At 49.3% G+C, this 141,304-nt stretch overlaps 5 protein-coding genes and 1 pseudogene across 6 annotated transcripts; 4 read left to right on the plus strand and 2 right to left on the minus strand.

Moving 5' to 3' along the window:
* The first annotated feature begins 297 nt into the window (after positions 1–297).
* KANK3 (KN motif and ankyrin repeat domains 3) lies at positions 298–9,446 on the plus strand. The gene is made up of 10 exons (XM_060092308.1): positions 298–331; positions 1,107–2,399; positions 2,485–2,584; positions 2,788–2,979; positions 3,091–3,175; positions 3,656–3,872; positions 7,774–7,916; positions 8,046–8,246; positions 8,319–8,423; positions 9,369–9,446. Exons 1-10 carry the CDS (start codon positions 298–300, stop codon positions 9,444–9,446), a joined length of 2,448 nt encoding a protein of 815 aa, XP_059948291.1.
* A 369-nt stretch (positions 9,447–9,815) lies between these two features.
* Positions 9,816–10,969, minus strand: RPS28 (ribosomal protein S28). Its single transcript, XM_060092309.1, has 4 exons — positions 10,902–10,969; positions 10,760–10,807; positions 10,103–10,236; positions 9,816–9,892 (listed from the first exon to the last, which is right to left on the minus strand). Exons 1-3 carry the CDS (start codon positions 10,938–10,940, stop codon positions 10,114–10,116), a joined length of 210 nt encoding a protein of 69 aa, XP_059948292.1. The 5' UTR covers positions 10,941–10,969; the 3' UTR covers positions 9,816–9,892; positions 10,103–10,113.
* A 103-nt stretch (positions 10,970–11,072) lies between these two features.
* Positions 11,073–16,704, plus strand: NDUFA7 (NADH:ubiquinone oxidoreductase subunit A7). Its single transcript, XM_060092310.1, has 4 exons — positions 11,073–11,157; positions 11,607–11,656; positions 14,945–15,094; positions 16,486–16,704. Exons 1-4 carry the CDS (start codon positions 11,107–11,109, stop codon positions 16,574–16,576), a joined length of 342 nt encoding a protein of 113 aa, XP_059948293.1. The 5' UTR covers positions 11,073–11,106; the 3' UTR covers positions 16,577–16,704.
* A 2,836-nt stretch (positions 16,705–19,540) lies between these two features.
* On the plus strand, positions 19,541–59,514 carry CD320 (CD320 molecule). Of its 2 annotated transcripts, none has more exons than XM_060094241.1 (5): positions 19,541–19,740; positions 22,386–22,511; positions 22,873–23,106; positions 23,387–23,545; positions 58,335–59,514. In XM_060094241.1, the coding sequence occupies exons 1-5, from the start codon at positions 19,602–19,604 to the stop codon at positions 58,439–58,441; spliced, it is 765 nt and encodes a 254-aa protein (XP_059950224.1). In that variant the 5' UTR covers positions 19,541–19,601; the 3' UTR covers positions 58,442–59,514. The 2 variants fall into 2 exon arrangements, with proteins under 2 accessions (XP_059950224.1, XP_059950223.1); XM_060094240.1 differs by lacking the exon at positions 58,335–59,514 and adding an exon at positions 23,705–24,149.
* On the minus strand, positions 49,231–89,506 carry CERS4 (ceramide synthase 4). Its single transcript, XM_060094239.1, has 11 exons — positions 89,339–89,506; positions 57,848–58,021; positions 55,482–55,599; positions 55,014–55,132; positions 54,859–54,916; positions 54,409–54,459; positions 53,957–54,049; positions 53,608–53,736; positions 53,212–53,318; positions 51,316–51,472; positions 49,231–51,029 (listed from the first exon to the last, which is right to left on the minus strand). Exons 2-11 carry the CDS (start codon positions 58,018–58,020, stop codon positions 50,853–50,855), a joined length of 1,182 nt encoding a protein of 393 aa, XP_059950222.1. The 5' UTR covers position 58,021; positions 89,339–89,506; the 3' UTR covers positions 49,231–50,852.
* Positions 89,507–101,053: 11,547 nt separating this feature from the next.
* LOC132486943 (large ribosomal subunit protein eL14-like) lies at positions 101,054–101,738 on the plus strand (annotated as a pseudogene).
* Positions 101,739–141,304: the final 39,566 nt, after the last annotated feature.

Raw genomic sequence — 141,304 nt, forward strand, 5'->3', positions numbered from 1 at the left:
GCTTAATTGCTTCGCGGCATGTGGGATCTTCCTGGACCAGGGCTCAAACCTGTGTCCCCTGCATTGGCAGGCGGATTCTTAACCACTGCGCCACCAGGGAAGTCCCCCTTCCAAACTTTCGAGGCCACTTGAGGGAGGAGGGAGGAGAAGGCCTGTGTGGGGGGGTGTTGGGGTGGTGGTGGAGAGGACCTCTTGGGTCTGTTTACTCACTCAGAGTCCGGACTGACCCCAGAGGCACAGCCAGAGGGACAGGGCCCAGTCCCACTCTCACCCCCTCTGGGGGCTACTCCAGGAAACATGGCCAAGTTTGCCCTGAATCAGAACCTGCCTGGTAAGTGTGCAAAATGGGATTTGCATGTGTACAGATCCACACTTGGCACCCAGAGGCAGACGCAGCCCTGCAGCTCCCTCCTTTGCAGAGTGGCCAGAGGGCCCTTTATAAAGGTGGATAATATCATGGCTTAAAATCTGCCTCTGGTGCCCTGTCACAGGTGGAATAAAACTCCATCTCCTCATGGTGGCCCAGAAGGTTCCCCACATCTTCTACTCCTCTCCCCACACTCCCTTCCTTCACTCTGCTCTGCATATCCTCGCCTCCACCTGGCTCTTACTCAGGCCCACCCTGGTCATTCCACCCCAGGGCCTCTGCATGGGCTGTTTTCTTTTAGGAACCTCCTGTCTCAGCTGCTTCCTCCCCCTCATTCAGGGCTCAGCTTGTAAGTCCCCTCCTCAGGAAATCTGCCCTGACAGTCAGAGCCCAAGTCTGTCAGTTATTCTCTATTTCATCTTGGAATTATTATTATTGCCCTAAGCACCATTTGGTATGATTGTGTTTATCTGTCTCCTACAAGAGGGCAGGGATGCTTGTCTTGTTCACTGCTATGTCCGCAGCACCTAGAAAAGTGCTTGGTACATAGTAGGTGCTCAATTAATGCGTGAACCCTCGACTTTTGGGGAGCAGAGAGGCGTTTAAGCCTTGGGTGTGCAATCCAGGTGTGCAGGGTTTGGTGCAGGTGGAGTCGTGCAGGCGTGTCCTGGGGCAGTGGGGACGCCCTCTCCGGGTCTCTCCGGCTTGACGCCCCTCCACGCCCCTGTCATGCCCACAGACCTGGGCGGCCCTCGCCTGTACCCCAGCGTGACTGGGGGAGCTCGCAGCCCGAGTTCGCCCTACTCGGTGGAGACGCCCTATGGCTTCCACCTGGACCTGGACTTCCTCAAGTACGTGGAGGAGCTGGAGCGCGGCCCCGCCGCCCGCCGCGCCCCGGGCCCCCAGCCCGCGCGCCGCCCCCGCGCGCCACGGGCCGGCCTCGCAGGCGCGCGCAGCCCAGGCGCCTGGACATCCTGCGAGTCCCTGGCCAGTGACGATGGCGGAGCACCGGGCGCTCTCTCCCCGGGCGCGCCGTCGGGGCTGATGCTGCCGCCGCTATCGCCGCGCGCACCCATGCGCAATCCGCGCGTCGAGCACACGCTCCTGGAGACCAGCCGGCGGTTGGAGCTAGCGCAGGCGCACGAGTGCGTGCCCAGCCCCGGCCGCGCGATCCCGCGCAGCCCGCGCGGGTCCGGCCGCAGCAGTCCCGCCCCCAACCCGGCCCTGGCCTCGCCCGGCCCCGCGCAACTGCAGCTGGTGCGCGAGCAGATGGCAGCGGCGCTGCGGCGCCTGCGCGAGCTTGAGGAGCAGGCGCGCGCGCTGCCCGAGCTGCAGGAGCAGGTGCGCGCGCTGCGCGCCGAGAAGGCGCGGTTGCTTGCTGGGCGCCGGCAGCCCGAGCCCGACGGGGAGGCCGAGGCGCGCCCGGACAAGCTTGCTCAGCTGCGGCGGCTCACCGAGCGCCTGGCCACCTCTGAGCGCGGCGTTCGCGCCAGGGCCAGCCCCGGGGCTGACGGCCCTGACGGGTCGGCTTCTAGCCTCAGCGAGGGTGCGCTGCAGGTCCTCGACGGGGCGCCCCAGACGCGGGGTACAGGCACCCAGACCGTGCTGGAGACTCAAGAGGCGGGAGCCCAGGCGGTGCCGGAGACCCAGGAGGCCGGCGTGGGGGCAGCCCCCGAGACCCTCGAGGAGGAAGCGTGGGTGACGGAGGCTCTGCTGGGGCTGCCCGCGGCCGCCGAGCGCGAGCTGGAGCTGCTTCGCGCCAGCCTGGAGCATCAGCGCGGGGTGAACGAGCTCCTGCGGGGTCGCCTGTGCGAGCTGGAGGAGGCCCGCGAGGCTGCCGAGGAGGCACAGGCAGCCGAGGAGGCACAGGCAGCGGTGGCGGCCCAGCTCCAGCCGTGCGAGGCTGCCACCCAGACCCCGTGGGGTTGTGCCGAGAGGGCCACGCAGACCGAGCCCGCTGTGGAGGCCCCTGCCCCGACGCAGGAGAACCTGCCCAGACCCACGGATGGGGACAGGGCAGTGGCACCCGCGGGTGAGTCCCCCTCCCCGTCCCTCGCTGAGCCCTGGTTTGCTGGCCACCGAATTCGAACTCAGTGTCTTCATCTTATCTCCGCCAGGCACCCTCAAATCCATTATGAAGAGGAGAGACGGTACACCTGGCGCCCAACCCAGCCCCGGAACCAAGAGCCTGCAGTTTGTTGGGGTCCTCAACGGAGAGTGAGCACTTTCCCCCTCCCCATGGCAGCGTCTTCTGGGACTGGAATGGGGTTTGAATCCCAGCTCTGCCCCTCGCTCGCGGCGTGGTCTTGGCAAGCCTCAGTGTCCTCATCTGTAAGATGGGAACAGCCACTCCCACCTCGCAGGACTCCAGAATGAGCCCCCAGGGGAGGCTCAGCAGATGCCTCCCACCCTGCCCCCAGGTACGAGAGCTCATCCAGCGAGGGCGACAGCGACAGCGAGGACGGCGCTGCCGAGCTCCCGAGGAGCAGTTCGTCGGGCTCAGGAGACGACAGCGGCGGGGGATCCGACTCCGGGACCCATGGCTCTCCCAGCGGCGGGGAGGCCCGGGACCCCGAGCCGGAGGCAGAGCCTCAGCCGGGTGCGCAGGGGAGGTGAGCAGCGCCGCGGACACGGAATAGGAACGGCTGCTCTCTTTCCCGTCTCCCCACTCCCCATCCCAACTCCTCCTTAGCCTCTCCCTGTCTCCGTCTCCCTGGCAGTAGGTGCGAGCTGAGCCCGCGTTTGAGGGAGGCATGTGCAGCGCTGCAACGGCAGCTGAGCCGACCCCGCGGAGTCGCCCGCGACAGTGTGAGTGCGGGGAGAGGCCTTCGCAGGAGTCATAGGCCCGGCAGGGACCTCCTCTGACGCCTACCTAGGGAAGAGCATCGGGTTCTTTAGAGTTAGGAGGGTCCCAAGTTCCATCACCTCGCGCCAGGGCCCTCCACAGATCCCAAGCTCTCCAAAGGGCTCTTCGCCCCAGGACAGGGCTGATCTTTCCCTGATTTCCCAAAAGGGGTCCGACCCAAGCCCCAGCCCCACTCCCGGACTCCCCAAAGACAAGCGCTCACCGCCTTCCGCCACTTCAGCTTCTTCCACAGGCTCTTCCTCAGAAGGGGAGCATCCCTGCCCCCTCGAGCCGGATACCCGCACTAACTGTACTCCCTCCTCGAAAGGGTTGTGGCCCTAGGAGCGACCATCCTCCCCTGCCTGGGTTCCCAGTCCCGCCCCCACACCCTCCCTGCCACCCCGTCCTGGACCCTCGCCGATGTCTTTCCCCCATCCTGGCAGGGCGCGGCGCGCCTAGTGGCCCAGGAGTGGTTTCGAGTGTCGAGCCAGCGGCGCTCTCAAGCGGAGCCCGTGGCCGGCGTGCTGGGCGCGGTGGTGCGCCTGGGACGTGAGCTGCTGGAACACGTGGTGAACCTGACAGATGGCAACGGGAACACAGCCCTGCACTACAGCGTGTCCCATGGGAACCTGGCCATCGCGAGCTTGCTGCTGGATACAGGTCAGCATTGAGGAGGGGTGGGGAGGGCACCAGGAAACAGGGAGCCAGGGAAGGGAGAATCTGGGCAGGTCCTGGCTGGGAGGACCTGGAGAAGGATGCAGAGAAGGGCTGGCCAGGCAGAGGGCACCACTGGCCCTTCTCTGGAGGTTACATGACCCGTTATGGATAGATTGACCGCTCTGAGCTGTGAGCTCCGCCCTGACCTGCCTCTCACTTTGCAGGGGGAGGGTATTCTGGGCTTTGGGATTGGGTAGACCTAAATGTAGAGGAATTACTTCATTTCACCAGCTTTAGCTTCCTCCTTTGTGAAACGGGGGATGCAGTGCCTCCCTCCCTGGGCAATTGTGATAACACACACGTATAACAGCGCCAGGCACGCACGTCAGTCACTGGTCCCCATGCCTTCTGTCCCTGAATCTCCAGCCTTGGCATTCACCTTGTTTCTGAGCCCCAATATCCATCCACTGCGTCTTCAGCCTCCAGTGGAGGTACTGACTGGTCAGGGCTGTGACTGCCTCCCGGGCTGGGACACTGGGCCTGCAGTCCTCCACTACCAGGTCCTGCATTGGCCCCATCTCACACACATTTCTATCATCTGTCTCAACGTTTCCCCCTCTGGAGCAGAGATACACACATCCAGGTGTTGCTGAGCCCACAGACATATATTGAGAGCCTTCCAGGTACCAGTGCAGTGCCAGGATGGGGGTGGGTCACCCCCACGGGACTCACAGCACAGGGGACAGTGGACAGTAGACAAACTGTCCACCAAGAGCTCTCCTGGGTGTCCTCCTTCCGGTCCAGTATCCTCTGGGGCCTGCCCTGCCTCTCATTCTCGCTGCAGGCTGAGGCACGTCCTGCTGTCCCATCCTGCATGCCACCCCCCTACACACACAGATCCATCCCATTTCTGCAGGTCTTGGTGACTGGGGGGAAGGGCACAGCTGCTCTGGGCTGGACAGGGAGCTGGGGCTTGGGAGGAGGGGACAATGCATGAATTCAAAAGGTATTTCCTGGGACTTCCCCGGCGGCCCAGTGGTTAAGACTCCACACTTCCAATGCAGGGGATGCGGGTTCGATCCCTGGTCAGGGAACTAAGATCCCACATGCTGCGTGGCGCGGCCAAAAAAAAAAAAAAAAAAAAAAAAGGTATTTCCTGGGCAGCTCCTGTCTTAAAGGGGGCTGAGGACTGGGGTTGTGGAGGGTGTCAAAGCAGTCATCTTGGTTGCAAGGCCCGAGGCTCCTTGGATCCTCTTATTCCCTGCATTTGAACCTCCCCCACCTTCAGCTCCAACTTTCCAGACCTTGCCGTGGGCCTTCTGGTTCTCACATGGGTCAGCCCCTCTGGCCCTCCCTTCCCCCAGGACCCAGAGCCCTCAGTGCACCCTTCATGCAGGGGCTGTTTCCTCTCAGCTCCCTGGAATGAAGGGCCTGGACATGGCTGTGTCCTCCTTGTTCTTCATCTCCACTTCCAGACGGTTTCCCCTTCCTCCTTTAGTCCCATCTTGGAGCCTCTAATTGATCAGACCACTACTCCCTCCGCCCCTTCTGACTTCTCCCTCTCACCTCGTCACTCTTCATTTCTTGAATCTTAGCTCCTGGCTGGTTCTCCTCCTCTCCAGCCTAATCCTCACCAGTATCAGTTTCCTGATGGATGATCCCTCCCGCTTCCTGGCTTCTCAGTTCCTTTTTTTTTTTTTTTTTTTCTGGCTATGCCACAAGGCATGTGGGATCTTAGTTCCCCCACCAGGGATCGAACCTGCACCCCCTGCAGTGGAAGCGTGGAGTTTTAACCCCTGGACCACCAGGGAAGTCCCTTCTCAGTTCCTTGACCTACTCCTCTCCCTTCACCCTGACATCAGCCTTACACTTGTAAGGTCACCACAACACCTTGATGTCATCAGTAACTATGCCCCCTCCATAATCTCACTTCCTAGCATTCTCTCCTGAACTCTCACCTTCCAACATCTCAGCTGTCTCCTGTTGCCCAACTCCCACAATCCTTGAACCTCGTGGGACCAGTATCCATTGCTCCCACCACATTTCACTGTTCTGTCCCCTTGCCTCCTGGCCTATCATTAACTACTCCTTTATGTACCCTTTCAAACCCATCCCCATACCCCTCCTTCACCTCACCCTACTTGCCTGGCAGACCCCAGTGGGGCACACAGTAGACCCTCAAGTGTTTGTTGAATGAATGAATAAGCTTTCATGAGCAGGGCCTCTGGGTGTGTGTTGGGGGAGCGGAGATAATTATCAATTTTACTTGATAATTATCAAGTAAACATAATTTCCAATAGGGGTAAGGGCCATGACAAAATAAAACCAGGGGAGGGAATCAAGAAACAAGGTGATCCTTTAGCTTAGCAAGGCCTCAGGGAAGGGAAAGGGAAAATAGGTGGGTCCCCTGGCTAGCTGCAGAGACCCCACTTTGGTTATTTCTCTGGGCCCCCTTCTGCACCCAACACCCTCCACCAGGGTCACAGAAGCTTGTGGATGGAATGGACACCTAGAGAGTATGCCACACAACTAGGGAACGCCCTTAATCCTGACTTAACCCTTTTACTCGCCAGCTGGTTGTCTCAGATCCCCTCTCACTAGGGCACCCTCTCCATGACCCTGATCCACTCCTTTCCCCAAACCTCTCCCATCCATTCATCTCTGCAGACTGTCCCTAGACTTGTGGAGCTTTCAGAATGGTGGGGTACAGGAGCGTTAAACATTCTGGGGAATGAGGTCCAGAAGTAGGTGCGGTGCTGTGAGGAAGAGGGCCAGGATGGTAACAGAACTGACCCCAGAGAAAATGGAGCTGATGTCTGTGTTCAGTTCGGAAGGATGGGCAGCAGTAACCAGGCTGTCAGTTTCCTAGGGCTGCTGTAAAAAAGTGCCACAAAGTACCACAACGTGGGTGGTTGAAAAGAGAAATTCATTTTCTTGCAGTTCAGGAGTCCAGAAGTCCAAAATCAAGGTGTTGGCAGGGCTGTTTCCTTCTTAAGGGCTCAGAGGGAGAATCTGTTCTGTGCCTTTCTCCAAGCTTCTGGTGGTTGCCAGCAACCCGCAGCTTATGGCAGCTTGTCTTCTCTGCCTTCTGCATCATATAGCTCTTTATCTTTGCTTCTTCCGAGGATACCAGTCATATGGAATTAGGGCCTATCATGATAACCTCATCTTAACTTGATTATGGTTTGCAAAGATCTTACTTCCAATTAAGGCTACATTCATACGTACTGGGTGTTAGGAGTTCAACATATCTTTTGGCGGGGCGATGGTGGGGGGGACACAACTCAATCTGTAACATAGGCTTGGGGGAGAAAGGACAACTCCAGAGGAAGGAACAGAAGTTGATAACAGAGCCTCAGAGGCGGTGGTGAACAACGGCCTGTATTCCAGGTGCAGTGGGGAGACACAGGAGGGCTCTAAATAGATGACGGGGCCAAATTTCTTTTGATCTCTTTCTGGATGCTGCATGGAAACTGGAGCGGACTTGGACACCAGGGGGGCCCGGATGGCATTTCTCTGGGGGAGCAACAGTGGTGGCTTGATGGGTAGTAAACGTGAAAATAGAAATGTCCATTTATCTCACTCATCGAGCAGCTACTAGGTGGCAGGTATTACTCTAGGTACTGGGGGATACAGCAGCAGACAGAACGAAGCCCCCAACACAGTTTGAAATAGGAAGGTGAGGAAACTCTTCACTGAGATGAGATGCGAGCAGAACCCTGAAGATAAGGGAGGAGCCATGTAGATCTTGGGGGGAGAGCCTTGTAGGCAGAAGGAACAGTAAAATCACACATGACCCTCACTGACCAACCTGACTGAACAAATGAACCTGAGGCTTGGAGGGAGGCGAGTGGACTAGGGGGTGTCGGCTTCTTGGTGGACTGACCCCTCTTCTCTCTCCCAGGGGTCTGCAAGATTGACCACCAGAATCGAGCTGGCTACTCCGCCCTCATGCTGGCTGCACTCACCTCTGTGGGGCGAGAGGAGGACATGGCTGTGGTCCAGAGACTCTTCCGCATGGGCAGTGTTAACGCCAAGGCCAGCCAGGTGCGTAGATATCTCCTCCCTGGCTCGGAGTCCAGGGGTCTTTTCCACTTCTGGAGCCAAATGTCTGTGACCCACCTCTTTCCCCTGGAGCTGACACCAGCCCTGTCCCCTTTCTTTCCCATTCCCCAGACGGGACAGACAGCCCTCATGCTGGCCATCAGCCACGGCCGCCAGGACACAGTAGCGGCCCTGCTGGCATGTGGGGCAGATGTGAACGTGCAGGATGCAGATGGGGCCACAGCACTGATGTGCGCCAGCGAGTATGGGCGCCTGGACACTGTCCGGTTGCTCCTGGCCCAGCCAGGCTGCGACCCCGCCCTCCTGGACAACGTGAGCCACCATGGGGCTGGTGGGGTAGTCACACCTTGGTTCAGGGACCTGACTGTCCCTATCATCCCTCAGGAGGGCACCAGTGCCCTGGCCATTGCCCTGGAGGCTGAGCAGGATGAGGTGGCCGCCCTGCTGCACGCCCACCTGAGCTCAGGCCAGCCCAGTCCCCCGGTGAGTGCAGCCCTAGCCCCAGCCCCAATAGAGTTTCCCAGCTGCACAGCTCAAGGATCCCAAGTGAGCCCCAGGAAGGTGGCTTCTCTTCATGCACCCCGGGGGAGTACCGGGGTGGGGAACCTGCGTCTGAATTCTATGTGGCTGGGATTTGATGTTCAACCTGCAGAACACCCAAGGGCTAGACACACCTTCACTTTACAGGTCATGAACCTGAGGCCTCCAGAGAGGACATGCCATAAGGTCAGAGTAGAGCTGTCAGACCTAGGTCAGACCATGTCGTGTCAGTGGACTCCTGTTACTGCCCCCAGGGAGGCTCACAGCAAAGGAATAAGGGGCCCTTTAGGTCGAGGGGGCAGGGGAGGGGGGTGCAGGCTCCCCACAAGTCAGAGCTTCAGGGTTGGAGACGATGAGTTTGCCCACAGCAGGCAGGAAGGGCTGGTCTGGGGGCAGAGTTTGTCCCCGAGCGGGAGAGGCTTACGTTCAAAAGGCAAGTGCCGAGCTGTTCTCAGCACTTTCATAATTAAAAATCATCCTGGGAATTCCCTGGCAGACCAGTGGTTAGAACTCCACACTTCCATTGCAGGGGGCACGGGTTCAGTCCCTGGTCAGGGAACTAAGACCCCGCATGCCTCATGGCGTGGCCAAAGAACACAAAACGAAGCAAAACACCAACTCATGCTGTGAGCCTAGCCGTCCCACACTCTCCTGTAGAGATGGGGGAAAGGAGCCAGGGAGGCCAAGTGCCTCTTCCAGGTCACATGGGACAGAGGCGGGATTCAAACCCAGGTGCTCTGGCTCTGCTGTAAAAGGTGGGGTTCCTGCTTAGGCAAGGTCAGTGGACAAAGGCAAGACCTCCACTAGGCTAAGCAGCCCTGAGTCTAAGGGGACTGAAAGCCAGTGTCCTGCCTACAGGAGACTGACAGGACCCCCCTCAACCTCTCTCACCAGCTGCCCTCTGACCACCTCACGGCCAAGCCAGGTGAAGGAGGCTGCAGTGATGGTGGAGAGGAGCCCCCACCTCAGTGACTGGCCTGACACACTGGACCTGGATTGGGGGAGAGCTTTCCCTCGCCCACCTCAACCTCGGGGCACAGCAAGGGTCAGGGTCCACAGGGAGGGGCTCTGCTTGAACTCTGCAGGGTGAGGTGGGACCTGAGGCACTCTGGTCCACTCACTCCTCCAACCTTCTTCCTTAATAAAACATTCCTAACTCAGCTTATCTTGTTTTGGAGATACACACAGACACGTGCTTCTCCCTCCTCAAAAAGAAAACGCGTTGTTGGGGAAGACAACCCCTCCGCCCCCCTTCCAGAGTGCAGTGGGTCAGTGCAGACCATCTGGGGGTCCCATGGGAGGGTTTTATAAGGTTAGTGGCAACCGAGACAAAACCCCAAGTTTACACAGAATATAAACGCTTTATTAACAGCAGGTCATCCTCGTGGGCCAGGTAGTCGACCCAGACACCCAGGACCCTGTAAACAAACCCAAGTATGAGATGCTGACAGGTCCCCCTCAGCAAGTGGCAAACTCCCTCCCCTGTCTTGCCAATCTCAGCAAACCCTTTCTTCACACCCCGCCACCAAGAGCCCCTCATCCGTACGCTTGGCGAAACCTCCCTACCACCAGCCAAAGGTCTAACAGGGACCTACCTACTCTGTTTCCCACTCCAGTTGTGCACTCACCAGTCCCAAGTTCAGCGCAGCCTCCGAGCCTCTCGCTCTGACTCCAATAGGGTGAGCACGTCGCCCTCGCGCACGGGGCCTTTCACGTTTCGGATGATGGAGCGGCTCGTGTCGTCCATGAATTCTACGCGCACCTATGGGGTTGACGGGGGTGGGGGGGTACCGGGAAGAAGTTAGGGTCGGCCACAAACTCGCACTGTGGGATAGACAGCTGATTTGGATTCAGAGCACGTGTCTGCTTAGACACACTTAAAAAGGAGACTGAGCCTAGGAAGTAGGTCTGGGCCGGGAGACGAGCCGGAGAGGGGCCGAAGCGTGGAGAACAAAGCTCTTGAGCGCCAGAAAAAGCCACTGGTGGGGGACAGCTGCCGCTCTGCGCCCGTCGGGGACGGGAGCACAATCGTGAGGGCGTGGAGCTACACAGTGGTCGTTGGGATTGGCTGAGCCAAGAGAACGAGGTATGTCAGGGCTCGAGGAATGAGGTCGACCGAGCCCAGACCCGGTGGGCAAGGCCTCAGCAAAGGCTCGGACCCTCCATGAGTTTTCCGAAAAAGGGTACGTATCGGTTCTCAGATACCAGGGCACAGAAGTCATCATCGGAGACTCAAGACCCCAGACACCCCCCCCAGACCCCGCCTCCTCGTCCCTCCAGCTCACCTGCGTGCACTGTCCCTGCGAACCGGTCCTGCCCAGCACCTTGGTGACCTGCGGTAAAGAAGTTGGGATCAGATCTGGACCACCCGGTTCCCCTACTCCTTCCTCCCTCATCCGGGTCCTCAAACCCGGGCTTCCGCCTCACCCTGGCAAGCTTGATGGGCTGCACACGGCTCGTATCCATGATGGTGGCGCGGCGGCTGTCGGGCGGAGAGGAGTCACGTGTCTCGGAGAGAACATTTATAAGGTGTCCTAGCCCCGCCCACTCCCGCTCTCGCGAGACCATACTCCATGTTCCCAGCAGCCCTCGCGGTAGAGACGTCACCGGCGCCCTTCAGCGCAGGGGAAAGATGGCATCTGCTACTCGTTTCATCCAGCGGCTGCGGAACTGGGCATCCGGGGTGCGCGGGGCGGGAAGGGCTCCACTGGCGAGGGTGGGGCTGTGGGCTCCGTGCGCCCCGGACACGCTCCTGTTACTCACCCCCCTCCTGCACCTCGGGGGCTGAGGCCAGTGGTGCCGAGATTCCCCTAATAAGCCGGGACCCCGCGCTCAGCCCGGAACCTCCAACTCTTGACCCTTCCAGCCCAGGACACGCCCACCTCCACCCCCAGCCCTTGGCCCTCTCTTAGCTGGGGTCCCACTCAGGCCTGGGATTTACCTAGTCCTTCTTAGCTTTGGATCTTGTGGCCCCGGCCTCCAGCTTTCCTGTTCACCTCCAGGGCCCATATCCTTGTCGCCAAATGCCCATCTCCCGCCTTCCCTTCATTTGTCCAGCCCCGGACTGCCCCACGTTCGCTGGCCTTCTCTTCTGGGGTGCCCTGCGGGCTGACCTTTCTCTCTCTCCCACAGCAAGACTTGCAGGCGAAGCTGCAGCTGCGTTACCAGGAGATCTCCAAGCGGTGAGGAAGCCCCGCTCGCTGCCCGGACTGCAATCCTGTCCTTCCATCAAAAACAAAACCCCTGCTCTTTTAGACCCCTGAAACACTGGGCCGAAATCCTGCCTCTAGCCGCCTAGCTTGCTACGGAGGCAGAGGTTTGCCTTTAATCTTGCTGGACTATGTCGGAGAGTGGTGCTCGTGGTACAACCAGATGGGGCTTGAATTATGAGTGGGAATCCTCAGTGTGATTTGCAGTCCTAAGTGTGGCCCTGCTAGTTAGTGTTATCATCCCCAAGCTACGCATGAAAATATTTGAGGCTCGGAGAGACTAAATCATTTGCTTAAAATCACTCAGAAGCCAGCAAGTAACAGCTGGGATTTGAACCCATAAGTGTATTGATTTCAAACTCATTTGAGTCCAAAAATTTCTTGACATTTACAAACCCCTGCTGTGTCCTCAACCCTCTGGGATACCAGTGCGAACAAGAAAAATTCTTCTCATTGCTTTCATGGAGTTCATATCCTGGGGAGGAGGGAGAAACATAACATAGTAGGGAAATAAACACAGCAAGTAAAAAACATTGTTCTAGAATGCTCTGAAGACAAAGTGAATAAGCTGGAGGGTGCCTACCTCAGATCAGGTAATCAGGAAAAGGTCTCAGGGATTGACGTTTGAGTCACCTGAAATGCCAAAGGATAGTTATTAAAACATTCCGGGCAGAGGGATCAGTAAGTGCCAAGGCCGTGTAGCCCGACAGAGCCAGAAGTAGGAAGCAGGCTAGTGTGGCTAAAACACTATGAGAAATGGGGAATAACGATATATATATGAGTGGCAGGCAAAGGTAAGGCAGCCATGGAGGGTTAGCATAAAAAGAAGAACAATAACATTAAAATAACCAAATCTATGTGAATGCCTGCATGTTGTGACTGATTCCAAATATCAAAAGTTTTAAATTGCTTTTCCATCCAGGGTAGTTGATACAGTTGAGGAAACAGTTTTGTAAAATTTTCAACTTTTTTTTTTTAAAGGATAATGGCGCCCCCTAGTGATTCATTTAGGCCTTTCCGTTGGGCGCTGGTTCTTTTTATACTTTGTGTGCTCGTTTTCTGTTGGTCCCTGCCCAACAGAGAGGGTCATCTCTGCACTCCAGGGGTTAAGCAGATTCTAACTTCAACACAGGATATTGCCTTTATTTATTTTATTTTATTTTATTTATTTTTAATTTATTTATTTTTGGCTGCGTTGGGTCTTCATTGCTGTGCGCGGGCTTTCTCTAGTTGCGGCGAGCGGGGGCTACTCTTCATTGCAGGGCGTGGGCTTCTCGTTGCGGTGGCTTCTCTTGTTGCGGAGCATGGGCTCTAGGCACGCGGGCTTCAGTAGCTGTGGCTCACGGGCTCTAGAGCTCAGGCTCAGTAGTTGCAGCGCATGGGCTTCGTTGCTCCATAGCATGTGGGATCTTCCTGGACCAGGGCTCGAACCCATGTCCCCTGCATTGGCAGGCAGATTCTTAACCACTGTGCCACCGGGAAGTCCTATTTTATTTTTTTTAATTTTTAAAGAATATATTTGTTTGTTTATTTTTGGCTGCATTGGGTCTTCGTTGCTGTGCGCGGGCTTTCTCTAGTTGCGGCGAGCAGGGGCTGCTCTTCATTGCGGTGTGCAGGCTTCTCATTGTGATGGCTTCTCTTGTTGCAGAGCATGGGCTCTAGGCGCTCGGGCTTCAGTAGTTGTGGCACTCAGGCTTCAGTAGTTGTGGCACTCAGGCTCAGTGGTTACGGCACACGGGCTTAGTTGCTCCTCAGCATGTGGGATCCTCCCAGACAAGGGCTCGAACCCGTGTCCCCTGCATGGGCAGGTGGATTCTTAACCATTGCGCTACCAGGGAAGTCCCTAATTTATTTTTTATTTATTAAAAAAAGGTTTTTTGGCCGTGCTGCATGGCTTGGGGGATCTTAGTTCCCTGACCAGGATCGAACCCGGGCCATAGCAGTGAAAGCACCGAATCCTAACCACTGGACTGCCAGGGAATTAGGATACTGCTTTTAATATTAAGTTTTTAAACTTTGTTTTTATCTGTATTTCTTTTTTTCCCCTTGGTACAATGACTGTCACTTGTTTTAAGAAAAACTTGAGTCCTGGCAAAATGATTATCAGTAAAGTTGGTTAAAAAGCCAGATGAGGGACTTCCCTGGTGGCGCAGTAGTTAAGAATCCGCCTACCAATGCAGGGGACACGGGTTCGAGCTCTGTTCTGGGAAGATCCCACATGCCGTGGAGCAACTCAGCCCATGCACCACAACTACTGAGCCTGTGCTCTAGAGCCCGCGAGCCACACCTACTGAAGCCCGCGCGCCTAGAGCCCGTGCTCCGCAACAAGAGAAGCCCCCGCTTGCCGCAACTAGAAAAAGCCCGTGCGCAGCAAACAAGACCCAACGCAGACAAAAAAAAAAAAAAAAAAGATGAATGAGAACCCGATCTGTTTATGATTTTTCTATCTTTTCTGCCCTCCCTCTCTGCAGTGGTTTCCAGGGAAGCTCATCTTTTGTTAGCGATTTTGTTTGTTTGTTTTCTGTTAGCGTCTTTTGTTAGCGAGGTTAGTGATTACTTTTCAGGCCTCTAACTTTGTATATTGACCCCAGGGTTTAGTCAAGCGAGGACAGAGCTCTGTTCACTCCCCCTCTGGTGGCAGTGACCATGAGGTGGCAGCAGAGACCTCACAGGACAAAATGCTCTGAGTAATAAGGCTCGATCCCAGTAGAGTTCTTCAGAGAGTTCCTGAGAGAACTGGAAACTCAGAGGTTCTGCAGCCTGGCCTTTGGGGACAAAGCCCCTCAGAATGAGCCAAGTCTGGGGTTGTTTCCCAAGCGTTTGCTGACCATCATTACTTGGTAGGTGATGGGCAGAGCCCCAGGCCCCAGCCTCTTCATTTCTCGAGGACCTGCGGTGGAAATGAGGCCAGCTGCCAAGCTCTGGGCCATGGAGAGGTGGGAACAGGCCTCCCTCATGAAAGGGTCCTCCATACCCGCCACTTTGGGGGCAGGTCGGGGACCTGTGGTGGGGCAGACCCAGGCCTGGCCTTCCAGCACCTTCACATCCAATACAGGGGCTCCCACCTGCTCCTGGGCATTGGACCCTCCCCAGGCATATGGTCATGGCAGTGTATCAAGGGATACTCCTGGCCTGCAGCACATCCCAGGGGCTGCCGACCCCAAGCCTCGTGACTGAGATGGTGGGCCCATGTTCCAGCACAGCCAGGCAGTGAGAACGACTTGTCATTTTTGTTTCAGTGCCCATGTTCTTTTTCCTCAGAACTCAGCCTCCTCCCAAGCTCCCCGTGGGCCCCAGCCACAAACTCTCCAACAACTACTACTGTACACGTGATGGCCGCCGGGAAGCCACGCCGCCCTCGATCGTCATGTCCTCGCAGAAGGTGCTGGTGTCAGGGAAGCCAGCAGAGAGGTGAGGATGCCTCAACACCCCTCCTGCGACCAGCCCTCTCTCCTGCTTGTGCTTTTCAAGGTCCCAAGTCTGTTGAGCATCAACTGTGGCAGGAAATGTACTGCCGGGGGCTTTTCATCTGAGAGCTCTGAATCCCCAGCTACCCTGGTTGGGTTTCCTGCAAAAAGCAGAGGAAGCTCCAAGGGCCCTTCAAGGGCCTTGGAAGAAGCCCAGGCATTGTTGTTTTTGTAATTTTATATTCTTCTTAAAGAGAGAATTGTATAAACCTCAGGCCCCTCAAAACCCACTTTGGTCCCTGGCCTCAGGCATTGTCTCTTAATTAAACAGGAACAATAATGTTATTTACTTTAGAGAGTTCTACTGGGACAGAATCCCACAGACTGGGTGGCTTATAAACAACAGAAAATTGTTTCTCGTGGTTCTGGAAGCTGGGAAGTCCAAGTTCAAGGTCCCTGCAGATTCAGTGTCTGGCACTTTCTTTGTTTATAGATGGTATCCTTTTTTTTGCCACACCATGCAGTATGTGGGGTCTTAGTTCCCCAACCAGGGATGGAACCCATGCCCCTTGCAGTGGCAGCGCTGAGTCCTAACACTGGACCGCCAGGGAAGTCCCCACAGATGGTATCTTTTTGCCATGTCTTCACATGTTAGAAGGGGCACAGGATCTCTAGGGTCTCTTATAAGGGCACTAACCCCATTCATGAGGGCTTCACCTTCATGATCTAGTCACCTCCCAAAGGCTCCACCCCATAACATCATCACGTTGGGGCGTAGGATTTCAACATATGGATTTTGTGGGGACACATTCTGTCTGTAGCAGAGTCATTGTGAGGATTAATCCTCATGATTAAACATCTGTAAAGCTCAAGAATGGAGTCAGTGCCCTATCTGCCTCCTGGTAACTCCATGAGTTAGGCAGTGATGGCCCCTGCTGCGAAAGAAGAAATTGAGTCACAGAGAGGCCAAGTGCCCTGCCTGGGTCACACAGCTGGCAGGTAGTAGAAGCATGATTTCAGAGCAGTTTGCCCAGACCCCCAGTGGTGGTCCTTGGCCCTTCTGCCAGTGTCCTGTTCTGGGGCAGCGGGAGTGGGGTGCGAGTGGGAAGGGGTGCTGGAGGAGGAGCCCAGCTATTCATGCTGGTTCTGGGACCAGGAGCCGAGGCACGCCGACCAGGGGTTCATGCGGGGCTCGGGGCCGAAAGGGGGCTTGTCAGCTCACCCTTTGGGGGACCCCATTGGAGGGCTCTGGGCATTCTGAAACACTGCACTCTGGCCTCCAGATCCATGGTGTCAGCAGATGTGTTCCTGCCGGGGCAGGGGGGTCTCCCTCAGCTTCCTCCACACTGTTCTCTGGAAACCTGGGCCTAACTCAAGTCTGTTTTCATCTTCCAGCTCGGCTGTAGTAGCCACTGAGAAGAAGGCTGTGACGCCAGCTCCTCCCATAAAGAGGTGGGAGTTGTCCAAGGATCAGCCTTACCTGTGACACTGTGCCCCAGGACGCCTGGCTAAGCCCTCAGGGCCACTGGAGTGCTTCCTCTTCCTTGGACTTTGGATTCCCTCTGGGGAGAACGTGACCTAATTTATAAAAAATATATATTGAGCTCTCCAGAATGGCTTCTGTTTTTACTTTTTTTTTTTTTTTTTTTTTTTTGCGGTATGCGGGCCTCTCACTGTTGTGGCCTCCCCCGTTGCGGAGCACAGGCTCCGGACGCGCAGGCTCCGGACGCGCAGGCTCAGCGGCCATGGCTCACGGGCCCAGCCGCTCCGTGGCATATGGGATCCTCCCAGACCGGGGCACGAACCCGTATCCCCTGCATCGGCAGGCGGACTCTCAACCACTTGCGCCACCAGGGAGGCCCTGTTTTTACTTTTGAAAGGACACACAGGCTTACTTGAACTTCAGGGTGAAGTTGGTGCCGAATCTCTTAATCCCATGAACGCTCCAGGAGCAGGGGAGGATAGTGGTTCTCGAGCTCCAGGGTGACGGTGCTGTCACTGGGCACAGAGATGTCACTGTCCCTTTCTCGAGGGCCTGGCTCTAACTCTGAGAGTGTCAGAGCGGGTTCCAGGACCTCTGGGTGTTTGGGGGCACTGACTATAAAGGACAGTGCGGCGGAACAAAAACGGCTCGCTTCCTCCTCTCCCGAGAGCTCTCCTAGCCATTGCTTGTGCGGACATTCACCAGCAGGCTCCCACTACGGCCCCTGCCTGACCTTGACCACCCTGCCGTTCAGCAGGGACGGCAGAGGACAGTGAGGTGGCTCACAGGGAAGGCTCACCTAGGCCAGTGGGGAAAGGCCTCCCTGAGCCAGAAACATTTCTGTGTGGGCCTGGGGGACGTGAGGCAGAGTCAGCCCAGGAAAGGAAGGGGCTTCTTTCTGTGGAGGAATAAGCAGGGAGTGAAAGCTGAAAAGGAAATGGCCTTGATTTGGTTGTAGGAGCGAAGGGGAGCCATGCAGTGACCTCAGGTGGGCGAGTGTTGTGGCTGCCCTGTGGAAGAACCCCAAACCCATCAGTAGGTGAAGATCAGCTGTATGCCAGGAGAGTGTTGAGGCTGGCCCGCCTTTGGAAGCTTGGAGCAAGGCAGGAAAAGAGTCCCAGGAGGAGGTATAAGTGCTCCAACAGTGGGTGGTACAAATGCTAAATGCTTATGAGAAGAAAAGGCTGGGAAGTCTTCCTGGAGGAGGTGGGATTCTGGTTGGAACAAAGGAGGAATTAGATACAGAAAGATCAGGAGAGCTGGGCAGGGTGTGCAGAGGCCACAAGGAGGATAACGCTGGAGGGCTTCTCAAGACCCCAGGCAAGATGTGCCATTGAAAGTTTCTGAATAAAGTTTTATGACCCAGCCCCCTTCTGCCAAGTCAGGTAGCAGTGAAAAGATGGCTGTCAGTGAGGATGCGGGCCCTCACTAGACCCCGAATCTGCTGGCACCAGGGTCTTGGACTTCCCAGTTTCCAGAACCGTGAGAAAATAAATTGTTGTTTACTGTATAAGCCAAAGAAAAAAAAGTTATGACCCAGACTTGAAGTTTGGCGAGGGAGTGCCGTAAGAAAGAGGTCTGACACCTCTTGAGCACTTCCTCTATGCCAGGTACCATTCTAAATGCGTTATATCTGTGATCTTGGTTCCTTCCCAGAGCAAGCCTGTGAGGTTATAGCTGTTGTCAAACCCTTTTACCCTCAACAGAAGAACAGGCGTGGAGAGACAAAGAACTCTCAGGCTCATCGAGAGATGGCCCTGAACCTAGCCGCTGATGAGCCTGCACTCAGCCGCTACATATTGTCAGCTGGGTGAATCCACAACTTCTTCAGTTTTTCTCCCTGGACCCCAGATGCCAACCTCACCAAGAAGCCAAGCCTCACAGGTGGTGTGGGACGCTCCCCTCCCCTCCCTTCCCCTCCTGCAGGCAGTCCTATTTGCTGCCCTTTCCAACTGCCTCTGCACCAGTGCACCTTTGCCTCTTACCCCATGTCTCCTGAGCATTGGAGATTATTATGGAAAAAAAATATGTATATATATACATACACTCCAAATGCAGCTATAATCTCTAACACTTCTGAATAAGCATGCCATCAACCTGCAAATAGAGGTCCTTCTGTGAAAATCTGGCCGCTTTAGTGTTGCTTCACGGGACATTTGCACAGCTGTTACAACGCTGAGGACAGTGACTTGTCTGGGGGGCCTGCTGGCAGTAGCGCTGCTTCTCCTAGGGGCAGAGCTGTAGATAAAACACAGCAGCCAATTGGATAGAAAACCTGCAGACGGTTTGTGTTTTATGTGCCTAGTGAGCGTGAGAAGAGAAAGCCCAGGCTAGTTTCGCCTCTCTTGTTCCCAGAGTAAAGTATAAGACCCGGCTGCCTCTGAGGAGCCTACACGGATTATGAGGTAGTGAGCGTCGGTGAGAACATCCAGGTGCAAGGGACAGAGGACCCAGGATGAAAACCAAGAACCAACATTTCCTTCATTTATTCACCAAATATTTAAAAGCCTGCTATGTGTCAGGCTCAGTTCCAGGCACTGGGGATACAATGAGCAACACAGCATTCCTGTCTTCCTGGGCCTGACATTCTAGTGGGGAATCAGACAATAAACCAAAGTAAATAAGTCGGGCGCTCGAGAGAAGCAGGAGGAGGGCGTGCCTGAGGGAAGTGGCTGCCATATTAAATAGGATAATTAGGCAGGAGTATTTGGTGCATGTGGAATGTTAAATATTGTAAGTAGACAAGACTTGTCGGTACTAGTTCGTTTGCACCTCCAGAAGTTTCTAATTTCAAATAGGACCAATACCTTTCGATATATCTTGTCACAGGGAAAAGTGGGAAAGAGACTCAAATAGTGGGTCCCCTCGCATTCGGACATTTACGGTACCCATAACGCGGGGCCGCCGCGGGCCCCGCCCCGGGCGTGGGCCCCGCCCCCCGGATCTTTGCGCACGCGCGTACGTGGATCAGAGCGAGGCAGGGACTGGTCTGTCTTGGCAGGAGCCGGCGCCAGGCGGGGTTGGCGCGATGAGCGGTTGGATGGCGCGGAGCCGAGCGCAGCGGGCTGCGGCCCTGGGCCTATCGCTGCGGGTCCTGCTCAGCTTCTGGCTGGGCCTGGAGGCCGCCCCGACCTCGATCCCGACCTGGTCCTTGACCCAGACCCCAGGTGAGTGTTCTCCGTGCAGCCCTGGCGCCCTCCAAGCCTGCAGCTTAGCTCCTCCCCTGCCCGCCAACAGCGCCTCACCGTTGGCTGCGCCGCACGTCCGTCCCGGACACTCCCCCCTGCACGTGGCTCTAGGGGACCCAGGCCCTTGAATGAGCCTTCCCCAGTGGGGGAACCCTCCGCCTGGGTTGCTCTGCCTGCCTTTAACTACCCTGCTTCGGCCCTGGTTACACTCTCTCTGCTTTGTCGTGCCCCGCTGTCACCTCTAAGCTGCCCTTCCTCCAACGTGGGGCAGGAAAGTTCTTTACAGGTTCTGCTTGTCCGACTTCCAACCTTACGGAGCTGGTCACCTGGCGCCTCCTGCAGCAGCTGCGGCTTCCATACCCTGGCGCCCGAGCCCGGGGCCATGTGGCCATGTGGTTGCTCGGCGACCGTTACCCGCCCTCCCAATCTCTGCACCTTCCTTCTCCGGCCTTAGAGAAAAAAAGGTCTTCCCTGTGACCCCAGGCCCTGGGACACGTTTGCCTTGGCCTAAATGATGTTGGTGGCCCTCTCAGAGGTACCCAGAGGCAGCTGGGCAGGTTAGAGTGACCTCTTTGTGCTCACAGGTGCCCCTGACTTTCAGCTGTGACTCAGGTTCACACACCGTCTTATCTGGTTCCCCATCTCACCCCAAAGCCCCTGCCTTTTCAGGCTTAATGTTCCTGGTTCCTTCAAGGATCAGGACTCACATTAACCAAGTACCACACTCTACACACAAACAGTCTCTTCTCTTCAGCACACTGTGGTAGGGACTCCTAGCGTGCCCTTTTTACAGGTGGGGAAACTGATGCTGGGGGGTGCAATCACTGGTTGCTCCAAACCAAAGCCCTATGAAGCCAGGTCCGCTCTGCTCTGCTGCCCACCCATTTTACAGAAGGACACACACTCCAGCAGTCCGGGGAAGGAGGTCAGAGGTTGCTAGGGAGAGTGGCAAGTCCTGGGGAGGAAGTTTAATGCTGCCAGACCCCCATGGGGTCTGTGTGGCCCACAGGTACAGTTGGGCCTGGAGGCCAGCCTGCGGAGGGGCTGGCTGTGGGGAGTTGGGGCTTGGAGGCACAGGCCCTTGTGAGTAAAGGTGGAAGGGGCAAGAGGACCAGGATTGTATGGAGGGGGACTAGGCTGGGGCCAAGCCAGGTATCTGCCACCCTCCCTGCTGCACCCAGGAGGAAACCATAAAGTCCACTCCCTTCCTCTGTCCCTCGGACTCCCGCCTGATGGCCCAGCTTCCAGGCCCTTCTGTGTTCATCCTGCTCTGGGTCCAGGAAGGCTCACATCTCAGCTGGACTCAGCCCGGACCATTGTGTGACCTGTGTCCACTTATCACTAGGCGCTGCCCCGGGTTTACAGTCAAAAGGTCACTGCCCTGACCACCACTAAGTGTCCAGTCTACACGGGTGCCAGTTCAAGGGCCATTGTTCTAAGTGGGAGGTTGAGCTTCAGGGGTCTCTGAGAGGGGCCTGAGACCCCTCCCAGGAAATAAGCTGAGACGTGAAGTCTGAGGAGGAAATCACGAGGTGCAGAGAGGAGGGAGGAGAGGGCAAACTAGGCCAAGGAACAGCATGGGCAAAAGCCCTGAGGGGGAAAACGGAGCCCAGGCCTCTTGCAGAAGCAGCAACGTGGCCGGGTCAGAGGGAGCTTGATGAAGAGGGGCAAAGTGGGAGGTCCAGGAAGGGTTCAGGGCTGGTCAGGACTTGCGGGCCAAATGGAGGTTGTAGAATTTGGTTGTGAGAGGGTCACGGGACCAAGGGCTGGGTTTCTGGGTTTTTTTGAATCTTTGAATTTTATTTTATTTTTTTATACAGCAGGTTTTTGTTAGTGATCTTTTATACATATTAGTGTATATATGTCAATCCCAATTCATCGCCCCCCCACCGCCACTTTCCCCCCTTGGTGTCCATACGTTTGTTCTCTACATCTGTGTCTCTATTTCTGACCAAGGGCTGGTTTTGAGCAAAGGGGGGCAAGGGTGGGTGACCAAACGGTGTGGCTCTGAGAGGTCTCTGATGTCTGAGTGGAGACGGGGGTGGGGAATCTGGAGAGGTGGTGGCACATTCAGGATGGGGAAAGTGGTCAGATCTGGGAGGAGTTTAGTGGGTGAGTCGACAAGCCACGGTGACTAAGCAGGTCCTCTACCCAAGGCCTCAGTTTCCCCTTTGCTGAGCAGCTGGGACATAATGGGCCCTGCTGACCCTGACAGGTGGGCCTGAGCCAGGTTCAGAGATGGCTCCTCCCCCAGTCTGTTTAACCACGGAACTTGGAGAGACTCCTGGGGAGACCATCTGGCCATTTGGAGCCGGGTAAAGACCCCGGGATCAGTAAGACCTGGGTTCGAACCCCGACTCTGCCACTAGCTTGTAGCCTCAGGCCTTACCTCTCCTAAGTGTCTTGTGTAGAATGAGCATGGGAGTAGAATCGGCCCAGTAGGGCTCTTGGTGGGGCTGTGAATTGCTCAGCTCCAAGGCCCACATATAGTGCATCCTTAGCAAAGGGTGACCACCAATGTAGTTCCTGGGACCTGGTCTGTCTCCTGGTGGTCGCAGCCTGTGACACTGTGCTTCCAAAGGAGGGTCCAGACCTCCCAGGCCTCACTTGTGTGCGTCTCTCAGGCCCCAGCGCAGCCTCGTGCCCGCCCACCAGCTTCCAGTGCAGGAGTGATGGCCGCTGCGTGCCCCTCACCTGGCGCTGCGACGTTGACCAGGACTGCCTTGATGGCAGTGACGAGGAGGAGTGCAGTGAGTGGCCATGCCCTGGGGGCGGGGCTTTCAAGGGGCGGGGCCACAGGGAGGAGGTGCTTGTGGAAGGGATGTGGCTTTCAGGCAGGGCACTCTGGGGTGGGCGGGGCCTGAAAGGAGGGAGGTCTGGGAGAGGTGGGTTTGCAGGGGGCGGAGTTAGTGGGGTCGGGAGGGAGGGCTTGCAGGGAGGCGAGTCCTTGGAAGGTGGAGCTAACAGAAGCAGGGGGAGGAGCCTTTGGGATGGGCGAAACATATAGGGTCGATTGTTCTCGGAAGGCGGGGCTTGCAGGAGGTTGGGCTGTGGGGAGTGCCTGGGCCCTCTTGGCTGGGTGTTTGGGACCTGACTCACCCTGTACCCCAGGTATTGAGCCGTGTGCCCAGGACGGGCAGTGCAAGCCACCCACTGGCAGCCCCTGCTCTTGTGACAGCATCGATGACTGCCCTGATGGCATCAACAAAAATGTTCTCAACTGCGGGCACCAGCCCTGCCCGGAGGGAGAGCTGCGCTGCCCGCTGGGTGGTTCCTGTATCCCACGCACGTGGCTCTGTGATGGCCACCCGGACTGTTCCGACTCCAGCGATGAGCTTGGCTGTGGTGTGTGCCTGTGGGGGCGGGGAGGGTGGGTCGGTAGACAAGGACGCCTGACACCTTCCAGTGTATGACAAGGCTGGGAGCGTGGACACGTGTGTCTGCCTGTGCCCGTATTCCCGTGGCGGATGCACGAGGGCACTCGGGCAGCAGGGCTCACCAACCTCACTGAATTTGGGGTGGAGGGTGAGCCCTAAGGTCCCCCCTGGGCACCAGAAACATCTGTTCATCCCCCCATGCCCCAGGTGCCCCCTCCCCAGCTACTGAATTCCTGGACTTATTGCAGGAACCAAGACCCTCCAAGAAGGGAGTGCCACGTCCATGGGGACCCCTGTGACCCTGGAGAGTGTCACTTATCTCAGGAATGCCACAGTCACCTCTGTCGGGGACCGGGACTCAGTTCAGTCTGGAAACCGAAGTACCTATGGGATCATTGCAGCTGCTGGTAAGATAAACAGGTCCTCCCACCCCTGGGGCTTGGAGCAGCTGCTCCTGGGAGCCGGCAGGCTGCAGAACCCCCTTTCCAGTGTGTTAGGAGCTTGGTGGGTGTGAGCCTCCTGCCACCCCCTCCCCTCACCCACTCCTGTCTTTCTGTCCCCCACAGTGGTGCTAAGTGTAGGTCTGGCCGCCGCCATCCTCTTCATGTTGTCACGGCTCTGTGCTCAGGGACGCCTGTCCCCGCTGGGGCTGCTGGTGTCTGTGAAGGGGTCTCTGCAGTCAGAGAGGACGGCCTCAGTTCTCTGAGGATGATTCCTTGCTGCCAGATCACATGGTCCCGAGTATGGCAGGTATGGGGACCCGCACGTGGCTGTTGGCACAGCAGCCTCCAGACCTGGGTTCTTCTGGCCACGTGGCGCCAAGTACCTGAGCTCCTGCAGATGTGATCGTGGAGGCTGGGAGTGTCCAGACCCTCCCCTGGACTCGAGGAGCCTGGATGGGGAACGTGCCACAGCCAGAACCGAGGGGCTGGCCCTAGGTCATTCCCGGGGTGGCCCCCCTGCTCAGATACTACTGTTGCCCCCTCCTGAGGGTGGTGATTAAAGTTACTTCACATCCTCTGCCTGCCTCTGGGCCTCTGTCTCCCTCTGCCTGGGCAGCCTGGGGGCTCTGCTGCAGCCCCTCCTCTGTGGTGGAGCACCCAAGCCCAGAGAGGGTGGGAGTTGGGGACCCTGCCTCTGGCTTCCTGGAATCCAGAGCAGGGGACAGTGGGGCTGGGGGCAGCAGGAGAGTTTGCATTCCCCAGATGGAGCAGACCTTGGGCAGTGCCTCCCAGAGTCCTGGGCTGGGGGACCTCCATCCATGATGGCTTCTTCTCTTTGAGATGGAAGCTGGGTGTCCCCAGGTTGGTCTCCACGCTGTTTCCAAATGTAGGTCTTATTATTATGCAACTATGGCAAGGCCAACAGATCAGGAGACGACTGTCACTGAAAAGACGCTTTGTTACTCACCGATCCCAAGAGGAAGGGCATAACAGGCCAAGTGGAGCCACACGGGGAAGCACCAGGGTCCATCAGGAGGTAGAGGGAGAGGGAACAACATGGACAGGAGCTTTTGTTGTGGTTTCCACTGGAAGGAATGGGGGAGGCAGGGTAAACAGGCTTGGAACTGGCTAGATTGAGTAATTTCCATGGGCTCTGGGGTGTCGGCACTGAGTATCGTGTACATCTCAGCCTATCAATAGCAAGGCTTTCAGAGAGCAGCACCTGAGTACACCTGGGTCCCTACTACTTACAGCAAGGCCCTCACAGACGTTACCCCAGCTAGAGGCAGCATTGTGGCTAGACCGGCCCTCGTGGCTCTTATCATGATCACAGGACGTACTTCAGGAAGAACCATCAGGGAACTTCGCAGAACAAGATTTGTTACTCCCAGGTTCTGGAGGGTACACAGCAGGCACCCCCTCTGAGGGCCACGCAGCAAGATCATGGGGAGAGAGAGAGGGAGGGAATGCTGACCTGGGTCTCTGCCTTTATTAGGGTCCGGGGATTGGAGTCTCGGATTCACTCTTTATTGAATATAAAGCATAAGAGCTGGAATTAGGGTGCCAAAAGGGAAAGCGGGGTCGTTCAAGGCGTCACTTGTCAAGGTTACCTAGGGTTTCTGAAAAGGGGACCTTCGTAGGCTGGGGTAGCTAATAACCAGGTAGGTTGTGTTGCTAGTAGCTGTGTCATGCAGCTATCTGTGTGTTTGTTCATGCTGGATGTTGACAATCAAAAGCTTAATGTCAGGGACTTCCCTGGCAGTCCAGTGGTTAGGACTCCATGCTTCCCTTGCAGGGGGCGCGGGTTCAATCCCTGGTCGGGGAACTAAGATCCTGCTTAACGTCAGGCACTCACACTACACTGGCCCTGGGGTGATCAGGGCAGGGGCACAGTGGCTCTGGATTGGCTGGTATGCGTAGGAGAGGTACACTCGCTGGAGACTTGTTTGTCATCTCCAGGAACTCGCTAACCCCTCAAGGGACAGTCCCTTCCTTGTCAGTGAGGCCTCAGCTGACAGGGTGTCAAGAATACAGAAACTGGGAATTCCCTGGCGGTCCAGTGGGTAGGACTCTGCGCTTTCACTGCCGAGGGCCTGGGTTCAATCCCTGGTTGGGGAACTAAGATCCTGCGAGCCATGTGGCGTGGCCACAAAAAAAGAATAAAGAAAGTGTAGTTAATGCACACCGTAACTGCTGGGTGATGAGGACAGGACTCTTCTTTGACCTTCATTTTCTTCATCTCCAAATGCGGTGGCCGGGGCCCTGGTAGCCCGGGGGAGCACCCAGGATCCCACACAGGGTCTTGTGGCTTTGACATCCAGCAAGCAGGGAGCTGGTCCCTGATGACAACATGCTGGGAGAAGATAGATCTTCCTGGGGGTGGGAAGGGTGGGAAAGTTCAGCATTGGGGCTCCGGCCCCCCATGGGAGGTTTGTTTGTTTGTTTGTTTGTTTGTTTTGGTTCATGCAGTGTGTCTTGTGGGATCTGGAATTCCCAATGGGGTTTGGAGTCTGGGCCTCAGGAAGCCTGTTAGGGGCCCGAGTTCTCTGTCGGGCAGCCGTGGGGGCTTGGGAGGTGGGCTGCAGCCGGGATTGGGGCACTTCGACGGTGGACCAGAGAGTGCCCAGCTGCCTGGGGTACAAGGCCTTCCCCTGGCGCCCGCTGGATACCTCCCAGCCCCCGAGCTGGGCCGAGGTTTCCTGCTGCAGAACTGGAACCCTGGTGGGCTTCTTCTAGTTGGCAGGAAGGAGTTATGCCAGAGAGTAGAATTTTCTTGTTTTTAGATTTTTTTCCCCCTTCATTTTTGTTCAGGTGTGGACAGCTGCAGTGGGCCAACAGGGCATGTTAGGGGGGTAAGGCCGGTGTCACACGCCACCTGAGCTGAGGTCTAGGGTCTGGATCTTCCTGGGTGTCAGCTGGATTCTCAGTGATCAGTGGCACAAACCACCCTGCACTGACGGGCTCCAGACAACCACCGGCATATTCTCTGTTGTGGTTCCAGGTTGACTGGCCTGGCTGGTGGCTCTTTGTTTCCCCGTGAATGGTGGCTGCTGGCATCTGGGGGCTGGAGTGGCTGGATGTTACCATGTCATTGGACGGTGCCAATGTCATGTCTGGTGCATGGGTGGATGGGGACGCCTCTCCCTCTCTACGTGGCCTCTCTGGATGGCCCTTCCATGTGGGCACCCAAGCAGGATGGCCACATCCCTTTCCTGGTGACTCGGGTTTCCCCAAAGCGCAGAGCCAAAACCCTTCTAATGCTTCTAATGCTCAGGTCCAGAACTGGGCCAGCATTGCTTCTGCTGCTTTCTGCTGATTCAGCAGGGTCTCAGGTCAGCCCAGGTGTGTGTCGGGGGCACAGGTGGGGGCCACACAAGGGCACGAACACCAGGGAGGCCTAGTTCATTGGGGCCACCACGGGGGCAGAGGGCACGAGCTGGGAATGGGCAGGCTGGGGTGGGCGACTCCTGTTCACTGGAGCCAGCTGACTGGCTGTGGGCAGGTGGCTTTGCTTTCTCAGGGCCAGCTTTGTCATCTGTACATTGGGGCAGCCACAGGTGCAAACGCCCATCATGCATGAGCAGGCTGGGTTTCAGCTGCCTTTGTTCTCTCAAGCAGGGTCACCCTGTGCTGCCGGCTGCCCATCCCATCCTACAGGCAGCAAGCCCAGTGACTGGCTTCCAGGAAACTCCAGGGAGGGTCCAGGTTGAAAAGGGAGGGAAGTTGGGGGAGCCCACAAGGAGGGGGACATGGTCAAGTGGGCACGGGTCCCAGTACCTGGGGAAATTCTGATGGGCCTGAGAAGGGAGGAGATGGAGTGGCGGGGATGTGTGTGGGCGGCAGTGGTGAAGATGGGGAGGGGGGATCCAGGGTGTGTGTGTGTGTGTGTGTGTGTGTGTATCTTTATCCAGCTCTCACCATTTCTCTTTTTTTTTTAATTGGAAAACTCACATAACATGAAATTAACCATTAACTGTTTTAAAGCCTACAATGCATTTAGTACACTTGCAGTGTTGTGTAACCCTCACCTCTATGTAGTTGCAAGACATTTTTATCCCCCTGAAAGGAAACCCCTTCCCCGTTAGCGGTCACTCCTCTCCCCTACCCCCATCCCGGCAACCACAAAAACCACAGATCCACATTCTGTCTCTCTGGACTTCTGGACATTTTGTATAAATGGAATCATACCATAGGTGGCCTTTGGTGTCTGGCTTCTTTCACTGAGCATCATGTTTGCCAGGTTCTTCCCCCAAAAGTCTCCTTGTGCCCCTTTTTTTTTACCGCTCCCACCCCTACGGCCACATTACCCAGGCAACCACCAACTGGCTCTGACACTATAGATTAGCTGCATTTCTAGAATCATAGAGTATATACCTTTTTTTTTTTTTTTTTTTGGTCTGGCAGTTTTTACCTGACACAATTATTTTATGATCTAGACATACCATTGCATGTATGAAAAGTGAGCTCGCTTTTATGGCGGAGCTGTACTCGACTGTACGGCTGTTCCACATCCATTTACCTAATTCCTCTGTTGATATCTAGGTGGTTTCCAGTTTTTTATGATTGCAAATAAAGCTGCTGAGAACATTTATGTGTAAGCGCGTTCATCTGCTTTTAGTTCTTTCGGGTAAAATACCCAGGAGTGGAGTGGTTGCATCATATGGTAGGTGTATATTTAAATTCTAAAGAAATCGCCGACATGTTTTCCAAAGTGGATGTACCCTTACTTTCCTTCCCCCACCCCCAGCAATGTATATATTTTCGTCTCCTTGCAGCCTTGGCATGACCTGATGTGGGCAGTCTTTTTGATTTTAGCCATTCTCACAGGTGTGCGATGGTATTACACTTACTTTATTATTATTATTGAAGTGAAATTCACATAACAGAAATGTAATCTTTTTTTTTAAACATCTTTATTGGAGTATAATTGCTTTACAATGGTGTGTTAGTTTCTGCTGTATAGTAAAGTGAGTCAGCTATACGTATACATATATCCCCATATCCCCTCCCTCGTGCATCTCCCTCCCACCCTCCCTATCCCACCCCTCTAGGTGGTCACAAGGCACCGAGCTGATCTCTGTGTGCTATGCGGCTGCTTCCCACTAGCTATCTGGTAGTGTTTATATGGCCATGCCACTCTCTCACTCCGTCCCGGAAACGCAATCATTTTATTTATTTATTTTTATTTTATTTCTTTATTTTCTTGGCCGCACTGGGCGGCTTGTGGGATCTTAGTTCCCCAACCAGTGATTGAACCCGTGCCCCTGCAGTGGAAGGGCAGAGTCCTAACCACTAGACCACCAGGGAATTTCCCGAAATGTAATCATTTTAAAGTGAACAATCCAGCAGCATTTAGCACATTCATAATATAGTACATCACCTGTAGCTAGTAGTACATGAACCTTTTCCTGAGCTTGTTTGCACCTGGTAAAAGATCTAGTTGGGACTTTGGGATCGCATCGCATTTGTAGGTTAATTTTTGCAGGAGGACAAACATTCATTGAGCACCTACCGGGCGCCAGGCATTGTTACAGGTACCTGGAGACTTGGCCTTGAACAGAACAAAGCCCCATCCCCCATGACGTGGAGGTTGGGGGGAGGGGACAGAGGATCAACCAACAAACCCGTACATGATGTCAGACGGTTCTGTTCTGGGGACTAAATGCCAGAGTAGGAGGGATGGACATGCCAGGTTGGGGGAAAGAAGGGTCACTATTTTTATATTAGATGGTCAAGAGAGGCCTCTCGAATACGGAGACCCTTGAGTAGAGCCCTGAAGGAAGTAAGAGGATGGGTGAGTTGTGCAGGTGTATAGGTGAAGAACATTCTCGGAAGTGGGAACAGCCCGTGCAAAGGCCCTGAGACAGCAATAGGTTCCAGAAACAGTAGGTCTGCAGGGAGTGAGGGTGGTGGTGGTCATAAGATTTGATGGCAGAGAATGTGGGGTGGGGGGTGGGAGGCACAGAGGGTATGTAGTGAGATGGGGAGCCTTTGGGAGGTTTTGAGCAGAGGTGACCGTTCTCTGATTTAGTTTGTTTTTTTTTAATTGAAGTACAGTTGATTTATAATTGATTTAGATTTTAAAGGGTGTTTTGGCAATAAGACGATCCCTCTGTTTTTATTTTTTTTAATTGAAGTATGGTTGGTTTACAGTGTTTCAGGTGTACAACAAAGTGATTTAGTAATATATATTTTTTTCTTCTTCAGATTCTTTTTTAAAATATATTTATTTATTTATTTTGGGCTGCGTTGGGTCTTCGTTGCCTAGTTGCAGTGAGCAGGCGCTACTCTTTGTTGCAGTGCGCAGGCTTCTCATTGCAGTGGCTTGAGGAGCATGGGCTCTAGCCGCATGGACTTCAGTAGTTGTGGCACGCAGGCCCGGTAGTTGTGGCTCTTGGGCTTTAGAGCACAGGCTCAGTAGTTGTGGCACACGGGCTTAGTTGCTCTGCGGCATGTGGGATCTTCCTGGACTAGGGATCGAACCTGTGTCCCCTGCATGACAGACGGATTCTTAACCACTGCGCCACCAGGGAAGTCCCCAGATTCTTTTCCATTATAGGTTAGTACAAGATATTGAATACAGTTCCCTGTGCTCTACAGTAGGTCCTTGTTGTTTAAGAAGATCCCTCTTGGGAGTTCCCTGGTGGCCTAGTGGTTAGGATTTCAGGCTTTCACTGCTGGGCCCGAGTTCAATCTTGAAAGCTTCTGGCTTAAGTTAGACTATGCTTTTTGGTTTTGATTTTTACCAAATTGGTTTAGTAACAACAACGTGTAGGTCCAGTTTGTTCTGAAACAACACTTATGTTAATTTGTATTATTACTGATTCATTCTCCCTCAAAAAAAAAAAAAAACTAGGGAAAAAAAGGATCTTTCTGATACTTTCTTCTGTCTTGTCACAGTCTGAAGTTTCTACTTTTATGCAGTTCTTTGGGTTAGATTATGAAAGATTCTTCATTTATTCAGGAGATACTTGTTGTACATAGATGTTTGTAGTGGTCCAATCCTGACAGCCAAAAGGTGGAACCAACCCATATGTCCATCAGTAGATGATGAGTAAACAAAATGTGGTAGGACCATAACATGAGCTGTAATTGATCCATAAAAGGAATATAGTTCTGACACACGCTACAACGTGGACGAATCTTGAAAACATTATGCTAAGTCAAAGAGCAAAACGTTACATAGTGTATGATTCCATTTATATGAAATATCCAGAACAGGTAAGTTCATAGAGACATAAAGGAGATTAGTGGTTGCATAGGGCTGGGGGATAGCGGGGAGAAAGGGGGTGATAGCTAAAAGGATATGGGGTTTCTTTTTGTGGTCATGCAAATGCTCTCAGATTGACTCTGGTGATGGCTTCACATTATCTGTGAATATACTAAAAAGCATTGAATTGTACATTTTAAGTGGGTAAATTTTATGATATGTGTGTACATTTTTATGGGTACTGAATTTTGTCCCCTCCAGATTTATATGTCAAAGCCCTAATCATTGATACCTCAAAAAGTGACTATAGTAGGAGACAGGGCCTTTAGAGAGGTGATTAAATTGAAACAAAGCCATTTGGGTGGGCCCTGATCCAATCTGACTGGTGTCCTTATAAGCAGGGGAAATTTGCGCACTCTGACACCAGGGATGCAGGCCCAGAGGCCAGACCATATGAGGACTCAGGGCAAGCCAAGGAGAGATGCCTCAAAAGAAACCAGCCCTGCGGACACCTTGATCTTGGACTTCCAGGCTGCAGAACTGTGAGGAAAAAAAGTTTCTGTTGTTTAAGCCCCCTCCTGCCCGCTCCCCCCATTCTGTATTATTTTGGTAGGGCAACCTTAACCGACTAAAACGTGTATTATATCTCACGTTTAAAAAGACATTTGTTTGGGGCTTCCCTGGTGGTGCAGTGGTTGAGAGTCCACCTGCCGATGCACGGGACACGGGTTCGTGCCTCGGTCCGGGAAGATCCCACATGCCGCGGAGTGGCTGGGCCCGTGAGCCATGGCTGCTGAGCCTGCGCGTCCGGAGCCTGTGCTCCACAACGGGAGAGGCCACAACAGTGAGAGGCCCGCGTACCGCAAAAAAAAAAAAAAAAAAAAAAAAAAAAGACATTTGTTTGTAAAATAGATACCTAGTGGGAAGCAGCTGCATGACACAGGGAGATCAGCTCGGTGAATTGCGACCACCTAGAGGGGTGGGATAAGGAGGGTGGGAGGGAGACGCAAGAGGGAGGGGATATGTGGATATCCGTATGCATATAGCTGATTCACTTTGTTATACAGCAGGAACTAACACAACATTTTCAAGCAATTATACTCCAACAAAGATGTTAAAAAAAAAAAAAAAGACATTTGTTGGGGAATTCCCTGGTGGTCCAGTGGTTAGGACTCTGCCCCTTCACTGCAGAGGGCCCAGGTTCCATCCTTGGTGGGGGAACTAAGATCCCAAAAGCAGGGCACGTGGGAAAAAGAAATTGTGGAATAGTGCTAGGTATTAGGCACTGTTCTAGGCACTCAGGATGTAGCAATAAATAAAAAAGGGTTCCCCAAAGTGGGGGCTGTGTTTCTGATTATAGTTGGGGGGGGGACTGTCTACGGTGGGAAGCCACAGAGATGGGAGCCTGAGGGTGGCTAAAGAGAGGAGGCGACCACCCTGGTCCAGGGAGGGCATGATGGGGCTGGCGCGGGGTAGGGCCGTGCAGGTGGTAAGAAGTGGTCGGATGCTTTATCTGTTTCGAAGGAAAAGCCAACGGAGCTGCAGGATTGGGTGGCGCATCCGATGTGGCCGTGAGAAAGAGGAAGCAAGCGTGCCTCCCAGGTATCCGGGCTGAGCTGCGGAAGGATGGAGCCAACCATGATGGGGAGGAGGATGGTGGGGGCCGGGCGAGGGTGGGGGGGGACCCCTGGGAGCTAAGTTTGGACCTGCGAGGCCCCCACGTGGAGAGACCGGGAAGGCGCCTGGCCCTACTGTCTGGGTTGGAGAGATGAATTTCAGAGTTGTCCCAGTGGGTGGCCGTGGTTTGGAAAGGAGGGAGTGTCGCTGATATCTAGAGGTTTCTGGGGGGTGAGGAAGAATCAGGAAAGAAGGAGCGAGCATAGAGGTGCCAAGAGAAACCAGGAGAGTTCAGAACAGAGCGAATCAAGCAAAAGTCCGCCATCCGTCACAGGCTGCGATGCGTTAGGTAAAGCCGGACGTAGAGGGAGACCGTGGGGTTTAATAACGTGGAGGTCATTGGTGACGACGGCAAAAACAGTTCCACCGGTTGAAGATAAAATGGGAAGGAGAAAGGGTGTATGGATGACTTTTTCTACAGTTTTGCTTGGGGGGGGGGGCGGTTGGGCGGAGGCAGAGACTTAGGGCAGAGGCCAGACGGGGAGGGTGCTCAGAGAGTCTTTTTTTCCCTTTAAAGTGGAAGATGCCCATGAGAATGGCTATAATTAGAGAGAGAGAGAGAGAAAAAAAGCAAAAACAGAAAATAAGTGATGGTGAGGGTGCAGTGAAATTGGAACCCTCATACATTGCTGGTGGGAATGTAAAATGATGTAGCCGCTGTGGAAAAGAGTTTGGCGCGGGCTTCCCTGGTGGCGCAGTGGTTGAGAGTCTGCCTGCCAATGCAGGGGACCTGGGTTCGTGTCCCAGTCTGGGAAGATCCCACATGCCATGGAGTGGCTAGGCCCGTGAGCCATGGCCACTGAGCCTGCACGTCCGGAGCCTGTGCTCCACAACGGGAGAGGCCACAACAGTGAGAGGCCCATATACCGCAAAAAAAAAAAAAAAAAAGAGTTTGGCGCTTCCTCAAAAGTTAAACACAGAATTACCATATGGCCCAGAATTCCACTCCTAGGAATGTACCCGAAAGAACTGAAAGCAGGTATTCAGAGAAATACTTGTACATGCATGTTCATAGCAGTGTTATTCACACTACCCCAAACCTAGGAACAGCCCACGTGTCCATCCATGGATGAATGGATACACAAAATGTGGTCCAACCAGACAATGGAATATTATCCAGTCATAAGAACGAAGGAATTTCTGACACACACTACAACGTGGTTGAGCCTTGAATACATATGCCAAGTGAAAGAAGCCAGACACAAAAAGTCAGAGCGTATGAGTCCCTTTAGTGTGTGAAATGTCCAGAATAGATAAATCCATAGAGACAGAAAGTAGATCAATGGTTGCCAGGGGCTGGGGGAGCAGGCAAATGGGAAGCAACAGCTTAATGAGTAAGTGGTGATGAAAAAAACTAAAAAGAAAAAACTTTATATTTTGGATCAGTTTTAGGTTCACAGAAAAATGAAGAGGAAGGTACAGAGACTTCCCCTATATTCCCTGCCCCCATACATGCATAGCCTCCCTCATTATAAATATAACATCCCCCACCAGAGCGGTACCTTCGTTAAAACTGATGAACCTACAATGACGTCATTATCACCCGAAGTCCATAGTTTACCTTCAAGTCCACTCTTCTTGTTGTACGTTCTATGGGTTTGGACAAATGTATAATGACATGTATCTGCCATTATAGTATCATACAGAGCATTTTCACTGCCCTAAAAATCCTCTATGCTCTGCATCTTTATCCCTCCCTCCCCTCTGATCTCTGGAAACCACTGATCTTGTTACCCTCTCCAAATGTTTGCTTTTTCCAGAATGTCATAGCGATGGAATCATGCAGCATGGAGTCTTCAGATTGGCTTCTTTCTTTTCTTTAAATATTTATTATTTATTTATTTGTTTGTTTGTTTTGGCTACAGACTTCTTAGTTGCGGCATGCGGACTCTTAGGTGCAGCATGCGGGATCTAGTTCACCGAGCAGGGATTGAACCTGGGCCCCCTTCATTGGGACCACGGAATCTTAACCACTGGACCATGAGGGAAGTCCCAGATTGGCTTCTTTCACTTAGTCATGTGCATTTAAGGTTCCTCCATGTCTTTTCATGGCTTGGTAGCTTGTTTCTTTTTAGCAGTGAATAACATTCCATCGTTTGGATGTACCACAGTTTGTCCACTCACCTGCTGAAGGACATCTTGGTTGCTTCCAAGTTTTGGCAATTATGAATAAGGCTACTATAAACATCCATATGCAGGTTTTCGTGTGGACATAAGTTTTCAACCCCTTTGGGTAAGGACCAAGGAGTGCTATTGCTGGATCATATGGTGAGAGTATGTTTATTTATTTATTTATTTTTTTTGCGGTACATGGGCCTCTCACTGTTGTGGCCTCTCCCGTCGCGGAGCACAGGCTCCGGACGCGCAGGCTTAGCGGCCATGGCTCACGGGCCCAGCTGCTCCGTGGCATGTGGGATCCTCCGGGACCGGGGCACGAACCCGTGTCCCCTGCATTGGCAGGCGGACTCTCAACCACTGCGCCACCATGGAAGCCCTGTTTAGTTTTTTAAGAAGCCGCCAAACTGCCTTCCAGAGTGGCTGGACCGTTTTGCATTCCCACCAGCAATGAACGAGAGTTCCTGTTGCTCCACATCCTGGCCAGCAATTGGTGTCATCGGTTTTCTCGGTTTTGGCCATTCTCATAGGTGTGTACTGGTTTCTCACGGTTGTTTTAATTTGCAGTTCCCCGATGATATATGTGGAGGCTTTTTTCATGTGCTTATTTGCACTATGAATATGTTTTGGAACTAGATATTAGCAGTGGTTGCACAATTTTATGAATGTACTAAATGCACTGAAATTTTATTTTTTAAAGGTATTTATTTATTTACTTGTCTGCATCAGGTGTTAGTTGCAGCATGTGGGATCTTTGTTGCGGCATCTGGGATCTTTCTTTGCGGTGTGTGGCCTCCTCTCTAGTTGTGGCATGCGGGCTCCAGAGTGTGTGGGCTCAGTAGTTGCAGCGCACTGGCTCTCTAGTTGTGGTGCTCTAGAGCACGCAGGTTTAGTTGCCCCACGGCATGTGGGATCTTAGTTCCCCGACCAAGGATCAAACCTGCATCCCCTGCATTGGAAGGTGGATTCTTAACCACATTTATGTTATGTCGATTTCATCTCAATAATAAAATAAAACAAAAAGGTGGAAAATGAGTCAGCATATTTGTATGTCTGTGGGTATAATCTAGTTCAGAGGGAAGACTGTTCAGGTGGCTCCTTAAATAGGCAGGTAGGGTGGGAGCTGGTGGAGGTGGCCTAGGTTTGCCCGGGATCAGGGCAAATTGTTTACTCACAGCAGCAGGAAGGAGAGCTGGGCAGGCGCATGGATCTGGATGCAGGTCTGCAGGTTGGAAGGAGGTGGTGGCTTTGGAAGTTATTTTTCTCCTTCTGGTTTCAACTGTCTCAGTGATGCTGTCTGTTCTGACAAAATTGTTGGTAAACAGGGGAGTGATGTCAGTATAAGGAGGGAATAGCAGTGGATTCTGAGCATGTTTTTTCAGCCCCTTGACGAACACAGGAAGCCACCAGTAGGTGGCGCAGTCTCCATGCGCTTGATGCTGATCCAGCCATGGGTTTCCTTTTTTTTTTTTTTACTATTAAAAAAAAATAAATTTATGTATTTATTTATTTATTTTTGGTTGGGTCTTTGTTGCTGCGCGCGGGCTTTCTCTAGTCCTGACGAGCAGTGGCTACTCTTCGTTGCGGTGCGCGGGCTTCTCGTTGTGGTGGATTCTCTTGCTGCGGAGCATGGGCTTTAGGCGCGAGGGCTTCAGTAGTTGTGGTATGTAGGCTCACTAGTTGTGGCTCCCACGATCTAGAGCGCAGGCTCAGTAGTTGTGGCGCACGGGCTTAGTTGCTCCGCGGCATGTGGGATCTTCCCGGACCAGGGCTCGAACCCGTGTCCCCTGCACTGGCAGGCGGATTCTTGACCACTGCGCCACCGGGGAAGTTCCAAGGGTTTCCTTCTGACCACGTGCTTATTTTGGCTTATTTTTCTCTTTTTCCCAGCCTTTATGCGTTCGCTTTTGCCTCGACCCTTCCTCACTCTCTTTTCCATTAAGCAACCTTCTCCTTCTCCTTTGTACGTTTTTAATTGTAAAATATACATAACACAAAATTTACCATTTTGACCATTTTTAAGTGCACAATTCAGTGGTATTAAGTACATTCATCTCGTGCAACCATCACCATCAACCATCTTCCGAACTCCTTTCATCTTGCAAAACTGAAACTCTGTCCCCGTTAAGCTCTAACTCCCCATCTCCCTCCCCCAGCCCCTGGCACCCCTCATTCTATGTTCTGTCTCTATGGATTTGACTACTCTGGGGACCTCACATAAATGGAGTCATACAGTATTTGTCATTTTGTGACTGGCTTCTTTCATTCAGCATAATGTCCTCAGGGTTCATCCATGTTGTAGCACATGTCAGAATTTCTGAATTTTTTAAAAAGGTGAATTTCTATATTCCTTGATGCTTATTAGAAATGTAACAGTTAAAATTGTAACTCTTAAACCCTGCAAGTGTTTTTCTTAAGCTCCTTTCTGCTTTTGTTAATGGCTCTGCTTCCAGGATTGCAAGGAGGTTGAGCGGGTTGTCCCAGCCCTGTGCCTGCATGAGCCCTAGCGCTCTCAGGTCTGAGTTCCTAGGACACACGTATGACACTGCAGCAAAAACAAGCGCCTATGTCAGAAGCAAGTCCATCTGCTGACAGAGATCAGTTACCTTGGTTTTCTGAGGCTGACTCATCTATGCTCTTCTGGCCAGATTGTCCTTGGTCATGATGTAATTTTCTCCCAACACTGCAAGATTTGAGTCGGAGTATTTTTTTTTAATTTTTATTGAAGTATAACATTGATTTACAATGTGTTAGTTTCACACTTGCTGTACAGCAAAGTGATTCATATATATATATATTTCCCCTTCTTAACCATAAGTTTGTTTTCTATGTCTGTGAGTCTATTTCTGTTTTATAAATAAATTCATTTGTATCTTTTTATTTTTGGTTGACATGTGGAGCTTCCCATGACCAGGGATCAAACCTGTGTCCCCTTCAGTGGAAGCCTGGGGTCTTAACCGTTGGACCACCAGAGAAGTCCTGTATCATTTTTTTAGATTCCACATATACGTGATATCATATGATATTTGTCTTTGTCTGACTTACTTCACTTAGTGTGATAATCCCTATGTCCATCCATGTTGCTGCAAACGGCATTATTTCATTCTTTTTATGGCTGAGTAATATTCCATTGCATATATGTACCACATCTTCCTTATCCATTCATCTGTTGATGGACATTTAGGTTGCTTCCATGTCTTGTGGGTAGCAGTATTTTATTTAGGATTTTTGCTTCTATGGTCATCATTGAAAATTGGTCAGAATTTTCCTACCTTGTTCCATATTCTTATCTGTTTTTGTTTTCACTGAGGTGAAATTCACATCAACAAAATTAACCTTTTGAAAGCAAACAATTCAGGGGCATTTAGTGCACTCACAATGTTGTGTACTCACAACCACCACCTCTGTCTAGTTCCAAAACATTTCCGTGGTCCCAAAAGGAAACCCGGTACTCAGACATACGCTCCCATTCCTTCTCCTTCCCCTCTGCCTGGTAACCACCAATCTGCTTTCTGTCTCTGTAGATTTACCTATTCTGGATATTTCATATAAACAGAATCATACAATATGTAACTGTTTCTGAGGTTCATCCATGTTGTAGCCCTATCTGGTTTTGGTTTGTAGCCTATATCATCCTCTTAAGAGAAGTTGGTATTCTGCCCTACCCCCCACCTTTTGTTTTTTAACTTCTTGGTATCAATCTGAATAAGATGGGAATTATCTGCTACTTGTAATGGCGATAAAACTTGATTGTAAAATCCTCTAGGTTTTGTGTGTTAGGTAGAGGGAGTTTTTTTCCCCCATTATTTCCAGCTCATTAACATTTATGGGTCTAGTCAAGTTTTCTGATTCTTCTTAGTACAATTTTTGCATTTTATTTTTCCCCATAAATGAATTCATTTCATCTTGATTTTCGAATTTATCAGCCTATAGTTCATATATAGTTTTTTAAAATCGCCTTCACCCATTTTGCCTGCCCCATGCCCTGCCCTGCCTCTGGCACCCACCAATCTCTTCTTTCTATCTATGAGTTTGGTTTTTTTTAGATTCCACATGTAAGTGAGATCATACAGTATTTGTCTTTCTCTGTCTGACTTACCTCACTTAGCATAATGCCCTTAAGGTCCATCCATGTTGTTGTAAATGGCAGGATTTCCTTTTTACGGCTGAGTAATATTCCATTGTATATATACCACATCTTTTTTTTTTTTTTTTTTTGCGGTACGCGGGCCTCTCACCGTTGTGGCCTCTCCCGTTGCGGAGCACAGGCTCCGGACGCGCAGGCTCAGCAGCCATGGCTCATGGGCCCAGCTGCTCCGCAGCATGTGGGATCTTCCCGGACCGGGGCACGAACCTGCATCCCCTGCATCGGCAGGTGGACTCTCAACCACTGTGCCACCAGGGAAGCCCATCTTCTTCGTTTTTTAAATTAATTTATTTGGTTGCTCTGGGTCTTAGTTGCAGCAGGCAGGATCCTTAGTTGTGGCTTGTGGGCTCCTTAGTTGTGGCACATGGGCTCCTTAGTTGTGGCATGCAAACTCCTAGTTGCGGCATACATGTGGGATATAGTTCTCTGACCAGGGATCTAACCCGGGCCCCCTGCATTGGGAGTGCAGAGTCTTAACCACCGCACCACCAGGGAAGTCCCCTATACCACGTCTTCTTTATCCATTCATCTGTCAGTGGACATTTAGATTGTTTCCATATCTTGGCTATCGTAAATAATGCTGCTGTGAACATGAGGGGTGCCTATATCTTTTCAAGATAGTGATTTTGTTTCCTTCAGATAAAAACCCAGAAGTGGAATTGCTGGATCATACAGTAGTCATATTTTAATTTTGGGGGGAACCTCTGTACTGTTTTCCATAGTAGCTGCAACAATTTACATTCCCACCAACTACGGTTCCATTTTCTCTACATCCTCACCGACACTTGTTATCTCTTGTCTTTTTGATGTATAGTTATTCTTAACCTTCCCATATAGATTTTTAAAACTCCTCATTTCCTCCTTGCTCATTCTCTTCAGGGGTTTATCTTATTAATGTTCCCAAGGAGCCAGAATTTGGTTTTATTCTTGCCATTTTTGTTCCTTTACCCTCTGTTTTGTTGATTTCTTTAATCTGTGTTACTTCCTTACTTTCTTGTGTCATTGGGTTTTCGCTATTGTGCACTTCCTAGGACTTCCCTGGCAGTCCAATGTTAAGACTCTGCGCTCTCAATGCAGGGGGTACTGGTTCGATCCCTGGTTGGGGAACTAAGATCTCGCATGCCGCACGAACTAGCCAAAAAAAAAAAGAATTCTATTGTGCACTTCCTGATCTGGTGCCAGGTCACCTCTCCTGCTGAGCGCAGCCTCCCTCCGTGGACTGCCTGGCTGGGTGCCTATTGTCTGGTCAGTAGGTCCTGGCCAGGCTGATGGACTCTCAGTCCTGGATTGTGAATCTAGTAGGGTCTGCACAGGTGAGGCCAGGTTTTGCAGGGCCAGCTGGTGGGGAAGGGCTGGGGGCTTGAAGACATAGGCAATGGATGTTGCATCTCATAGTTGAAGAGGAGGTGGGGGCAATCTGAGAAGGCTTCCTAGAGGAGTAACCTTGCCTTGGTTGGGAGATTGAGTGGGTGTGGGTCTTGAATGGAGAACTTTCAGCACCTTGGAGAAGGCTCGTGGGCCCTCCATATAGGCCCCCAATAAAGATGCGCACAAACTTTCTATATAGAATAAAACATATCCTCTATAGAGGAAGCACACAAACACACACGTGATAATATGCATGAGCCCACAGGACACATGAGGACACACAGGACAGCATGCCTAAGTCACTAGAATGTGGAGAAAAACATATGAAGACACACGCTGGGGAACAAACATGAGCACTTGCAGGATGTAACCAGCGTGGGCCTCAGTGAATGGAAATTACTAAAATTCCTGTGTCAGACTGAGGGACTAGTGGTCTAAGAGCACCTGGCACTAGATGGACAGGACACCTTCAGGTCAGGCAAGATCCAGGAGTGCTGTGTCAGAGGTGGGTGAACAGAGAAAAGACCAGATGCCCTAACCTTGTTTCTCTCTGGGAGGGTGGCTGGAATTTCACCATCATGTTTCAGGAAGCAGAGGTGCTCACCGCCTTGGGCGGTGGTGGGCGAGGCTGAAGGTGCTGAGGGTGTCTGCATGTCTTAGAGAAAGGGGGAGCCCACTGGCACAGGAAGGAGAACTGGGGGGGACAGCACTAGAAGGAATATTCCTTGTGAGGGGACACAGGACTGTCTGAATCTGTGAGAAGCCCTGGATCCCTGTTCACCAGCTTGTCCTAGGGGAGTCCAGGCTGGTCCTTCCCCTCTGTTCCTGTAGCTGCAACACTACTTCCATGCTTCCGTTTCCCCTTGGATGTACCTGGGTTCCTCTTAGTTATCTGAGGGCTTTGAGCTTCCATTGGAGGCTCTCAGAGACCTCAGCTCCACCCAGCAGGCTCCACACAGCCCTGGCCTCCACTGATGAGCCAAAACCTCTCCTGGGACACAGGTGGCCAGATCGAGTCCCCTGGTGGGACATTGTGTATTCACCTAGGATGTGACAAGAGTGTGTGTCCGAAGAGGGTTGACTTCTGTTGATCAGGATGCAAAGTCACACAAGACGTAGAGCCTGAGGAATTGTTCCAGATTAAATGAAACTGAAGAGACATTTGATGAGACAAATTATAACTAAATGCACCATGTAACCCTGGGTTGCATCCTATACAGCATATGAGTGGGACAATGGAAAAATCTGATGGTCTGCAAATTGGATAATAGTATTGTAACAGTGCTAACTTTCCTTCTTTGGTAACTCTGCTGTAGTTATGTAAGGAAATTTCCTTTTTTTCAGGAAACACACACTAACTGTTTAGGGGTAAAGGAGCATCATGTCTGTAAGTTACTCTCTCAGAAAAAAGTATGTGTGTATGTGTATATATATATATATATATGAATGGGACGGGAGGAGCAGGAGAGCAGGAGGAGGAAGAGGAGGAGATGATGGAGGAGATGGAGATGATGATGATGGAGATGGAGATGATAGAGATGGAGATGATGGAGATGGAGATAGTGGAGATGATGGGGATAATGGAAATGTGGTGAGATGTTAACCTTAGAGAAATTTGAATGAAGAGTATGTGGGACTTTTTCTTTTTTTAATTGGGGTATAGTTGTTTTACAATGTTGTGTTAGTTTCTACTGTACAGCGAAGAGAAGTAGAGTTCCCTGTGCTATACAGCAGGTTCTCATTAGTTATCTGTTTTATACATATTAGTGTATATATGTCAATCCCAATCTCCCAGTTCATCCCACCCACCCCTCCCCGCTGGGACTTTTTTAAATTTTATCATCACAACTTTTCTGTGTCTGAAATTATTTCAAAATAAAAAGTAAAAACAATTAAACAAAAACAGGTAAAGTTGCACAGAGCCTATATGTCCAACCCAGAGCTCTGGGAGCTGATGCCTGGGTACTGGACAGTGGAGAGGGCTTAAGGAATATGAAGACTTTTTAAGGGGAGAACATGAGAGATCTTGTTTGTCTGAAAATGTCATTATTGCACCCTTATTCTAACTTGGTAATTTAGCTGGGTATGGAATTTTCAGTTCTGAGATATTTATCCTGTGGGCTCTGAGGATTCGCTTCTATTGTCAGGCATCTGTTGTACAGATTAAAAATTGTGCTCTCCAACTGCTCATCTCCTGTAGAAAAGCTGTCTTTTTCCTCTGGTGGATTTGGGGTTTTGTTCTTTATCCTTAATGGCTTGGAACTTCATTTCAGTAAGTTTCAGTGTGGAATTTTTAAGGAATTCACTTCGTTTGGCTCACAGTGGGCTCTTTCAATCTGGGGGCTCATGAATTTCTTCAGTTTTGGGAATGTTCCAGCCTTCCTTCCTTCCTTTCTTTCAAATAATCCTTTCTATTTCAGTTTCTTAATTCTTTTTACTACTTTTAGACAGATGTTGGTCTGTAGGGATCTATATTCCATGTGGTTTAAAGAAGAAGAAGAGAATTTCTTCTTTATGCTGCTTTGAGAGAGAAGTTCTCTCTTTACTCTGCTTTGAGAGAGATACTCCTTAGCTATCTTCCATCCCGGAAGATAAAATTCTTATTTTTCCTCTACTTTTTTTTTTTTTTTTTTTTTTTTTTGCAGTACGCAGGCCTCTCACTGTTGTGGCCTCTCCCGTTGTGGAGCACAGGCTCCGGACGCACAGGCTCAGCGGCCATGGCTCACGGGCCTAGCCGCTCCGCGGCATGTGGGATCTTCCCGGACCGGGGCACGAACCCGTGTCCCCTGCATCGGCAGGCAGACTCTCAACCACTGCACCACCAGGGAAGCCCGGTAGCTCATTTCTTTTTAGCACTGAATAATATTCCATTCCACAGTTTATTTACCCATTCACCTACTGAAGAGCGTCTTGGTTGTTTCCAAGTTTTGAAAATTATGAATGAAGCTGCTATTGACATCTCTGTGCAGGTTTTTGTGTAGATATAAGTTTTCAACTACTCTGGGTAGATACCAGGGAGTGCAATTGCTGGATCATTTGGTAAGAGTGTGTTTAGCTTTGTAAGAACTAAAGTGGCTGGACCACTTTGCATTCCCACCAGCAATGAACAAGAGTTCTGTTGCTCCAGATCCTCGCCAGTATCTGATGTTGTCATTGTTCCAGATTTTGGGGCATTCTAATAGGTGTGTAGTGGTATCTCATTGTTTTTTGTTTTTTGTTTTTCTTCCAGTTTTATTGAGAAATAATTGACATACAGTACTGTATAAGTTTAAGGTGTACAGCATGATTTGACTTCCATACATCATGAAATGATTATCACAGTAAGTTTAGTGAACATCCATCATCACATATAGATAAAAAATTAAGGAAAGGGCCTCCCTGGTGGCGCAGTGGTTGAGAGTCTGCCTGCCGATACAGGGAACACGGGTTCGTGCCCCGGTCCGGGAAGATCCCACATGCCGCAGAGCGGCTATGCCCGTGAGCCGTGGCCGCTGAGCCTGCGCGTCCGGAGCCTGTGCTCCGCAACGGGAGAGGCCACAGCAGTGAGAGGCCCGCGTACCACAAAAAAAAAAAAAAAAAAAAAAAAAATTAAGGAAAGAGACACTTTTTTTTCTTATAATAAGAATGCTTAGGATTTACTCAACAACTTTCATGTATAACATACAGCAGTGTTAATTATATTTATCATGTTGTATATTACATCCCTAGTACTTATTTATCATAACTGAAAGTCCATTGTTTTAATTTGCATTTATTTCTTTGATGACATGTGTTCTCATATGCGTATTTGCCATCTGTATATCTTATTTAGTGAGGTGTCTGGTAAGATTTTTGGATCATTCTCTAATTGGGTTGTTTGTTTTCTTATTGTTGTTTAAGAGTTTTTTGTGTATTTTAGATAACAGTCCTTTATCAGGTATGTCTAATGCATTTTTTTTTCTTTTTTGGCCTCACCGCGCAGCTTGTGGGATCTTAGTTCCCTGACTAGGGATCGAACCTGCACCCTTGGCAGTGAAAGCACAGAGTCCTAACCACTGGACCACCAGGGAATTCCCACATCTTCTCTTGATAGTGTCTCTCACAGAGCAGAAATTTTTAGTTTCAGTGAAGTCTAGCTTATCAATCCTTTCTTGCATGGATCGTGCCTTTGGTGCTATGTCAAAAAGTCATCACCAAACCCAAGGTCGTTTAGATTTTCTCTTATGTTATCTTCTAGGAGTTTTATAATAAACTCTTGTATTTTACATTTAGGTCTGTGATCCATTTTGGGTTAATTTGTGAACTGTGCAAGGTCTGTGTTTGGATTCATTTTTTACCTGTGGATGTTTAGTTTTTCCAGCACCATTTGTTGAAAAGGCTCTCTTTGCTCCATTGTATTGCCTTTGCTCCTTTGTCAAAGATCAGTTAACTATATTTATGTAGGTATGTATCCGGGTTGTCTCTTCTGTTCCACTGATCTATTATTTTGTCTCTTCTTTCACCAACACTATCCTGTCTTGATTATTGTACATTCATAGAAAATCATGAAGTCGGGTAGTGTCAGTCCTTCAACTTCTTTTTTTTTTTTTTTTTTTTGCTGTACGCGGGCCTCTCACTGCTGTGGCCTCTCCCATTGCGGAGCACAGGCTCCGGACACACAGGCTCCGCGGCCATGGCTCGCGGGCCCAGCCGCCCCGCGGCACGTGGGATCTTCCGGGATCGGGGCACGAACCCGTGTCCCCTGCATCGGCAGGCGGACTCTCAACCACTGCGCCACCAGGGAAGCCCCTCAACTTCTTTTTTTAATTAATTTTTATTGGAGTATAGTTGATTTACAATGTTGTGTTAGTTTCTACTGTACAGCAAAGCGAATCAGTTATACATATACATATATCCACTCTTTTTTAGATTCCATTCCTATATAGATCATTACAGAGTATTGAGTAGAGTTCCCTGTGCTATACAGTAGGTTCTTATTGGTTATCTATTTTATATATAGTAGTGGGTATATGGCAATCCCAATCTCCCAACTTATCTCTCCCCCACTTCCCCCTTGGTAACCATAAGTTTGTTTTCTACATCTGTGACTCTATTTCTAGTCCTCCAATTTTGTTCTCCTTCAATATTGTGCTGACTAGTCTGGGTCTTTTGCCTCTCCATTTAACTTGAGACTCAGTGTGTTAATATACACAAAATAAGTTGCTGGGGTTTTGATTGGAATTGCATTGCATCTATAGACCATATTGGGAAGAACTGACATCTTGACAATATTGAGTCTTTCTATCCCATGAACATGGAATATTTTTCCGTTTATTTAGTTCTTTGATTTCTTTCATCAGATTCTGAAGTTTTCCTCATATAGAACTTGTCCATATTTTGTTAGATTTATACCAAAGTATTTAATTTGGGGGGTTCTAATGTAAATAGCATTATGTTTTTTGTTTGTTTTATTTTGTTGGGGGGTGAAGTAGAAAAGAATAGCTTTATTGCTTTGCCAGGCGAAGGGGGCCACAGTGGGCTAATGCCCTCAAAACTGTGTGTCCCCACATTATGTTTTTCATTTCAAATTCCACTTTTGAATTGCTGGTACATAGGAAAGTGATTGACTTTTGAATATTAACCTGGTATCCTGCAATGTTGCTATAATGGCTTATCAGTTCCAGGAGGGTTTTTTTGTTGTTGTTGATTATTTTAAATTTTCTACATAGATGATCATATCATCTATGAACAAAGACAGCTTAATTTCTTTCTCCTTAATCTGTATCCCTTCTATTTCCTTTCCTTGTCTTATTGCATTAGCTGAAACTTCCAGTATGATGTTGAAAGGCAGAGGGGATGTGCTTGCCTTGTTCCTTCCTCATCTTAGTGGGAAAGCTTTGAGTTTCTCACCAGTAAGTATGATGCTAGCTGTAGTTTTTGTTTGTGTGTTTGTTTTGTTTTGTTAGATATGGGGGTTTTTTTTGTTTAATAAATTTATTTATTTATTTTTGGCTGCGTTGGGTCTTCATTGCTGCACACGGGCTTTCTCTAGTTGTGGTGAGCAGGGGCTACTCTTCATTGCGGTGCGCGGGCTTCTCATTGAGGTGGCTTCTCTTGTTGCAGAACACGGGCTCTAGGCGGGTGGGCTTCAGTAGTTGTGGCACGCGGGCTCAGTAGTTGTGGCTTGCAGGCTCTAGAGCACAGGCTCAGTAGTTGTGGCGCACGGGCTTAGTTGCTCCGTGGCATGTGGGATCTTCCCGGACCAGGACTCAAACCCATGTCCCCTGCATTGGCAGGCAGATTCTTAACCACTGCGCCAGCAGGGAAGCCCCTCTATTTTTATTTCTTTAAAATTTTTTTTACTTATATTGGAGTATATTTGATTTACAGTGTTGTGTTAGTTTCAGGGGTACAACAAAGTGATTCAGTTATACATATATTCAATACATATATCTATTTTCAAATTCTTTTTGTACTATTTTATAGGTTTAGGTATTCTGGACATTTCATATAAAAGCAGTCATAAAATGTGTGACCTTTTGTCTGTCTGCTTTCACTTAGCATAATGTTCCTGAGGTTCATCCACGTTGTAGCATGTATCAGTATTTCCTTTTATGGTTGAATAATATTCCGTTTTGGGATATATCACATTTTGTTTATCCATTCACCTATCGATGGACATTTGTGTTGTTTTGATCTTTTGGCTATTGTGAACAGTGCTGCTATGAACAATCATATACAAGTATTTGTTTGGGTCCCTGTTTTCAAGCCTTTGGGTATATACCTAGGAGTAGAATTGCTAGGTCAGATGATAAATCTGTTTAACTTTCTGAAGAACTACCAAACGATGTTCCACAGTAATTAACCATTTTACATTCCAACCAACAACATACAAGAATTGTTCTAATTTTTCCACAACCTCACCAACAGTGATTATTTTATATTTTGCTATATTTATGGTTATGGGTGTGAAGTGGTATCTTGTGGTTTTGATTTAGATTTCCTTAAGACACCTTTTCATATGCTTATTGGCTGTATATCTGCTTTGGAGGAATGTCAATTGAAGTCCTTTGCCCATCTTTAAAATTTTTTGTTGTTGTTGAGTTTTAAGTGTTTATATATTCTGAGTGCTAGACCCTTTTCAGATATATGGTTTGCAAATAGTGTCTCCCATTCTGCTGCATGTATTTTTGCATATCCCTTTTAAGTTGTATTTATTTATTTATTTATTTTAAATTTACTTCATTTATTTATTTTTGGCTGTGTTGGGTCTTCGTTGCCGCACGGGCTTTCTCTAGTTGCGGCGAGCGGGGGCTACTCTTCATTGTGGTGCACAGGCTTCTCATTGCTTTGGCTTCTCTTGTTGTGGAGCACAGGCTCTAGGCGCACGGGCTTCAGTAGTTGTGGCACGTGGGCTCAGTAGTTGTGGCTCGTGGGCTCTAGAGCACAGGCTCAGTAGTTGTGGTGCACGGGCTTAGTTGCTGCGTGGCGTGTGGGATCTTCCCAGACCAGGGATTGAACCCGTGTCCCCTGCATTGGCAGGCGGATTCCCAACTACTGCGCCACGAGGGAAGTCCCTTAAGTTGTATTTATTAACAATAAAATCAGTATCTGTCACTATACCTCACAACCTCAAAAGTTAGAACAGTGACAGTTATTTATATCTACCTGAGTGCTTTCCCCTCCCCAAATCAAAGGTAACTTTGATAAGTTCTGAATTTTGTGTTTGTTTTCTATTTATTAAAGAAATAATTATTCTAGATAGATGTGTATGCCTAAACAATACATCATCTTGTTTGAGTTGCTTTTGAACTTCATAGAACGGTCAACAATTTGACGTGATGGTGAGTGATTTTCCAAAATGATTGTACCAATTTACACCGCCCCCTCCCCAGTAATATATGTGAGGTTATTGAGTCCCATCTTCTCCAATACTTGCTTTGGCCAATTTATTATTTTTTAAAAATTATTATTATTGGGCTTCCCTGGTGGCGCAGTGGTTGAGAGTCCACCTGCCGATGCAGGGGACACGGGTTCGTGCCCCGGTCCGGGAGGATCCCACATGCTGCGGAGCGGCTGGGCCCGTGAGCCATGGCAACTGAGCCTGCGCGTCTGGAGCCTATGCTCCGCAACGGGAGAGGCCACAGCAGTGAGAGGCCCGCGTACCAAAAATAAATAAATAAATAAATAAAATATTATTTTTTGGCCACCCCATGTGGCATGCGGGGTTCCTCGACCAGCGATCAAACCCATGCCCCCTGCAGTGGAAGCGTGGAGTCCTAACCAGTGGACCTCCAGGGAATTCCCTGGCCAGTTTATTTTTGCCAGTTGAATGGGCTTAAAATGGTGTCTCACCATCTTACTTTGCATTTTCCTGATTATCACTGAGATTTGAGTATGTCTTTATACGTTTATTGGCCATAAGTATCTTCTCTTCTGTAAGTGTCCATTGTGATTTTTGCTCCTATTTTATTTTTAGGTCGGTTGTCCTTCTACTGAGTTGTAGGTGTACTAGGAAGATCTAGATGTATTTTTAGGGATAAAGAGAAAAGGGTGGTGGTGGTGGGAGGGGCGTGTTCCAGGACAGAGGCGTTTTCCCTGCAAATCTCACCTACAGAGGATGCTGTCACTGTGTATTTTTGCCGGGGATAGCTAGGGAGAATTGACATTTCATTGTAGGGTTAATTTGCGCTTCGCTCAGATGGAGTGAGGCTGAGCATCTTTTTATCTGCTTCCAAGCCATTTGCATCTCTCTCCTGTGGACCACCTGCTCATCTTTTCATCCCTCGCTCCTCCTCCTAGGATCTACTTCTCCCTCACTTCACATTTCTGTCTGAGAAGCCCTTCACACCTCGGTATTCTTTTCCTCTTCTTTTCCCGTTTCTCTCTCTTCTCTCCCCTGCCTTTCTTCCCTCCAGGTCTCACCATCTTCTGACATCACATCCTCCAAGCTCCTAGTCTGCTCTCTCCCCTCTCATCTCCGGTGTCTCTCCAATGCCACCTTTTCTTCCACCTCCCCCACTGTCCCTTCTCTTTTCCTGTTTGTTTCCAACTTCCCATGACATCTCAGCTCTTCTAATTGTTCCCTCCTCTCTCATCTTTCCAGTCCCTCTTTCCAGTGATTCTAACACCTGCCTGTTTTTAAAACATTTTTATTTTATTGAAGTAGGTTATTTACAATGTCGTGTTAATTTCTGTTGTACAGCAAAGTGATTCAGTTATACATACATATACATTCTTTTTCATATTCTTTTCCATTACGGTTTATCACAGGATACTGAATATAGTTCCCTGTGCTACACAGTAGGACCTTGTTGTTTACCCATTCTATATATAATAGCTTGCATCTGCCAATCCCAAACTCCTAATTTATCCCTCCCCCCACCTTTGGTAACGATAGGTTTTTCTATGTCTGTGGTCTCTTACTGTTTTTCTATCCTTGTTTTTAGATTCTACATGTAAGTGATATTGTATGATATTTGTCTTTTTCTTAGTTACTTCACTTCATATGATGACCTCTAGGTCCGTCCACGTGGCTGCAAATGGCATTATTCCTTCTTTTTTATGGCTGAGTAATATTCCATTGTGTGTATGTACCATGTCTTTATCCATTCATCTGTCGATGGACATTTAGGTTGTTTCCACGTCTTGGCTATTGTGAATAGTGCTATGAACATAGGGGTGCATGTATCTTTTTGAATTATAGTTTTGTCCAGATATATGCCCAGGAGTGGGATTGCTGGATCATATGTAACACCTTCCTCTCCCTCCATCCTTGTTTCTCAGTGGAGACACAGAAGGGACCTTTCTCCTCTCTGCCATCTCTCCCCACTCCCATCCTCTCCTCTTTGTTGAGAAGCACAGAAGGTGAGATCCGTCCCCCCACCCTTTCTCTCCTTTCTCTGACTCCTGTCTCTGGTGTTCCCCTGAAGGCAGCACATTCTGGCCCTGCATGGGACCTTGTGGCAGTGATTCCTGGGGTGTGTGTGAGGGGCAGGCACCCTCCTGCAGATCTCCTGAGGAGACAGTGAAGTCACCCGGCTGAACCCTTGGGAAGCCTGCAGGAAGTTGCCCTCCCACAAAGTCCTATTTCACTGTCTCCAGGGAGGTCCTGGGGACCTTGAGGACGGGGATCTGCCAGGCTTGAGCAGGGGCTGCAGGAACAGGTGTGAGTCTCCCCTTCGCCCTTCTGTTTGGACCTGTGTGACTTTGGGCAAAGGACTCCACCTGTCTGAGCCCAGCACCTGCTCATCTGTACGCAAGGTCTGTGAGTAGCTGACGAAGGGCTGCCCTGGGGTGGAAGGAGGTAGCTTGGCTGAGGCTCTGGCTGGGAGTTGGGGACTCACCCAAGGGGGTCCGCATGCGCTGCTCACTGTCTGGGTCCCCTGGGGGTGCGCATGTGTCTTGGGGTGGCAGTGAGTGACCCATTGGTGAGGTATGTAATTCCTGGTTGCCTTGGGGTCTCTGGGGATGGATGAAGAGCTGTGACAGGGACACAAGCTCTCAGGCAGAGAAGTTGGCTCCGGTCAAGTTTTATTGGACCCCCTTTCAGCCTGGGGCTCTTCACAGTTGCCAGGCTGCCTGCACCCCTCTCTCCCCCGGCCGCAGCTCTGTCCATTTGCCTGGCGGAAGGAGGGAGGGTGGGCAGAAGGAAGGGGCTGGAGACAGATCATCAGCCCCTGGGGTGGGGCCCTCCCTGTCTCCACAGAATCGGCCCAAGGGTCCCCAGTCTAGCCGCCCCACGAATCCGAGCTGCCGGGCACTGGGGCAGCCCCTTGTGGTCAGTCCTCGGCCGGCTACGTGGCTGGTGTGTGCCCGTTGGCCATCCGCCTGGCTGCCCGGCTCCGAGGGCCATCAGTGGGGGCTGCTCCGGGCTGGTGAGCCGCCCTGTTCTTCAGCTGCGGGTACTCCTGGGCTGCCTCCCCATCACTGGAGTCTGACTCTTCCACGTCGCTGCGAACATCCTTCTCCATCTGGGGAACAGGGAGGAGGGAGGAGGCGCGGCGCGGGGCTGGGCTGGGCTGGGGGCTCCAGGGAGGCACAAGCTAGCCAACCCTTGCCCGGCCCTACCTGGTCTTTCTTCTTCTTTCTTTTTTTAAAACTATTTTATATGTATTTACTTATTTAATATTTATTTATTTTATTTATAAAAAGTTTTGGGCCATGTGCACGGCATGTGGGATCTTAGTTCCCCGACCAGGGATCGAACCCACACCCCCTGCATTGACAAGGTGGAGCCTTACCCACTGGACCACCTACCTGGCCTTTCTTTATGAAGCTGTAGATCATGCGAAGGATGAGGCAAGACCAGAACACGTGCAGCAGCTGTAGCATCATCAGAAGCACGTTGAAGAAGTAGTAGCCGAAGAAGGGGCCCGAGTTGGCAATGGACTCGTAGTATGTGGTATAGAGGATCCTACGGTGGGTGAGCAGGAGGGAGAGAGGCAGGGGTTCACTGGCTGCTGTTGCCCCCAGTCCTAGGAATCTCTAACTTGCATGACCTTCCCTGCTCCAGAACCTTCTATAGCTCCCCATTACCCACCCCCAAAGAATGATACCTGTGCCCTTCAGCTGGGCATTTAAGTACCCACCCCCCCTCACCTGGTTATATTAAATTCAAAGAATGAACAAGCTGGACAACTGCCCGGTTGTGACTGTAAACCCCAAGGGGGTGCTTAGTGTCCCAGCAGCTCTCCTGGGTGGTCCTTTCACACCTTCTCAGATCCCTCCCCCTTCCCTCCCACTACCACCTTCACCCAGATCAGCTGTAGGGTCATCAGTGACCTGCCTTGATCAGACAGCAGGCACCCAGCTGGCCCTCCCTCCTCCTGATGTTCTTTCCTCACGTGCCTTCGGGAACCCACACTCCCATGTCCCCACTTCATGGCTTCTCCCTCTCCATCTCCTCTGCAGGCTCCCCTGACCTGCAAACAGAAGGGGGCCCCAGGACTGGGCCTCTCTGTCCACACCTGGTCTTCGGTGACCCTGTCCAGTCTCGTGACTGCAAACACTGGACATGGACGTCTCTCCCAGAACCCCAGGCTGGTGTTGACTGCTTCCTCCACACTTTTCGGTGGTGGTGCCTGAGGGGCGTGTTGCAGGCCCCTCAAACCCAGCACAGCCAGAGCTAAGCTCCTGATCCTCAAGCAGTAACTCTGAGCCCGTTGCCATCTCATGACCCTTGAGTCATCCCCGAGTCCACCCACTTCTCTCGACTGCGTTGGTCGAGCCCCAGCATTGCCCACCCGGACCCGTGCTGTCGCCTCCGCCCTGGTCCCCCAGCTCTTGCTCCAACCTCTTACCAGCTATTCCCCCGGGAGCCACCAGAGGGAGCCTGTGAGTACTCGAGTCAGGTCCCACCCATCCTCTGCTCAGAACCCCGCAGGGCTCGCCACCTGGCTTGGGATAAAAGCCCAACTTCTCCCCAAGGCCTATAAGACCTTGCATACTCTCTCCCGTCAGCTCTGTGCTCTCCCCTCCTCCCTCTCTCCCTCTTGCTCACTCTGGTCCTGCCACACGGGCCTTCTCTCTGTTCCTCCGACATGCTGGGCACGGTCCTGCCTCAGGGCCTTTGCACGTGCTCTTCCCCCTGTGATCAGTAGTTTTCTCCCTCACCTCCCTCCAGTCTCTATATGAACGCTGTCAGTGAGGCCTTCTCCGACCACCCTATTTCCAGCTATCCACACAGTTCCTGTGACCTTCCCAACTTCTTTTCTCTTTAACACGAGCACTGCCTCTCATATTCTATAGTCAACTTGTTTGCCTTATTATATTTCCCCATCTGCCAGTTGTCAGCTCCAGGTGAGCAGGGACCTTCACGTTGTTCCCTCTGCTTGTTGCAACAGGCTCATCAAATTGCCAGGCAAAGACTTTAGCGAGTGGGGCCCGACAACGACGCTGTCTCCCAACCCATGTTCCAGGCACACGGCAGGGGATGATGACTAAGCCCAGTTTTCCGTTTCTCCTACCTCTGGGCCTTTGCATATGCTGTGCCCTGTGCCGGGAACACCCTTCCTTGCTCCTCCTGGAAACCTCCCAGCCAACACCCCAGCTATCTGGATCGGGAAACCGAGGAACGGAGGGTGAGGCGGGCATGGATCTCCGCTGCCCCGCCGCCCCCCACCTCCCCAAGCCCCAGCGGGAGGGCTGACTCACTGGGTGGGGAAGAGCACGAGGCGAGTGTAGAAGAAGACCAGCGAGAAGATGATGAAGAGAGTGTCACACACGCGCCGCCAGTGCGTGTAGTTGAACAACTTACAGGCCTGGAGGGGACAGCAGAGAGAAATGCACCCGGGGGTGGGGCGGTGGCAGCAGCACGCGGGAAGGGCGGGGCCTCCCCCCAGGGAAAAGGTGCCTTGGCCTGGGCCTGGTGAATTGGGGCGGGTCTTATCTCTAGGAATTGCCTAGAAAGGTAGAAAGTGCGTGGTCTGCGGATGACGGGGGTGGGGCCTCACCTCCCAGTAAGACTGACGGGGTGGGCCTCAACACCAGGGGTACCTGGGAGGGCGGGGGGGTGGGGGGCTGGGAGGGGTGGGGCTGCGCCAGGCGCACCTCCAGCAGGTAGTCGGAGGAGTCGTGCAATAGCAGCACCAGAGAGCCGATGCGCAGCAGATTCGTGCTGTAGGAGAAGACGATCAGGGTGATGGTCACAAAGTGATGTGCCACCTGCTCCTTGAAATCCTGCAGGAGACGGAGGGTCATAGCCGGGATGAGGCTGGGGGGCTGGAGGGGCCCCACCCCGCAGGGCTGGGAGCAGGCCCTCCCAGGGGGTTGCTTGGCATGTGGACCCTACGCCTCCTGCCTGAGACACCAAGGGTCTCGGGGTGTGGGGTGAGGCCACCCCTCTCCTCCTGGAACTGGGTCATGACCGCCCCAGGCCAGACTCTTGGCCTGGCCTCACCTTGCGCTTGGTGTCGAAGGGCAGCGTGATCAGCAGAGAGACGTAGAAACTCAGCTCCAGGAGATACCAGTGGTACAGGGCCGGCTTCAGGGGCTGTGGCAGGGAGTGCAAGGTTAGCTGTGGGGAGTGGAGATTCCCACGGGACATGGGGCGTGGGGTAGGGCCCTCCCCATTTGCTCAAACCCATGACACATGAATCCCAATGAGTGAGGAAGGCATGAGCTCCCCATCCTTAGAGGTAATCAAGGGCAGTGGTCTTGTGGCAGCTCCTGCTCCCAGTATGTCCTGACTCCTGGCCCCTCTCCATTCCACACGGGAGCCAAAAAATAGAGTGGGATTCAGGGGGGGAATGATGGTGTGATGTCCAGCTTTGGCGCTCTTGCCTGTGGCCACGGGAACTCTGACTGCCCTGACCCTCCCACTAGCCTCCAGACACCACCCCTCCCACTCACCTGCTGTGGGTAACCGTCCCAGCACATTACCGGTGTCCACAGCCACGATTCCTGCAGGGACACAGGAGTCTGAAGTTGTCCAGAGGTTAGAACCCAGCCCCCCCAACCCCCCAACCCCCGGCCTGGGGCCTCCTCAGGCCTCCCTGGCCCTTGACGTGCTGCTGTCACTCAGGCCGGCTGTCTCCTGCCTGGTTGCAACTCTGCTCTCACTGTAGACCAGGGGCTGATTCAGAATCCCCAGCCCTGACACACAGTAGGTCCTCTCAATAGGCACCCATCGAGTGAACATTGACCACCACCTGGCCTCACTCCCTCCACCCTCCCTTTCTGTGCCTTAGCACATGTTTGCCCCTCTGCCCGAACCCCACACACCCCTCCCCAATCCAATCCAGGCCCAGCGCGTACTAGGTGCTTGAGGGATAGGGCAGGTGAGCTGTCAGGTACACTCACGTGGTAAAGAACCGAGATTCCACCGATGAAGGAGCACAGATAGAAGGCGAACCTCCAGCTGCAGGCGGGGAGGGAGCCCCTGAGGCAGCTGCCAAAGGACCAGACCCCCTGCCGCACCCCCAGACTCCCCCTTCCCGGCCCCACCCTGGGCTTACCTGGCCTCACAGAACTTCTTGGTCAGGCAGGGCCGGTCCTGGTTCCGGCGTCTCCGGAACCAGTGTTGGGTCTGTCGCAGTGTGAGCCCACACTGGGTCGCCAGGAGGCTCATCTGGGGCTGGGGAGGGAGTGATGGGGGCCAGGGTCACAGAGGTGGCCTCCTGCCCCTGTCCCAGGACAGGCGGGACCCAGCTCTGCCCCCCCTCCCCTAGAGCCCCAGGCCTCGCCTGTGGGGTGCTCTGCCTTTGGAGATGGGGGAGTAGGGGGTTTCACAGGGTGGGGGTCCCCCCAAAAAGAGGCCTTATAAAAACCCAGCCCTGCTCACAGACAGGCTGATGGGAACTGGGATTCAAGGGGCTGGGGGTGGGGACAGCCTCCCACAGAGGTTTTCTTGCACCCCCTCTAGAACCTCCCCCAGGGGACCCAGGCAGGCCAATGGGGAGGGAGGAGGGGGTCAGGGATCTCACCTCTGTGGGTCTCTGCCCTTCCATAAGGAAGTGTTTCTCCAGCGTGGCATTGGGCTTCACCGGCCTTCTGGTCTGGTTCCGCACACCCAGCCACCGGCTCAGGGGCAGGCCAATGAATCTGGGTGTAGGGGAGACACAGCTTGTCAGTCCAGGTGGGGAAACGGGGGCTCAATGGGCCGCATTTTAGGACCCTGGAGGTGGTAGCCTGGCTGTTGCATTGCGCCCAACCTAAGAGAGGAAGCTGGATTTGTCTTCAGGATGGGGTTGAACAACAACTTTGGTGGTACCCAGGCACCTTCACTCCATCCCAAACCAGGGATGAGAGTCCCCTCGATGCCTGTCTCATGATGGCCTGGGTCCTGATCTGCCCCGCTACCAGGCTGGGGGCCCCCGCGCATGGGCAGAAGCAGGTCTCCTTCTCAGGCCTCCCTCCACCCAGCATCCCCCCCTCCCTTGTGCACACTTGGAGGAGCCGGGACCCTGGTGAGTCAATTACCACATTGCCCACAGGGGGGCCCCCAAGACCAGGGGTCGGGACCAAATTGCATGTCCACCATCCTAATATCACCTTTCATTGGGGGAAACTGAAGCTCAGAGCAGCCCAGCAAGGAAATTATTCCAGACTCAATCGTGTTGGGGGGCAGGCGGGGGTGGGGATGAGACATGACAGCCGTTTACTGAACGCTTAGGATCTGCCAAGCATGTGTCCAAGTCCACCTCGTGTGCTGGCTCACTTAACGCTAGTATTGTCCCCATTGTCCTGATGGGCAAACCGAGGCTCAGAGAGGCCAGAAACACGCTCAAGGTGACACAGCAAGTGAATGGCAAACCCAGGATTCATTTTCCCTTAACAGAGAAAACCTCTGCCTTTGTTTGACCCCAGAAAAGCTACTTCCAACCCCATTGCCCTTTAGAAAGGCAAGGGATGCCTTTGGGAGGAGTTAACACTGCCACCTCAGCTGGAGCCACTGGCTAAATAGGTGGGAAAATAGACCCAGCCTTCAAGGCCTGGCTGAATTGGGCCTCCCAGAATCCCTCAGGCAAAGCCTCGATCCTCGCTGAACTACCTGCTGTGTGACCTCAGGCAGGTCATTTGACCTCTCTGTGCCTCCATTTCCGCTTCTGTAAAATGGGGATAATAACAGTACAACCTCACTGGGTGAGGGCTGAGTTAAGACACACAAACTGCTTAGAGCAATGGGTGGCACAGAGGAAGAACCCAAAGAGTGTCTAGTAAATACAGTGTCAGTGGGCATGCCCTGGATTCCCCATGTCCAGCCTGTGTCCTGGGAGCCCAGACCCTAGGAAGCTCCTCATGAGTGGGAGAGACAAAGCAAAGTGTAGAATGCTCGCACGTCCCTGTGGTCAAAGAGTGGGACACAGGGAAGGACCCGAAGTGAGGGCCAGAGGGGGTTAAGGGCTTTGTGGGGAGAAGGGCAGGGCAGGCTTCCCTGGAACCCAGCCTTGAAGGAACTGCAAGGGAGTGAGTGCAAAGGCCAGGGGGTCGCAAAGAGGGTGGGGGACCTGAAACAACATGTGAGATGTGGAGGAAGGGGAGGGGGAGGGGCCCTCAGGCATGGAGGGGGAAGCTGGGGGAAGGGGGGGCAGGCCCGGTGTGGGTAGGCCATGGGGGCAAGGCAGGTCTGGGAGCTGTAACCGCAGCATTAGTCATGTAGAAAAGGGTGGGACCACCTAGGTCAGAGGGAAGGGACCCAAGAGATGGACAGCCAGAGAAGGAGAAGGAACTCCAGTTTGGGGCAGCGTTTGGGTCACATGAGAAATGACTAAAAATCCATGGGGTCTGGCAACCAGGAGGGCACTGGGAACCTGGGCAGGCGGCATATACTCGGGGGCCGGCTGCCAGGCTCCAGGAGGCTGGGGGTGAGTGGAGGGGGCCCCCAAAGGGGGGCTGGAGTGCCTATGCCCCTTCCTTTGGCTAGAAAGGGGAGCAGGAGAAAAAGGTGGTAAGGGAGAGGGCAGGAGGTGGGGATGGGGGAGAGGTGCCCATACAGGACAGAGGGAGGAGGGAGTGGGCAGGAGTTTCTTTGCTTACTCACTGGCCTCTGCAGACCCATCCTAGGTCAGCAAAGCAGGCACATCCCCTCCAGGGCCCCCACTTGTTTTCTGAAGATGCTGGCACACCCAGACCTGAGCTGCAGCCAGCATTCCAGGCATCAGAGACCATCGGAGAGGGGGTGGTGGCAGCTGGGGGCAGGATGGAGCCCAAAAAAGCACTCTGACTCAAAGCCAGGCTCCGTCCGGGGACACATGAGGATGAAATCACACAGATGGGAGAGCACAGGGCGGGTGCTGCGCACGCACGAGCGATGACAGGCTCAACCTGCCAGGGCACAGCGGACACTCACCTCTCGAAGGCGAAGCGCACAGCCACCAGGGCCAGAGCCAGGGGCAGGGCCATCAGCATGTCCTGGGGGTGGGCGTAGACCAGGCCATCGCGGTCCTCCAGTACAGCCCACGAGTTGTTGGGTGGCAGCCAGAACCTCTCCTGCCATAGCCACTCATGCAGGCTGGACCACATACTGTGGACACACGGTCCAGTTAATGGAGAACTTGGCACACAGGACGGGTAGTGGGAGGGCCCAGCACCTCGCCCTCACACCCCCCAGTGCCTAGCAACCTGAAGTTTATTAGAGCCCGTGTTAAGGACAGACTTGGGCTGGGTGTCCTCAGGCAAATGACCTGACCTCTCTGAATCTCAAGTTCATCTGTAAAATAGGGATGGTAATACCCACCTCTCAACCCAGCCTGATACGGCACACAGAGTGCTGAGCCCAGTGCTTATTGACCCTTAAATACAGCTCATGACAGTAGTTATTATTCTGTACTCTACAGACATGAGAACAGCGGCCAGAATCAAGGGAGTGGCTGATCGGGGTCACGAACTTGAGTTCTCAAAATGTCTGGGAAGGTCTTCTGCCACTGTGGGAAGGTGCCTCTGATACAGCCCAAAGATGAAGGATTTAAGGAAATTCACCATTCTCTCCCTGGCCAACCATCCACACATGGACTCCCCTTGAGGTGTGAATGTCGGCTATCTCGCTCGCCAACCCAAGAGCCCGGCTGCAGCTTGGCAAGAGAGCCTACTGCGTGATCGAGCTTGCTGCCAGATAATGAAGCAGTGGTCGAGGTGGGCCAACTTTCCACCAAGAGCTTCTGGGGAGCTGCAGTGGGGCCCAGCTGTCCTGATGAGCCCAAATAGCTTCTCCTGTTCCCAAGATTTAAGACTAAGTGCCCTAACCCCACACTGGTCCCCACTTGCAAAGTTTGTTCATTCATTTGTTTGTCTGTCCATCCATCCATCCATCCACCCACCCACCCATAGTCCATCTACTCATCTGTTCATCAATCCACCTATTCATCTGTTCATCCATTCAGCCATATCGTCTGCTTGCCCACCTGTACACCTACCCAGCCAGCCAGCCAGCCAGCCAGCCATCTATCCATCCACCTACCTGTCCATCTTCCCATCCATCCATCCGCCTATCCATACATCCATCTACCCACCTGTCTGTCTACCTGTCTGTCCATCCATCCATCCACCCACCCACTGTCCATCTACTCATCCATCCATCCATCCATCCATCCATCCATCCACAAGATATTCTCTGAGCGGCTTGTACATGCCAGCCTGGGGCTGGATGTTGGGGACGCAAGCAGGGAACAAAGCAGACACATTCCTGTCACCATGAAGCTCACAGCCCAGCAGGGGGAGGCAACCAATACACAAGTAAACAGATTCATAAATAAATAACACAGTGTGATGGGTCTGGTAGAAAATAAACAGGGTGGTGCGATTTATCAAGGAAGGTCTGAGCTAGGTCTCAGCTCATACACCATCTGAGCTGAGACCTAGAGATGAGGAGGGCCTGGGTTTGTGCAGAAGAAGGTAGTGATGCTGCGAAGGGGGCTGGGAGGGGCCTTCCAGAGAAATGAGCAGCAGGTACAAAGGCCCTGAGGCAGGACTGAGTAAAACTGAGTGTTGGAGAACCAGTAAGGATTCCTGTGTGTCTGGAGCAGAGTGAGCAAGGGGAGAGCGGGAGGAGGGGAGGGCAGGGAGGGGACGGGGCAGGTCATGCAGGGCCTGTGGAATTTGGATGATTTCCTCCAACATTTTATGATGAAAAATTTCAAACCTACAGAAAAGGTGAATTTACAGTGAACATCTATATACCCACCACCAGACTCTCCCATTCACGTTTTGGTCTATTGCTTCATCACACATCTGCCCATGTATCCATCCATCCCTCTATCCACCCACCAGTGCATTTCTCGGTGCATTTCAAAATAAGCAGCTCGGGTTGGGGGAGGGATAAATTAGGAGCTTGGGATTAAAATATACACACTATTATATATAAAATAGATAATCAACAAGGACCTACTGTATAGCACAGGGAACTATACTCAGTATCTTGTAATAACCTATAATGGAAAAGAATCTAAAAAGTAAATATATATATGTGTATATGTATATGTATAACTGAATCACTTTGCTGTACACCTGAAACTAACACAACATTGTACATCAACTATATTTCAAGAAAAAATTTTTAAGAAGCAGCAGACATCAAGTCACATCACCCCTAAATATTTTCAGCGTGCAGATCATTAACTAGAGTTCGATATTGACTTACGTGTTTTTTTTTTCTTTCAAGGTAAAATTTACTAGAGCAAAATGCACTCATGTTAACTGTACAGTTGCTGAGTTTTGACAAATACACGCACCTGTGTAAACCAACCTCTGGCCACAAACACTCCCATCCCTCCACAAGGTTCTCTCTTGGGCCCTTTCCCAGCCAGCCTCCATCTCTACTGTCCAAAGGTAACGTCTGCTCCGGTTTTTTTTCCATCAGGGATTACTTTTGTCTGTTCCAGAACTTTATATAAATGGAATCACAAACCCCGTCTTTGTGTCTAGCTTCTTTCACTTGTGTAATATTTTCAAGATTCATCCCTATTGTTCCAAGATCAGTAGCTTCCTTCTTTTTTTAAAAAATATTTATTTATTTATTTGGCTGCGCCAGGTCTTAGTTGCGGCATGTGGGCTTCTCTCTAGTTGTGGCGTGTGGGCTCTAGAGCGCACACACTGGGGCTCAGTAGTTGTGGCGTGCGGGCTTAGTTGCCCTGCAGCATGTGGGATCTTAGTTCCCCGACTAGGGATTGAAGCCGTGACCCCTGCATTGGAAGGTGGATTCTTAACCACTGGACCACCAGGAAAGTCCCGAGCTTCTTTTTTTCTTATTCCCGAATCTTTGACACCAAATGAATATACCACGATTGGTTATCATTTGCTTGTTGATGGGTATTTGGGATGCATTCAGCATTGGGGAATTATGAGCAAAGCTGTTCAGAGCATTCACATCTGAGTCTTGTGTGAACAGAAGTTTTCCTGTCTCCTGGGTCCATCCGGAGGAGTGGAGTTGCTGGGTCATTCTGCATGTTTTCCTTCATAAGCAACTGCCAAACTGTGTTCTGGGGTGGCTGTACCATTTTACACTCCATTTCGTGCAGTCTGGGAGTTCTATGGCCCGTGTTTTTATTGTAGGTAAGATGGCAAGTGGGGGAGGGGGGGTGTTGGTTGCCATACAGGAAGTGGCCTTGGAGGCCAGAAGGGGGGCCAACCCAGATAATCCAGGATCGTTCCCCCCATCTCAAGGTCAGCCGATTAGCAACCTTAATTCCATCTGCAATCTCACCTTCCCTTTGCCACGTTAGGTAGCGTATCCCCAGGTTCCAGGATTAGGATGTGGACATCATTAAGGGGGCATTATTATAGAGAAAATTCACTGAGTTGTGCATCTATGTTGTGGGCTCTTTCTCTGTGCAGATTCAAATGTTTGCCTTGGGGCTTCCTTGGTGGTGCAGTGGTTGAGAATCTGCCCGCTAATGCAGGGGACATGGGTTCGAGCCCTGGTCTGGGACGATCCCACATGCCGCGGAGCAACTAGGCCCGTGAACCACAACTACTGAGCCTGCACATCTGGAGCCTGTGCTCCGCAACAAGAGAGGCCGCGATAGTGAGAGGCCCGCGCACCGCGATGAAGAGTGGCCCCCGCTTGCCACAACTAGAGAAAGCCCTCGCACAGAAACGAAGACCCAACACAGCAAAAATAAATAAATTAATAAACTCCTACCCCTCAAAAAAAAAAAAAGTTTGCCTTGAAAAAGTCTATGATTCTGCTAAAATGACACAAATGAACTCATCTATGAAACAGACTCACAGACATAGAGAACAGGCTTGTGGCTGCCAAGGGGAGGCAGGGTGGGGGAGAGATGGAGTGGGAGTTTGGGGTTACCAGATACAAACTATTACATATAGAATGGATAAACAACAAGGTGCTACTGTATAGCACAGGGAACTATATTCAATGTTCAGTGATAAACCATAATGGAAGAGAATATGAAAAAGAATGTGTGTGTATATATATATAACTGAATCACTTTGCTGTACAGCAGAAATTGACACAACATTGTAAAGCAACTATACTTCAATAAAATACCTTTTAAAAAAAAATCGATGATTCTGATTTCAATTCCAACAGGTGGGTTTTTTTCCCCCACACCACCTCTGACACCAGCTGTGTATCCTACAATTCAACTCAACTCTGACACCATCTACCTGGAGATACACCGGTTGAGGGCTCAGTCCCACAAGGCTGTACCCATCCCACTTCAGACGCCAAGCACAAGTCCAGATTTTCACCTGTGCTTCTGACCAACTGGACATAGATGGAGGTCCCCACGAGCCCTCCTTGGTTCAATTAATTTTCTACAGCAGCTCACAGGACACAAACAGTTTACTTCCTAGATGACCAATTTATTATAAAAGGATATATAACTCAGGAATAGCCAGATGGAAAGAATCATAGGGCAAGGTATCGGGGGAAGGGGGCGGAGCTTCCACGCCCTCCCCAGATGCACCAGTCCCCGCACATCTCTTGTTTATCAACCTGGAAGCTTTCCGAACCCTCATCCTTAAGGGTTTTTATGGCGGCTTCATAACATAGTCGTAGTAATTAAATCCATGGCCACTGGAGGTCCAGGGGTGGGAATGAAAGTTCCAACCCTTTCATCAAGAGGTTGGTTCCCCTGGCAACCAGTCCCAGCCTTAGGTGACCTGAGTGGGGGGGCTTTCCAAAAGTCACCTCATTAACATAACAAAAGGCACCTTTATTCCTCTTATCATTTAGGAAATTCTCAGGGTTTTAAACGCTCTGTGCCAGGAACCGAGGAAGGCCAAATATCTACTTCTCATTATAGATCACAATATCACAAGTCAAATACAGAAAAAGAAAAATTCTCAGAGTCTGAGGAACTGGGTGAACCAGGATGGTGAATGGATTTGGGGGCAGGAGGTGGGTTTGGTGTTAGACAAGACAAGTTGGGGGAAGGTGAACTGTCAGTCATCGTGTGCCTAATGTTTAAATCCACGGAGATGTGTCATGAAAAAATATTGCCTGCTGTATCAGTAAGCAAAGGATGTTGCAGCCAACAAGCCACCACATTACAGCTGCTGTCCCCCCTCCCCCCATGGTGAGTTCTGAGGGAACTCAGGATGGAAGCAGCATGCCTGCCATCTAGCTACACCCACCCCCGACAGTACACCCCTAGGAGACTCAGGAAGAGAAAGCACAGATTGCTGGCCCAGATAGCTGAGGTGCGTATCAAAGAAATGAATTCAGTAAGCCCAGATTCTTGCATCTTCCCAAACAGAGAAAAGCCCAGAATTCCTTAACTTGAGCTATCTGGTTTTCTTTTAATTAACAGTAATCTTTTGATGTTCTGACTACCTGGTCTTTGTTGCAAAAACCCCTGTATTTATCCGGGCTCCTCCCTTACCTCTCTGGAGCAGTTCGTTAGAGCTACCTGAGAGGCTGTTTCCTGGGCTTGAAGTCCTCAGAATGTCTGCAGAACAAAACATAATTCTCAACTTTTCGGTTGTGCATTTTTTTTCCATCGACAATGGATTTGGGGGCAGGAGATGGGTTTGGTGACAAGAAGCTCCTCCAGGGTTGGGGCAGGGGATGGATGGAATCCCCCAGGGAAGGGGTGTAGATGAGGGACCAGCCCACAGACCATGCCTTATGGTGTCCAGGTTCAGGCATCATTGAAGTGATTAGTAGTAGCCACCACCACTGGACACTCCAGCGTGGGGGGGACACCAAAAGGCAGCAGGCTGACAAGTGGGCAAAAGTGTCAAACAAACAAACAAAAAAAGGAACAAAGGGTGTCGCTCACTATCCAGTTATAAAAAGGGTTAAACTGCAACCTGCAGGCAGTGTACCTTGAGGGGGATTCAGGATGGGAAAAAAAAATACGATGAGGCGTTTTGTGCTTTGGATCAAAGGGTCCCTGGATAGTTCAGACGCACAGCAGGAAGAATTTCAATGACCTCAGATTCGTGTATCTTCCCATACACAGACAAGCACGAACGTCATTAACTTGAGATATCTGTTCTTTGTGATTGGCAGTCATCCTTTCCCAAGATGTATGCTTGATTGCATGCATTTCCTAGCCAAAAAAATTCATATATATTCTGGCTACTCCCCTACCTCTTTGGAGCTGTTTACTCAGAGCTACTGAGTGGCCTTCTTCAGGGCTATAGTCCTCAGTAAAGACCCAACAATACGTAAACTCACACCTCTCCTGTTGTGCATTTTTCTTTAAGACAGGTGTCTGGGGACTTCCCTGGTGGTCCAGTGGTAAAGAATCCGCCTTCCAATGCAGGGGATGCGGGTTTGATCCCTGGTCAGGGAACTAAGATTCCCACATGCCACGGGGCAACTAAGCCCGCGTGCCACAACTACTGAGCTTGGGCGCCTCAACGAGAGAGCCCACGTGCCACAAACTACAAAGCCCACGCGCTCTGGAGCCCACACGCCACAACTAGAGAGAAACCCGTGCGCCACAAGAGCCCTTGGGCCGCAATGAAAAGATCCCACGTGCCTCAACGAAGATCCCGTGTGCCGCAACTAAGACCTGACACAGCCAAAAAAAAAAAGAAAGAAAAAAAAAAGATTATATCATCTGTAAATAGATAGTTTAAAAAAATGTTTAGGGCTTCCCCGGTGGCGCAGTGGTTGAGAGTCTGCCTGCCAATGCAGGGGACGCGGGTTCGTGCCCCGGTCTGGGAAGATCCCACATGCCACGGAGTGGCTGGGCCCGTGAGCCATGGCCGCTGAGCCCGCGCGTCCGGAGCCTGTGCTCCGCAGCGGGAGAGGCCACAATGGTGAGATGCCCGTGTACCGCAAAAAATAAAAAATAAATAAATAAATAAATAAAAAAACCAGGCATGTGACAGTGGCTAGTTTAGACCCACAAGGCTCAGGAGGCCCAGACAGAATAGACAGGTGGACAGGTGGATGGGGGAACTTCTGCCCAGGTTGTTGATCTCTCTAAAAAGAGATAAATTAGGAGTTTGGGATTAACATATACACACTACTATGTATAACATGATAAACAACAAGGACCTACTGTATAGCACAGGGAACTATACTCAGTATCTTGTAATAACCTATAATGGAAAAGAATCTGAAAAAAAATACACACACACACACACACACACACACACACACACACATAACTGAATCACTGTGTTGTACGCCTGAAACTAACACAACATTGTAAATTAACTATATTTCAATTTTTTTTAAATGGTTTTAAAAAAAAAGAAACCAACTTCACTAACAGGCAAATTTCGCTTGATCCCATGCACCCACTGGGGCATAACTGCACACACCCAGCCCGGAATTCCTGGCCTCACTCTCCACAGCCTCCTAGCAGGAGCCACACCCACCACAGGGCATCTATAGACTTCTCCTGAGGGGCCCTCCCACCCATCTGAAGACCCCCAGCCAGCTAGAGATATAAGTGGGCAGTGCAGATGCCCAGTGCAGATATAAGTGGGCTGGGCATCCTGGGAAGGCCCCCAGCCAGCTAGAGCTGGAGCCAGAACCCAGGGGTCCAAGCCCCCAGCCACATGTTCTTCCCCCCACCCAAGATCGGGTCCACCACAGCCATGGTGCTAGCATGTCATGATGAGCTTTGGGGACAAGTGAGAACACACAAGAGCGACGGCATCTCGTAACCCCAGGCCTCTGCCCACGTCCCCAGCCTCAAAGCCCACGATTCACTGTTTGACACGCTCTGATACAATCACACACACTGTATGATTTCACACACCTCAGCCTTTACAAATGCTGTCCTCTGCCTAGAATGCCCATCTAATATTTATTGTCCCATGCTGGGTGCTGAGGACATAAAATGGTGGGGAAAGCTGGCAAGGTCTCAGCCCTCGTGACTGTCTGGCAAACTCTTATGCATCCTTCAAAACCCAGTTCAGTTGCCACTTCCTCCCGGAGGCACCTCCTGATTGTCCCTACTTCAGATCCAGTTAAAGTACCCTCTGCCAGCTCTGCCTCATTCACTGTGACATTGGAAGGTGGCCAGGCAGTCTTTTTGGTGGGGCGGGGCAGGGAGGTGGAAAAGGAAGGAAGCATGACCAGCCTCAAGCCCCAGTCCCCTCAGCTGAAGCAGGCATTGCCCTTTCTGGTCCCCAAGTCAGAAAGGGAAACAGAAATGCACTTTCCAAACCTGCAAGCCTTCCAAGGGGGCTTCAGACTGACACACCCTAACTGCAGAGGTCTTAGCCTTGGACCTCCTACCCTTTCTCTAACCTGTGTCTGTCTGTTTGCCCAGCCCCTTTACCCTCTTGATAAAGAAGAGACTCTGAGGTTTGAGAAGTCACCCATGTCCGTGCATTGTGGTCGAGCAGGCCAGTGAGCCTGCATGTGGAACACGTGGGCAGTGTCTGGCACACAGAAGGGGCTCAGGTATGGCTGTAACCAGGCATCCATGGCCAGCAAGGTTCAAACTTCTCTTCCACGCCTGCCCCTGACAGATGCCCTCCTCCCGACAGGCAGGCGGGAACGAGGGTCAGGGAGGCACGGCTCCCCAACTTTCGTTTTTTCCTCTCTTGGACCCCGGCTCCTCTGCTCATTCCCTGTGACACTCTGCCTCCTTGGGCCTCAGCTGCCCCATCTGAAAAATGGGTACAGCCAGATCCTCTGCTTTACTGAACCGTTGTGGGGGCTCAGGAAGCTGAGCAGTTTGCAAATGCTCCATGCTGCTGTTGCAATGGATTTGATTCCTGCAATTTACCCACCATTGACCTTGTCATTGACCTTGTCACTCATGTTTCTGTTCCCTCATCTGTAAAATGGGAATAACAATGCTCCCTGCCCCCACACGGAGGGGATTGGGAATAATGCCTGGGGTGGAGTGAGCACTAAGTAAAACACAGTTACTATTAGCAGTAGAGAGGACGGGGCGATGGGGAGCAGTCTGGAAAGGAGGGTGCTGGTCTGCGCAGGTTCTGAGTGGTTCTTCCTGGACACACACCCCACTGCCCCTCCCCCAACGCCCACCCCGGCCTCTGCAGCCTTTCCTTAAAGAGGTAGCGAATGAATGAGCCTGCGCTGGCTCACCCTGGGCTGCTAAGGGGTCATTTGGAGAATCGCCAACTGGGTGGCCGGTGTAGCCTAACCAGCCTGAGGCTTCATCCTCCTCACCGCACCCTGCCCCCTCTCCCCAGCCTGGTCTCCCTGCCCAGCTGCTTCTTGAAGGCACTTTGGTCCCACTCCCAGCCCTGCCCCTGCCACCTGGGAGCCAGACTCTGATAATCCTTCTTAGTGGCTAAAAATATCCCCAGATTGGGGGAGAGAGAGAGAGAGAGCAGGGCTTTGTGCTGACACGTGGAGGGGGGGGATGAGCACAGGATCCCTGCCGCTCCCCTGAACCCCCAAAGGCCCCAGCACTGCCCAGCACATGTGCACAAAGACTGGTTTTATTTTAAATCTAGCTGGAAATGCAGGACTTGCCCGGGTTGTGAAAAAGGAAATCAATTCATACTCCAGATGTCTGGGTTGCCCAGGGAAGAACAGACACACACATACACACTCATGCGGCCCCTGCAGGCTCGCCTGCTGCCCGGGGTCACCTGACTCCTTCGGCTGGAGGCCCAGGCAGGGAACACATGATGGGCTAAGTGGGGGTTATTTGTAGATAACCACAGCCGCCCCTGCACTGGGCCCTGGCTCCTCCACTCTGGCCTCTCTGAACAGGGTCCCTGTGGGGTGCTAATGACCAGAGAAGCAGCCAGTCCAGGAGAAACCACCTTCAAGGACCCTGAGGAGGGCCCCAAGTCCAGGGCTCTGCCTTGCCTCAGCCCCTCATATTTAGACACACTCCTGCCCTCTACACTCTGGCCCTGTTAGTATCCCCCCTCCCCCGCACTAGCTCAATTTACTGTAATGGCTGCTTGGTGGGATTCCAATTCACCAAGCTCATTCCTGCCCCAGGGCCTTTGCATGTGCTGTGTCCAACCCACCAAGCTCATTCCTGCCCCAGGGCCTTTGCATGTGCTGTCCTCCCACACAACCTCTGTCTCATCATTCACATCTCAGTTCAGTATTACCTCCTCAGGAAGTCTTCTCAGATCACTACCAAAGAAGCCACCATATTATACCATCTTCTTACCCTATTTTGTTGCTTCAGCCCCCTCACCTCACTTGATCTGTTTTCTTAATTACTTGTTTGTCTGCCTCATCCCAAGACATAAGCCTCATGAAGGCAAGACTGTTGTTTAGTCACTGCTGTACCCTCAGGGCCCAGGACGATGGTTAAGTACCAACTAAATGTTTGCTAAGTGGATGAAAAAGCAGGTAGAACAGACACATGGACAGGTGGGTGGATGGGAGGACTCTGGCTCAGGTGGTCAAACTTTCTAGAAAAAGAAACCACCTGCTTTATTGGGCAAGGTTAGCTTGATCCCCATGGTGTAAGTCCACTGCCTCCTTGTTTCAGAACTGGGAAGCCAGAGGCTCAAAGCAAGCAGCAGCTGCATGCAGCCAACAAGGGAGTGAGTCAGAGCTAGAAGCTCTCCACGGTGGGGAGGGAGTTGCTCTGCCCACCAGTGAGCTCAGGGCTCACAGGCCTGTCTCTGCCTATCAAGGTTTCCCAAGGAACAAAGTCCTACACCACCACCACCCCTAAGCTGTCCCAGAGCCTTTTCAGGGCCCCAGAAGCTCACACGATTGAATTTTGCTTTCTTAACATCTATACCACCCACCAACCCTGTCCCGGGCAGACTAAGGAGTCTGGGTGAGCCAGGCCATGTCCCCCGGAATCTGCAGCCCACTGGCTACCCCTCCTCACCACAGCCTGCACCGCCCCCCCTTGGTGATGCAGCCCCCTACCGCCCCCCAATAAAGCAACCAACAGTGGGGCCATGAGGGTTGCTTTGCAGCTGCCTGGGGGCTGACAGTGGGGTCCCCAATCTCCTGGAATCTGCTCCCTCCCTCCTATAACTCCTGCACTATCCCACACCCAGGTGCTAGGATTCCCAAGAGCATCCCCCAGCAGTGCAGGCCTTTACATAGGTGGTGCCTTTTTCCGGAAGTGCCCACACCCCCTTCACTGGGCCAGTTAAGACCTGGGTCAGATTCAATTCCCTCCTTAAGAGGCCTTTTCTACCCTTCCCACCCTAAGGAAGCAGAGCCCCCTCCCTAGCCCTGCCCCCACCCCACCCTAGGTCTTTCTTCAAAGCTTCTGTTTAGCCCTGGCTGGCCCCAGGGAGCTTAGAGAACTGAGTCTCTCCCACTACCAGACAGGGAGGGTCAGACCAGGAAGAGATCTCTGGGGTCCCCAGCATCACCTAGTGTGGGTGTGTGTTGGGGATTCGGTCAGGGAGGTCTCAAGAAGGACTGAGGGAAGAGAGGGAAGCAGGTCTCTGGAAGTTTGAGGAGGGAAATGAGCAGGCCCAGCCCCAGAGGCAAGCCGGTGCGAAGCAGCAGGATCTGATAGGTTACCTGCACGGGGACTGGGAGGGATAAAGCATACAGATGGGAGTGTAAGGGGAGCTTGGGCTATTACAGTTGAAAACAAAAACAAAAACAACACGACTTTATTGAACGACATGCAAAAACCATGCGTGTCTAAAGTGTGTGATTCAATGCATTTGACATATGTATCTACTGGTGGAAATCATCACCTCAGTCAAGATAATGAACATATATATCCATCACTCCCCCATATTTCCTTATGTCCCTCTGGAGGTCCTCCCTCTCTCCCTTCCAGTGAGAACTGGAAGCAACCTGGATGTCCAATGCTGGGGAACAGAAACCTCAGGATTCTATGAAATACTATGGATACTATGAAATATTACATAAGCGTTCAAAAGAAGAAGAAGATACAATACAGATAAATCTGGAGGACACGATGCTCAGTGAAATAAACCAGTCTCAAAAAGACAGATACTGTCTGATTCCACTTATAGGGGGTCCCTAGAGGAGTCAAATTTATAGAGACAGGAAGTAGAATGATGGGTGCCAGAGGCTGGGGGAGGGGGTGGGGAGTTAAGTGTTTAATGGGGACAGAGTTTCTGTTTGGGGAATATGAAAAAGTTGTGGAGATTGGTTACACCACAATGTGACTATACTTAACAATACTGAACTGTGCACTTAAAAATGGTCCAGGTGATAAACTTTTTGTTATATGTGTTTTACCACAATTAAAAATTTTTTTCAATTAAGAAAATATCAAATTGGGACGAGGGGAGGAGGAAAAGCTCTATGCTCACGGACTTGGGAGGATCACTGAGTGGAAAAAAATGAAAGCAAAATGCAGACAGATACTAATGAAAAACCACCAAAAGAGTTCTGTCTTTGGTAATAGCGGAGTTAGCTGCATCAGACCGGCCTTCTCAGATAACAATGATAAACTCTGGACTACATACTAAAAAACTACCTGAAAGCTCTGGTGTTGCCATGTCCTATATGGTATCCATTAGCCACATGTGGCCATTTAAATTTGAATTAATTAAAATTAAATACAATTTAAAATTCTGTTCTTCAGTTGTATCAGCAACATTTCTACACTCAATAGTCACATGTGGCTTGTGGCTACCATATTGGGCACATACTGGTGTCGATATGGAACATTTCCATCACTGCAGAAAATTCTACTGGGCAGTACTGCTCTAGAGAGTGACCAAAGATAGGTAGAAGTTGGAGTTTCCCATTTTTCACTGTCATTTACCAGAAATAGAAACTAGATTGAAAAATGAGAAGACAGAGCCCAAAGAGACCACAACAGTTCAACAATGGAGTAGAACATGCAGGAAAGGAAAAAGCCAAAAAAAAAAAGAGTCCAAATTCTATCCAAAAATGCTGTGCAAGTCTCTTGCTGACCCTTAAACCATGTGCAAGGCAGACTCCAACCAACCCGGCTAAAGCTAAAAGAAAAGATAACACCTGCCTCTCCCTACAGGAAAACAGACTTTGGAACTTGAGTCCACACAGTTTAGTTGCCTATGAAAAAAAAAAAAAAAGAATCAATGTTCTTCAGAGGACCACAACAGAATCCAGAGTGCCTACAATTTATCTTTCACAACGTCCAGCATACAATCCAATCCAAAATTACTTGACATGTGAAGAAACAGGAAAACATGACCCACACTCAAGAAAGAAGGAGATTAATGGGGACTGACCTTGAGGTGACCCAGATGTTGGAATGAGCAGATAAGGACTTTGAAGCAGCTATTATAAATATACTCAAGGATGTGAAGAAAAAGTACCTCCTAATGAATGAACAAATAAGAAACCTCAGAGAACAGACGCCCTCCGGCGACCTACACGCAGAGGCGGGGCCAAATCCAAAGCTGAGACCCAGGAGCTGTGAGAACAAAGAAGAGAAAGGGAAACCTCTCCCAGCAGCCTCAGAAGCAGCGGATTAAAGCTCCACAATCAACTGGATGTACCCTGCATCTGTGGAATACATTAGACAACAAATCATCCCAAATTGAGGAGCCAGGAGTCAGTGCTGTGCCTCTGAGGTGGGAGAGCCAACTTCAGGACACTGGTCCACAAGAGACCTCCCAGCTCCGCATAATATCAAACGGTGAAAATCTTCCAGAGATCTCCATCTCAACACCAGCACCCAGCTTCACTCAACAACCAGCAAGCTACAGTGCTGGACACCCTATGCCAAACAACTAGCAAGACAGGAACACAACGCCACCCATTAGCAGAGAGGTGGCCTAAAATCATAAAAAGTCCACAGACACCCCAAAACACACCACCAGACGTGGACTTGCCCACCAGAAAGACAAGACCCAGCCTCATCCACCAGAACACAGGCACTAGTCCCCTCCACTAGGAAGCCTACACAACCCACTAAACCAACCTTAGCCACTGGGGACAGACACCAAAAACAATGGGAACTACGAACCTGCAGCCTGCAAAAAGGAGACCCCAAACACAGTAACATAAGCAAAATGAGAAGACAGAAAAACACACAGCAGGAGAAGGAGCAAGATAAAAACCCACCAGACCTAACAAATGAAGAGGTAATAGGCAGTCTACCTGAAAAAGAATTCAGAATAATGATAGTAAAGATGATCCAAGATTCTATTTCCAAGGTCCAAAATCTTGGAAATAGAATAGACAAAATGCAAGAAACAGTTAACAAGGACCTAGAAGAACTAAAGATGAATCAAGCATCGATTAAAAACACAATAAATGAAATAAAAAATACTCTAGATGGGATCAATAGCAGAATAACTGAGGCAGAAGAATGGATAAGTGAGGTGGAAGATCAAATAGTGGAAATAACTGCTGCAGAGCAAAATAAAGAAAAAAGAATGAAAAGAACAGAGGACAGTCTTAGAGACCTCTGGGACAACATTAAACGCACCAACATTCAAATTATAGGGGTTCCAGAAGAAGAAGAGAAAAAGAAAGGGACTGAGAAAATATTTGAAGAGATTATAGTTGAAAACTTCCCTAATATGGGAAAGGAAATAGTTAATCAAGTCCAGGAGGCACAGAGAGTCCCATACAGAATAAATCCAAGGAGAAATACGCCAAGACACATATTAATCAAACTGTCAAAAATTAAACACAAAGAAATCATATTAAAAGCAGCAAGGCAAAAACAACAAATAACACACAAGGGAATCCCCATAAGGATAACAGCTGATCTCTCAGCAGAAACTCTACAAGCCAGAAGGGAGTGGCAGGACATAATTAAAGTGATGAAGGAGAAAAACCTGCAACCAAGATTACTCTACCCAGCAAGGATCTCATTCAGATTTGATGGAGAAATTAAAACGTTTACAGGCAAGCAAAAGCTGAGAGAGTTCAGCACCACCAAACCAGCTTTACAACAAATGCTAAAGGAACTTCTCTAGGCAAGAAACACAACAGAAGGAAAAGACCTACAATAACGAACCCAAAACAATTAAGAAAATGGGAATAGGAACATACATATCGTTAATTACCTTCAATGTAAATGGACTAAATGCTCCCACCAAAAGACACAGATTGGCTGAATGGATACAAAAACAAGACCCATATATATGCTGTCTACAAGAGACCCACTTCAGACCTAGAGACACATACAGACTGAAAGTAAGGGGATGGAAAAAGATATTCCATGCAAATGGAAACCAAAAGAAAGCTGGAGTAGCAATTCTCATATCAGACAAAATAGACTTTAAAATAAAGACTACTAGAAGAGACAAAGAAGGACACTACATAATGATCAAGGGATCGATCCAAGAAGAAGATATAACACTTGTAAATATTTATGCACCCAACATAGGAGCACCTCAATACATAAGGCAAATACTAACAGCCATAAAAGGAGAAATCGACAGTAACACAATCATAGTAGGGGACTTTAACACCCCACTTTCACCAATGGACAGATCATCCAAAATGAAAATAAATAAGGAAACACAAGCTTTAAATGATACATTAAACAAGATGGACTTAATTGATATTTATAGGACATTCCATCCAAAAACAACAGAATACACATTTTTCTCAAGTGCTCATGGAACATTCTCCAGGATAGATCATATCTTGGGTCACAAATCAAGCCTTGGTAAATTTAAGAAAATTGAAATTGTATCAAGTATCTTTTCCGACCACAATGTTATGAGACTAGATATCAATTACAGGAAAAGAGCTGTAAAAAATACAAACACATGGAGGCTAAACAATACACTACTTAATAACGAAGTGATCACTGAAGAAATCAAAGACGAAATTAAAAAATACCTAGAAACAAATGACAATGGAGACACGACGACCCAAAACCTATGGGATGCAGCAAAAGCAGTTCTAAGAGGGAAGTTTATAGCAATACAATCCCACCTTAAGAAACAGGAAACATCTCGAATAAACAACCTAACCGTGCACCTAAAGCAATTAGAGAAAGAAGAACAAAAACATCCCAAAGTTAGCAGAAGGAAAGAAATCATAAAAATCAGATCAGAAATAAATGAAAAAGAAATGAAGGAAATGATAGCAAAGATCAATAAAACTAAAAGCTGGTTCTTTGAGAAGATAAACAAAATTGATAAATCATTAGCCAGACTCATCAAGAAAAAAAGGGAGAAGACTCAAATCAGTAGAATTAGAAATGAAAAAGGAGAAGTAACAACTGACACTGCAGAAATACAAAAGATCATGAGAGATTACTACAAGCAACTCTATGCCAATAAAATGGACAACCTGGAAGAAATGGACAAATTCTTAGAAATGCACAACCTGCCAAGACTGAATCAGGAAGAAATAGAAAATATGAACAGACCAATCACAAGCACTGAAATTGAAACTGTGATAAAAAATCTTCCAACAAACAAAAGCCCAGGACCAGATGGCTTCACAGGCGAATTCTATCAAGCATTTAGAGAAGAGATAACACCTATCCTTCTCAAACTCTTCCAAAATATAGCAGAAGGAGGAACACTCCCAAACTCATTCTACGAGGCCACCATCACCTTGATACCAAAACCAGACAAGGATGTCACAAAGAAAGAAAACTACAGGCCAATATCACTGATGAACATAGGTGCAAAAATCCTCAACAAAATACTAGCAAACAGAATCCAACAGCACATTAAAAGGATCATACACCATGATCAAGTGGGGTTTATTCCAGGAATGCAAGGATTCTTCAATATACGCAAATCAATCAACGTGATACACCATATTAACAAACTGAAGGAGAAAAACCATATGATCATCTCAATAGATGCAGAGAAAGCTTTCGACAAAATTCAACACCCATTTATGATAAAAACCCTGCAGAAAGTAGGCATAGAGGGAACTTTCCTCAACATAATAAAGGCCATGTATGACAAACCCACAGCCAGCATCGTCCTCAATGGTGAAAAACTGAAACCATTTCCACTAAGATCAGGAACAAGACAAGGTTGCCCACTCTCACCACTCTTATTCAACACAGTTTTGGAAGTTTTAGCCACAGCAATCAGAGAAGAAAAGGAAATAAAAGGAATCCAAATCGGAAAAGAAGAAGTAAAGCTGTCACTGTTTGCAGATGACATGATACTATACATAGAGAATCCTAAAGATGCTACTAGAAAACTACTAGAGCTAATCAATGAATTTGGTAAAGTTGCAGGATACAAAATTAATGCACAGAAATCTCTGGCATTCCTATATACTAATGATGAAAAATCTGAAAGTGAAATCAAGGAAACACTCCCATTTACCATTGCAACAAAAAGAATAATATATCTAGGAATAAACCTACCTAAGGAGACAAAAGACCTGTATGCAGAAAATTATAAGACACTGATGAAAGAAATTAAAGATGATACAAATAGATGGAGAGACGTACCATGTTCTTGGATTGGAAGAATCAACATTGTGAAAATGACTCTACTACCCAAAGCAATCTACAGATTCAATGCAATCCCTATCAAACTACCAATGGCATTTTTCACAGAACTAGAACAAAAAATTTCACAATTTGTATGGAAACACAAAAGACCCCGAATAGCCAAAGCAATCTCGAGAATGAAAAATGGAGCTGGAGGAATCAGGCTCCCTGACTTCAGACTATACTACAAAGCTACAGTAATCAAGACAGTATGGTACTGGCACAAAAACAGAAAGATAGATCAATGGAACAGGATAGAAAGCCCAGAGACAAACCCACGGACATATGGTCACCTTACCTTTGATAAAGGAGGCAGGAATGTACAGTGGAGAAAGGACAGTCTCTTCAATAAGTGGTGCTGGGAAAACTGGACAGGGACACGTAAAAGTATGAGATTAGATCACTCCCTAACACCATACACAAAAATAAGCTCAAAATGGATTAAAGACCTAAATGTAAGGCCAGACACTATCAAACTCTTAGAGGAAAACATAGGCAGAACACTCTATGACATAAATCACAGCAAGATCCTTTTTGACCCACCTCCTAGAGAAATGGAAATAAAGACAAAAATAAACACATGGGACCTAATGAAACTTAAAAACTTTTGCACAGCAAAGGAAACCATAAACAAGACCAAAAGACAACCCTCAGAATGGGAGAAAATATTTTCAAATGAAGCAACTGACAAAGGATTAATCTCCAAAATTTATAAGCAGCTCATGCAGCTCAATAACAAAAAAACAAACAACCCAATCCAAAAATGGGCAGAAGACCTAAATAGACATTTCTCCACAGAAGATATACAGACTGCCAACAAACACATGAAAGGATGCTCAACATCTTTACTCATTAGAGAAATGCAAATCAAAACTACAATGAGATATCATCTCACACCAGTCAGAATGGCCATCATCAAAAAATCTAGAAACAATAAATGCTGGAGAGGGTGTGGAGAAAAGGGAACACTCTTGCACTGCTGGTGGGAATGTGAATTGGTACAGCCACTATGGAGAACAGTATGGAGGTTCCTTAAAAAACTACAAATAGAACTACCATATGACCCAGCAATCCCACTACTGGGCATATACCCTGAGAAAACCATAATTCAAAAAGAGACATGTACCAAAATGTTCATAGCAGCCCTATTTACAATAGCCTGGAGATGGAAACAACCTAAGTGTCCATCATCGGATGAATGGGTAAAGAAGATGTGGCACATACATACAATGGAATATTACTCAGCCATAAAAAGAAACGAAATTGAGCTATTTGTAATGAGGTGGATGGACCTAGAGCCTGTCATACAGAGTGAAGTAAGTCAGAAAGAGAAAGACAAATACTGTATGCTGACACATATATATGGAATTTAAGAAAAAAATGTCATGAAGAACATAGGGGTAAGACAGGAATAAAGACACAGACCTACTAGAGAATGGACTTGATGATATGGGGAGGGGGAAGGGTAAGCTGTGACAAAGTGAAAGAACGGCATGGACATATATACAGTACCAAACGTAAGGTAGATAGATAGTGGGAAGCAGCTGCACAGCACAGGGAGATCAGCTCGGTGCTTTGTGACCGCCTGGAGGGGTGGGATAGGGAGGGTGGGAGGGAGACGCAAAAGGGAGGGGATATGGGAACATATGTATATGTATAACTGATTAAATTTGTTATAAAGCAAAAAAAAAAAAAAAAAAAGAAACCTCAGCAGGGAAGCAGAAATTATAAAAAATGCACCAAATAGGGATTCTAAAACTGAAAAATACAGTATTTGAAGTAAAAAATTCACTGTGGACTCAGCCATGAAAAAGAATGAAATTTTGCCATTTGCAACAACATGGATGGACTTGGAGGGTATTATGCTTAGTGAAGTAAGTCAGACAAAGACAAATGCTGTATGATATCACTTATATGTGAAATCTAAAAAACAAAATAAGCTAGTGAATATAACACAAAAGAAACAAACTCACAGATACAGAGAACAAACTAGTGGTTACCAGTGGGAAGAGAGAAGGGGAGAGGGGCAAGACAGGGGTAGGGGATTAATAGGTACAAACTACTATATATAAAATAAATAAGCTACAAGGATGTATTGTACAACACAGGGAACATAGCCAATATTTTATAATAAGAATAAATGGAGGGCCTCCCTGGTGGCGCGGTGGTTGAGAGTCCGCCTGCCGATGCAGGGGATACGGTTCGTGCCCCGGTCCAGGAGGATCCCATATGCCGCGGAGCGGCTGGGCCCGTGAGCCATGGCCGCTGAGCCTGCGCGTCCGGAGCCTGTGCTCCGCAACGGGAGAGGCCACAGCAGTGAGAGGCCCACGTACCGCAAAAAAAAAAAAAAAGAATAAATGGAGTATAACCTTTAAAAATTGTGAATCACTATGTTGTACACCTTAAATATACAATATTGTACATCAACTATACCTTAAAAAATAAATAAATAAAATGCAATACACATGGTGCAAGGGGAAAAAAAGAAGAAAGCGTTATTTATCAAGAGAAAAAGCAAAAAAAAATTTTTCCCACTGTGGGGTTGATAGCTGATTGGGGATTGTAGAAGACAGAGCTAACTAGTTTGGAGAGAGATAATAGAAAATAATGAACAGAAGAAGAGAGAAGAAAAAAATAAAGATTAAATAAAAATGTGTATCTGGAAATGGACAGTGGTGGCTGCACAAGGTTGTGAACGTACTTAATGCTACTGAGTCATGCAGTTAAAAATGGTAAATGTTTAGGCTATATGTATTTTATCACAATTTAAAAAAATGTACAGAGTCTCAGTGACCTTGGGACAATATCAAAAGATCCAACACGGGCTTCCCTGGTGGCGCAGTGGTTGAGAGTCCGCCTGCCGATGCAGGGGACACAGGTTCGTGCCCCGGTCCGGGAAGATCCCACATGCCGCGGAGCGGCTGGGCCCGTGAGCCATGGCCGCTGAGCCTGCGCGTCCGGAGCCTGTGCTCCGCAACGGGAGAGGCCACAGCAGTGAGAGGCCCGCATACCGCAAAAAAAAAAAAAAAAAAAAAAAAAAAGATCCAACATGTAATTGGTGTGCTCTGAGGATATGGTCCACACTCAGTAGAGTTATTCTATCAGGAGGGTGAGGGAGGGCAGTGCTGGTGAGCTTGTTTTGTGATGCTCTGATTTTTACAAGAAGTATGTTTCAGGGTGACGAATTTTTTAAAAAATTGTAAAATACACGTAACATAAAAATTTACCATCCTAACCTTTTTTAAGTGTACAGTTCCGTGGCATTAGGTATAGTCACTGTTGGGCAACCAACCCCACCATCCATCTCCAGAACTCTCTTCATCTTGCAAAACTGAAACTCTGACCCCATTAAACACTAACCCCGCTTCCCCCTCTCCCAGCCCCTAGCTCCCATCATCCTACTTTCTGTCTCTACAGACTTGACTCCTCTAGGGCCCTCCTATGAGTGGAATCAAACAGTATTTCCCTTCTGTGTCTGGTTTACCTCACCGAGCATCATGTCCTCATGGCTCATCCATGGTGTAGCAGGTGTCAGAATCTCCTTCCTTTTTAAGGCTGAATAACATTCCAGTGTGTGGATATATTAAGGGCGACTTTTTTTTTTTTTTTTGCGTTGGGTCTTTGTTGCTGCGCTCGGGCTTTCTCTAGTTGTGGCAAGCAGGGCCTACTCTTCGTTGCGGTGCGTGGGCTTCTCACTGCGGTGGCTTCTCTTGTTGCGGAGCATGGGCTCTAGGCGCGCAGGCTTCAGTGGTTGTGGCACACGGGCTCAGTGGTTGTGGCTCGCGGGCTCTCGAACGTAGGCTCAGTAGTTGTGCCGCACGGGCTTAGTTGCTCCGCGGCATGTGTGATCTTCCCGGACCAGGGTTCGAACCCGTGTCCCATGCATTGGCAGGAGGATTCTTAACCACTGTGCCACCAGGGAAGCCCAAGGGTGACTTTTTAAATAGAAAACTATATTTGTACAAGAAAAAAGAAAAGGTTTCCAATGAAGGGGTGGTTGATGAGAGGAAATAGGGGCTCAGAGGGGGCACTTCTGGCTGGCAAGCAGCCCCCCATTCCCGGCTCACCATTTATGAAACTAATTCCCAGTCAAGGTCAGCCCCCAAGATGCTGCTGCTACCCACCTTCCAGGATGGAGGGAACTGTGGGCTGCAGGCTGTACTCTGATGGCATCCCACCTCTGCCCAAACTGGTCTAACACCTGCCCTACTTCTCCCACCAGCTGGCTGCTGGGCCCCTCTGCTGCCCCTAGATGACAGCATTCATGGAGGTGGTTTCAGGTAGAATGAAGTAGGAGCAAAAGCCAAACTGCTTCCTGGGACAGCAGGCCTTGTTCACACCCATAGCAGCGATTGCTCAACACACCGGTGTTGGTACCAGCCCAGGTATTGCCAAAGACGCTAGCTCCAGGAAGGCCCCATGCCAACTGCCCCAAGCGCCCACCTCCCTGCACTCCAAGGGAGATGCAGTTACTGCCCCCATGGCACGGATGAACTGACTTATCATCCCAGGGTCACACAGTTGGTAAATGGCCAGGCTGCACGCGAACTTAGCTCAATACCACCCAGCGTTCTAGATGGACACAGGCTCAAGGAACCTAAGTACAGCAGCGGCAGCCTACGCATTCTTGGAAAACAGGACCTGCTGCCTTTATGACTGTGCTTCTCCCCATCTCTGCTTCACTACTTTGGACTTTGCCTGGGTCACCGGTGACCGCCCCCTGGCCCAGGCCAATCCCAGTGGTCAATTCTCTGTCCATGGATTCCTGACCTCCTAGTAGTATATCTGCCCCCCTGTCTGTCTCTCCTAACAACCGTGGCATCCTGCCTAACCTAATTCAAGCTGTTTTTCTTCTCCTTTGGCCCTAAATGATGCCAGTCCTGCACCCTCGCATACCAGCTTTTCTCCCTGGGAAATCTCACCCACCTGGAAGCCACAATCAGTGTGCCTGTGCTTTGGTTTTCCAGATTCCTGCAGTTGCCAGGTTTCTCCCCCATGCCAAACCGGCTAACCCAACACTGCCTAGCTATGCTTCGCCCAGATATATCACACTCAAGTTATCCTCCACCCTGAGCATGCTTCTTGGCTAAGATTCCACCATGCACCCAGTCTTTGGGGACAGGAATCTGGAGTCATCCCAATCCCACCTCACCACCCCCATCACCCTGGATACTCAGCTACTCACCAGGTCCCACAATTGCATCCATCTCCCCCATAACAATCAAGCGAGTCCCTTCTCTGCTCAGTTCCCACTGACGAGGCCCCGTCTCTCATCTCAATCACTGTGGCCACCTCTGCCCTGGTTTCTCTGCCTCCGGGTTTTACCCAGGCTGCCTCCCTCCATCCACATCTCCTTCTCCGAAAGAGAAAGCCAGCGTTAGAGAGGGCGTGGAGAAAAGGGAACCCTCCTACACTGTTGGTGGGAATGCGAATTGGTGCAGCCACTATGGAGAACAGGTAGGGAGGTTCCTCAAAAAACTAAAAATAGAGTTGCCATATGATCCAGCAATCCCACTCCTGGGCATATATCTGGACAAAACTATAATTCAAAAAGATGGGCTTCCCTGGTGGCGCAGTGGTTGGGAGTCCACTTGCTGATGCAGGGGATGCGGGTTCGTGCCCTGGGTTCTTCCTGGGTCCGGGAAGATCCCACATGCCGCAGAGCGGCTGGGCCCGTGAGCGGTGGCCGCTGAGCCTGCGCATCCGGAGCCTGTGCTCCGTGGCGGGAGAAGCCACAACGGTCAGGGGCCCGCATACTGCAAAAAAAAAAAAAGATACATGCACCCCTATGTCCATAGTAGCACTATTCACAAGAGCCAAGACATGGAAGCAACCTAAGTGTCCATCGACAGATGAATGGATAAAGAAGATGCCTTGCGTATATACAATGGAATATTACTCAGCCATAAAAAAGAATGAAACATTGCCATTTGCAGCAACATGGATGGCCCTTAGGTTATCCCACTAAGTGAAGTAAGTCAAAGACAAATATTTTATATCACTTATGTGTGGAATCTAAAAAAAATGATACAGATGAACTTATTTACAAAACAGAAACAGACACACACATAGAAAACAAATTTAGTTACCAAAGGGGGAAGAGGTGGGGGGAGGTATAAATTAGGAGTTTGAACTTAGCAGATACAAACTACTATATATAAACAACAAAGACCTACTGTATAGCACAGGAAACTATATTCAATATCTTGCAATAAACTATAATGGAAAAAAAAAAAGAGAAAGAGAAAGCCAGCTTCTCAGCATCATGTGCAGACAGTGGCCATAAAGCAAACACGAGGAAAATAAGATGACATTCGGTCCTGGCTGGTACTGAACTCTGGAGAGCCTACCAGCCCAGGTCTGAGCCCTCCTTGTTCAAGGGAAAGTTGACAAGTGCCTGTCACCTGAGCCTTAAAGACACAGGGGCAGTAATGGGAGCCTTGGGCCTCGATGTCCCCAAAAGGGGGTGATTCTCCTGTGAACAACCCCGGCACGTGGGCTGTCCTTGGGATTTCAGATTAGCAAAGTTCTGCCCCAAGAAGTCCCTAGTGGCTGGCGTCTGGGAGGTGATGGGGGCTGGGAAGCATGGCTGGGTAGGGGTGTCTTCAGGGGGTGGGGCTAGAGCATGTTGGGGTGGGCAGCCTGATCTGGGAACTACTGGCTTGGGCAGGAATTTGGGGGCACACAGCCCAGGGGTGGGACAGGACCAGAAGATCTTCTTTTTGGGCAAATTCTGCATGGGGGACTCGGAGAAGGCATCATTTGAGAAGGAAGAGGGGTGAAGATGGATGGGGAGAGGGCGTGGCCTCAAGAGTCGGGAGCCCCAGTACCCCCTGACTTGACATGCAGCTGAACAGGGGCCTGCAGACCTGTCAGGGTCCCAGAGGACAGAGGCTATCTGTGAACTTCAGAGTAAGCCAGGCTGGGAGGATCTGCTCCTGGGGGGTGGCCTCAGGCTAGCAGCGCCTTCACTGAAGGAGTTATCACCCCAGTGCCTGCCTGCCCACCTAGGTAGGGCGGGGAGCCAAGCAGGGCATGTGTGAGATGGCTCATCAGGGGTGGCGCAGGGAAGGGTCCCCAGGGGGAGTCTGTAAGTGGGCCCTTTAAGAACCAGGGGTGTAAAAAAAAAAAAAAGAACCGGGGGTTTGTGTAACTGGGGACTAAGCACTTCCTCTTTCCCATCCATCCCTCTCTCAGCAACCCCACTGAGGCTCTCTACAAGCCTGTCCCTCCCCCACCCTGGAGAGGGGGCCCGCATTGGGGGGCACCCCTCCCTCTGCGCCTGGCACTCATCACCAAGGTCTTTGTGATCTGGCCCTGCCCACGCCCCCTCTACCCTGCTGACCTCCTGCATCTACCAGACTCCCCGGTTCTCAGCCTAGTGTCCATGGCCTGATTCCCAGGGTCTGTTCATATCTCAGAAACATCGCTGTAATGCAGTACCCAGATGCCTAATTTTTTTTTTTTTTTTGGCCATGCTGCTCGGCTTGCAGGATTGAAGTTCCCCGACCAGGGATCGAACCCAGGCCCTCAGGAGTGAAAGTGTGGAGTCCCAACCACCGGACCGGCAGGGAACTCCCAATGCAATAGCTTTTGTCTAGGCTATTTCCTCCACCTGGATCACTATTCACCTTCCCCTAACCTTTCAAGTAAGCAGCTTGCCTGTCACTGCTTCCAGGAAGTCTTCCAGGACTGCCAGGCTGGGTCGGAGAGCCTGCGGTCCCTCTGTTTGGCCCAGGTTATTCTGCATTGTAACTGCCCAGGGATGTGTCTGTCTCCCCAGTGGAGAGAGGGACCTGGAGGGGAGGCAATCAACAAATTCCACTTCCTGTGGGTGTCCACCACCAGCTCCAACTCAGGCCTCAAGCTCAAAAATTACCTCCTCAGAGGAGCCAAGTTAAATCAGCATGGGCAAGGCAAAGGAGAATGTCTAGGCAAGATACAAACAAATGCTGGTAACATTTACAAAGGGGAGTGATCAGAGAATATTTCAGTAATCAGAGAGAGACAGCTAGCCTCTGTTTCTCTGTAAAGAACTACTCTGAATGAAAGCCATGGCTGCAGTGATGGTTTCTAAATATTCTGTGACCAGTCTCTAGGTAATATATGAGCAAGGCTTGTATGCAAATGCCTCATGCCCTTTTTATTTTTTAAATAAATTTATTTATTTTATTTATTTGTTTTTGGCTGCATTGGGTCTTCGTTGCTGCGCGCAGGCTTTCTCTAGCTGCAGCGAACGAGTGCTGCTCTTTGTTGTGGTGCGCGGGCTTCTCATTGCGGTGGCTTCTCTTGTTGCGGAGCACAGGCTCTAGGCGTGTGGGCTTCAGTAGTCGTGGCTCACAGGCTCTGTAGTTGTGGCTCGTGGGCTCTAGAGTGCAGGCTCAGTAGCTGTGGCGCATGGGCTTAGTTGCTCCGCGGCATGTGGGATCTTCCTGGACCAGGGCTCGAACCCATGTCCCCTGCACTGGTCACCATTGTGCCACCAGGGAAGCCGTCTCGTGTCCTTTTTAGACTTCCCAAGGTCCGAAGGCATGACTTTTCAGCGAATTCCAAAATTTCAGTTGGTTCATCTCAGAGTCCTGGCTGAATGCTGTCATAGGTTGAAACAGGTTGAAACAGGCAAGCACCTGCAGCCTATTTGGCTAGCAGAAGTCACCACAAGCATCTGCCTAATTTTATCAACTCAAGCACCGAGACTTTCATGCTGTACCCCTGGAAAAGATCCTGAAAATCCTTCACCCTCAGAGTCAACTTCACCGAAGCTAGGACCCACAACTCAGGTTTGCTCCCTGGGCTCTTCATACAGGCTCTGAGGTCAAATAAAGGCATCCTATTCCATAAACTGCAACATGTGTCTGGAGTCACATGAATTTGGTTGTGTAAAAAAGGTGACCGTTTCAGAATCCAGAGTCACTACTTTGCCAGTGAGAAGAACAAAGTTAGAGGAAGCAGACACCTCAGGACAGCCTGACACCTCCTCCAAGAACTGCCTTAAAATCTGCGGCCCAGGGACTTGCCTGGTGGCGCAGTGGTTAAGAATCTGCCTGCCCATGCAGTGGACATGGGTTCGAGCCCTGGTCCAGGAAGATCCCACATGCCGTGGAGCAACTAAGCCCGCGAGCCACAACTACTGAGCCCATGTGCCACAGCTACTGAAGCCCGTGTGCTTAGAGCCCGTACTCCACAACAAGAGAAGCCACCACAAGGAGAAGCCCACGCACGGCAACAAAGAGTAGGCCCCACTCGCCGCAACTAGAGAAAGCCTGCGCGCAGCAATGAAGACCCAAGTAACCAAAAATAAATAATTTATTTTAAAAAAAAAGAGATGAGGGAGGAGGCCGTGGGGATAGAGCATTCTAACAAGCGGGAACAGCCTGTGCAAAGGCCCTGAGGCAGGACCAAGCCTAGTTGATTCAAGGCATAGAAGACGAGGCCCCTGGGGCTGGAACTGAGCGGGGAGTGAAGAGAGGTGAGGGCAGGGAGGTGACAACCTTATATTTAGACCTGCCCTAGCCAACAGCTCAGACGGAGAAATGACACCCAGAGGCTGACATTTCCAGAGCTTGTCCTGCTTGCTCTCCCCTCCTGTCACTGCCCTTGTCCGCTGCCATCTCCCGATAGGTTAGCCTTGATCCAGCTGTGGCCCCATCACTCCTGCCAGGATCACGGTCAAAGCTGAGCCAAGAGGACTTCCCTGGTTGTCCAGTGGTTAAGACTCCGCGCTCCCAAAGCAGGGGGCACGGGTTTGATCCCTGGTTGGGGAACTAAGATCCCGCATGCCGTGGGCAGCGCAGCCTAAGAAGAAAAAAAGTGCTGAGCCAGGGCCAAAGGGAGGTGCCCTTAGGTGCACCCATCCCCAATTTGGAGGGGGTTGGGGAATGGTCCTGGCCACAGTGTCTGGGCTCAACAGAACCACTGATCTAGGTGCCGACACCCAAGTGTCCGAATCCCCTCTGTGAAGCCTTTGAAACTGGAGGGGTTTGGTGCATACCTGGATGAGTTGGGGGGTAGGGGTGGGAAGGTTGGGCAGGCCCAGGTGACCAGGTCCTTGTCCACAGGGGTGGGGGGTGGGATGGGGAGGGATGCTGAGTCTTTTCTCCTACACCTGGAAAGGGAGTGACAGCAGGCTGGTGGAGGGGCCATCCTCAAAACACACCTGCTCTGGTTTTTGCTGCTCATCTTTGAGGCCCAGCCAGGCCCCTGCCTACCATCTCCAGTCACCTCCCTGAGAACATCCTGCCCCAACACCCAGCTCTGGGCTCAGCACCTCCTCCACCTCCCTGGCCCCCTTCTCTGTCTCCATCAGCACCCTCTCCCTGGCTACTTCCTTCCATTCCCTCCAGCCCCCCCAGGGAGCCTCCCAGGTCAGCTGAGCCCCCCACCACGTGCAGGGGGAAGGGGAGAAGCTTTGCCCACCAGGAAAGGGCTGGCCTTCTCTTCCTTCCTCCTGCCAGCCTCCTCCGCCTTCAGGGTGCACTGACCACTCCACACAGGCGACAACACACCAAAGCAACACCCCTGCAAACCGCGCAGCAGTGGGGCCCAACAACCTTGCACCCCTCAAGCAAAGGCCCGACCAGGGTCTGCAATTGTTGGATTGAGGGGCCCTGAGGACCCTCAGTCTCTTCATCTGCCCCTCTCCCCACTCTCCCCCTGGCTCACTCTGCTCCAGCCACAGTGGCCTCTCAGCTATACCTACAACATGTCAGGCCGGGTCGTGCCTCAGGACATTTGCACATGCTAGTCCCTCTGCCTGAAATGCTCTTCCTCCAGATGTCCAGCTGGCTGGCTCCTTCTCATCCTTCAGGTTTCTTCCCTCTCCCGGCTGCCCCCCTCCCAGAACGTCGGCTCCATCCATGAGGTGGGGGGGGGGGGTGGGCAGCAGGGAAGCTTCATTTTGTTCACTGCTAGTCCCCAGTGCCTCCCAGCATAGGTGCTTCAGAAGTACGTGCTGAATGAATCAATGACAGGGTGGGGGGGAGCTGGGGTCAAGCACAGGGTAGTGGGGGGGATCTTCAGGGGCTCGCTGGCAGGGGCCTGACCCCTCCTTGGATACAGTCATGGGGCCCTGAAGCAAAATATGGTTTGGGGAGCCTAGGAGGAAGCGGGGAGAGAGATGAGATACTGCTGGTTCAGTGTGGAGAACTGGTGTGACAGGATCATGTTAACAAAGGTACAAAGGCCAGACTGACGGAGAAAGGCCTCCTCTATGTCAATCTGGTCAGAGCCAGGCTGGGTCTGAGGGGCCGATTCAAGGATAGCAAGAAGAAGCCCAGTCTGAATGGCTCGGGCATTGGGGAAGGAACGGCAACCAAATAAGGGAGTAAGACCCCTGCCATGGGGAGAAATCATTCAAGCAGGGGATTCAGAGACATGGCTGAGACTGACCTCATCTTCCACTTTGAAGCCCTTGCTCCCTTGGCTTCTGGTTTGCCACCCACTCCTGGTTTCTTTCCTTCCACCCTCTCTCCAATCCATCCCACCAGGGTGGGGATGTCTCCCAAGCTCTAGGCTCCCCCACACACACCTGGTCTCCACCTGGGTGTCTAGTGGCATCACAATTTCCAGATGCTGGGAAATAGACTGCTGACTTGCACCTGAACCTGCTGCCCCATCAGTGGCTACTCCATCCCCACCCCATCCTCAACTTCAAGTCTATCCAGGATCCACCCACTTCTCTCATCCACACCTCCACCTGGTCCAGCCTCATCAGGGTCTGGACCAGTGCAGTCACTCCCATGCTGATTTCCTGGCTCCTGCCTGCAGCCCCTCCCATGTACGCTGTGGTGCTTCCCCTCCACATCTTTGTTCACTGGTCTCTCTGCCCGTGAACTCTTAAAAATCCTTAGTAACCTGGCAGATGGTCACCTCCTACAAGAAAGCTTCCCCCACCCTTCCAGAGGCTGAATCAGGTCACTTCTCTGGGCTCCCCCTGCTTCCACCCGGGCATCCCCTCTGCTTTCCCAGGTGCTTATTACCAGCCGGACACCTCTCAGGTGATGACTGCTGTTATTCCCATGTTACAGGTAAAGAAATTGAACCAGGAGGTGAAGTCACTAGCCTGAGAGCACTACATTCAAACTAACAGGACAAGGTCAGAGGCCGCTTCCAGACAGCCAGAAAGGGAAAGCCTGTGGTACCCAGATAAGAGAGGAGTGTGCCCCCTGGTGCCTGCCTTCCTGTGGGCATCCCAGGGGTGGTGGGAGGAGTGAGCCCTAGCCAGCTCCCCACGGCCGACTACACTCATCCCAGCGGCTCCTGTGCCCAGTGACCACTTCACACCAGGCGCTGGGCCAACTGAACACTTTACACGCCTAACTCATTCAGTCTGCAGACTGTGGGTTCTGGAGGTGGATGCCCTTATGCCTTCCTCCCATTTCTCAGAGCAGGAAATAGAGGCTCACCGGGCCCAGAACTCCCAGCCCAGAACTCCCACTGGTGCTGCAGCCCTCCTCCATCCCCCGAGGCGTAAGGCTGCCCCTGGGATTGGCCAAGCCCTTTCCTATTTCATAGCCGAGACTTCCATTGAGCAGAACAACACTCCCAGATACAGGTACTATTGACCCATTTTATCGATGGGCAAACTGAAGTCCAGAAAACTTTCTCTGGGGCCCCAAGGCCAGTTCAACGACCAAGGCTCCCAGCTGGGAGTAGGTGAGCTGGGAGGGCAGGCAAGGAAGGTCCCAACTGCCTCCTCCCTGCAGCCTGGCTGGGCCTACAGGGACCCAGCTGCGCTGAGTGAGGCTCCGGGCACTCCCACCACTGTCAAGTTTATTCACAGCAGCTCCTTCTGGAAGGGGGCTGAGTTGAGGCTAGGGACTTGGGGGTGGGGTGGGGGGACTTCAAAGACAAACCTACCCTCCAGAATTTCTTTTTCAGGTGGCCCCAAACAACAGATCCAGGTTGCCCCCTTGCACTCAGTCACCTTGGACTTAGGCCTGGGTTCAGAGTCAGGTCCTCAGGCACCTTCCCCCTCAGGTGGTATCTATCTCACAGGTTTTGGAAATCGGACTCAGTCACAACAGCTTCACAACCTCAGATCTGTTTCTCCCTCAGTTTTCCTATCCTTCCACACTCCCAGCTGCCGGTGCCAGAAATCTCTTCCGTGCACTTTCCTTCCTGCCCCACTTCTGAGCAGGCAGGGGATGCAGGCAATGTTCTTCTGACAAAAAGAACCCAAATTCACCCACTTTCCATCCCCCCCTTCCTGTCGGGTCCAAACCAGCGGCCTCCTCCAGGGTCTCCTCCGGTCTCTTTTGGCCACAGCAGCTGCTGGCTCTTCTTAAGACACAAGTGGACCCGCTCACTCACTTTGTTCTAAGCCTACGTGGTCACCACAGACTTGAGAACGGAATCCACATCCGCCTCGTTATCTTCGTGGCCCGGGGGCCAACCTCTTCTCACCTCGGATCCCCAGCTCAACTGCACTTCAGCCACGCTGGCCTCTTTTCCGCTCAGCAAACACACCAGTCTGGGCCCTGCCTCAGAATCTTTTGCTGTTTTCTGGGCCTAAAAACTCCTCTCTGGCTGGTCCCCTCAGGCCCGGATGACACCTTCTCCGAGAATGCCTCCCCGACCCTAACCCATCTCCCAGATGTGTTGTCTTCCCCGCACTTAGCATGGCTGGAATGATCTGTGTCTGTTTCCGCGGGTCCCAGCCGTCCACGCGGCCGGGCTGCGGGCTCCGAGGCCAGGGCCCCGGCTGCATCCCCAGACCTGGCACGTCGGTGGCACCCCTTAGGTATGGATTCTCTGTTGACGGACCGACACCCCCCGTCGCGGTCCTCGCGTTCACGCATCCGGATTCCCCCGCGTCACCGTGCTAGGCTCGTCCCCACTCCGGCCCGACCGTTACGCAGCCGCGTCCTCGGGCGCTCGCGGCGCCCGGGCCCTCGGGGGAGCTGGGCTCTATTGGGGAGGCGGCCTGGGACCAGATGGGAAGCCCCGAGAGGCCGTCCCGGGCGAGTTGATGGGGGACTGCATGCGTCTGGGGGCCGCCGCGGGCGCCATGGCCTTGGAGGCGGGGCCGGAGCTCTCCGCGAGAGCGGCGTTCCGGTCCGCGTTCGGGGCGCGGGGGGTTCGCTTACCTGGGGGCTCAGGCGGCCGGGCGCACCGGGGGCCGGCGGCGGGGCGGGAGAGAGCGCGCCTGGCGCAGATGCAGAGGAGAAGGACACGCGTACTGCCCGCACCACGCAGCCGGACTCTGCTCCGGGCACCGCCTCGGCCGGGGGCGGGGAAGCAGGCTTTAGGGGAGCGCGGGGCGGGATTGGGGGCGGGGCCTGGAGGGCGGGGCCTGGGCGGGGACCGGTTGAGCCCAGCGGGGCGCGGGGTCCTAGCGGAGCTCGGCCCCTTCCGTGCGACTAGGCCGCTTCCTGGACCCCCTCCCTGCACCACAGGCCCCGCCTCCAGCCCCGCCTCCCCCCTCCCCCGAGGCGCGCCTTGGAGGAATCCAGCCGCAGGTTTCTTGTCTGTGCTTTATCTCTTGCCTTTGAACCTAGCACCATCCGCTGAGCGCTCAGTCAGCCCCGGTTTCTCTTCCGTTCACTGCAAGTCCTCCCCAGCCCCCTCCCGGGTCCCCTCTTCTGGCGCGGCTCTGATCCAACCGCGCATCTGCCAACACACCACGGACGCCCTGATCCGCCCGAGCGCACCGCTGGGCGTTGTGGCGGAGGCCTGGACTCCGCCCCAGGCCTCAGAGGCCACCCCCGGTGCCCCAAGTCTGGGGACCTGTCCCAGCTTTCAGGTCAAGCTGGTCCAATTCGTGGTTCATGGGTCCAACCTCAGAGTTGGGAACCCAAGGAACCACCCTGGGAGTTGCGAGGCGTGGAGGGCAGCTGGGCAAAGGGTGCGGTTCGGTGTGGGGGCAGGGGTCAGGCTGCAGAGCTGGGAAGATAAGGCTGGGAGATAGGCCGGAGTGGGGGGTGGCGAAGCCCTAGGCTCCCTCTGGTCGGGGGGAACAGAAGGTGATTCCAGCGCACAAGGGCGGGGAGTCTGGGCGATCCATGAATGCAGGACAATCCCGCATCAGGCAGAGGTGGTCTATGAGCACCTGAGCAGCACCTAAGGGACTCGTGGTCCAGCTGTCGCCAGTTGAAGGGAAGGGGGTTCCAGAGCCGCTGTCCAACCCCACGTTGTCTGGGCAAGTGGCTTCACCTTTGGACAATGTCTCTCCCTGAAGAGAGATTCTCACCAGGGCAAGGTGGGGGCAGCCCAGGCTTTTTTTGGCTAGGCAAGTTGCTTCACATCTCTTGAGATTTGATTTCCACACATAGAAAGGGGGAGGGCAGCAGACACCTCTGCTGCAAGTGTGGATGAAGCTGTCCGTCTTGATCCAGTTTCCCAGTGTTTGCACTTGCTGTTCCCTCTGCTGGGCTATTCTTTCTCTTTTCAGATGTGTGCGTCCTTCTCCCTCAGCTCTCAGCCTGGCCCTCAGAACCCCTCTGTCCGCATTCACCCTTTTATTTTCTTCCCGGCCCTCCAAGAGCTCCTTTGCACATAGAGAAAAGGCAAATGATCAAGCCTCTTTTCTCAGTGTTGTGACTAGGACTGTGGTATACGGCGCCTTGCACCTGGGGGTGCTCAGAACATGGCCTCCATTTGGATTAATAGTGACACCAGAGACATGGTGGAATGGGGTGGTCCAGACCCCAGAGGAGAAGCAGGAGATTCCTGGAGATGTGGAGGGGAGGCCCTCAATAGAGGATCTGGGTGAGCCGGGGTCAGGGAGAGATTTCAGGTGGGAGGTACTGCATGGGCAAAGGTGGGGAGGCTGGAGGAAGGGCTCAGCCTGGCAGGAAGAGATGCAGGCTGAACCTTCTGCAGATGGGCTGCTTCTTGGCTACTCCATGCCCTTCTGGCCCCACTCCCCAGCCCACTCCATCTGTGAGCATGGAGTGTTCAGGGCAGGCTTCCAGGAGGAGGTGACATCTGTAACCTGAGAGGTGAGTGGGTGGGGGATTTAGTTGAGTTAGGGTCCAACGGTGAGTGATGAGAGGACAGTAGGGCAGGACCAGTCACTAAAGGCCCTCCAGGGTTCTCTGGGGAGAGGCACAATCAGATTTAAAATGAGATGGCAGCAGGAGTGGCTGGGTTCTGGTCTGGGAGTTGCAGACAGGAGTGAAGGGAGGAACTCTGGATTTAGTGGTAAAATCGCCAGGGTTTGTGGGAATCAGAGGAGCCAGGGCCTGGTTGGGGGGAGTGGGGAGATGGAGCCATTTCTAAGCTGGTGAGTCCAATGTAGGGTGTCTGGGTGGTGGGAAGGGGGACCCTAGGGAGGCGGGGGGGAGCCCCTTGCGTCCTCCTCCCCTCCACACCTTCATACCCTCTGTGCTTGAGTGCGGAACAGGAAAGTAAGACTGGGGAGGCTGATAAGCCCTGATCCAGGTAATAAGCTGAGGGCTTCTTTGTCCCTTCTGCACCCCCTAGTCAGATGGCTGGTCCCAAGCACATTGGCCTTTTCCAGACCCCAGGGCCATCATGGCCAGGACTGGAGGCTGGACCCTGGACCTTGGATGATGGGCCCTGTGCTAGGTGGAATAATGATGCCCACACATCCTAACCCCTGGAACCTGTGACTATGTGACCTTCCAAGGCAAAAGGCACTTTGCATGTGTGATTAAGTTAAGGATCTGGAGATGGGGGGGATTATCCAATGTCATCACAAGGGTCTTTATAAGAGAGAGGGAGGAGAGTCAGAGAAAGACAGATTGGAAGATGCTATACTGTTGATTTTGAACATGGATGGTGGACCACGAGCCAATGGATGCAGGCAGCCTCTAGAAACTGGAAAAGGCCAGGAAACAGATTCTCACCAAGAGCTCCCAGAAGGAATCCAGCCCTGCTGACACCTTGACTTTAGCCCAGTGAGACCCATTTTTGTTCTGACCTCCAGAACTATCAGGTAAAATGTGTATTGTTTTAAGCCACCATGTTGCGATGATTTGTTACTGTAGCAATAAGAGACTCAGACAGAGCCCCAACCTCCCATCCAGAGACCTGCTTGCACTGTCAGACCCCCTCCTGTCTTGATGCAGTTTCCAAATCAGCATCCTGAGGACCCATCCAGGTCAGACCCACAGCCCCTGCTATGTGTCCCCATCACCCACTCCTTGGGACCCTTTGCCCCCTCTAGTGGTCTCGGGCTGCTGCTCCCCTGTTCTGGTCGGGTAGGGACTGAAGTCCCAGATGTCTCTCTGTCTGTCACTGCCTCTCCGTGCCCTGGAGTGTCCACCTTAGTGACTCTCACTCCAGCCCCTCACACTGGGCAGGTGTCTGCTGTCCCAGGCCTGTGGCTGACTGTCCTCCGTTGCCCAGCCTTTGCCCATCAAGATTCCTGCCCTCAATGAGGGGGCTTCTCTCCCTGAGGAAAGAGGCCCTCAATTCAGGCAGCTCTGAGCCCACATTTGTGCTGTGTGACCTCGGGTACATGACACAGCCTCTCTGAGCCCCGTGGCATCCTCTTCTATGGAATGGAAGATAACCAGGCCAACAGGGGTAGGGGGATCCTACGGGGACCACTCTCTCTGTATTGCCCCCCATTCCAAATGGCTTGAGTCAGGGCTGGGGGATGGGATGGGATGGGGGAGGATGGGGGACAGGAGAGGCCTTTGCACTGGCTATTCCCTCTGCTGAAATACTCTTCCTGTTTGTCCATGTGGCCCTCTTGGTTCTTAATCAAACCCACCCTGTGCCACCTAAAACAGGGCCCAGCATACAGTGGTGCTTCATAAATGTTCATTAAAGGCAGAGAGGATGGAGGGAGGCAAGGCAAGAAGTGGAGTTTGCCCGAGAAAGACTTAGAAAGAGCGCTTGCTGGGTGTGCCTGTCTGGATGTGTCTGGATGTCCATCTAAATCTCTGTGTGTTTCTCTGTGTTTCCTTGTGTATCTGGGAGTGTATGTGTATGTCTGTCTCTGTGCGTCTCTGTGTATTTGTCTGGGTGTGTCTCTAGGTGTGTGTGTGTCCATCTGTGTGTCAGTCCATCTTTGGGGGTGTCTGTGTGTCCATTGTCTGTCTAGGTTTCGGTGGGTGCCTGTGTACATGCAGCCTTAGCTTCCCCTGCCCAGCAGGTGCTGGATCTCACCCTCTTCCCCGCCAGAACAGCGTCCACCTCCTCTCTAATCCTTCTGCTTCCCCTCTACCCCCACCCCAGCGCCCTCCTGACTCCATGCCTGTGTCCTCAACTGCCCAGAGTAGGTGCTCAGAGCACCCAGCTTCCCTCTGCCACCAGTCTAGCCCTCTCAGCTCCCGGAGCCCCAGGCTAACCGGTTTGAGTTCCACGTCCAGGTTGATGCCAGGCTCTGTGCTGAGAAGTTTACAGAAATGAACCTATGCAGCCCTGTCTGTGAAGCAAGTGCAGTGAAAATTCCCATTTCACAGATGAGGACTCAAGCCCAGAGGGGTGCAGGAAGCCGCCCAAGGCCACACAGCCGCGGCGGGGAGTTGTCTTGGAAGCCGGCTCGTTCAGATCTCTTATTCTCTGTCAGCTTTCTTTCCCTTTGCTGGGTGGGTGAGGGCACAGAGGACCCTCATCTTCCTTCACTCAGACTCTCCACTCACCCATTCCCCCAGGGCTGCTTCTCTCCTTCCCCCTTCATCTCTGTCCCCGGGGAGGTCAGGGCTGGCCTGGCACGCTGTTGGTGAGACAAGGGAAAGGACCCCCGTACCTATTGTGTGTGCACCACTCACCACTCACCCTTACCTTCCCGCTCACAGGAAGCCCTGGTTACTGACTCCTGCCTGGCGCTCCAACACCCCGAGAGCGTCTGAGAAGCTTGTCATTTCCCCTCATCCTCACCTGCATGCCCGCAAGGTCTGTGCGATTCAGCAAATAAAAACCTCTGAGCCCTGAGGTACTGGGACCAACCACCTGGTGCCTGGACTCAAACCAGGATGGTCCCGAGCAAAACGTGATGGTTGATCATCCTCCTGAGAGGGGAGATGATTTGCCTGCGGTGACAAAGCCAGGACGGGAGCCCTCATGCCGATACCCACCAATCGAAGACACCATCCTCTCTCTTAGATTTGATTAGGAGGAACTTGGGAGTCCTATTTTATTTTATTTCATTTATTTTTTGTCTGCGCCGCTTGGCTTGTGGGATCCCGAGCAGGGATCGAACTCGGGCCCTTGGCGGTGAGAGCATGGAGCCCTAACCACTGGACCGCCAGGGGATTCCCAGGAGTACTATTTTAAAAGCGATTTTCAAATAGGAGATGACACTCTCCGATTAAAACGTTTCCCCTTTGGAACAGTAAATATCTACCATTCAAAAGCTGCCCAAGGCTTTCCTATGACAGTCAAATTTCTCCCACCATGCCTGTCTCCCAGGCCCCCAGCGGCTCAATTCATAGGTTCAGCTTCCTGAAAGAGTCTCTGTGTAGAAATGAACATCTTCTTTTCTTTTCTTTCTTTATTTTGAAAGAATAACTTGCACCTTATTCATTCTTTTTTTTTTTTCGGTGCGCGGGCCTCTCACTGCTGTGGCCTCTCCCGTTGTGGAGCACAGGCTCCGGATGCGCAGGCCCAGCGGCCATGGCTCATGGGCCCAGCCGCTCGGCGGCATGCGGGATCTTCCCGGACCGGGGCGCGAACGCGTGTCCCCTGCATCGGCAGGCAGACTCTCAACCGCTGCGCCACCAGGGAAGCCCAATTCTTTTTCATCTTGATATTTTTAAATGGATGTTAAAATAGACGTAACATAAAAGTTACCATTTTAACCACTTTGAGTGCCCAGTTCAGTGGCATTAAGCACATTTACTTTGTTGTACAGCATCCCCACCATCCGTCTCCAGAATTTTTCGTCTTCCCAAACTGAAACTCTGTCCCTGTTAAACACTCTCCCCATCCCCCTCCCCCAGCCCCTGGCCCCCACCATCTACTTTCTGTCTCCATGGATGTGACTCCTCTAGGTACCTCCTAGAAGTGGAATCAGACAGTATTTGTCCTTTGTTGTCCGGCTTACTTCACTCAGCATCATGTTCTCAAGGTTCATTCGGGCTGTTCCATTGCATGGATGGACCACATTTTGTTTATCCATCATCTGTTGATGGACACTGGGGTTGCTTCCACCTGTTGGCTGTTGTAAAGTATGCTGCTATGAACATGGGTGTACAACTATCTCATTGAGTTCCTGCTTTCAATTCCTTTGGGTATAGACCCAGAAGAGGAATTGCTGGGTCACATGGTAATTCTATGTGAACTTTTTGAGGCACCTGAATCTTGTTTTTTAATTTAATACTTTTAGGAGTGCTTTGATATCAATGCATAAAGAAGTCTCTTTTTTGTTATTGTTGTTTTTGTTTTTGTTTTTGGAAAGAGGGAATGAGTGTTTTGTTTATTATTATTATGTAACAGCTTTAGAGATATAATTCACATGCTATCCAATTCCTCAATTTATACTCTTCAAGTCAAGGGTTTTTACTGTAGCCACAGAGGTGGGCAGCTATCACCACCATGTTTTTTTTAAGGGAACAAGTCCCCTATCCATGGACAAGAAGTTTGCTTCTAATCTAAGTAACGGTGTAGTGAGTAACCTGGTGCAGAGGTGATGATGAGTCAGGGTGAGTAGATCATCATAAATTCCTACAAGTAGAATTGCTAGTCAGGGCATGTGGGAGGGTAGAATTTTGACAGCTATTGCCGCAAGGCTCCCACCCTCCACAATGGCAGAACTATCGGACTTTGCTAATCTGAGAGGTTAAAAATCTTGTAGTTCTAATTTGCATTTTTATTATTTGGGGTGAGGCTGAGCATCTTCTCAGTCTTTAAAAGGTGGATCTCTATATTCTTTTCCTGGAAAAAATTTTTTTCTTTATTTTTGTTTTGTTTTAGTTAGAGAGGCTTTAAAACTTATGATAAAATACACCTAGAAACTCTTTTTAATATTAAGGAAATTACTTATTCTCTGATAGGCGCTGTAATATCCACACTCACCCCAGTTTCATTTTTTAAAATTTACTTTATTGAAATATGGTTGATTTACAATGTTGTATTAATTTCTGCTTTATAGCAAAGTGATTCAGTTATACATATATATACATTCTTTTTTATATTCTTTTCCATTATGGTGTATCACAGGATATTGAATATAGTTCCCTGTGCCATACAGTAGGACATTGTTGTTTATTCATTCTCTATGTATTAGTTTGCATCTGCTAACCCCAAAATCCCAATCCATCCCTCCCCACCGCCTTGGAAACCACAAGTCTATTCTCTATGTCTGTGAGTCTGTTTCTGTTCCATAGATAAATTCATTTGAGTCATATTTTAGATTCCACATATAAGTGATATCATATAATATTTGTCTTTCTCTGTCTGACTTACTTCACTTAGTATGAGAATCTCTAGGTCCATCCATGTTGCAGCAAATGGCATTATTTCATTCTCTTTTATGGCTGAGTAGCACTCTATTATAAATATATCTGTACCCCCCCAGTTGTATTTTCATCTTGTTTATAATGTTTTTTCCCCACAAGTCTATTTGGATTTTAGGAAGTTGGACTTATCCACCTTTTTCTTTTGCGGTTTTTATGTTTAATTTATTTTTCTTAGAAAGGCCTTACAGGGAATTCCCTACAGTCCAGTGGTTAGGACTCAGCACTTTCACTGCCAAGGACCTGGGTTCAATCCCTGGTCGGGGAACTAAGATCCCACATGCCTTGCAGCACAGCCCAAAAAAAAAAGACTTACCTACTCTCAAATTATTGTTTAAAAAAAGTCCCCATGTGTTTTCTTCGTAGTGCTTTTATGATCTGATTTTCCCCATGTAAAACTTTGATCCATCAGCAATTTATGTTTTTTTTAATTAGTTTCTGCTTTATAACAAAGTGAATCAGTCATACATATACATCTGTTCCCACAGCAATTTATGTTGAGGTGTGGTGTGAAGTAGGGATCCAGGTTTGTGTTCCCAGTTGTCCCAAGAGCACTTGCATCATCCATCTTTTTAGATGCAGTCTTGGGGAGATCCCGAGAGCTGTCACACCTTCAAGGAGGGTAGTTTTGAAATGTGGAGCGACATTAGAATTGTCACAATATGAAAACTGTTTCCTACTAAATTGATAATTTAGGAAATTGGTCCCCACTCAAACCTCCAAGTTTTTTCCCAGAACTGAGCCACACCCATGGAACATGACTTTTTTGGGGGATGGGGTGGGAATCAGTCATTCTCTGGTTGTGGGATATTATAAACATTCCACAGAAACACAATGCTAACACACTGCAAGTTGACTGCAAAATATGACAAATCTTGCAACCTGGTGAGATTCCAATCGGTAGACGGAAGAGGCTGTAGAGAGGGATAAAAAATGCTGACAAGTCATTGACAAAGAAAGACTTGGTGGTCAGTCCAAGACATAATTAAACACGGAGAAGGGGGCCATTGGCAAAGGCAGAATTGGCTGCTCCAGGGAGAATGACTCAAATGCCAAATGAATCAGACCCTGAGACCTGTGTGTGGTTTTCCTGGGGCTGTGGTAACACACTATCATGAACTGGTTGGCTTAAAGATAGAAACATATTCTCTCATAGTTCTGAAAGTTCAAAATCCAAAAATCAAGGGAATTCCCTGGCAGTCCCGTGGTTAGGACTCTGTGCTTCCACTGCAGAGCGGCCAAAACAAACAAACAAAATCAAGGTGTTGGCAGGGACACGCTACCTCCTAAGGCTCTAGGGAAGAATCTTTCCTGCCTCTGCCTAGTTTCTGGTGGCTGCCAGCACTCCTAGGCGTTCCTCGGCTTGCAGCAGCATCGCTCCAGTTTCTGCCTGTCTTCACTTCTCTGTGTGTGTGTTTTGCTGTATCCAAATTTCTCTTATAAGTACACCAGTCATTGGATTTAGGGCCCACTCTATCCCAAGATGACCTCATCGTACCTTGATTACATTTGCAAAGACTCTATCTCCAGGGACTTCCCTGGTGGTGCAGTAGTTAGGACTCTGCGCTCCTGATGCAGGGGGCACAGGTCAGGGAACTAGACTTCACATGCATGCCGCAACTAAGAGTTTGCATGCCACAACTAAGGAAGCCACGAGCCGCAACTAAGACCCAGTGCAACCAAATAAATAAATAAATATCTTTTAAAAAGACCCTATTTCCAAATAAGGTCACATTCACAGGTACTGGAGGTTAGGATTTCAATCTATCTTTTGCGGGGGGGGGGGACACAATTTAACTCACCATACCCTCCAAGTGTTTTTTTGTTTTGTTTTCTTTGTGTGTGTGTGTGTGTGTGTGTGTGTGTGTGTGTCTGTCTGTCTGTCTCCCCCAAAATGACTCTTTCCAGAATGCTATTGGAAGATTACATGTGAATTATTAAATACAAATTCATGGGGGGGAATGCCCCAACCTCCATAAAACACCCAATGAATTTGTTTCAAGAGTTACCTGTAGTTTCAGTTATAACCCACATCTTGTTTACTATAAAGTGAATGAATTCCTTGTCATAATTTGGACTCTGTTTTGAAAGTTATGGCTCGTGCCAATCAACCCTTTTATTTCCTCGCTCTGGGGTTTTGGTGCCAGTGTTAATTGCAGGGGCTTTTCTCTGGGGCCTGTGAGCTGAAGCTAATGAGGAGACCCCTTGGTAATTCCAGGTCAACGTGGTGGGGGTGTGTGGGGGGTGTGTGGGTGAGAACAGGATGTCCAGGATGTGGCTAGGAGGTCGGGATAACCTTCCCAAGGACTGAATGTCCCTCAGCTGAAAGGACAGGTGGGCAGGGATGCAGAGGGCTGGGCAAGGGGGGCTTCCACTGAAAACAAAAGCCCAGTGTGACCCAAGGGGACAGCCTGGGGGAGGCTGTCCACTCAGGCCTGGGGGCCCTGGGGCTCAGGCTTCCTGAAGCCACAGTCGGTTTTCATAGGAGGGCATCATGCTCTAATTAGCAATCTGGAGGGTCACGGGGCTCAGCATGGGCAGTGCACGGAGAGAACAGAGTGAAAGGGGCCTGTTTTCTGAGTTGAGGGTGTCTGGATGCTGGAGGGACTGGGGAAAGGAAAGAGAGAGGGGTGGGAGGGAGTTTGCAGGACAGGCCTTGGCTGTGCACCTAGCACGATGTCCCTCTGTGGCCTGGTAGCCAGCTGGGTGTCCCTGAGTGGGGAGCGCAGGACACCAGCAGGTTGGGAGGGAAGGGGCTGGATTGGACACGGGATGTCCAGGTGTCCATGGGAGGCATGCACTGGAGATTCCTTGTGTCTGTCTGCATGTCCCTAGTGTCAGCCCAGGGTAGAGCTGTGGAGTGGTAGGAGCCCCGTGGCTGCCTGCCTCTGTGGGCGGGGGCAAGAGGAGGGGGGATGGGCCCCCAAACGGCAGGGACCACCCTCAGCACCCAGGCAAGGGAGGCCGCTGAGCGACTTTGCTGGACAGATGGGGCTGAAGGTCAGCAGGTGAGGGATTAATTCAGACCTTGAGCTTGGCCTCCAGAGCTTGCTGGGGCAGGAGCAGTGAGAGGAAAAAGAGGAGGACTGGGGAGGGGAAAATGGCATTTACTGATTATTTCTCAAATGCAGGGCTTGTCCTCCATTTCTCGTCTATTCAAAATAATAACATTAGCCAGAAACCATCACAGGGAATTTACATGGCAGACATTATTTTATTTTATTTTTTAAAATAAATTTATTTATTTATTTTTGGCTGCGTTGCTGCAGCGCAGGCTTCTCATCGCAGTGGCTTCTCTTGCTGCGGAGCACGGGCTCTAGGCACGCAGGCTCAGTAGTTGTGGCTCGCCGGCTCTAGAGTGCAGGCTCACTAGTTGCGGTGCATGGGCTTAGCTGCTCTGTGGCATGTGGGATCTTCCTGGACCAGGGTTCGAACCCGTGTCTCCTGCATTGGCAGGTGGATTCTTAACCACTGTGCCACCAGGGAAGCCCCAGTCATTATTTTAAATGAATTCATCTGATCCCTCAACAGCCCTGTGAGATGGGTATTCCTATGCTTTTGCAAGTGAGGAACCTGAGGCACAGAGAGGTTAGGGCACTTGCCCAAGGTCACACAGTCTGTGAATGGCTGAGCTGGGGCTGGAACCTGGGTGATGTGCTTCCGCTCTGCTGGCAGTGAGCCTGCCTGGTGTCTGTTCCAGTGAGGCTATGGGCTGAGAGGCAGGGGTAGCAGGAGACAGGCTTGGCTGAGTCTCCCAGGGGTCTGTGGGAGCACTGGTGGTGTGACCTGCTGGTGGGACTGACTTAAATTTCCTCCCTGCAAACTTCCCCACCCAACCCCACTTCTCCTTTTGCTATGCTACAGAGTGGGGGTGGGGAATCCTCCGGAAATGGTGATGGGAAGAGGGAGTTGAGAGCTGACTGGGCAGAGGAGGGGTGGGGACGGGGGCTGCAGGTAAAGAAGAGGGGCAGGGCTCAAGCTCGGGACCTTTGGGGTCCCTGCTCACCCTTCCCCACTGGGGGAGGGGCAGTCTTTGTTCAAAGCCCAGGATTTCTCAGTTCTTCCCAGTCCAGGAGTGCCCTGGGGTGTCCCAGAGGGTAGGGGTCTCCCTGGAGAAAAAGGTCCTGGGGTGAGCGACCAAGATTTTGTGTAGTACTCAATGCCTTCTCTTGTATTTTACAAATCGTGTGTGTGTGTGTGTGTGTGTGTGTGTGTGTGTGTGTGTGTGTGTTGATTAGAAGAAAATCATCTCTGGGGACTTCCTTGGTGGTCCAGTGGTTAGGATTCTGTGTTTCCACTTCAGGAGGCACGGGTTTGATCCCTGGTCAGGGAAGTAGGATCCCGAAACCCTGGCAAAAAAGCGCGGCCAAAAAACCCAAAACAAACAAACAAACAAAACAAAAATATGGGGTGGTCTTTCCTTTTCACCGAATGCCGCCAATATGGTGTTTCAGGCGCTTCGTGGAGGTTGGCCAGATGGCCTACGTCTCCTTTGGGCCTCATGCCGGGAGGCTGGTGGCGATTGTAGACGTTATTGATCAGAATAGGGCTTTGGTGGATGGACCTTGCATTCAAGTAAGGAGACAGGCTATGCCTTTCAAATGCATGCAGCTCACTGACTTCATCCTCAAGTTCCCACACAGTGCCCGGCAGAAGTATGTCTGAGAAGTCTGCGAGAAGGCAGATATCAGTGCAAAGTGGGCAGCCACAAGGTGGGCCAAGAAGATTGAAGCCAGAGAAAAGAAAGCCAGGATGACAGATTTTGATTGTTATAAAGTCATGAAGGCAAGGAAAATGAGGAACAGACTAATCAAGCTTGAAGTTAAGAAACTTCAAAAGGCAGCTCTCCTGAAGACTTCTCCTAAGAAAGCACTTGCTGCTAAGGAGGCAGCTACGTCAGCTGCTACAAAGGTTCCAGCAAAAAAGATGACCGCTACGGGTAAGAAGGCTCCAGCCCAGAAGGTTCCTGCCCAGGAAGCTGTAGGCTAGAAGGCAGCACCTTCTCCAAAAGCTCAGAAGGGTCAGAAAGCTCCAGCCCAGAAAGCACCTGCTCCAAAGGCATCTGGCAAGAAAGCATGAGAGCGTACGAGGCTGTTATAAACAGAATAAAGGTTCTTTCTGAAAAAAAAAAAAATGAGGGGTGGAATAGGGAGGGTGGGAGGGGGATGCAAGAGGGAGGAGATATGGGGATATATGTATATGTATAGCTGATTCACTCTGTTATAAAGCAGAAACTAACACACCATTGTAAAGCAATTATACTCCAATAAAGATGTTTTTAAAAAAAGACAAAGGAAAAACTGAAAAAAAAAACCCAAAACCCCAAAAATCATCTCTGATCCAAAAGCCTCCTGACCCCTAGTTATGAGCAGGGGCATCAGAGCTGAACCTTGGAGGGCAAGAGTGTGTCGGGGCAGTCAGGCTGTCAGGCAGAGGACAGTGGGTGCAAAGACTTGGAGGTTTGAAGCAGCATGCTCTGAGGTGCTCGTTAATGGTGCAAGGAGCAGAGAGGGCAGGTAGATATGAGACTGCAGAAGAAGCAGAGCTGGCGCCAAGAAAGTCCTTAAAGGCTTGGATTTAGCCTTGGGAGCAGTAGGGAGTCATGGAAGGGTTTAAAGCAGGGAGGGACATGGTCTTATAAGTGTGTCCTAGGAACTCCCCTGGCTGCTGTCTGGAGGATGGGCTGGGGAGGAGGGGAGAGATAGGGGCAATCACCCAGTACAAAGTTGATAAGACCTGAATAGGGCAGAGGGGTGGAAGGAAGGAGGGGATTTTTAACTTTTAGAACTTTTTATTCAAATGTAGCACACATGCCAAAAAGAAATGCACAGGCTACAAATGTACATTGCAAAGTGTTCACAACATGAACATGTTTGTATAGCACCCCGATCAAGGACAGAACATCACCAGCCTTCTGAAGCCCCTGCTGTGTCTTCTTCTGTCACTCCCTCTGCCCGCTGCCCCCCCCCACCCCTAGGGTAACCCCTAACTTGACTTTGAATAGCATAGAATCACTGTGCTTGTCATTTGGACTTTTTTTTTTTTTGAGGTTGGGTGTCCAATTTTATTTTATTTATTTATTAAAAAAATTTTTATTGGAGTATAGTTGAATTACAATGTTGTGTTAGTTCAGGTGTGTGGCACAGTGAATCAGTTATACATACACATATATCCACTCTTTTTTTAGATTCTTTTCCCATAGAGGCTGGACTTTATGGCTTCTTTCAGGCAGCACTGGGTTGGTGAGTTTTCTCTTCCCTTGTTCTGGGTGATAATTCTTGTTCATTGTTGTAGAGTTTCTCAACCACTACTAACATTTGAGTCTGAATGCTTCTTGGTGTGTCCCATGCATTGTAGGATGTTGAGCAGCATCCCTGGCTTCTACACACGGGATGACTGTAACACGTGCCCCTCCCCCCAAGTTCTGACTACCAAAAATGTCTCCAAAGATGTGGCCAAATGTCCCATTAGGGGTAAAAATCACCCTGGGTTGAGAATCACTGAGATATAGTATTCCATTTTGTAAAATCATCACAATTTATTGACACATCCTTTTGTTGGGCACTTAGATGGTTTCCAGTTTGGGGTTATTACAAGCAGAGGTGTTAGGAATATTCTCGTAGGTTTTTCAGTGAAGGTAAGTCCACATTTCCTTTGACTTTATTCCTAGAAGCCATAGAGTAGATGTTGATTCAGCTTTGTGGATCCTGCCAAACAGTTTTCCAAAGTGGTTGTGTCGTTTTACTCTCCTACCAGCAGTGTAGAAGCATCACTTGGTATGGTCTTTCTCATGTTAGCCATTCTAATAGGTGTCATGACATTTTGGTTTTAACTGGCGTTTCCCTGATGACTCATGATGTCAAGCATCTTTTTATTTACTGGCCATTTGGAGATTACCTTTTGTGAAAGGCCCATTTTTCCTAGGACATTTCTGCCCTTTTCTTGTTGATTTGTAAGAGCTCTTTATATATGCGGGACATATAGTGGCATCAGGGCCATTTTCACTCTAGTCCCTCTGGTCCCTTTGGCCACCTCCATCACACTGATGTGCCTGGCTGCATTGATCATCAGGTTACATTCTACTCTGGATCTACAGTGACATGATCTCTCTGACCACTGAGGGGGAGACACACTTGAAAGACACAAGTACCTAGAATAAAATCACTGCACTCCCAGCAGGGACAACCACTTCCATAATCTGTATTTACTTCCACAGACAGAGATGTATCTGGAAACAACACACGTGTGTGTCTAATTTATATAAATAGTATCACACTGTACTATCATCACACAACTTATTTTTTGTTTTCACTCAGGAGTATTTTCTTTTAATTTTTAATTAATTAATTAATTAATTATTAATTAGGCCGTGTTGGGTCTTTGTTGCTGCACGCAGGCTTTCTCTAGTTGTGGTGAGCAGGGGTTACTCTTCGTTTTAGTGCGCAGGCTTCTCATTGCAGTGGCTTCTCTTGTTGCAGAGCATGGGCTCTAGGCATGTGGGCTACAGTAGTTGTGGCACGCAGGCTCAGTAGTCATGGAGCATGGGCTTAGTTGCTCTGCAGCAAGTGGGATCTTCCTGGACCAGGGCTCGAACCCATGTCCCCTGCATTGGCAGGTGGATTCTTAACCACTGTGCTACCAGGGAAGTCTCTCAGCAGTATCTTTTTGAGATCCACTTATATAGAGACAGAGATGAGAGGAGATATTTTTCACTTGTGCATAATATTCCATCACAGGACTATTTTCCTTTCCATTTCTCTACTCCCCCACAGATGGACATTCCAGTGGCTTGTAACTTTTCACTCTTATGAACTTCAACAAAGTCCTTATAGCTGGTTCCTTGGGACTTCTCAGAAAGTTATTCCCTTTTAAAACCCACTCTCCACTTTTCCTGCTGCCTCCACAAGAAACGGTTCAATTGATTGGCCATTTGGAGATGACCTTTTGTGAGGGGCCCATTTCCCCCTTGGGGTTTCTGCCTTTTTCTTGTTGATTTGTAGGAGCTCTTTATATATGCTGGACCATGGGTCCTTTGTCAGCTATATTTCTGGGGCAGATATTTTGGAAGAAGTTTTGGGAGGCATTCAGGAGGTAGGGTCAACAGATCTAGGTGACCGATTGGAGGAAGGGAGAGGAAGGAGTAGAGAAAGATGTACCAATTTCTGGCTAAGTGTCAGGGTGACTGAGGGGGTCGTTGCTGAGGTGGAATCATGGGAAGAGCCACAGGTGAATAAGGTGCTGGTAGATCTGAAGAGTCACTAGATGTTGACCTGGGGTCCCATGGACAAAGTGGGGCTCCAAAAGGAAGGGCCCCTGGGTGGGCTGCAGACCTCAGAAATCATTTGCAAGATATGCAGCCTTGTGCATTTTCCTGAGAATCTCTAGCTTGGAGCAGGTACAGACATAACACCTTGATTCAGAGCCCTAAACACAACAGGGATTTATGGGCCAACTGAGGACAGCTGAGGATGTGGCAACAGAATTTTCTTTATTTGCATTAAAATTTTTTTACTTATTGTAAAGCAGAATTGACTTTTTCCTTTGTTATGTAGCTCTATGCATAATAACATGTGTATAACCATCACCACAGTCAGGATGTAGAACAGTTCCATCACTTGACAAAATTCCCTTGCACTGCTCCCTTTTTTAAAAAGTTAATTAATTAATTAATTAATTTTTGGCTGCATTGGGTCTTTGTTGCTGCACACGGGTTTTCTCTAGTTGTGGCGAGCCAGGGCCACTCTTCATTGCGGTGTGCAGGCTTCTCATTGCAGTGGCTTCTCTTGTTGTGGAGCATGGGCTCTAGGTGCGCAGGCTTCAGTAGTTGTGACTCAAGAGCTCTAGAGGCAGACTCAGTAGTTGTGGCGCACAGGCTCAGTTGCTCTGTGGCATGTGGGATCTTCCCAGACCAGAGCTCGAACCCATGTCCCCTGCATTGGCAGGCAGATTCTTAACCACTGCACCACCAGGGAAGTCCTGCACTGCCCCCTTTGTAACCTCACCCTTCCTCTCTCCCCTGTTTCCCTGGCAACCTCTGATCTGTTCTCTGGCACTAGAGTTTAGTCTTTCTGAGACTGTTGTATAAATGGAATCGCACAGTGTGTAGCTTCTCGAGACTGGTATAAGGGCGACAGGATTTTATTTTATTTTATTTAGACATATTTTATTGAAGCATAATTGATTTACAATGTCATGTTAGTTTCAGGTGTACAGCAAAGAGATTCAGTTATACATATATATACACATATATATTCTTTTTCAGATTCTTTTCCCTTATAGTTTATTACAAGTTACTGAATATGGTTTACAGGATTTTATTTATTTATTTATTTATTTTTGGCTGCGTTGGGTCTTCCTTGCTGCACGGGCTTTCTTTAGTTGCGGTGAGTGGGGGCTACTCTTCATTGCGGTGCGCAAGCTTCTCATTGTGGTGGCTTCTCTTGTTGCAGAGCATGGGCTCTATGCACATGGGCTTCAGTAGTTGTGGCTAACGGGCTCAGTAGCTGTGGCTTATGGGCCTAGTTGCTCCGGGGCATGTGGGATCTTCCTGGACCAGGGCTCGAACCTGTGTCCCCTGCATTGGCAGGTGGATTCTTAACCACTGCACCACCAGGGAAGCCCCCTAGGATTTTATTCTTTTAATAGACTTTATTTATTAGAGCAATTGTAGGCTTACAGCAAAACTGAGTAGGAAGTACAGGTAGTTCCCATATACTCCCTGCACCCAGCCCCACATGACCAGCCTCCTCCACTATCAACATGGCACTGAAGAAGTGCCTTTGTTACAATCAATGAACCTACATTGACACATCATAACCATCCCAAGTCCCTAGTTGACTTTAGGGTTCACTCTTGGTACTGTTCATTCTATGGGTACAAATGTATAATGACATGCACCCACCATTATGGCATCACACAGAGTAGTTCCACTGTCCTAAAAATCCCCTGCACTCCGCTTATTCATCCCTCCTTATCCCTCAACCTCTGGTAACCACTGATCTTTTCACTCTTTCTATAGTTTTGCCTTTTCCACGTCATAGAGTTAGAATCGTGCAGAATGTAGCCTTTTCAGACTGGCTTCTTTTACATTTAAGGTTCCTCCACGTCTTGTTTTTTTTTTTCCCCCATGGTATGTCTCTTCTTTAATTTTTTCAACAATATTTTGCAGTTTTCAGAATGTAAGTTTTGCACTTCTTTTGTTAAATTTACTCTTAAATATTTTATTTTTTCCGTTATATTGTAAATAGAATTAGTTTAAAAATTTCTTTCTCCTATAAATATAATTAATCCTTCCATGTCTTTTCATAGCTTGGTAGTTCATTTCTTTTTCACAACGAACAATATTTCCTTGTCTGGATATACCATGGTTTATTTATCCACTCACCTACTGAAGGACATCTTGGTTGCTTCTACATTTTGGCAATTATGAATAAACCTGCAAACATCCGTGTGCAGGTTTTGTGTGGACAGAGCTTTCAACTCACTTGGGTAAATATCAAGGATGGTGACTGTTGGATCATATAGTAAGGGTATGTTTAGTTTTATAAAAACCTGCCAAACCATCTTCCAAAGTGGCTGGACCATTTTGCCTTCCCACCAGCACTGAGTGAGAATTCCTGTTGCTTCACAGGGATTGGGAGGATTATTTTTCTTTTTAGCCATTCTGTTCGGCACATGGGATCTTAGTTCCCCGACCAGGGATCCAACCCCTGCCGCCTTGCAGTGGAAGCACAGAGTCTTAACCACTGGACTGCCAGGAAAGTCCTGGCAATGGGATTTTTAATCACAGAAAAATCTAGAAAAAAATATTGGGTTCCACCTGCATGCATCATTTTTTCTTAGAATACTGTATGAAAACACTTTCCATATTGTTAAAAAAAATCTGTGTCATTAGAATAATCTTTCCATGTACTTAAAAGCATTAAACACATTTTTAATGACTGCCTAGCTGATTTGATCATGTTATTATATTGCAGTTTACTTAACTGTGCAATGTAAGCTTTGTGCTAAGTGAATATTAAAATAATGCTACCAGGGGGTGAGGGAGGGATGGATTGGGAGTTTGGGATTAGCATATGCAAACTAATACATAGAGAATGGATAAACAGCAAGAGTCTACTGTATAGCACAGGGAACTACATTCAATATCCTGTGATAAACCGTAATGGAAAAGGATATGAAAAAGAATATATATTTATATATATATCTGAATCACTTTGCTGTATAGCACAAATTAACACAACATTGTAAATCAACTGTACTTCAATAAAATAAATTTAAAAAAAAACGCTACCATGAGTATGGTTATGTGTAAATATTTGCCTACTTCTCGTATTTCTTCAGGATGAATTCTCAGAAGTGGAAATACTGGCTTGAAAAAGACAAACACTTTATGATTCTTGGTTCATGTTGCCAAATGCTCTCCAGAAGGCTGTCATTTATACTGAAAGCTGCAAGCCAAAGCAATATTCTGCAAATTTTTTTAAAAAGTCACGGTTTAAACAGAGAAAAAGATGTTGCACTTTTTAACCAGCAATGAGTATCTTTGAGAATTCCCAAAGTTGACTGTCTTTTCCCTGGTGTATCAGCACGCTGGTTGGCTTGTTTTACCAGGATGCTTGTGATTTCTCTGTTCATCTTCTCCATCTCTTGGTTGGACGATTCATCAAAATCGATTCATATAAGCTCTTTACATTTTATTTTATTTTATTTTTTAATATGTTTGGTTATATACTAGATACGTTTTTCTTTTATTTATTTACTTGGCTGTGTTGGGTCTTAGTTGCGGCATGCGGGATCTTCGTTGCAGCATGTGGGATCTTTCGTTGTGGCGCAGTCTCTTCCTTGTGGCATGTGGGCTTCTCTCTAGTTGTGGCGTGCAGGCTCAGTAGTTGTGGCGCACAGGCTCCAGAGCGCACGGGCTCAGTAGTTGCGACGTGAGGGCTTAGTTGCCCTGCGGCATGTGGGATCTTAGTCCCCTGACCAGGGATCAAACCCATGTCCCCTGCACTGGAAGGCAAATCCTCTCTTTTCTTTTTTTTATAAATGTATTTATTTATTTAATTTTGGCTGTGTTGGGTCTTCGTTGCTGCACACGGGCTTTCTCTAGTTGCAGTGAGCAGGGGCTACTTTTTGTTGCGGTGCGCGGGCTTCTCATTGCAGTGGCTTCTCTTGTTGCGGAGCACAGTCTCTAGGCACGTGCGCTTCAGTAGCTGTGGCACGTGGACTCAGTAGTTGTGGCACACAGGCTTAGTTGCTCTGAGGCATGTGGGATCTTTCTGGACCAGGGATCGAACCTGTGTCCCCTGCATTGGCAGGCACATTCTTAACCACTGTGCCACCAGGGAAGTCCTTGGAAGGCAAATTCTTAGCTACTGGACTAGCTGGGAAGTCCCAAGCTCTTTACATTTTAAAGAGAGATAACCCAGTACATTCCTTCCCCATTTCTCCCACTACTCATAAGCTTAGAAAGAGATTTGAAACCTCAGAGATTTGAAATCCATTTACTTTTATTTCCTTATGTTTTTTTTTAGTCCCATGAAAATGTGTAGTTCGATTTTTAGATATTTAACTCTTCAGATCACTTTGTATTCATTAGCAATTGTTGTATAACAAATTATCCCAAAACATAGTGGCTGAAAGCAGCAATAAATATTTCTTATCTTTCCAATTTTCTGTGGATCAGGAGTCTGGGAGTTTCCTGATCCAGTTTGGTTTGGAGGGTCTGGCGAGGGGGTTCTCAGGAGGTCGTAGTCAGAGATGTCATCATCTAAAAGCTTGACTGGATTCACTTTGAAGGTGGCTCACTCATGTGACTGGAGAGTTGGTGCTGGCTGTTGGTGGGAGGCCTCAGCTCCTCACCACCACCTGGGCCTCTCCACAAGGCTGCTTGAACATCCTCACAACATGGCAGCTGGCTTCCACCAGATCAAGCAATCCAAAAGACCAGGGGTGGTCACACGACAGCCTGTAGGTCAAATCTGGCCCACTGCCTGTTTTTATACATAAACTTCCATTATTGGCACAAATGACCGTTTGCTTAAATGTTGTCTATGGCTGCTTTTACAACAGCAAGTCTAGTCGTTGCAACGAAGATTGCACGGCCCTTGGTACACAAAATACTTACTATTTAGCTCTTTACAGAAGAAACCCTGCCAACCCCTACAAAAGACCAAGACGGAAGCTGCAATGCCATTTATGACCTAGCCATATATGACTGTCCTACAGAATTCCACTGGTCACACAGATCATCCCACCTCTGCTTTAATATGGGGGGAACTTGAATACCAGGAGGTGAGGGTCACAGGGGGCCTATCTTAGAGGCTGACTACCACACCCCTGAAATTTGTTTGCAGTTATTTTTGCAAAGATGCTGGGCTGCCTGCCTGCAATTCATTTTTCCATCTTAATTCCTAAAGAACATTGATTTTGTCTGGGACAACAGTATGCTCAGTTTAAAATGCAAATGTCCTTAGATTCCCTTGGAGCTTGAAGTGGTCATGTGACCCATGTGTGGCCAATGAGATGGAAGTGGACATTGATGGTCAGCTTCTGAAAAGCTATTGTTTTCCTTATTAGAAGAGAAAACCCTGACATTTCTACATTTTTTGCACACAATGCTCCTCTTTCTTTCTTTTTTTTTTAAAATTAATTAATTTATTTATTGGCTGTGTTGGGTCTTTGTTGCGGTGCGTGGGCTTCTCATTGTGGTGGCTTCCCTTGTTGCGGAGCACGGACTCCAGGAATGCGGGCTTCAGCAGTTGTGGCTTGCGGGCTCCAGAGCGCAGGCCCAGTAGCTGTGGCACACGGGCTCAGTTGCTCCGTGGCATGTGGGATCTTCCCAGACGTGGGATCGAACCTGTGTCCCCTGCATTGGCAGGCGGATTCTTAACCACTGCACCACCAGGGAAGTCCCAATGCTCCTCTTTCTTGCTGTCTGGGATGTAGTCACAATGTCTGGAAGTGTAGCAGCCATCTTGAGACCATGAGGACAAAAGCCACATGGTTAAGGAATGGTGATGCAAAAAGATGGAAAGAGCCTAAGTCCCAGCAGGCATCATGGAGCCTTCCCAACAATTCTAGGCTTTTTAATTCTAGACTTCATGTTACATGAAGAATAGCAAGACTCCTCCTCCTTCCGTTTTTTTGTTTGTTTTTTGGTTTTTGCCACACTGAGCGGCTTGTGGGATCCTAGTTCCCCAACTAGGGATCAAACCCAGGCCCCCTGCAGTGGAAGTGCAGAGTCCTAACCACTGGACCACTATGGAATTCTCCCCTCCTTCCCTGTTGTAGTCGCCATTAGGTAGTTTTTTTGTTTGTTTTTTGGTCAAACATAGTCAAACACAATCCCAAAGTGGTTCTGCTGTATTATGAGGTTAGGGTCTTTTTTTCCCCTCCCCAATAGGTAACGAATTGTCTTATCACCATTTACTGATCTGTGATACCACCTTCATTGTGCAAAAATCACACAGACACAGACACGCATACACAAACCCACACAAGACTTTTTGGTCCATGGATTCTGTCTCCAATATTATCACTAGAACGATGTTGTTTTAATTATTCTGGCTTTATGATGTGTTTTCATATCCACTAAGACCTCCTTCCTCCTCTTCATTTAGCTTCCATTCAATTATCTTCATCCCTTTATTCTTCTCTGTGACCTTTCGAGTTGGTTTGTCAATCTCCCAACCTCTCTTCACAAGATCTTAAATCAGAGTCTGTATTTAAGGACAGCTTTTTCTTTTCTTTCTTTTTCTTTTCTTTTTTTTTTGCCATGCTGCATGGTTTGTGGGATCTTAGTTCCCCGACCAGGGATGGAGCATGAAAGCCCAAAGTCCTAACCATGGACCAACAGGGAATTCCCAAGGACAGCTTTTTATGTTTCATGCAGGTAAACTGTTGCCTTCTATCACCGGTTTTATTCTCTAGATTAGTTATGGGGTCTGCAGTGGATCATGCCAGACCCTGTGCCAAGGGCTACTCACCACTATCTTGTTTAATTTACCCAGTCCTCGATGGAAGTAGGTGCTATGATTTTGCCCATTTTACAGGTGAGGAAACTGAGGCTCAGAAGGGCTCCCTAAGTTGGCCAGTGTTATGAAGCTAGTAAAGGGGCTAAAGACACCATTCAAACTTGGACACCCAACTCCGAGGGCTGTTTTAATTCCTACATGGTCTGGCCTCCTCTTCGGCATGTCAGTATCCCAGAAAGGTACCATTCTCGCCTGGAGTCAACTCAAGGGGTAGCAAACAGCCTCAGGCAGTTACAGGAGGATGCCAAACTCCCAGAGAGAGGAGCCCAAGAGGCTTGCTGCCCCCTTCCCTCCACCCTTACATCTCCGGCTTCCCAGGGAGACTGAGACAGATTGGGCAGTGGCCAACGCTCCCAGACAGCTGCCAAAAGGAATCCAGAACTTTCCTGGGCAGAGGGAAATATCAGATCCCACAGGGCAGGCAGGCACCTGTTATGCGAGGGGGCAATTGCCAGAGTGCCACCCCTGCAGAGGCCCCAGTGTAAGATGGATTCACCCAAGTCTGGACTCCCACTTCCCGTGACCTCTAACCACTAATGTTTCTACAGTCCCCTCATTTCTCTGTCCTTTTTATCCTCACGACAGCTTTGCCCAAGCCCCTGAACAGGAAGCAGTGAACACATTCATTTACTGAATCAACCAATGTTAATTGAGAAGCTATGATGTGCAAGGGACTGTGCCGGTGATGCATCAGTGAACAAGACTGACCAAGTCCCTCCTCAATGGAGTTGACAGTCTGGTGGACCTTGATGGCTCTTTTCTCTCTGAGCATCATGGAGACCAACAGGCCTCCTCTCCCCACCCCCACCCCGCCCCGGAAACTTTTTCCAACAGTGTGTCTGCCACCACCATCGTCTGTCAGTTTGGCCGAGTCTGGATCATCCCATCAATCCATCCATCAGTGGGAACAACTGTCAGGACTTGGGATCCCCCGAGGCTGTGACTGTTGGCAGGTTGGTCGGCTGGCTGCCCACCAGGTCTGGTTCTATGCCCAGCCAGGGGTCCCCTAAGGAGCAGAGTCCCTGGTATCATCTAGTTCTCAGTCACCTGGTGGCTTTTCAGGCCTGACTCATCCTTGAGGCACTGTGCCCAGGGCCCACGATATTTTTAGGGGCCCATGAAAATGTTTTAAATTTAATTTTTTAAGATCAGAAGAAAAAAATATCATAAATAGGTAGTAATGAATCCAGCCTGGATTGCATTCATTTTTTAAAAATTAAAAAAAAAATTTAATTTTTATTTATTTTATTTAACAAATTTTTTTTTTGGCCGTGCCATGCGGCATGCAGGATCTTAGTTCCCTGACCAGGGATGGAACCCGGGTCCTGACAATGAAAGTGCTGAGTCCTAACCACTGGGCCACCAGGGAATTCCCTACATTCATTTTTATACCAGTGCATATATATTTAATGGAGGAAGGGGCCCATGAAAGCAAAAGCGCCTAGGGTCCGTTAATGCAGCCCTGGAGCTCTCCTCCCAGGAAAACCTCAGTCCCACCTGTCACCCACACAAGTGTAGAGACTGGGTCTCATCCTGCCCCTGCTCAAAAGTTCTCCAGCACACTCAGAACAAAAACTTCTGTCCTAGTGACCACGGCCAACAAGGCTCCCATCACCTCCCTGCTACTCGCCCCTTCTCTTTCTCTACTCGAACCTCACTGGCCTCCCTGGTGTTTTTCAGTACACTGAGATCCTTTCTGCCTCAAGGCCTTTGCACGTGCTCTTCCCTCCGCCTGGAATACTGGTTCCTAGTTCTTATCATAGTTGAATGTTTCTCATCCTTCAGGTCTCAGTTCAAAAGTCACCTCCTCCAAGAGGCCCTCCCTGATGCCCCCAACAAAAGCAGCCCCCTCCAGTCATATCACTCTGCTTTTGTGTCTCCGTATCACCGGCTGACATTCTCTTGTTTATGTGTTTACTGTCTTTCCTGATTCCTGTTATCTGTTGCTCAGTAACAAGTCACACCCAAACATTATTCTCTCTCATGGTTTTAGGGGTTGACTGGGCTCAGCAGGCTGGTTCTTTATTATTATTATTATTATTATTTATTTTTTTATACAGCAGGTTCTTATTAGTTATCTATTTTATATGTAGTAATGTATATATATCAGTGCGAATCTCCCAATTCATCCCACCAACACCCTCACCCCGCTTTCCCCCGACGGTGTCCATACATTTGTTCTCTATATCTGTGTCTCTATTTCTGCCTTGCAAACCAGTTCATCTGTACCACTTTGCTAGATTCCACATATATGGGTTAATATATGATATTTGTTTTTCTCTTTCTGACTTACTTCACTCTGTATGACAGTCTCTTGGTCCATTCACGTCTCTACAAATGACCCAATTTCATTCTCTTTTTATGGCTGAGTAATATTCCGTTGTGTATATGTACAACACCTCCTTCATCCATTTTTCTGTCAGTGGGCATTTAGGTTGCTTCCATGACCTGGCTATTGTAAATAGTGCTGCAGTGAACACTGGGGTGCATGTGTCTTTTGGAATTATAGTTTTCTCTGGGTATATGCCCAGTAGTGGGATTGCTGGGTCATATGGTAATACTATTTTTAGTTTTTTAAGGAACCTCTATACTGTTCTCCATAGCGGCTGTATCAATTTACATTCCCACCAACAGTGCAAGAGGGTTCCCTTTTCTCCACACCCTCTCCAGCATTTGTTGTTTGTAGATTTTCTGATGATGCCCATTCTAACTGGTGTGAGGTGATACCTCATTGTAGTTTTTTTTTTTTTTTGCGGTACGTGGGCCTCTCACTGTTGTGGCCTCTCCCGTTGCGGAGCACAGGCTCCGGACGCGCAGGCTTAGTGGCCATGGCTCACGGGCCCAGCCGCTCCGCGGCACGTGGGATCTTCCCGGACCGGGGCACGAACCCGTGTCCCCTGCATCGGCAGGTGGACTCTCAACCACTGCGCCACCAGGGAAGCCCCCTTCTAGTGTATTTTTCATTTCAGTTACTGTATTGTTCATCTCTTTGTTTGTACTTTAATTCTTCTAGGTGTTCGTTCTTTAATTCTTCTAGGTCTTTGTTAAACATTTCTGTTATCTTCTCGATCTTTGCCTCCATTCTGTTTTCGAGGTCCTGGATCATCTTCACTATCATTCTGAATTCTTTTTCTGGAAGGTTGCCTATCACTACTTCATTTGGTTGTTTTTCTGCAGTTTTATCTTGTTCCTTCATCTGATACATAGTCCTCTGCTTTTTCATTGTCTGTCTTTCTGTGAATGTGGTTTTCGTTTCACAGGCTGCAGGATTGTAGTTCTACCTTCTGCTGTCTGCCCTCTGGTGGGTGAGGCTATCTAAGAGGCTTGTGCAAGCTTCCTGATGGGAGGGAATGGTGGTGGGTAGAGCTGGGTGTTGCTCTGGTGGGCAGAGCTCAGTAAAACTTTAATCCTCTTGTCTGCTGATGTGTGGAGTTTTTGTTTGGCCTGAGGTGACCCAGCACTGGCACCTACAGGCTCTTTGGTGGGGCTAATGGCAGACTCCGGGAGGGCTCACGCCGAGGAGTACTTCCCAGAACTTCTGCTGCCAGTGTCCTTGTCCCCACCGTGAGCCACAGCCACCCCCCGCCTCTGCAGGAGACCCTCCAACACTAGCAGGTAGGTCTGGTTCAGTCTCCTATGGGATCACTGCTCCTTCCCCTGGGTCCCGATGTAGTGTGTGCCCTCCAAGAGTGGAGTCTCTGTTTCCCCCGGTCCTGTCAAAGTCCTGCAATCAAATCCCACTAGCCTTCAAAGTCTGACTCTCTAGGAATTCCTCCTCCCATTGCTGGACCCCCAGGTTGGGAAGCCTGACGTGGGGCTCAGAACCTTCACTCCAGTGGGTGGACTTCTGTGGTATAAGTGTTCTCCAGTTTGTGAGTCACCCACCCAGCGATTATGGGATTTGATTTTATTGTGATTGCGCCCCTCGTACCATCTCATTGTGGCTTCTCCTTTGTCTTTGGATGTGGGGTATCTTTTTTGGTGAGTTCCAGTGTCTTCCTGTAGATGATTGTTCAAGCTGGCTGGTTGTTGCTCAAGGTTTCTCAGTGGGTCACAGGCAGGCTGGGACTGGGGTCACTTCCAGGTTCCTGGCTCTCCTGTCTGGTGATTGATGCTGGCTGCCGGCTGGGAGCTCAGCTGGGGTTGTCAAGTGCAACACCTCCCCATGGCCTCTCCATGTGGCTTGGGCTTCCTCACATGATGGAGGCTGGTTCCAAAAGGGAGCATCCCAGGAAGGAGCCACATTGGCATGTATGACCTAGCCTTGTGGTGTAGTGTCACTTCCACCATTCTCTATTGGTTAAGATGGACACAGAGTTCTGCCCAGGGTCAAGAGGAGACCTAGACCCCACTTTTTGTCCAGGGGTGTCAAGTTCACACTAAAGAAGAGCAAGTGGCATGGGAGAGATTGTTCCTCCTGTTTTTGGAGAATGCAATCTACCCCATCCCCCTGGAGTGTCACATCCAGGAGGGCAGGATCCTTGTGCCTAGAAAGTGCCTGGCGCACAGTAGGTGCTCACACATCAGGAATTTTTTGCTGAAAAATCCCATGTTCTGAAAAGTCACACCTTCAAGATAACAGGATATTATTTATATATTTATGTATTAAAATATATAAATAATGTATTGTTTATCTTAGGTTATTAATTATAATAATATATTAAATGTAAGTTAAATATTATATTTAATAATAAAAATATTTTGGCAAAAATAGGGTTGAGGGCAGGACACCAAAACCCACAGCACTGGGCTTCCCTGATGGCGCAGTGGTTGAGAGTCCGCCTGCCGATGCAGGGGACACGGGTTCGTGCCCCGGTCCGGGAAGATCCCACATGCCGCGGAGCGGCTGGGCCCGTGAGCCATGGCTGCTGAGCCTGTGCATCCGGAGCCTGTGCTCCGCAACGGGAGAGGCCATAGCGGTGAGAGGCCCGCATACCGCAACAAAAAAAAAAAAACCCCACAGCACTTTGTACCCAGAGTGTTAATAAAGCCAGTAGTCAGGACTTCCCTGGTGGCACGGTGGTTGAGAATCCGCCTGCCAAAGCAGGAGACACGGGTTCCAGCCCTGGTCCGGGAAGATCCCACATGCCACAGAGCAACTTAGCCTGTGCGCCACAACTACAGAGCCTGTCCTCTAGAGCTGTGAGCCACAACTACTGAAGCCTGCACTCCTAGAGCCTGTGCTCCACTGCCACGAGAAGCCCATGCACTGCAACGAAGAATAGCCCCTCTTCCCTGGTGGCTCAGTGGTTGAGAGTCCGCCTGCCGATTCAGGGGACACGGGTTCATACCCCAGTCTGGGAAGATCCCACATGCCGCGGAGCGGCTGGGCCCGTGAGCCATGGCCGCTGAGCCTGCATGTCCGGAGGCTGTGCTCTGCAACGCGAGAGGCCACAACAGTGAGAGGCCCGTGTACCGCAAAAAAAAAAAAAAAAGAATAGCCCCTGCTCACCGCAACTAGAGAAAGCCCACGCGCAGCAACAAAGACCCAATGCAGCCAAATAAATTGATTAATTAATTTTAAAAAAAGCCAATAGTCATCCTGGTCCAATCCCTACCCCAGGTAAAACTCACCTGGCTTCTGTGCCCAGTCTCTGGCCTCAAACTCAGGGTACCTGCCTTCTCCTTTGAGATGAAAGCATTTGCTCCTAAGAGAGGTCACTTTTAACCTAGTTCAAATCTGATCCAGCCTGTGGATGTCTTCATTAATTTATTTCTTCAAACTAGGGGGAAAATGTCTTTGCAGTGTCTTCACCTGAACTTGAAACTTTCCCAGGTAAGAGAGCAGAAGCTGTAGAGGTTCTTGAGGCCCTAAATCAGCCACAGAGCCCAGCAACAAAACACAGCCATGAATAAAAATAAAAAAGAAATATACAAATGTAAGATAAACACACACACACACACACACACACACACAGCACAACCATGAAATGCAGTCGTGGAACTCAACATAAAAGCCAGCCGGGGCCTCCCTGGTGGCGCAAGTGGTTGAGAGTCCGCCTGCCGATGCAGGGGATACGGGTTCGTGCCCCGGTCTGGGAGGATCCCATATGCCGCGGAGTGGCTGGGCCCGTGAGCCATGGCCGCTGAGCCTGCGCGTCCGGAGCCTGCGCGTCCGGAGCCTGTGCTCCGCAACGGGGGAGGCCACAACAGTGAGAGGCCCGCATACCGCAAAAAAAAAAAAAAAAAAAAAAAGCCAGCCGTAAAACCTGGCTATAGAACCCAACACAAAATCCAGCCACGGAATCCAGCCACAAAGCTCAAACGTGGAACCCAGACACAGAATGCAACACAAAACTCGGCCACAGAATTCAACCATGGAACCCAGTCACAAACCCCATTGTAGAATGAAGCCACAGGACCCAGCCACAGAACCCAACATAAAACCCAGCCACAGAACCCAGCCACAAACTCAACAATGGAACCCAGCCACAGAATCCAACAGAAAACTCAGTCACAGAATTCAACCACAGAACCCAATCACAAACCCCCACTATAGAATGAAGCCACAGGACCCAGCCACAAAACCCAGCCAGAGAACCCAACATGAAACCGAGCCACAAAACTCAGGCATGGAACCCAGCAACTACTCACCCTGAAGGGAGACATTTTTGTAGCTCTTCAGTTTTTCTTTTTAAATAAGATTTTTCTTATTTATGTCGTTAAGACTTTCTCTTTACAAAAAGTGCTAGGAAGGAAACCACGTGTGAACAAACGCTTCTGGGTTACCCCAACGTCCAGCGTCTGTTTATCAATTCCAACCAGGTGACTTACGAAAAGGAAGCCCAAGTTGTAGCACAGCAAGCTGTAATTATGGAAATTGTCAGCGGAGACCTGGATGCCCAGGACCGAACTGCAGAAGCTCATTCAAGCCTCTACGATGCAGCCCAATGCTGTGTCGAGAGGGAAGTGTTGGTGATTCTGCTGCTGCCCAGCTGGGCACGCTCAAGCCAAATTGCTTCCTTGCTTTGCTGTGTGTAAAATGCAGCTCCAAGACCAGCTCTGTCTGTGCAGTTGCCCAGAGCCCCATGCTCAGAAGAAACTTGCACTTCGTTTTATGCTCTGCAGCTGCCCTCTGGGAATTTTTTTCCTCCCCAGCTTTATTGAGATCCAACGGGCACGTAACTGTGTACATTTAAGGTATATGATATGTTGATTCAATACACTTGTAAACTGCAAAACTATTACCACCATAGCCATCCCGTCACATAGTTACCATTTCTTTTTTGTGATGAGAACATTTAAGATCCACTCTCTTAGCAACTTCCAAGTATGTGATACAGTATTATTAGCTATAATCACCATGCCAGACGTTAGATCCCAAACCTTTTAATCTTGTAACTAGAAGTTTGTACCCTTTGACCAACATCATCTTCCCATTCCCCTACCCACGCCCCTTATTTTGGTTTCTAAGGCAAAGGCAAGGCAGAGCAGGGTAAGATTCAGGATTGACTTATTTGAATAATTTCAGCCAACTCTGTGGCGTAGGGGCTCTCCCTAGTTGCCTGGTACTTAGCCTCAGGGTGACTAGAGCAGGGGAATGTTGGCTCAGAGTGGAGACCCCAGTAAGGACGTGGTTGTGTTTATGAGTTTTGCATTGGCTGGTTTGCAAAGGAAAGAAAGGTGTGCTCTCCGAGGCAGCTGTTCACTATCTCTAGGAATTAGCTAATCTTGGGAGGAGCCTGTCTCCAGGATCAGCAGGGGCCCCGGATGTCAGAGCATCAAAAAATACAGAACATGCAAACGCATGATTAATATAATCTTTCACACTGTGACTCTACTCACCTTTACCCCTTTATCGCTACACCTGTTCCCTGGTCCTGAGCTAGCACATGTGTCCTGTGCCTTCTGTTTCCCTCCTATCTCCATAGCCGCACAAGTCTCTCAGGGAGCCTGAGACCCACGTGTCCTTCGCCTTCCCAGATATGTCCCCAGAACTCATCTCAGCGTTGTCCACCCACCCAGGTAAGGGCCAAATCATCCTCCTGAATAGCAGCTTCTCCCTCATCCCCTGCCGCCGGTTGACCATCCAGCTCTGTTGGAGATGTCCCCTCTTCACTCCACCAGTGATGCATGCATTCATTCCATCAACAAATGTGTATCAGCCCCTTCATGCAACAGGCCCTAGGTTCCTGGAGCCACTGCAATGGCTGGGACAGACACGGTCCCTGCCCCAGGGAGCTCATTGTCCCCAGGGACCCAGACACTTGACCTTTGTTTCTACTTTTTTTTTTTTTTTTTTTTTTTTGTGGTACGCGGGCCTCTCACTGCTGTGGCCTCTCCTGTTGCGGAGCACAGGCTCCGGACGCGCAGGCTCAGTGGCCATGGCTCACGGGCCCAGCCGCTCCGCGGCATGTGGGATCTTCCTGGACCGGGGCACGAACCCGTGTCCCCTGCATCGACAGGTGGACTCTCAACCACTGCACCACCAGGGAAGCCCTGTTTCTACTTTTGAACCAGCTTCCTGCCTGGTGCTCCTGACTCAGCCCAGCCCCATGCCCACCAGCCACCAGCAGCTAGAGAGATGGCTTTGAAAGAGACAGGATGGCATCCCTCATCCCCACTTAGAATCCCCCAGAGCTGTCCTAGAGCCCTGAAAAGAGCTCATGCTTCTTAGCTAGGGACATAGAGCACTTTGCAAGCTGAACTCGCTGGCCTTCAGGGTGATTCACTCATTCCTTCCTTTTGGTCTTAGGCACCGATCACCACACACACACACACACACACACACACACACACACACACACGCCTGCTCCCCCAGGACATCAGAGCCTCACTTGTCCCCAGGCCCGAGCCTCCTCTGTGTTCCTCCAGTTCACATGCCCTCTTAGGCATCTCTGGTATCAGATGGGCAAAGAGCAAAGTTTGAGAAGACTTGAGAAGGTTGAACTGTGGGGACCCAGCCCGTCAGTCATTGCAGGTGTGACCCAGCCCTGGGCACAGCCTCAGTGGAGGGCAATTAGAGGCCAGCTATAAAACTGTGAAATGCACATGCCCTTTGGCTCGGCCATCCCATTTCTGGGAATGCATCCTGCAAATAAACTTGCATGTGCAAGGAAATTCAAGAAGAGATTCCTTGCTACGTAATTTGTGGTAGGAAAACATGAATGTCTGCCCACTGTGGTCCAGTTAAATAAAAACAGGGGCCCCTCCACGATATGGGACCCTGTGTAGCCGCCACGTGGGAGGAAGCAGGTCAGGACACACTAATAGAAGTGGCTTAGATGCATGCACTGGGATGGGTTCTTTACCTGTGTTTATGTTTTTTCTTTGCATGTACTGAAACACCACATTTAGATCTGGAAACCAGGTGTAATTCTCCCCCATTTTACGGATGAGGAGGGAAGCTGAGGTGGCATTGAAGGGTTAAATGATCTGCCTGGAGTCCCAGAAGAAGTGACAGAACCAGGAGCTGAATCTGGGCCATCCACAATGCTAATCTCTGAGTTAGCACACCTCGGTGAATTTGTAAAGGTGTCCAACATCCACTGTTCATTTCAAAAGCACGGAACGGTTTTGTAAAATGTTAGTATTTAGGAGAAGAATTAAACGGAAACACGCCTCCAAGAGATATTTGTACACCCATGTTGATAGCAGCATTATCCACAGTAGCCGAAAAGGTGGAGGCAACCCGAGTGTCTATCGGCAGACAAATGGATCAACAGAACGTGGTCCGTCCATACAATGGAATATTATTCAAGCTTTTAAAAGGAGGAACATTCTGACACCTGCTGCAACATGGATGGACCTTGAGGACATGACGCTCAGTGAAAGAAGCCAGACACAAAAGGACAAATTCTGTGTGGTTCCACTTACAGGGGGTCCCAAGAGAAGCCAGATTCATAGAGACAGAAAGCAGAATGGTGGGTGCAAGGGCTGGGGGAGGGGATGAGGGAGTTAGCGTTCCATGGGGACAGAGTTTCAGTTTTACAAGATGAAAACAGTTTTGACGATGGATGGTGATGGTTGCACAACAATGTGAATGTACTTCATGCTGTTGAAATGTACACTTTAAAAGTGCCCTTCTTTTGTGTTAGTGCCCTGCTCTGTCCACGGGAGCATCTGTTAGTATTTGCCAATGACAGTATGTAGCAAGGAATGAGTGTGGGCGTTGTTGCCTGAGGCTGCCGGAGGCTGGGCATGGCTGGGGTTGATTTCCAAGATACCTGAGTTTATGCAACTCGGCTGGCACCCAGATCACAGAAGCTCTCCACGTCAGAGAAACCTCAGTATCTGGCCAGCTGGGAACAGGGTAAAGAGGAGGCAGATAGTTTTTTCCCAAAAGAGGGTGTAAGGTTACCTGGTCAGAGAATAGATTCAGGGCAGGGGACCTGGGAAGGGAGGGAAGGGAGGAGTTTTGCCTGCAAGGGCCCCTCTCCCATCCTCGCCCTCCCCTCATCTTTTCCCAGGCAGATTAAAGAGCGCTTAAAAACATTTTTTTAAATTGAAGTACAGTTGATTTACAATATTGTGTTAATTTCTGCTGTACAGCAAAGTGATTCAGTTACACATATATGTATACATTCTTTTAAAATATTCTTTTCCATTATGGTTTATCATAGAATATTGAATATAGTTCCCTGTGCTATACAGTAGGACCTTGTTTATCCATTCTATATATGAAAGCTTACATCTGCTAACTCCAACCTCCCACTCCATCCCTCCCTCACCCCCCTCCTCCTTGGCAACCACAAGTCTGTTCTCTATGTCTGTGGGTCTGTTTCTGTTTCATAGATAGGTTCATTTGTGTTATATTTTAGAGTCCACATATTAGTGATACCATATGGTATTTGTCTTTCTCTTTCCAACTTACTTCACTTAGTGTGATAATCTCTAGTTGCATCCACGTTGCTGCAAATGGCATTATTTTGTTCCTTTTTATGGCTGAGTAGTATTCTATTGTATATATGTACCACATCTTTTTTTTTTTTTTTTTTTTTTTTGTGGTACGCGGGCCTCTCACTCTTGCAGCCTTTCCCGTTGTGGAGCACAGGCTCAGCGGCCATGGCTCATGGGCCCAGCCGCACCGCGGCATGTGGGATCCTCCAGGACCGGGGCACGAACCCGCGTCCCCTGTATCGGCAGACAGACTCTCAACCACTGCGCTACCAGGGAAGCCCTGTACCACATCTTTAAAGAGCACTTTTAGTGGGAAATCAGTGCCGAACCACGAACTGCAGGCACAGGTGAGCAGGTGGGCAGGGCAGGGGCTGCAGTGTGGAAAGACCAACCTCCCAGAGGTTCCTAGAGATCAGAAAAGGCATCAACTTTGCACGCCCACAAGCTGGATCTTCTCAGGGCCCACTGAAGTTTAGACATAGTAGCAGTTGATGATCATGATTATAATTAGTTACAATGTGTCTAAACTTCCCAATGGAAGGGGCAGGAAGCCCCAGCCAGGGCACAGGCTGTCTTTGTGTAGATTGCAGACAAAAAAGTGTGCCCTCTAAGAGGCAAGAACACACAGGAATCAGAGTGTGGGCTGTGGAGCTGCAGGACAGAGTTCAAATTCCAGCTTTGCCCGTGAATTAGTCAACCTCTTTGAAACGCAAAGTTTACTCTTGTGCAAAATGGGCATGACAGCAACACCAGTTGTGAGGGGCTGTCGTGTGAGTTGGATAATATACATAAAGAAGAAAGGCAGGGCTTCCCTGGTGGCGCAGTGGTTGAGAGTCCGCCTGCCAATGCAGGGGACACGGGTTCGTGCCCTGGTCCGGGAAGATCCCACATGCCGCAGAGCGGCTGGGCCCGTGAACCATGGCTGCTGAGCCAGCGCGTCCGGAGCCTGTGCTCTGCAACGGGAGAGGCCACAACAGTGAGAGGCCCGCGTACCACAAAAAATAAAAATAAAAAATAAAAAAAACGAAGAAGAAAGGCAGTGCCTGGCACAGGAAAAGTACATTCTGACTCTTAAGTATTACTTCATGATTGTTATTGTTGATGTATGATGTTTGATACTCAAATGTAACCTCGAATCCCTATGGGGACCCTAGAAGGCAGAGATTATTATTATTTGCATCTTTCAGATGGGAGATCAAGAGTCATGAAGATTGAACCTGAGAGCCTAGAGCTATAGAGTAACGAGTGGGGATTTCATCCAGCCTGCCCATTGCCCCAGACTCAGAGGCCTTCTCCTTGTCCTGGATCAAAGACCCAGACATGGAGGGGAAGCCAGGCATCCGGTCTGTGAATGGCACAAGAAGGGCAGAGTTCACCAGAGTGGATTGTCCGGCCATGGCTAAGCCCCCTAATTCCAGCTACAGTTCTTTTCTCTTTTACTGGGTTCTAGGAAGATGCTTTCTTGTGTCCCTTACCCGGCAGGGCACAACAGTTTTCCAATCCCACCAGCCCCATCCTTCCCGTCTGGAGCTGTGGACAGTGTCCCCAGGGCCTGGGCTATTCTCATGGCCATTCTGGCCACTGAACATGAATTTTTCATTAATTTATCTCCCCCAAATAGTGCTTTTTTTCCAGGAATCTGGGGGGGTGTCATTCACTGGAGCCCCTACTTTGCCCATTTGGCGGACGGACGTTTCTGGAAGGTGAGTGACGACATGTATCCAAAAGTTGAATAAATGGCCTTTGACCCAGAAATTCAACGTTTAGAATTCAATCTTAAGAAAATTATTAAAGACTTAATAAAAGTTATATATATATTACATATGTATATTACATAAACATATAGTTATATATATAATATATATTATATACATATACAATTATATTTATACATTATATATTACATATAGTTATATAATATAGATGTATGTAATATATATCTATATATAATGTATACTTATGCAATATAGTTATATGTATATAAGTATATATGTTATCATAAGAGTAAGTAATTAGAAGCAACCTAAATGTCCAATAATATCGATAGAATCTTGGTTAAGTATATAATGCTATGGCCACATAATAGAATACTATACGGTCAATTTAAAAAAATGAGAAAAATTTAAAAATGAGGTCTAAATTTATGGACATGGAAAAATGTCAATTATCATGAAACAAAACAGATGGTTAGAAAAATAACCAATTATAGATAAGGCTAGTTAATGAGAAATGGGAACCACAGGAAAAATTTTAAGGGACATGGAGGGTAAATCCAGGTATTCCAATAGAGAAGGTTCCACAAGGAACTAGAACGGGCAAGCTCCAAGTGGTATAAATTGTTTGATTTGCTCAGTGTTATATTGCCAGGACCTAGAATGGTGCTCAATAAATAGCTGTTATCAATAAGAACAATATTTGAAGAAATAATGGTAGGAATTTCCTGAGGGGTAGGAAATTGATTATCTTGTGAAATTAGCTCCCAAATGGGAGGTACCAGGCATGAGGAGGGAAGAAAAGGAACCATGTTTAAGCAAGGGATGGGATGAAAGCTTTGTGAAAATTAATAATGGGAAACTTCACTAAAATAGAGGTGGGAGGCCAGAAGGGGGAGCTCCCATGCACATGTATCAATACAAATTCCAGCAGAAAGAGATACTTTGCATCTCTGGCAGGAAGTGACACTACTTTACTACCCAGCAGGGAGAAGAAAGATTTCTCCTTGCCTGGCAACAGCTCAGCCAATGAAAAGCCACTATATTTCTAATCCCAGTTTCCTCCAATGGCCTTTTTATTTACAACATCCCCTCCCATCTTCCCCTTCTCCTCTATAAAAGAGTGTCCTTTGTTTTACTGGATTTGCATGTGGTTCATCATAGTTGCATGTCCTGAATTGCAATTCTTTGTTGCTCTTGAATAAACCCATTTTGCTTGTAAAATAACTGGCTGTTTTATTGTTTTAGGTTAACAACTTCCATACTGGAGATCACCAGCGCTTCCCTGCTGAGCCCCAAGAAAGCCAAGGGTACTCCCTCCCACCTCCTACCCACACACACAGGAGACTGGGAGTCTTCTCTGGAGAAACCAAATGGCTTCAGAGAAAAGACCTATAGCGACTGACGTTTGGGTGGGGGGACCTCTGGGAAAGTTTGCCTTCAATGAAACTGCCCACTGACATGAACCCCCTACCATTTCAGCTGCTGGACCTCACATTCAAATATAAGATTTAAGGAAACCTCCGAAATGAAAGGTAGAGACCAGAATAAACACAGGAAAAATAAACAAACTCAGGAAAATAAAAACAATTGAAGGAGAAAAAAAAAGCACAACACAACCCCACTGAATTATTATCTTCAGAGAAATAGCAGAAAATATATTGATTAGACCAATAACACAGCAGATTGCTGTTTTAAAAATAAAAAAGAGGAATAATCAAGTTCATCACATAATTGTTTTGCTTGGTAGAGATTTGAAGGGGTCTGAGGTCCATTGCTGGGGGAGTAGATGTATGGTGAAACTGGGAGGTGTACAGCCAGAAGTCCTGAGGGTAGCTGGAGTTAACAGACAGGCCTCACATGAAGCAACGTGGATAAACCTTCCTAACAAAGTGCCTCATAATAGCCAAAAAGTGGGAAAGACCCAAAAGTCTATCAAATATGTAAGGGTAGTAAAATGTGATCCACCCTTCCATACAATGGCACGTTAGCCAGCAATGAAGTGTTGATACACAGTACAATATGGACGAACCTGAGGACATTATGGTGAGTAAAAGAAGCCAAATACGAAAATCACATGTTGCGTGATTCTATTTATATGACATGTCCACACAGGCAAATCTACAGAGATGGAAGGTAGATTCGTGGTTGCCTGAGGCAATGGGAAGAGGGGATGAGGGGTGACTGCCAAGGGGTATGAGGTTTCTTTCTGGGGTGATGAAAATGTTCTGGAGTTAGATAGTGGTGATGGTTGCACAACCTTGCAAATATAATAAAAAACCACTGAATTGTACACCTTAAAAGGGGTGAATTTTATGGTATGTGAAAGATATCTCAAGGAAAAAATATGCAGATTCTGATTTAATCAGAAAATAAAATGCCAATAGAGAAGGGAAGAAATGAGAGAGAGAGGGAGAGAGAGAGCGAGTGAGAGAGTACAGCATCATTTGGGCAAATGTAAAACACAGGCACATAGCTCAACATACATCTTGCAGAATCAGAAGCAAAGAAGAAGACACACGCTAAACTCTCTAGGATGGGTAACATTCTAGAATGGAAGTAAAAGAAAGAAGTGGGCAAAGATCCCCTATAACCTCTCTCATAAGCCCACCCTTCCACCCCATACCCTCCTGTCACCCTCCTTGCCCCAAACAGATCAGCAGTGACAAAGGACAATGACTTGAATGACAAAGGAAGCCAAAAGGGAACTGGTAAACTATTCAGAAAACAATGAAAGTAACATTTTATATCAAAATCCCTGAAACAGATAAAACTGATCTTGGAGAAATGCTCACAGCCTTAATTATCCCACTGTTAAAGAAAACAAAGATGTGGGAATTCCCTGGCGGTCCAGTTAGGTTAGGACTCGGTGCTTTCACTAATTTGGCCCGGTCTTGATCCCTGGTCGGGGAACTAAGGTCAGCCAAAAAAAAAAAAAAGAGAGAGAGAGGCAAGGAAAACAAAAATGAGGGAACTGTTTTAACAAATTAGACTAAGAACAAAAAGAAATTAGGAAGATGGAATAGATAGAGAGGAAAAACGGACATGAATCAAATGGGGAGGAAGGTCAAACAGGGTGAGAAAGGAAGTGGATTCTTTAAAAACCAATGAAATAGATAACCTCTCACAAGCCTGAATAATTTGTAAAAATCAGAGCGGGGTGGGGGTGGGGGGGTGGGGGGGAGGAGGTAATAAACACGATTAGGGACCTCTAAGGAGATAAGGTGTCAGCATAGATGCAAACAGTCAAATAAGAGAATTCTATATGCGGCTCAGGCAACTTTCTGGAAAACCTACAGGAAATCAATGATTTCTGAGAAAAATGCACATTCTGATCACTGGCCCAAGTGGAACATCTGATTAGGTCAATGAACATAAAAGATATTAGAAAGGTGATTAAAGAACTATATTAAGAAAGTTTCTCTAAACTAAATAATCATAATCCAAATTATTCAAACTATTCCATAGAAAAATACAGAAAACTCACCCAGTAAATCCATGACCTCATTTTATGAATTCATTTCACAGCTTCAGTTCCAAAACGATAATGACAGGATGGAAAAATACAGATCGATCTTACCTAAGAACATAGAAAAATTCTAAATGTTATCAAACATTGTCATTTGTCCAAAAGAGAAGCTACAGTCTGATATAGTCAGCTTTATCTCCAGAATTCCAGAGAGTTCCAATAAAAAGCACTCTATCAAATTAAACAAGAAATCCCACAAGATCCTATTAATATGTACTAAGAAACATTTGATAAAATTCAGCAGTCTTTTTTAGTGAAAGTGAAGTAAAATTAAAAAAAAAAAGACATTGCTTAAATATAATAAAAGCGGGCTTCCCTGGTGGCGCAGTAGTTGAGAGTCCGCCTGCCGATGCAGGGGACACGGGCTCGTGCCCCGGTCTGGGAAGATCCCATATACTGCGGAGTGGCTGGGCCCGTGAGCCATGGCCGCTGAGCCTGCGCATCCGGAGCCTGTGCTCCGCAATGGGAGAGGTCACAACAGTGAGACGCCCGCGTAACGCAAAAAAAAAAAATATATATATATAATATATATATATTATATATATATATTATATATATATACCTATATATAGTATATATATATAATATATATATATTATATAATATATATATAATAAAAGCAATTACCCTAAAATCAACAGTAAATATTGTACTATAGTATATATGATACTGTATAAAAAATCATAAAATCTCATTAAAGAAGATAAAGCAAGATCTGAAGTAATGGAAAGACATAGCATTTCTTTGATGGGTCAATATGGATAAAATATGTTATCCAAAAATTATAAACTTAATGCGATTACATTCAGCATCCCAGTGTGGAAAGCATAATTATTTTTCCTGAATTGGATAAAAATTATACAGAAGACCAGCCAACACAAACGCAAAAAAGAATAGGGGGATACTTCAATTGAAATAGTTAAAATGGAACTAATTAAATAGATGAGTAGGAAAAAAAATCACAAAAATTCAGGAAGATGTCCCCACATACATGAAAAAGGTGGCATTTTAATTCCCAGGGTATAGCGTGATTTATTTTTTAAATGGTTTGGGTCCAATCTTGAATACACTTTGGTACACTGCTATCAAACCATCTGAAAAAAACAGGTAGACCCTCAGCTGATACAATAAACAAAAATATGTTCCAGATAGATTCAGTACTCAAATGCAAAAAATAAGAACATGGTTAGGAAATCTAAGTAGCTATATATATGATCTGAGGACAGAAGAGACTTCCCTAGGCAAGACTGGAAACTCTGGATGACAAAAGATACCACAAAATTTTGAAATCATTAATTCAGCTGACAAAGAGCATGTATAAATTGAAAAGAAGACAATCTGAAAGGAAATAAAGGTTAAACAATATGAATAAGCAGTGCACAAAAAAGCAAATCCAAGTAACCAAAATCAGATGAAAAGATGTTCAGATGGGCCGGGGGTCAGGACATGCAAATTGAGACAATAGTGAGATGCCACTTTCTCAAACTGGCAAAAATTTTGAAAGGTGATAACACTCATTTCTGGTGAGGCTGTGTTCTCGGGCATGACTGGCAGGAATGTACTCTCCAAAAGGGTTTAAACACTGCCCTGGCAACAGCTATTTTGGATACAAATCCTTTTTCAGATATGCTTTGTAACATTTTCTTCTAGTCTACGACTTGTCTTTTCATTCTCTCTTTTTTTTTTTTCTTCTTTCCCTTTCTTTGCGGTACGCGGGCCTCTCACTGTTGTGGCCTCTCCCGTTGCGGAGCACAGGCTCCGGATGCGCAGGCCCAGCGGCCATGGCTCACGGGCCCAGCCGCTCCGCGGCATATGGGATCCTCCCAGACCGGGGCACGAACCCGTATCCCCTGCATCGGCAGGCGGACTCTCAACCACTGCGCCACCAGGGAGGCCCGTCTTTTCATTCTCTTAATAGCATCTTTTGCAGAGCAAAAGTTTTTAATTTTACTGAAGTTCAACATCAATTTTTTCCCCATGGATTATGCTTTTGATGTTGTATCTAAAAACCCATTGCCAAACCCAAGATCACCTAGATTTTTTCCTATGTTTCCTTCTAGAAGTTTTATAGTTTTGTGTTTTACATCCAGGTCTATGATTCTATGTGTGTGGGCTGGGGGTAAAATATACATAATACACAGTGTACCATTTTAACCATTTTTAAGTGTACAATTTGGTGGCATTAACTACAGTCACAATGTTGTGTAGTCATACCACTATCTATTTCAGGAACTTTTCATCATCCCAAACGGAAATGGTACCCATTAAATGATAACTTCCTATACCACATTCCCCCAGCTTCTAGTAACCGCTATTCAACTTTTTGTCTCTGTGAATTTGCCTATTCAATGTAACTCATTACGATGCATTTTGAGTTCATTTTTGTGAAAAGTGTAAGGTCTGTGTCTAGATTCTCTCTCTCTTTGTTTTTTTATTTTTGGCATATGGACATCCAATTATTCCAGCACCATCTATTGAAAAGACTGTCCTTTCTCCGTTAGATTGCCTGTGCTCCTTTGTCAAAGATCTATTGACTATATTTGTGTGGGTTTATTTCTGGGCTCTCTATTCTGTTTCATTGATCTATGTGTTTATTCTTTTGCCAGTTCCACGCTGTCTTGATTACTGTAGCTTTATAGAAAGTCCTGACATTGGGTAGTGTCAGTCCTCCAACTTTGTTCTTCAGTATTGTGTTGGCTCTTCTAGGTCTTTGCCTTTCCATAGAAATTTTAGAATCAGTTCATTGATATCTACAGCCTGAAAAAATCTATTAAAATTAAAAATACATAAGCCTGGGCTTCCCTGGTGGCGCAGTGGTTGGGTGTCCGCCTGCCAGTGCAGGGGGCACGGGTTTGTGCCCCGGTCTGGGAGGATCCCGCGTGCCGCGGGGCGGCTGGGCCCGTGAGCCGTGGCCGCTGGGCCTGTGCATCCGGAGCCTGTGCTCCGCGGCGGGAGGGGCCACAACAGTGAGAGGCCCAGGTACCGAAAAAAACAAACAAACAAAACATAAGCCTGGGACTTCCCTGGTGGCGCAATGGTTAACAATCCGCCTGCCAATGCAGGGGACACGGGTTTGAGCCCTGGTCCGGGAAGATCCCACATGCCACAGAGTAACTAAGCCCGTGCACCACAACTACTGAGCCTGCACTCTAGAGCCCGTGCTCTGCAACAAGAGAAGCCACCGCAATGAGAAGCCCGCACACCACAAAAAGAGTAGCCCACTCTCGCCACAACTAGAGAAAACCCACGTGCAGCAATGAAGACCCAACGCAGCCAAAAATAAATACATAAATTTATTTAAAAGAAAAGAGAATCCGCCTGCCAATGCAGGGGACACAGGTTCGAGCCCTGGTCTGGGAAGATCCCACATTTCACGGAGCAACTAAGCCCGTGTGCCACAACTACTGACCCTGTGTTCTAGAGCCCACGAGCCACAACTATTGAGCCTGTGAGCCACAACTACTGAAGTCCGCACATCTAGAGCCTGTGCTCTGCAACAAAGAGAAACCACTGCAATGAGAAGCCCGCACACTGCAACGAAGAGTAGCCCCCGCTCTCGCAACCAGTGAAAGCCCATGCGCAGCAACAAAGACCCAACGCAGCCATAAATAAATAAATAAACTAAAAAAAAATACATAAGCCTTTCACCCAGCAATCTCATTCCTTGAACTCTTTCCTTTAGAAATAAAATAATCAGCACATATGGACATAGGTATAAAAATATTTATTGCAGTGCTTTTTTTTCTTTTAGGTAGTAGAGGGAATAAAACCTATAAAGCAAGTGAAAACCAGTTAATGGGAATGTGGTTGAAAAACTTATGGTTCATCCACACCATGGGAGATTATCAAACAATTACAAAGAGTGAATTAGGACCTTAGCAGGTGGTCTGAGCAGTTTCCATAAGATACCCTGGGTAAAAAAATAGTGTATCCAATATGTTTCCAATTTATAAAACAATAACCCTCACTCTCTATTTTTGGTCTATTTATTATGTACTATTATATTATTATTATTATTTTGTGGTCATGCCATGCAGCATGTGGGATCTTAGCTCCCCAGCCAGGGATGGAACCCATGCCCCCTGCAGTGGAAGCACGGAGTCTTAACCACTGGACCGCCAGGGAAGTCCCTGTGTTATGTACTTTTAGTCAATGAGCAAGAAGAATAACCTGGTAGAAAACACTGTGGGAAGGTTACCTTGAAGGATGACCAATATAAGGGAAAATAAGAGAAAAAGAGAGGGTAGTTTGACCCCTGGCAACTGTTGAAAACAGTAACTGTTTTCTCTAAGCCAGTTCTGTTCAATAGAAATATAAATGCGACCCATGTGCACAATCTTAACCACATTACAAAAAAGTAAAAAAGAAACAGAAGAAATTTGATAATTTTTTTAGCCCAATGTGCCCCAAATATCACCAACATCACTGATATTTTTAAAAGCATCAGTGAGGCATGTGACATTCTTTTTCTCTTATGAAATCTTCAGAATCCTGTGTGTATTTTAAACTTAAATCTCCATTCGGACTGGTCATGTTTCAAGTACACAACCACTCCCTGTGGCCAGTGGCCACCATCTGGACAGTACAGCTCTGAAGACAATCTATAGGAAGACTTGAGTGCCCCCTAGTGGCAGGCTCCTTTAACTCCACCCTTCTTGGCAATCTGGTCCAACTCAAACATCAGATCGTGTGGCTCCCTGCCTAGAACCCTCTGGCTCCCTGCTGCCACCAGGTCACGTCCACACTCCCAGGTTTAGCTTTCAAGGGCCCTCTCAATCTGAGTCCAACTCACCTCTCTCCAAAGGAGAGGATGTTTTCCACTCCTTCCCCCCAGCCACAGTGGACTTGCCCACCATTCATTCATTCATTCATCCATTGATTGATTCAGTGGATGTTCACTGAGGACCTAGGGGCTACCCTGGATCATGGGTGTCTTCCGAGAGTCAGTGGTGCTTGAGCTTCTGGGACCAACAGTCTGCACTTAACCAACTGCCTCCTTGGGCCTCGGTCTTCTTCGTGTTTGATCTTGGACTTCACACCTTCCTGTTAGGATTATCAGTGGAACTCAATGTGATAACAAATGTAAAGCTCCTGACACACAGTGGGTGTTTAATAGATGTTGACTGAACCAGTGGTATCCTTGAGGCTTGGGGGCAGGGCAGGAAGCTGCAAGTAGAGACTCTGACAGCAGCTGGGGGGTAGATGGGTCCATTGGGAGACAGGCTAGGCCGGAGCCCCAGAGAGATGGGTGCAGATGGTGGGGCTGGGGGTGGGTACCCAGGTCCTCCCTCTCCCAGCAGGACAAATCCACACCTGGCCCAGTGACGCCAATCTTTGCAGAACCCACTTGCAATCACCTCCCTGCATGAAAACATTCGATGGCTCCCTGTTGATTTTAAAATAGCAAGAAAATCCCTGTAGATTGTCTCAGCCTCACCTCTCATTCCTCTCGCCCTTAGTTCCTGGTGCTCCAGCCACACAATTCACACAGGGCCTTTGCACATGCTGTTCCCTATCCTTGGGATGCTCTTCCCTTCCTTTCCCTCAGTATTTTTTCAAAATTTATTTTATTTTTATTTATTTTTGGCTGCATTGGGTCTTTGTTGCTGCGCACGTGGGCTTTCTCTAGTTGCGGCCAGTGGGGGCTATTCTTCGTTGCAGTGCGTGGGCTTCTCACTGCGGTGGCTTCTCTTGTTGCGGAGCACAGGCTCTAGACGCACGGGATTCAGTAGCTGTGGCGCACTGGCTTAGTTGCTCTGTGGCATGTGGGATCTTCCGGAGCAGTGCTTGAACCCATGTCCCCTGCATTGGCAGGCGGATTCTTAACCACTGCGCCACCAGGGAAGCCCTCCCTCACTTTTAACTCCTCCTTATCTGGCCAATCTCAGAGCAAGTGTTACCACCTTGGAGAAGCCTCCCCTGATCCTTGGCCAAAGTCAGGCCCTGGGGCACCAGTACCTCCCTTCCATGGCGCTTACTACCACTAGAATGTGAGTTCCAGGGATCTTTGCTTTGTTTGCTACTGTGTCCCCCCAGCACCTAGAGCAATGCCTGGTATACAACAGGTACTCAATAAATGGTTGAGTGAACATTCCCCAGACTCTGAACTGCAGGACGGCAGGGCCTGAAGCTGTTTCTGCTTCCTTCCTGCCCCCCCACCCCCGCCTGGTATGCAGTAGATGATCAGTAAATGGTTGTTACAGAAATGGAGGATGCCCTCAGGCCTAGGTCACTGGGCGCCTGGGTCTTGGGCCACCACGTGGCCACTGCACATTTCTATCAGCTTGATCCCACTTGATTTTCCCCAGAAAATCACCAAAAGAGAGATTTTCTTTCCTATTTGGAAGATGAAGAAAACAAGATCTGGAGGTTGAGAGCTCAGACTCCATATCTTGTTTATTCCTCTGGAGCTGATGAGGTTTCTTCTCCATCAGGAAAACTCTCTGTGGCAGGCTACATAGTGCATCCCAAAGATGTCCACATCCTAATCCCCAGGACCTGTGAAAGATGGTACCCAACATGGAAACATATTTGCAGATGGGATTAAGTTATGGATATGCAGAAGGGGAGATGCTCCTGTGTTACATGGGTGCACCCACTGGAATCACAAGGGTCCTTAAAAGAGGGAGGCAGGGGCTTCCCTGGTGGCGCAGTGGTTGGGAGTCCGCCTGCCAATGCAGGGGACACGGGTTCGTGCCCCGGTCCGGGAAGATCCCACATGCCACAGAGCAGCTGGGCCCGTGAGCCATGGCCACTGAGCCTGCACGTCCGGAGCCTGTGCTCCGCAACGGGAGAGGCCACAACAGTGAGAGGCCTGTGTACCGCAAAAAAAAAAAAAAAAAAAAAAAAAAAAAAAGAGGGAGGCAGGAGGGTCAGAGAGAGATAAGAGGATGCTACACTGTTGCCTTTGAAAATGGAGGAAGGGGCCACGGTCCAAGGAATGCAGGTGGCTTCCAGGAGCTGGAAAAGGCCAGGAAACAGACTCTCCCCAGAGCCTCTGGAAGGACTGCAGCCCTGAGGGTGACTTGATGTTAGCCCAGTGAAAGCCATTTCAGATTCTGACCTCCAGAACTGTAAGATAGAAAACTGGCATTAAAAAAAATTTAATTAATTAATTTATTTTTGGCTGCATGGGTCTTTGTTGCTGAGCGGGCGTTCTCTAGTTGCAGCAAGCAGGGGCTACTGTTCGTTGCAGTGCACAGGCTTCTCATTGTTGTGGCTTCTGTTTTTGCAGAGCACGGGCTCTAGGCATGTGGACTTCAGTAGTTGTGGCACACGGACTCAGTAGTTGTGGCACAGGGGCTTAGTTGCTCCGGGGCATGTGGGATCCTCCCAGCCTAGGGCTGGAACCCGAGTCCTCTGCATTGGCAGGCAGATTCTTAATCACTGTGCTACCAGGGAAGTCCGAAAATTGGCGTTTTTTAAACCACCAAGTTTGTGGTAATTTGTTACAGTGGCCATGGGAAGCTCATATACCCTCCAACCTGGGAGGAAGTTTCCAACCGATCAGAAGGCAGAAGGTATCTGACAGATGCTGCATGACCATTGCCTCAAGTTCAAAGCCCCGTGTTTCGGACACAACCAGCGCCGCTGCCCTAATTGTCTCCCAGAAACCAGTGGCCAGGTCTGCCTTCCCTAGTGACAGAGAGAGGACTGTGACTTTAGAAATGTGACAGAACCATCAGAGGTACAGGAAATGCATGACTTGTGAAATGAAATGGTCGCCAGCAATTATTCATCCTACAGCTGCTTAAACATCCAGACTTCTCTCCATCAAGAGAGAAAACAAAAACCAAGAAAAACTCTGAGCCCTCCATGAAACTAACATGATAACATGTTTCTGGAGCTGCCCTGGGGAACAATGATGACAGAGGAATCACCCAGCCTCACACCTTCAGAGACAGAGGCCGAAGGTAGAGAAGGAATTTTGCCAAAAGGCCGGGCTTGGATGAGCTCAGCAGTGAGACTGTGGACTTCATATTTTTTTCAAAAATTGTGTAAAATACACATAACATAAAACTTACCATCCTATTAGCAGATGCAAACTATCATATATAGAACAATAAACAACAAGGTTCTACTGTACAGCACAGGGAACTCTATTCAATTATTCAATATCCTGTGATAAACCACAATGGAAAAGAATATGAAAAATAATATATATATATATATATATATATATATATATATATGCTAACTGGGTCACTTTGTTGTACAGCATAAATTAACACAACATTGTAAATCAACTATACTTCAATAAAATAAATTTAAAATATTTTACCATCCTAATCATATTTAAATTATTTTAAAAAATTTTCCCACTTTATTGAGGAATAATTGACAAATATAATGGTATTGATTATAAGTGGACTGTGTGATGTTTTGATATACATATACATTGTGGAATGATTGCTTAAGCATTTTTTTTTTTTTTTTTTTTTGCAGTACGCGGGCCTCTCACTGTTGTGGCCTCTCCCGTTGTGGAGCACAGGCTCCGGACGTGCAGGCTCAGTGGCCATGGCTCACAGGCCCAGCTGCTCTGCGGCACGTGGGATCTTCCTGGACCGGGGCACGAACCCGCATCCCCTGCATCGGCAGGTGGACTCTCAACCACTGCGCCACCAGGGAAGCCCCATCCATCTTTTTGAATTAGAGTTTTGTCTGGATATACACCCAGGAGTGGGACTGCTGGATCATATGGCAACTCTATCTTTAGCTTTTCGAGGAACCTCCATACTGTTTTTCATAGTGGCTGCATCAACTTACATTCCCACCAACAGTGTAGGAGGGCTCCCTTTTCTCCACATCCTTTCTAGCGTTTGTTATTTGTAGACTTTTTTTTTTTTTCTTTTGGCTGCGCCATGTGAACATGCTTGCAGGTTCTTAGTTCTTAGTTCCCCGACCAGGGATCAAACTTGGGCCCCCTGCAGTGGAATCACGGAGTCCTAAACACTGGACCACCAGGGAATTTCCTGTAGATTTTTAAATGATGGCCATTCTGACCAGTGTGAGGTGGTACCTCGTTGTAGTTTTGATTTGCATTTCTCTAGTATTTAGCGACGTTGAACATCTTTTCATGTGCCTGTTGGCCATCTCCAAGTGTTTTTTATGACCAGCGTTTCTTCCATCTCTCCTCCAGGCCAGCACTTTTGTTGTCAGTAATGGCCATCCTTCCTTGCCCTGCGCTGAGTAACTACTCGACCACATGATGGCTAAGTCACATCTGCCACCACCAGAGGATTCTTAGCGTTCCCCTAGAGCTCCCTTCATGCTCTTGTGGATGTGCTGTTCCCACCCTCCCCATCACTCTGGTTTCAGAGGGATCACGGGGGACAAGTGGTCCCCTGTGCACCTCAGGCTCCTGCTCTCCAGTAGCTGACCCTGCTGAGAGTTGTCATTACCCATGCTTCTCCACTCTGTCCCTTGTTCCTTCATTGGACAGGCTGGTTGGGTGGGAGGGGACAAGGGTGACCATATATTGATAAGTATTGAAGCTGAATGATGGTGCCATGGAAGCTCATCACACTGTCTATATATTCACTCTACTTTTGTATATGCTTGACACTGTCCATAACAAAAAGATTTCTAGAAACCCTGCATGATGTCTAGTGTAGGATGACCCCTGTACCAGGCTATTTCCTGAAGCACTGTCTGAAATGACCAAAGGTCTAGCACCTGAAAGTCCACCAGCAGGTGACCAGGTAAATAAATCGCAGTTCAGCCCACCAAAGAGTCCTCTGTGGACATAAAAGAGAAGGAGCAAGTTATCTCAGAACTGACACAGAAGCAGTATCGAGATGTCTTAATAAGTGAAAAGAGCAAGTACATTCATAGCAGATTATTCACAAGAGCCAAAAGGTGGAAACAACCCAAATGTGTGTCAGCTGGTGAATGGATACACAAACTATGGTCCACCTATACAGTGGAATATTATTCAGCCATAAAAAGGAAGGAAATTCCTGTACATGCCACAGCATGGATGAACCTCGAAATCATTATTAATAGTAAAAAAAGCTAGATTGAAAGGTTACATATTGTGTGATTCTATTGATATGAAAAACCCAGCATAGGCAGAGCCATAGAGACAGAAAGTAGATTATTGGTTGCCAGGGGCTAGGGGGAGGGGATAATGGGTACTTGATTTCGTTTTGGGGTGATGAAAATATCTTGGAACTAGATAGAGGTGATGGTTGCACACCACTTATTGTGGACTTTGGTTAATTTGATGTTATGTAAATTTTTACCTTAATCTAAAAAACAGTAGGAAAGATACATGCACCCCAATATTCATTGCAACACTATTTAAAATAGCCAAGACATAGAAGCAACCTAAATGTCCATTGACAGATGAATGGATAAAGACGATGTGGTACATATATACAATGGAATACTACTCAGCCATGAAAAAGAGTGAAATAATGCCATTTGCAGCAACATGGATGGACCTAGAGATTATCATATTAAGTGAAGTAAGCCAAAGACAAATATCATGATATCGCTTATATGTGGAATCTAAAAAATGATACAAATGAACTTACAAAACAGAAATAGACTCATAGACATAGAAAACAGATTTATGGTTACCAAAAGGGAAGGGGGAGAGGGATAAATATAGTAGTGTGTGTATTTTAATACGCACACTACTATATATAAAATAGCCACACACTATTATATAAAATATACACACACTACTATATATACACACACTACTATATATAAAATACACACACTACTATATATAAAATACACACACTACTATATATAAAATAGCCAACAAGGACCTACTGTATAGCACAGGAAACTATTCTTAATATCTTGTAATAACCTATAATGGAAGAGAATGTAAAAAAAAGGTATATGTGTATATATATATATATATACACATATGTGAATCACTTAGCTGTACACCTGAAATTGTAAATCAATATTTCAACAAAAAAAATTTTTTAAAGGGTATATATGTATAACTGAACCACTGTGCTATACACCTGAAACTAACACTATAATGTAAATCAACTATACTTCAATTAAAAAAATAAATTCAAGATAAGTTAAAAAAATAAAAAATAAATTTTACCCCGGTCCCTAAAATAAATAAATAAATAGATAGATAGGGACTTCCCTGGCGGTCCAGTGGTTGAGACTTCGCCTTCCAGTGCAGGGGGTGTGGGTTCGATCCCTGGACGGGGAGCTAAGATCTCACATACCTCATGGCCAAAACACCAAAAAACACAAAACAGAAGCAATACTGTAACAAATTCAATAAAGACTTTTAAAATGGTCCACATCAAAAAAAATTTTTTTTAATTAAATATATATATACATACATATGTAATTTAAAAAACAATAAAAATGATAATCATTAAGAGGCACTTATTTGGTTGACAAGTAAAATAAATGTTTACAAAAAGAAAAAAGGAAGGACGGAACAATGCATATGGGGGTTAACATTTGTGTTCATTGTTAAAGAGAAAAGAATATATGTTTCTGTATCAAAGAGACACAGGATTCTGCTGTCTCCCTCTGCCCAGGAGATTGAGGTTTGGGGTTTTGTGACCTGGATTCAGTTCTGCCTGTGATCTTTACTGGCTCTGGGGACAGGGTGAGTGACTTGGGGCTCTGTGCCTCCGTTTTCCCATCCGTGTAATGGGGATAGCAGAGCCTGCCTCGGGGGTCTCTTGTGAGAATGGTTGTGGGGGTGGGGGAGCTGTCATTCCTGGAGAACCAGATGGGGAAGCCCTCGGGGTTCAGCTGCTGTCTCTGTCCCTCCCTGCCTGCCCCTGACCTTCCGGGGAACTCCAGGACCGGCCACCTCCTCAGCCTCATTCCCAGGCATCCGGCCAAAATTCCCGGCCATGTGCTCCATCCTCCCTGAGCCCAGCTGCTTCCCGTGCTCAGACAAAGAGAACTCTGTCCCCAGACCACCAGGCTTGGGCAGGATCAGTGCACCCCACACAGCACGCACTGCACTCCCGTCCCCCCCGCCGTGTCTCTGTCCCCAGCCCTGGCCCTGTGCTCCTGGACACGCTCTGCCAGCCCTCGCTCTGTCCTTCCCTCAGGCCCACGTTAATGGGGCATTTCAGAATCTTCTGCTCCTGGACGCACACAGTTGAGTTCTGTCTGCAAGAGGCGACTTCCAGGACAGCACAGAGAGTTGGGGCGGGGGGATGTGGGGAGAAAGAATAGAGTTGGGATGACTTCGACGTTCCATACTGATCCTACAGGATGACAACAGCGTGGAGGTCCTCAGGGTAGCATGAATGGTGTGGCAATGTGACAGGGACAGGCGACGATGAACAAGAACAGGGGGTGATGGAGACAGTGTGACAGCAACAGGTGACAAGGAGGAGACATCAGGACAGCAACAGGTGACATGGTAAAAAGAAAATACCCTAGGGATTGGTGTAATGTTGGTAGGGCAGCCATATAATGGGGACAAGGGACAGTAAGGAGAGTGCTGCAGTGAGAGATGACAATATTAAGACTGCCGTGGTAATGGGTGACAGCAGGGAGATGGTGGGGCAGGAAGAGTGACTGATGACTAGACGGGGACAACACAACATATAGGACCTTTGCCATCTCCTTGGCCATCAGGTGACTCAGATGATCTTTCCCCAGGTCTGGGAAGTGCCCCCTTCACGAGGCGGATCCCATGACAAAACAAGACACCAGATCCCCATTCTCCCAGTCCCCTTGAAGCAAGGTGGGGACATACGCCCCCCACAGTCCTCCAGCCAGGTAACTCTGCCCCAAACTTTGATGGATGCTGGCGTCAGAAGCGGGGCCCCCTGGACTCCATTTTGCTGAGAGGGGCACTGGTTTCCAGTGTCCAGGATCATTAAGCACCATTTGAACCTGGGGAGCAGAGAAGGAATGGATGGTGTCTTGGTGGGACCCGATCTGTGGGTGATTTGGTGGTGACTCTGCTGGCTGCAGAACCCCCAGGCTTGGGTCTCCAGCCTCCCAGGGATTCTGCAGCAGACCAACGGTTCTTTCTGCCGTGACCGATTTCTGCTGCTGGCAGTTTAAGAATCCTGACGCTCTGGGTGACAGTACAACTGTCAATGGGCGACAATGTCACAGCAATAAGGTAAAGGTATAATGGTGACATGAGACAACATGAATGTCCCAGGCCGTGGAGCAAACCAGAAAACAGCAAGGTGTCCCATGGGTGGGTGACAGTGAGAGGGCGACAGCAGTGGGTGATACTGACAGGTGACCCTGTAATAGGAATTTGGCGGTCATGCAATATTGACAGCGAGACTGTGTGAATGCTCTACCCTTATGACAGTGCTGGGGTGCACTAGGATGCTGGAGGGGGAGTGAGAGCCTAAATGTCTCTTCACGACAGTGTGATGTAACAGAATCATCATATCGGTAATGGACACCAGTGTAACAGACTCAGGCAGTGGAAGGCAAGGTGGTGTGACAGTAGTGAGGAGGGTGCAGTGGCAAAACACTCACTCCCCGCTGTCACTGAGAACTTCCACGTGTCACTGAGACTTCCAACAGCTCCACACCGCCTCTGTCTCGCCTCACCTGATGGATTCCTTCTCCCCTGGCTTCT

The sequence above is a fragment of the Mesoplodon densirostris genome, chromosome 3 (genome assembly GCF_025265405.1).
Source record: "Mesoplodon densirostris isolate mMesDen1 chromosome 3, mMesDen1 primary haplotype, whole genome shotgun sequence".
Lineage (NCBI taxonomy): Eukaryota > Metazoa > Chordata > Mammalia > Artiodactyla > Ziphiidae > Mesoplodon > Mesoplodon densirostris.

What these genes read in the sequence shown, in the direction of transcription:
- NDUFA7 (XM_060092310.1), top strand. Translation starts at nt 11,107, where the DNA reads ATGGCATCTGCTACTCGTTTCATCCAGCGGCTGCGGAACTGGGCATCC. An exon ending in TGCGGAACTGGGCATCCGGG is followed by an intron (nt 11,158 to 11,606) that starts GTGCGCGGGGCG and finishes TCTCTCCCACAG; the next exon opens with CAAGACTTGCAGGCGAAGCT. An exon ending in TCAGGGAAGCCAGCAGAGAG is followed by an intron (nt 15,095 to 16,485) that starts GTGAGGATGCCT and finishes TTCATCTTCCAG; the next exon opens with CTCGGCTGTAGTAGCCACTG.
- CD320 (XM_060094240.1), top strand. Translation starts at nt 19,602, where the DNA reads ATGAGCGGTTGGATGGCGCGGAGCCGAGCGCAGCGGGCTGCGGCCCTG. An exon ending in GTCCTTGACCCAGACCCCAG is followed by an intron (nt 19,741 to 22,385) that starts GTGAGTGTTCTC and finishes TGCGTCTCTCAG; the next exon opens with GCCCCAGCGCAGCCTCGTGC. An exon ending in TGGGATCATTGCAGCTGCTG is followed by an intron (nt 23,546 to 23,704) that starts GTAAGATAAACA and finishes TGTCCCCCACAG; the next exon opens with TGGTGCTAAGTGTAGGTCTG.
- CERS4 (XM_060094239.1), bottom strand. Translation starts at nt 58,020, where the DNA reads ATGTGGTCCAGCCTGCATGAGTGGCTATGGCAGGAGAGGTTCTGGCTG. An exon ending in CTCGTGCTCTTCCCCACCCA is followed by an intron (nt 51,473 to 53,211) that starts GTGAGTCAGCCC and finishes CACCCACCGTAG; the next exon opens with GATCCTCTATACCACATACT. An exon ending in GCTTCATAAAGAAAGGCCAG is followed by an intron (nt 51,030 to 51,315) that starts GTAGGTGGTCCA and finishes CCTGTTCCCCAG; the next exon opens with ATGGAGAAGGATGTTCGCAG.
- RPS28 (XM_060092309.1), bottom strand. Translation starts at nt 10,940, where the DNA reads ATGGATACGAGCCGTGTGCAGCCCATCAAGCTTGCCAGG. An exon ending in AGCCCATCAAGCTTGCCAGG is followed by an intron (nt 10,808 to 10,901) that starts GTGAGGCGGAAG and finishes TCTTTACCGCAG; the next exon opens with GTCACCAAGGTGCTGGGCAG. An exon ending in CGCAGGGACAGTGCACGCAG is followed by an intron (nt 10,237 to 10,759) that starts GTGAGCTGGAGG and finishes TCAACCCCATAG; the next exon opens with GTGCGCGTAGAATTCATGGA.
- KANK3 (XM_060092308.1), top strand. Translation starts at nt 298, where the DNA reads ATGGCCAAGTTTGCCCTGAATCAGAACCTGCCTG. An exon ending in CAGGGCAGTGGCACCCGCGG is followed by an intron (nt 2,400 to 2,484) that starts GTGAGTCCCCCT and finishes TATCTCCGCCAG; the next exon opens with GCACCCTCAAATCCATTATG. An exon ending in GCGGAGTCGCCCGCGACAGT is followed by an intron (nt 3,176 to 3,655) that starts GTGAGTGCGGGG and finishes CCATCCTGGCAG; the next exon opens with GGCGCGGCGCGCCTAGTGGC.